Source organism: Meleagris gallopavo, chromosome 11 (genome assembly GCF_905368555.1).
Source record: "Meleagris gallopavo chromosome 11, MGAL_WU_HG_1.1, whole genome shotgun sequence".
Taxonomy (NCBI): domain Eukaryota; kingdom Metazoa; phylum Chordata; class Aves; order Galliformes; family Phasianidae; genus Meleagris; species Meleagris gallopavo.
Window position 1 is genome coordinate 16,107,190 of NC_139414.1, and position 144,179 is coordinate 16,251,368.

Genomic DNA, 144,179 nt, shown 5'->3' on the forward strand with positions numbered 1-144,179 from the left:
GCCAGTGATATGGAACAGGAATAAAGCCAGTATCTTTTGCTTAGCATGAAACCATCTTTATCCTCCCTGGATTGGAAAGCTTTCAGTTCTGAGGAAAATCTGGCTTGTCATCATTCAGATTGTGATGCAAGAAAGTCCCAAAGTTTACTAAATAGCATTGGAATTACATGCTTAAACATTTTGCTGAATCAGGGCTTCTGTGATAATATTTTAAAACAATTTTTAATCAAAGAACCTAATAATAATAATAATAATAATAATAAAAAAATAGAAGAAAAATCTTTTCTTCACTTAAAAATTACTGGTTTTCAGTAGATAACTGCTTGTTTCCAATAATAATTTAAAAGAAAAAAGGCTGAGATACAATCAGCGTAAAAGCAATTAGCCAAATTACTTAATGGATTAATATAAATTACACTGTTTAATTACAAGATCAAATGAAATAATACTGGTCTCATTTAGAGCAATTCAAGCCAGTGGAGAACTAAGGAAACCTACTGATTTTTTGAAAGCAGCTTCAAACTCCCTCCAAAAAATCTTACATAACTACATGCAGACATAAAAATCTATAGTAACATGTATAATCACTACTTGGATGTTCTTGGATATAACTTTTCACTTACTCAACAATTTGGATTTTACTGTGAAAACATGTAATAGTCACAAAGGGAGAGAGAGGGTGAAAGATGTAATCCCACGTCAGGAACCAGACAATATCTGGTTCTACACAAAGACAGACCCCTTCATATTTATACCAGTTAGTTTTAAAATTCTAAATTTCTGCTGGAATTGTAAGCAGCCCACCCGAGGGATCTGCAATTCTTTCCCCTCACTTTGTCCTTCTCTTAATCCCTTTACACAGCATAAGGGTGCTTATTTTCAAGTGTTGTCCACCAAGTATGACATCGCCATTTCTAATTCTTTGCCTTAGCCATCCTAGCGTTCACTCTTCTCCAGTTTCTACATCAGCCTGCCCTCCCCATCCTGACCTGCTCCTATCTGCATTAATCTCTCTGAAAGTATTATTTACCTCTGTTACGCTCTGCAAAAAAATTTCTGGAGCAGGTCCTTCTCTCAAGATTATTTTCCGTGAGGTGAAGTGCCAAATTTCCTGCAGCCTAAAGGAGCCCAGAGAGCAGCTACATGCCTCTGAGCTGGGCTGTCCCCCGGAACAGCCCCACCAGCCTGCTGCAGCCCCTCAGTGCCCTGGCACACACTCTGCATACAGCCACCACCAGCCACATGCAGTCCATCTTCCCCTCTGCCCCCCTCCCAGCCACCCCAGGAGGAAGGAGCAAGGCAGACAGCCTAGGCGTGGGGCACTCCCCCTGCTCCTACCAAAGACCCTCTGCCCTCTCAGCAAAGGTACTGTTGGAGCCATCCCAACCTGAGCTGCAGAAACCTGATGAGGAGTGTGACTCTGCCTGCATGCAGAACAAGGAATGCTGCATTCAGGCTGTGCAGAAAGAAGCACCTGACTGTGTGATTAATATTTTGTGTGCCGCTTTGAAGCATGCCGCAGAGCCCAAGCCCTTGGCCCAGCACAGCTTGCTTTCTACCCTTTTAGCATCATTGCCCTGGCTGTTCCATCACAAGCTGTCCTCCCACCATTAGCTAGGGATGCAGAAGAAATCCCAGTGCAAGATAAGCTAAAAACGCATCCATCCTAAGAACAAGTTTTAATCATTACCTATTCAGTGCTTCTGTAGGAAGAAATGGTAACAGTATCTGAGAAATAAATACCACACATTTATAACAGGCAGTGTGACATTCTTCCTCATGGTTCTTCTGGATGAAATTAAGGATGTTATCTCAGAAGTCTCAGGACATTTTCTGCCCTAACAAAATTTCAAAGCAAGGGACAAATCAAAATACGGGTAAGAAAAGAGGGGAGCAGAGGGCAGCTCTGGCCAGACTGACAGAGGCACCAACACTGCCAAGCATACAGCAGAGTGAGTTGGATTTTCCTGTACAAGCAACAACACGGGCAAGAAATAACAGAACTAAGTTTCTACAGAAGATTTTAATTCATCTAGATGTACCAAAATGACAAACAGCACACTCTCCTTCAGCTTTCCAAAACACCTCAAAAATGACCTTCCTTTAAACCACCACCTGGCAGAGCACAGACTGCAGTGTCCTTGTGGCAAGGGCTGGGGCTGCAGCTCAGCTGGGCACTGGGTTCATTCTTCATTTTAAAAATTAATGTTTTTTAAATGGGTCCTGGATACTAAAAAGCATGATTTGTTAGAACTTTTGTTTTGTACAGGAATGTTCTGGGCTGGACATGACATTAATGCTGAAGGTATTTAAAATTCAGATGTATTATTTTACTCCAGGAGTCAGTAGAGATATTCCAGTGAGTTTGCGGTAGCAAAACGTCATCATATTAAGCTCATAAAGCATATCTAAAATACGATGTTTAAAACAAATATTCTTTATATCTAAATATTAATTTGCTCTTTATCCAGTGCTTCAGCTTGCTGCAGCTCTAATTAAAAATAAAGTAAGGATAACTCATTTCACTGCTTATTGTTAATGGTTAAGTCAGTGGAAGAAGTCCTACCAGAGCTCCTACTGGCTGAACAAACTCCTGTCCCAGGTCTAGCATGAACCACATTTCATTGAGACCAGGAGCATTGGTCACAGGTTAACAAGGACCAACTGGGACCGATAGCCAGAAATATTATTTGTAATGCAGTAAATCAGAGGTCTGCACTGGGGGAGGGCAGAGGGAAATAAGCACATACATCAAGTGTAATTACAGTAATTTTTGCTTGTATGGGAGGATATATTCACCTACTGATTCCAGCCCAAAGGACTGTTTCCACTGCAGTAAAAATGAAAACAACAGCAATGAGGTTATATAGATTTTTGTACTCTGCTCTACTTAAAAAAAGGAAAGTAAAAAAAAAAAAAAAAAAAAGGCAGAAAAAAGTCACAGAACTTACTGTAGACCTTTATCTCTGCTGTTAAACTGGGAGAAAATAATATTTGATACAGGTCTATGATTTAAATATTTTACCAGTGCATCTCTGTGGATATTGCTTTGGCAGACATTCCTTATTTCAGCTTACCATCAAAAGCTGAAAAAGTTATACCATTTTCAAAGGTATAAAAGCATAGATTTTTGTTATACCTACAGAACTACCTCAGCCAATGGTGAGTGAGTGGCCTCATGTATCAGAAACAACATCCTTCTTTAGCACAGACCTCCATACACACTAACCTACCCTTACATCCATCCTCCCCAGTAACTCAGGTATAGCACTGTGGAAAGGCAGCTCATAGCTGAGCCAGCTCTTTTACTCTTAGCTTGGTCATCTCTCTGCTGCACTACACCATGACACAGGGACCTTTGTCATCACTCACAACCTCATGACGTCCAAAATGCATACAACTATACCAGCTAGAATTTGGGGTGCTCACTTTAAAATCTTTTTTTTTTTTGCCATCAGCACAACTGTAAATAGCTAGTGTAAATAAAGTTTTCTTTGTGTATCTGACTACTTTGGGTATCCATTCCTCTAGTGAATTGGGTGTCAATCTGTATCTTTATTTTAAAAAATCCCAAGAACAATAACCTTGTAGCTTCCCACCTCATAATTCAATGTTCTGATCTGTAATTAAAGAATGCATTAGTCCATTTATATTTTATAGTCAATTTCTCTTAAAGGTTTCAAAGATATTTTGGAAACACTGTCTCTTTATAGATGGTATTGGTTGAGAGAGGGAAAACATTTCTAACATGATCAAGAGTTACTGAGTGGGCTAACTACAGCAGAACCTATTGTATTAACAAGGCAAGATTTGTTTTAAGTTCAATGGAGAAAAGATACCTTTGAATTTGAGAAGTTAAAGGGTGTTGCATTACCTAGGCACAATGGGATAGGTTAATGATGAAGTTTCAGTTTTAACTTGGAAACTGCTGGGTTTTGTAGGCTTCAGCCTGTCACTAATAGGTATATTTTAACGAGATACATGGGGATTTAGGGGAACAATTCCCATTAATGTTAATGGGATTCACACAGCTAAATCCCTGTGCTGGAAGTGTTTCTTTTAATGTGTCTTTAATACAGCTTGTGCGTGTATGTGCATGCACATGTACACGTGTGCACACGCATCTGGTTAATGGTTAAATATATAAAGAGGAACGTTACAATTCCAAGCGTCACTGCTTCATTCTATGATTTCAAACTGAAATGGAGGTAAAATATAAGTATCTGGAAGAATGATTTATTTATTTAACCCATCACTGTTTAAAAAAAAAAAAAAAATCTGCTCCAAAGGTTTACTGGGAGTAGGGATGTTAGATCAGTCACACATCATGGGCTCACAGAAGCGTGATCTGCACACTTCATGTCCTTTGTTGCACCTTAATTAAGGCAGGGTGACTTTTGTACAGTCTCTGTTCCACTTCCAATGGGATCCCTAGAAAAGAAGGGTTGTTGAAAATCTAGTCAGCGATATCTGGGAGCAACACACATTGGACTGGTGAGAAAATCTGCTAAATGGGTACATGCCCTGCTGATCTGCCCTGAGCAGCCGTGGGCTTCTTTGGTAGCAATCAAGATAGAATTTGAAAGGCTACTGGGGAAAAAAGTTGTCTATTTCACTCATCTGGTCTGCATACACATGGCCACTATAGCAGCAGTAAATAAATTGCAATGCTCTGTAAAGAGTTTTCTGCAAAAAAACTAAAAGAAAACACAGAGAGTTTGATTTTAGAAACTTTAAATACTTTTGTATTATTACCCACCAGGTGGTAGGCAGGAAGCCGTGGAGAGAGACACTACAAGAACAGCAGTTGTCTGAGGGGCCAAGCAGTGCCTTGAAACAGAGTGAACAGACTGCATCAAAAGGAGTGACCACCAGGATGCGAGGACACAGCAAAATGAAGACTTGAATACGTACAGAGCACTGAACACAGAGGGATACAAAAGAAAAACAACGTTAAAAGTATTTTTTCTTACAATTTCTTAAATGAAAAATAAGTGGCAAGTAAAACTCAATTGTCAAAAATAACATCTAAAATACTGGAACGCCACAAAGATGAGAACCATTACAAAAACAGAATGAAAGTATGCAGAGGGGACAGGGCTTGCCCGCATTAAAAAGAAAAAAGCACAAATTTTACACTCAGAGCTGAAAGAAGTGGTATGCACATGTAATCTTGGAAACCTATATAAACTCCTAGACAGTGAGGGATTTAAGATCAGAATATGTATTTTGAGCTTCCAAAAAAGATTCAAGGGGGAAAAGAAGCCTAGAGAAACATGCTTCCAGAGTACAAGGACAGCTGAACAGTCCTTCAAAATGTGAAGCAATATCAATTACTAGAGCAGGAGTACCAAGACACTAGCAGGGATGAAGGCTGAGAAATACAAAATCCCTAGCCTAGGACTTTGAGTACGAAAAGCAAATGAAAGAATGGCAGACAATGATGAACTTGGAAAACAGAACTCTGTCCCAGTGGTGCAGGAATCCCAGCAAGGAAAAGTAATTCTTCATGCACTGACCATGACTGCAGAGACTTCCAACCAAAATTAAGATATCTATTGAGGTCTACAGCACTTTAAAAGAAATACTAGGATGCAGACTCTCAAATGAAGGTTGTTGCCTTATTTGTGATTATTACGTGATTAGTTACAAACTTGCTTTCCTCTGTTTGAAGCCATTGGTAATTTAATTCCTTAAGTACTGATAAGCATTCTTCTTGAGAATAAACTATGGGGTCAACAGGAGAATATTTACAGCTGCATACAGAGAATTCAAAGAAAAGTATCTCTGTCATAGGGGAACTTCTGGAACACTTGTGCCTGGAAACACAGGATTATCAGAAATTCCCAAAAAGGAGTTTGATGGTTTATAGAGAGGGATACCATCTTTCAGGCCCTCTGCACACTGCCTTTAAGCTGGTATCTTCCTTCTTGTTATATCCAAAAATTTAAAATGTAATTGGAATCTAGGCTGAGAGAAGAATTTTATCACTACTTGTGCAGCAACTGACAGAGTGACATCAGTCCTGAGACTTCTCTGATGGTTGGCGTGATGCAAATGAGTCAATAACAGAAACACATTTTAAAACAGATCATGCACCTACTACCCAAAAAGTTTGCTGCAATCCATCCAATCTGCTCAACTTTTAACACTGAATACAAAAAGAGAATAAGGTCGTTCTCTGTGACTCTAAGCCCAGTAGCACAGGGACTGAAGCCTCGGCCCAAACCATTCTATGATTCATGATTCTATGTCCTGCTGTAAGACCCAGGTAAGCAATCCAACTACTGGCACAACATTTCCCCCATGCTGCTGCACTATTCTGCATCATCTATTAACCACAGAGTGAGTACAGAAATTACTTCACAGCCTGATGGTTAAGGCAGTGACCCAGAAAGACACACGTTAAGTCCTAATTTGAACCACACACATGCAACCTGCATGCTGCTTGGGTGTGCTGCCCACCAGCATGCACTGTGTGAGCACTAATTCCTAAAGCCGTTAGCATTCCCTACCAACAATTTTAGCAGCGTTACCGGAGTAGCAAGTATTCACCAGAAGCATAAATTTGTCTTGATAATAGGTGCTCTTAGTGCAAACATTTACAAAATGGATTCAGAACTGTCTAAACTACTCACCAAAGTAAAGGCATTTTGATCACTCCATATAAAAAAAAGATTCCCCTTTGTTTTATTCTGCTGGTTCTTACTGCAAACTTCAATTTTGAGTTGAGTGCCATATTCATTTTGATAACAGATCACTCTCCTACTTTCATATCTCACTGCCAAATGGGACTCACCTGTTATCTCTGATAGCAGGCAATTCGAACTTAAAGCAAGCCTGTCTATCAACTACTGTTTTAACAGCTGATTAATTAGGGCTGCAGGGATCCTGTGGAGGGCTTTATCTGAAGAGCAGCTCAACCATTAGTAGAAGAAACTTCCTTGTACACTCCTAGCTCAGATAACAAAGTAAGATAATAGTTCACAATCCTGCTCCAGCTAATACAAATAGAGGCACTCCCTCTTATTCTAACACATGACTCAAACAAATCCCCATGATATAGTACTATAGTACAGAAATCTCCAGTGTTTTTGAAAATAATATCAGGAAACGGACACCTAAATGACACATTATTAAACCACAAGTGTTACTAGCAAGGATGAATTGCCTACCTCTACTCTTTTTTCTTTTTCTTTTATCTAAAAAAAGTTGCTAAGAAATACAAGGATGTACAGTGGTCCTGGACCATCCTGTGCTACCACAGCCAATTACTGAATTCTATCTTTGTCTTGCAAATACTTTAACTCACTGTTTAATATTCTTTCATACCACAATAGGTAATGTTGGCCAAAATAAATTTGCTATTCTTTCAGTGTTTATTTCCCTCATTCAAGTCAATTCCATCTTTCTGTGTGCATCTGGTCCCCATTTTTTCTTACAGTTCTGGAACACACAAAGGCCTCTCTTAAATAAGCCCATATGTACAATGCATTGTGGAAGTCAGAGCTATAGCATGCTCTAGAAGCTAAAACACAGATTGGTTCCAACAATGATTAAAAAAATTAATGTCGGGAAAAAATGCTTATCAAATATTAACAAACCTGTTGGATCAGAGGCAACCTGCTTCTCAGGTTTTTATCAGTTTTAAATCACTGTCTTCACTAAGAATCCATTACTAGCCAGTCTTCCTCAGGAAAGCAGCATCAGGGAAGATAAGCTTTTAGTCTGGCTCCAAAGGCAGGTCCCATATTGAGGACCTCATCCGAAAGTTCTTTTCTGCTGATTCTAAAAGACTCAAAATAGACTCCTGCAGAGAACACCACTCTCTCACTGCATTCTGTTGAGGCTTCACTTCTTGTTTTCAAAGATAAACAAAAAACTCTCCAAATCCAAAAATCAAGAAACCAAAAAGGCCGTAAACCTGCAATTTTATTTCTTTTAATAATAGAGTTTGCATCAAGAACTCAGCATTTGCCCATTTCTGAAATTGCAGACCATCAGTAATAAAAGCAGTGTTTCTAGCAAGTTCAGCGTAAAATTTCATTGGTCGTGGCCACAAAATTGTCCCTCATTATCTCATCATTAGTTAAGATTTCAATGCAGCTTTGGTATTTTTCCAAGCCCCATCTGGATTGGCTGGGTTTCAGGTGGCTGAAACCACAGGATGTTTCCTCAGGATGCATCCCCACTTAGCCGAACCTACCCAGTGCATTTACAAAGTTATTACTTTTGTAGATAGGTAGGTAGGTAGGTATCTGGGGGCATTAGCAGGTTGGAGAAGGCACTGAAAGACTTCAAAGGTACTTCTGCCTTCACCCAAAACCTTGAATAGAGATTAGCATACCACTGTATCTTCTACCAACAGTAATATGTTGCTATACCATAAGGAAGATAAGTTAGTTAAGGGATATTTATCCTGCAAAATTAACTTTCGTAACAGAGAACCAAAACAGAACAGAGGAAGAACAAATGCATCCTTAAGGAGGAATCTGCTTTTTTGAAAGTCCTATGTACTGAACATCAAGACTCTTCACTCATTTCATGCATACTTTACCAATTAAATAAATGCCATATCAATTTTTTAAAACAGCCTTGCAATGACAGAGCTGTTCAAATGACTTCTCAAGAAGATCAGATTTAAATGCTTGAGTCATGGCTGTACAGTGCGTCACTGAAGACATTATTACCCTGGCAAGTTGAAGCAAGCACAGAATGCCAGCAAGGCACAGAAAGGCAGCTAGGTCAGACCTCAGTTCCAGACACTCAACATAATTCCACACTGATTTACATATTACTTTCACAAGCACAATTTGTTTCCACATACAGCAATGATAAAAAAAAAAAAGCACCAGCCAAGCAGCTGATCCAGAGAGCCTAATTTCTGGCTGAGATCTTGTCCAGGTGTGTCCCATGGTCCTGTACCCTCAGCCCAGAAGCAGGGAACCAGCAGGATACCAGCAGCACTGACATTACTCTTTCCATAGATTCACATACAGCCAAATCCTATCCTCAAAGGTCAGCACAAACTTAACCTGTATCGTTCTCCAAAAAGCAAATTGTGACTGAAATTATATGTTAAATGATTTGTACCCATTAAATGCTTTAGTATAAGATTCAGGTTCAGCTGGACCAAAATGCATTTCCTTCGTTTCTTCCAGTGGAAAAAGGTCTCACAGACATATTTAAGCCCTTCTGTGAACTCCTTTCCCCAGAATCTGTGCCAAAGACTAATGACATATGGTATCTCTCCTAGATTTGCAAGTTGAAAAGAGCAGGAGAAGACCCCTTTCATTACCGCATAATAGCATGCTTGCAATAGTTCAATAGCTATAATGAAACATGACAACTTGGATCTGCTTCCAGTGATGTCTCAAGCCAGTGTCTGAATTGCACACTTCTGAACATGTGTCAAGTAATAAATAAATGCAAAATTCCTAGACATCTGGAGGGAAAAAAAATCCTAATTTTCATGTTTATTGGTGATCAGCAATTTTCAAATCACAAGTTTCTACAAAATGTTGTAAATTGTTACTTGTTCTTAAAGAAATTTCTTTTTTCCTTATTATCTTGGGATGCTTAAAACCATTTCCCTGAGTCCTGCCCTGTAATCTGTGGCAGCGATCATTATATTTTAACAGAAAAAAACATACAGCCACAGATGGAGGAGAAAAAGGGAGAAAAAAAAAAACAGATAAGAAAGAGCAGAGCACTTTTGTCTCCTATACTACTGTAGGAAGCCTAACTGCAGGTCTGGCTGCTCAAGCCTGTCCTCAAGTGTATTTTTTAGACTTGGAAAATGTAAATAGATGTGGAAAACTGCAGTTTAATAGCATACATGTGCATCAGATACCAAAATGCAAATTTGGATCCTGTTTGCAGTATCCTAAATTTAGATCCTATGCACTCAACTGCTATGGTTACACGGATCTGCAACGCTTATAGCAGCCTAGGCTTCTGACACTCAGTTACTTGTTTCTTTTATAAAGAAACATTTGCCTTGATATTTAAATATCATGACCTAAGTCAATCTAAAGACACACAATTTTCTTACAGCTCACAAGAAATCCTGTGGCATCTTCAAAACCAGTTCCTTAAGGATTATGTCCACTCAGAAACCACTAGGAGTAAAAAATTTGCTACTTTAATTAAATAAAAACTCATAATGTCGCGTTAACAGCAGTCATGGCATCTGGAGTCATGAAGAGAAACACTAAGAATCTCCTTAAGCTCAGAGAGGAAAAACCCACAGCTGATAATGCTGGGTGTGCAATCCTTACACAGACAAAAATCCTGCTCATACAGACAGAAGAGAAATCCCGTGGAAAAAGAGTGGAGTGAAGGCAAAGAAAATTCCTTCGACTTGGCTCCTAAAGCCCTGGGCGGAAGCCCAAACTTTGATGCTTTCTGGTTAAGAAATGGAAATACTAAAACAAACAAACAAACAACCCGCCTATAGATTAGCAGGATTGCTGTAAGTTAACCCATTTCAAGTTGCTTGTAAGCAATGGAATTCTACCCTGTTCCAAGCAGACTATAAACACGCAGCAGACAAAGCCCAAATTCAACATTTTGCCAGCCCTCATCTTCACTGCTAAATTTAATTAATGAACAAAGGCCTCATCTAGTATTTCTCAAAAGTTGTTCTTTCTTTTTTTTTCTTTCCTTTTTTCTTTGTCCTTCTATGCCCTCATTTTTCCATTTCTCCAATAAAACACTCAGACCTTCTTAGTACTCCTCTGCTGGCACTAATAGGATTCCATTATCTGACATACAGTGAGTCATCACAAAGAAACAGAAAACCTTGCTTTCCTATACAGCAGTCAAGTATCTGCTCCTTTATAAGGTCTCAGCTGTAATTTCTCTGCTCGACTTAATTCCTCTCTTTACTGCCATATTATAAAAATAGGGGTGCTTTAAAGTAAGTAAATAAATCAACCCTGCACAAAAAGTCAACAAAATCACTTAAACAGATAATATATAGCTCATTGTGTTCAGCACTGCAAAGTAACACCAGTTGGTCAAAGGTCCAAGGACAGCAGCAATTTTTTCAATCATATTGGCACCAACTTGCCCAGATTTGTGATTTGAATATAAAGTGAAGAAAGCCATGGACAATTTGGCTTTGCACTTGTTTTAAGATTTCCTTGAAGCTGAAAACTGAAAGTGACATTAGAGAAGAACTATCCACTTAGTAATAACTTGCACGAAACCACAGAAATGTAAACTCTGGAAAATGCAAATAAGCTGCATAAAGATTTAACTGTTGCTGTACTAATAGGGTCAAACTGTAATTTCAATAACACAGGTCCATCTGCTTTGATCTCTCCAAGGGTTGCGTGTTCCTACCTAATGGCCTCAATAATTACATATTTCCTGTGAGCAAAATGAGCCCCAGTAAAAACAAACACCTGTGCTGTTGATGGGTCACACATTCAAACGTATTTTATATCTTTTAGTTCTAATTTTAACCTTCGTGCAAATTTGGAGTGATACTACTGAAGACAATGAGGATTTCTATTGTTGTAATGAAGGACAGAGTCTGTCCATAGAGATTTTTTTTAAATAAAATCTTCAAACAGACATTTTAAGTGAATTTCACAATGTCTTTACTCAAAAAATGAGCCTTTCGCTAACTGAAAGTAACAACCAAAAAGGAAAGTGAAGGGATTGGGGGGAAAAAAAAAAAAAGGGTTAAAACTGTAGGGACTGGGATATTTAATCATTGATAACACTGACTGAATTGTAAAGAGGCTCAAAAGAAGGTGTATGTGAATGGAGATGTCAGATTAGCTTTCCTACTGGTTGGGATTTCAATAACCGACAGTAGATAAGATACAATTAGTATTCATATATTGAGGCCAGAGATTTGGAACCATTTTTCAAAGTATTGTCTAGCCTTGAAAAAGTTTGAGCTGCTTTATTGCATTTTTACAAAATATGTATTTTAATAAAATGCACTTCACAGGAGAAGAAAAACGTTGGACAATTGTCTTAATGTTTCAACCACCAGAAAACCAACTGAGAAGCAAATGAAGTTGGAGAGTCCTGGAAGCTGCATGACTGATCTATCAAGACTTCCACTGTACTTGAAAGGTCCATGGGTCACAACTGCAGGAAGTCACATTTTGAGACCCAGCTATGAAGCTATTCGAATGGCCCGAAGATATATCCCACATCAAATGGCTGACCTCCTGCACTCCAATACTGCAGGTCAGCTCATGCTTTCTAGCCAGAGGCCCTTGCTGATTCTTTTTCGTCATATCTTGGAACAAAGAAACAGTCAACTTTCTGGGAAGTCTCCCTGGGTTACCTAGAACTCAGTTTGGCAAAACTGACCGCAGCAGCTCTCTTACAAACTAGTTAATCTCTCTCAAACAGCGGCAATAAAACTGAACTACTGACTGCCTTTAACATCTCCTTGTCCCAAACCTCACATCGTGGAAACATTTCAGCTTATTTGGCTTTGCAGTGGCATAAAGATGACTTACAGAAGTAAACATTTCCTAAAATCTGTCAGGTCATCATTTAGAGCTGTGCTGTTAAAATGGACTTACTAGCAGTAATGCAGCCAGCTTTTTACAGGTAAACAATTCAGTAGGCAAAAATTCTAATAAAAGAGAAAAATGTGCCACTGTATCATGTACCCCACATTGTTAATTAATGAGATGCAATTATCATTACTCAAACGTTAGCCCTTCATTTAATTTTCTGATTTCTTTGATCTCTCCAAAACAGGTCAGTGCAGGGAAAAATGGTACAGAAAATCTATGCAATGAAACTTTGATGAGAAACTGAAGAATTTCTATTGAATTTTAAGAAACTATTAATGCTATCACTCACCTGTGGAATACAGCACTGCTGCATAGTTTAGCTAACCAGCGACCTCACCAAGCAGTTACCTTGCCAGGTAGTACTGCATCTTACATGTCAACATAATACTGAGTATTTGCAGAGCACTAAACTCTATAGACACAAAAATATCACACGTAGTTCAAAATATTAATTGGTGTTGTTATGCAGTAATATTACTCAGTGTTCTGCTGGATTATTTTCAGTCTACTTTTTCAACAAGGTGGTCACTGGGATGAATTTCTTGCCTCTAAAAATAAGACAACACGATTCTGTTAACTGCTTACCACAGAACATAAAGCAAAACAGAAAATAAATCAAGTAGTAAAGGTGTAAATACATAAATATCATGTTTCCAAAGCTATTAAATGCCCTTGGTAGAGTGGACACTAAGGTTGCTTTGTTTTTGAGATGGCTTTATTTATTGCTAATATATTCATCATTCAGAATTCACACTGTACGGCCACCAGGCAGACCTCAGGATCTTCAGAGCGGTGTACTGCCCATCCTGAGCTTGCATGTGCCCTGGAGAGGGCTCAGTGAGGGTGCTCCACTGTAGCTACAATACAGCATAATTACAATTTCTGCATTATTATATGTGCAGAGTTAGGGTCTCATCGTCTGCCACCACTGAACTCACCTCCTCTCCATATCACTGGGATTTAGTGCTAAGGATGTAGCTGTTACTTAGCCAAAGCAGATATACACTTATCAAAGTATTCAAATGACTATGCTTAAACCCACTGGCAGGCTTTTATTGTTCTACTGATTACAAACTAAAAAGCAAGAGGAAGAGACACTGCAGCTACCCATGCATGAAGGAGAACTTTCTGAGTGATACACTGATGGGACATTCTTGCATTGCTTTTCCCCACAGATCATGCCAGACAGCTGTATTACACAATTCTGCAGTAGCTGTGGTTTCCAAAGAAAACATTCCAGGAGACTGCATCACTCTGGTTAGTAAAGAAAAGAAGAGCACATTTTTTTCTATTCCTGAAATGTAATGAACAAAAACAAGGTAATGATGATGACTGATATATTCCAAAGTCCCATCATGTAATCCAAAGTCTACAAAGCACGGGAAGGTAGAACTGAGGTTCTTTTCAAAAGAGGATATGGATAGAGAAAATTGCCTTCAAGTGCACTTGCTGTTCTCCATGCCAGGGCACCCAGAGCAGATGCCTGTGGCAGCAGCTGCACCAGTGAGGTAGGCTAAACATTGGGGAGTGTACCCCAGCAGCAAAACACTGCCCTAGATCATCTGAGCACTGTAGATTCTCCACTGCAATAGGTCTTTAAGAGCAATATGGACAAATAACTGCTAGGAACAACATAAATACAGTCACCTCCTCCAGGGCCAATGGAGGGACCAAATGCCTTCAAACCACAAAGCCATCACACCTCAGATTCATCTCCATGCTGACTTTTTATTTCCTTCCTTCCTTCTTTTGCTCACCCCAAGAACATCAACAAACATGAACAACATCCAGGAATCTCCAGACTCACCAAGAAACCCTGCTAACTTGAAGCTTAACCTACTGCAATCACCACGGTCTGGGGAAAGCAGGAGAAAACATTTAAATTGTTTTGATTGTTTTGACATTAGAAAGCTGCTTTTAAAAATAATTCATTTAAGGGAAAGACATTTTCCAGTACGCTGTGACTACGACTGATATACAATAATCAATCCCTTGGATTATTTTGCCTCTTAGAGAACAATTGCAGCTCAATCATTTACGCAACAATAGATGATGTAATGATGTAATTTCTCTTAAATCAACACAGTGGTGAGATTCAGAGTTGGTTTCGACCTGACTGAAAATATTTTAGTGCCACAAAATTGACAGAGCAAATATTGCGAATACAGGGAGTTGAGGTGGAGACCAAGTAATTTAAAAAAAAAAAAAATCCTCTACAAGAAGCTGCTGCTCCTGACAATACAACCACTATATTTCTTCAATTCACTAATATTGCTCTCAAAACAAATTATAGCATATTTTTATACTAGGCAAATACCTAACTGCTTTACCATTCTGCCTCTACAGTAGGGTTCTAAGATGAATCCCACATCTTTATTCTTCAAGCAGCATCACTAACTTTCATTTTAATCTTTTGCAGCAAAACAAAAACTGCATCTTATTGTAAGTAATATAATTTATTTATACTTGATATAATTTGAAAAAGTGATGACACACCAACAGCTCAAGCATGAAGCATTTTTTACTCTTCAGATGATGAGTGACAGATGATTATCAAATAACATTTACTTACTATTTAAACGTTATTAAAAAAATCACTCCTTTTAAAATGCATATAAAGACAGCAGAAGAAAATTCTATTTTCTCTAGTCTTCCTGGATTTGGAGGATATTGAGGGTGACAGGCCACACAGTCACAGAAACTTGAGCAATCGGTCCACCCCATTGTGTGAAATGTTTTCTGCAACTTACTGCTCATTTCTTGCCAAAAATCTTACCAGTCACTGTTTTCATCACTTGCCTTCTGCTTATCCAGTTCCTAATTCATTACTCTCACTGACAGGCCCTTTCTTGCCCAATAATTTGCTTCCCCTCTCCAGCTGGTACTACCATCTATAAAGGATAACAATTTTCTAAACATCCAATAAATTGGCATTTAATTATTCAATTTGCTTTTTAAATATTTGCAGCTTGCTCAGTTGTGCCAACATAAAACAACAACATTCAAACATCTAGCATAGCAATTTGAAAATTAGGCATCACAAAGCGTACAGGACCATAAAGAAGACAAACTGGATAACACGGTGTGTGGAAATGACACAGTAGGAAATAGGATACAAGTCTAGAATAGCATCCAAAGTAGAAGAGTCTGGAAACTGCATAAGTACTGTAACCCTCAAGCTCAAAGATAATCTACATGGCCAAAAAAACTCATATCCTCACTTACAGTGATGTCTGGTGGTTTGGTTTTTTTGCATGTGTTTTTTTTTTATTTGTTTTTAATATCCTACAATCTGACATATGTAAAATAAAGTATTTTCATTGGGAAAACTCTACTCTTGTGAAGATAAAATTCAATGGGTTCTTCTGAAGTCCTTAGGACTCTGTTTGGACTTCTGGTGTATTCCCCAGTTCTGTCTGATCTGCTTATTAAAACATGTTTTCTCAGAACAAATACTGGAAGAAAGTTTAGAGAAATACTCAAAATTCTATTACTTCTGCTACACTTCATCAGTCCCAGAGAACATTTTAAAGATGAAGTTCCTTTGACAGAAGTGCTCGCTACAACACTTACTATATCAGACAAGAGAAATTCCTACCTATGATGATTCTTTATCTTTTATAAAAAATTTAGTAGTGGACCTCAATACTGTGCTACTATTAAAATCATAATGATGGCACCTGAAAAGGTCACGCTTGTTTTTTAAGCTTTCTGTATACAAAACATACATTTCTACTGTATCTGCACTACAACTTTCAGGCTGCATTCACTACCATTTTCTGAGCTGTGTAGACATAATCTTCCTTTTTGTTTACTTGTCAACAATATTAATGCTTTCTATTTTCAACACTTTACTTTCTTCCTACTTTGAAGATATGTCAACAGGCAAAAAAAAAGTACACTTAGTACTTGAATATGTAATGCAGCTTCATCTTCAGGCGTATTTGTCATTATACAGAGGTTAAGAATTTGTACTTATTTCATAAATATTTCATCAGTATTTTCTGCATGCTAACTAAATTATACACGGTACATTTCTCATTTTAAAGAAGAAAATTTATTATCAATGAGCACATGGGAATGACAAATACTTTCCAGCTGTTTCTTTTCCATGCCTCAAAGGACCCTAGAATTTGGTACTGTTAAACTGGGTAACCCCAAAGATGTCAAAGGATCACTTTTGTAAAGAGCAGTTATTGTAGTGAAGTCCATTACTGTGATAGCTTTGTTGTATCACTCCCTCTATAAGCTTGAAAATATTTCACACAAGCTAAGCTAAAAGTTTCCATTAATCACTGTCAGCAGCATTAGTCAATTCCCATAACACATCATTAATTTATGCAATGCACCCCACTTTGTTCAGGGATATTAGACAAAAATAAATAAATAAATGACTAATTCAAGCTTTGAGGATTTTGCTCTACTCCTTTACTATCTCTCTGCTAGCAATATAATCCATTACCCAGAAACACCAGCAGTCTCTTCCTTGCCAAGGCCCCCATCTCTACTAGATCTTTATCAAGTAGTATTACAAGAAGTTGAACTTCTGGCAACGTCTTTTGGATCTCTTGGGAATTTTAGCACTTCCCAATGAAAGCATCCAGATAACTGACACACCACAACGCTTCAGGGCAATTTCTTGAACTGTGATACCTCACAGAACACGAGAGTGGCATTTGGTCACAATGTCTTTTTTTTATATTTAAGATTGACACTTGCTGCAATTACCCTTTCCACAAGATTCTGCTTCAGAGATGCGCAGCCTCTCAAATTACTGACAGCCCTGCCACAAACCTGACTTTGTTCTCTTAACCAACTACTCCCCATGGCATTTCATTAAAGGAATATTTTGACCGAAAGCAGTTCTGCTAAATACCTTTCTGCTCATAGCTTGGTTTGTTGTTCCATTTCTGGCTGTCTTTGCTGAATGACATGCAGATTTGGAGGTAAGGCAATTAACAAGTAGAACAATTAATATTACAAACTATCTTCATGCTAACTTTTCTGAGAGAAAGGGTTAGACTTTCCCCAGTAACATGACATCTAAACAGTATATTAACAGTTCTTACACTCATGCAGCCTCCACCACCACATATCTTCTAGCACCTCAAATCTGTGAGTAGAAGCCAGCCACTGCTTCCCTTTGACTCTCTCTGAGAATTTAACAGCATTTTTGCATCTAAACTTGGTTCAAGACCTATTTGTAGGGAACAGAGATACTACCCTCACCTGCCTTAGGGTGTAGCATAAGCTTAACACATCACAGTTAAAAGGAAAGGACCACCGTAAGTCAGAGCTGAAATTTTTAGCTGTTTGGGTGGTCAGTTCTGAAATACCAGTTTAGACAAACTTCTGTCAGTTCTTGAAATACTACTACTTCATCCCTTGAGAAGAGCTGAGGATAATATGCTGAAGTTACGTGAGCTTATTATCAGGCCAGCGTTTAATACTAGAATTGGTCTATATTCTGAGAATGGTCCAAAGTACAAAGCAAATTTCCTCCCACAGACTTTTCTGGATGCAACCATCAAGTAAAATATTAGTTGTGATAATTTTACAAAAGAAAGACTTCTGATTGTCGAAATGTCATTTCAGGGCAATTTTGTGCTTGCCTTGCATCCCACGATAACTATCAGGGAAAAAATATATATATATCAGCTCCTTAAAGAAGAGAAACTGTGTCATATCTACCTTTTAAAATTGAGTCTTCCAGGATCAAAGCAAAAACCAATAGAAGCTCTGTAAAAACAGTGCAGTTTTACATCGGGGCTGAATTTAGCTCCAAATCTTTGGCTAAGACTTTAAAAGGTAGCAAAAGAAACTGAAGGGGGAAAAAAAAAAAAAAAGAAAGACAAAAAGAGGACAACGCAAGGTCACTACAATGGAAGAGAAATAACTGATAAAAGGTGCTCCATTTTTTTCTTTTCCCATATGTTCAAAAGTTGTTGTTTATTTAGTCAAAATACTAATTTCAACTTTATGACAAGAAAAAGAGAGTGCTATAAGGCAGTAGGCTCAGCAGATCTGTGTTTGAGCAGAGTCAGAAGTACTAGCTCTCAAGAAAATACGCAAAGACAAACAAAAAGGAACAATTAAACCAGCTGGCTGCCCTAGCTGTGGCTTCTCTCACTTCTACCCTTAGTTTAAAATCATTCCTAAATGGGTTATTTTCTTAATTTATCCCAGCCAATGTACACTGTACTCAGGTGGTGAAATTTCCTGGTAATAACAGGAAGCATGCTTGTAAGGGTATCCCTCATTCCCACCGCATAGCCCAACCTCTTACACTATCAGCACTACACCAAACAAATACCTGCATCCCAAAATATGGACGTAAGTTTCACCACTTGATGCCAGTTGACACACTTGTTAAAGTGCTCGGTAGGTATCCAATTATCTATTGTCCATCCTGAAAGGCATTCCTGCTGACAATGAGTCTGTATTTCATCCCATTGGCAAAAGGGATGGGCAAAGTGTGGTTTATTTACTGTAGAGATGTTCTCCCACTTTCACATGTTCTTAGAACAAATACTATATCCATACATTTTACCATTAAATATTTGGACTTGACTATTTCCTTTTATTCCACCTGAATTTCCATTCAGGCCTTGAAATGCAAAGACTCTGTTTATTTTCTCAGCTTTAGGCATCTCTAAACAGGTTCAGAAATGAAAATGAAATTTCAAAAATGTAGGGAAAAAAAAGTTTTCTGAGATTCACAATTCAACAGTTTCATACTGAAGAAAATTGAAAAAACATCCCTGAGCATAAGCTCCAAGCCAGCTGAGAAAAAAAAATCACAATTCTCTAATGAACACCTAATAAAAAAGTCCTCTTATTCAAAGTCTTGCTTCTTGAGCCCACAAGAAGCCTTGGGCTGGCTGTGGAAAATTCACCGCCCTTTCCTTGACATTTCCTAAACCTTGAACTTTCATATAAGCCTTCAAGCACTTGTAAGAGGGATGTGGGGGAAAAAAAAAAAAAGAAAAAAAAAAAGATGAGGAACAACAAGAGATTACTTGGATGCATGCAATACTCATTCTGGGACTGTTCCCTCTGTTACATATAGCCAAGATCATGATTTGTGTCCAGCCTACTTTCGCAAACCCCAGTTAATGCAACTCCCCTCACTTTGAGATATGGCTGCAGTCAGTTACTCTCACTCTAAAACATCCAGATCTTCAATCTTTTTCTAGCTATCACCTTCCTTCTATTAGAAAATAAGATCTAAAAGGCATGTAGAATTCTTCCTTACTCACAGATTATACAAACTGTGAAGTATTTGAAAGTTGTTTCCAAAACTTGTACAGTCTTCATCACACATTTACTGTCATCATTGTGAAGCATCATGAGACTTCTACAATACAGCAAGCCCGTCTCCAGAGCCAGTTATGGGCATCTATCTACCTTTGGCCACATCACAACTTTTCCTTGTATTTCCTTGTTTAATCTTTGTATGATCTGTGCGTTCCAGATGTAACTGCATATGGCTGCTTGCCCACTAGATTTGCATCCTGGCAATGCTTTTCAGTATGCATCCTTTGTAAAATAAAGTCCAAACCAAAACTAGAAACTGTGATGTTCTGAAAAGACAGCAAAGAAGTCAGACAAATGCACCTTGAGATACAGAACACAGCACTGATGTAATAGAAAAATGAACTTCACTTCACTGGCAGACAAATCCTGCTGCCTTGCTCAGTTAGTCCCCCAGGCTGGAACAGTACTGTGACAGAGCATAAGTCAGATCTCAATCATTTCATCACATTTTTTTGGAGGTGTGCAGCTAGTAGGATCAGAGCACACCAACTGGGACACACCATTTGATCTCGTCTATTTCCTAAAGCTTGAGGCTTAAAGGGAGCCTTAGACCACTAGAATCACAGAATAGCCTGAATTAGAAAGGACCCACAAGGATGACCGAGACCAACTCCAGGCCCCACACAAAACCACCCAAAATTCAAACCCTGTGTCAGAGAACACTGTCCATTTCTTGAGCTCTGGCAGGCTTGGTGCTATGATCATTTCCTAAGGAGCCTGTTCCAGTACCCAATCGCTCTCTGGTGAAGAACTGTTTCCTAAAATCCACTTTTTCAGCTTCTCCAAAGGAACAGCTCTACCTTTTTTCCACTGATCTGCTGTTTTCCCTTGTGCACCACCATGAAAGGTCTGGCTTTGTCTTCAAGTACCTGTTGGGTATCCTTTTCAGCTACCCCAGGGATGACAAAAAACATGCCATATGTACACCGCTAATTATCTGTCTAAAACAGGACGAGCATATCCACGCTACTTACTGGGAATAGTCTACAGCCTATGCCACTTTCAGACCTGTGACGGGGACCAGTTGGATTAATAGTTTGTTAAGAGCCACGCACACATTATTTTAATACAGCACAGAACATCATACACCAGTATTTGAATAATAGCATGGGAGCAGTGTCCAAGAATAGCTTTCCAGTCTGCACAGGTCATTACATTTTGTACAGTTACCACAAAATCAGACATAGCAACCAGAGATGAAACAGACTTAATAAATATATGTACTATACAATACATACATATTAAATATTCTTCAATCTAATCGATTCTTACTTTACATTACAGATTGAAGTCTTAAGGGCTATCACGGCCTGACATTTTATTTAGTCCTGAAAACTGTGGATTCTTTATCTAGTTGTCAGTATCTTCAGGGGATGCTAAACCCCAAACTGTATGTACCAGAAAATCCGTTTCAGTTCATTATATATGTTTTTATAAGTACACATTCTTCCTTCCACTGCACTGAATTGGAACATATATTTAATTGCTCATATGTTGACCACAATGTAGGATTCACTAATAGGAGAGAATTGCAGAGAAGCCTGAATGATGAAGAAACAGTAGAAGTGATACCTAATAATTTTTGCTTGGTATTCAGAAAGAAACAGAACAATACAACCTATTAGTTTGTATTAACAATTCTATTATTTGGCCCAAGATGGATAACTGAATCAGCTTGTTTCTACCACTGTAATTCTGTTTGCTCCTTTTGAATGCTGATAGTGTTTACACTCTTCCTGACTTCTAAAACCCCACCAGTACACCACATCTGGGGGGCCTTTTTCAATTGACTGCAGAACACAAATTCAAAGCTTTTGTGTGTATAATCACAACGGACTTTTTTTTTCTCACCTCTATCCAGTAACAGAGGTATTCCACTGTATTGGTCTTCATTAAAAAGAAAAAAGAGACTTTTTTTAAACTTTCATGCTGTCTTTTCACATGGATTTATCTCAGAAGTTTTAGTGGCTGTTATCAACTTTCCACACTTCATAACTTCTGGACTATATCAAATGCTGTTAGTGTCCCTTTTTCTATCTGTTATAAATTGCTTTTTTATTTCTAATCTCTGCTTTCACTTCAACACTAAGCCAGAAAAGGCTTTTAGTTTTTTTCTTGCCTGTAGAGTCATGGATTTTGGACTATCTAACTTACCTTTGCTTTTTAAGAACCTCCAATTTTCAGCCAGACTACTCAGGCCCTTATGTTTTTGTGGAGATTATACCACATTCATCCCCTTCTTGTTGCATATAAAGTTTGCCCCAGGTTCTAGTGGTTTTTCTTGCTGGATCCTTTCTCAAGCATAAACAGCTTCAGGCTCAGAGATTTTGCTCTGTAGGTTTTTATTTCCTTTTTCATCCTCAGAAAAACCTTACTAGTACCACTAGTTACTGCTACCTCGACCCAGCCCTTTTAGTGCCATCAGCTGAGTGTCTGCATGGCCCGTCTGCCATCTCAGCTATCTTATTTACTACCAAGCTGTCACCTTCAATATTTATGCGCATCAGTACCTCTAAATGAAAGGCAGAAGTAAGTCCAAAGGAGAACTGAGTTCTCTGAAGCCCTGGGTTATCATTTCCAAACAGCTCCCCTCTCTGCAAAGAGAGGGATTCTGGCTTTGAGCACCCAAGCACCTCTGAGCAGCAGTGTTGGTGGTGGGCATCCTGAAATCCAGATCAGAATTTCAAATTGTAAGACCTTCAGTTTTTCAAGTCACTTAGAGGAAAGTGGACAATTATCAATTTTAGGAGGCCCTTGGGAAAAGTTCAGAAATAGTGAGGTTATATTTGAAAATTGTTTGCAAACAGAAAAGGTGCCTTAAATTGCCTCTTCAGTTCACAGAAATAATAGGTTTCAGCAGAGTTAAGATGCTAGGAGTTTTAGAAGTGTCACTGGGAAAAAAATAATGGAAAGTGCTCAAAATGTTGGTACATCCTTGTAGCTCAGAGTGCAGTATATGCCTATTGTTACCTCTAGGCACTAATTACAGTGAAGGGAAAAGGGCAACAATAAATAAAAAACAGATGGGGAAATGTCATCCAGTTAATCCAACTCTGTCTCCTTCTAATTCATAGGAAACATTTTATTTCTGGGTCACAATGGGTAGTGCTACAGCACGTTTTATATACTGGGAGTTTTTACAGAAGAGGGAGTTCTTACATTACATCTTTGCCTGACATTTTCTGATACTAATTTTTTTTTCTTTACCTCATAGCAGAGCACATGTAGCACATCTACACGCACAAGCATATAAAATCAGGCTATATTATCTACTTTACAACTTTAAAAGTTCACAGGTACTTGTTCATGATTCATGTAGCTCTTGCTACATCCATAATAAGTACACAGTAAGTGAGAGGAACAACAAAATTAGCACAAACAAATCACTAAAGTCTGCTCAAGACTCACAACGGGACAGATTCAAAGGTGCTCAGTAGCCAACTCCAGCATAGCCCTTATCTCCTATCTGTAGGACCTAGTAATCTAGCTTTCATTTTATATGATATCAGCTCACAGATTTTTGAAATAAAACACCTTTAAAAAATACCACACATCCCATACGTAATGTATAACATACCCAAACCTGTCCTCATAGCTGATTACAACAACTGATTACCAGGATGCAAAGCTGTTGCGATACCTGATGGGATGCAAGAGCACAACCATCTCTCATCTCAGGTAACAATGCATCAGTCTCCTTTCACCTGCTCCTCCAGTTACAGATTTGCTCTGTTTCATCTGTTTGAATGACTGCCTACCAAAAAGGCACAGAAGAGATAAAGAGTCTAACTCATGTCTCATTCTCCACACTGCTACTACTGTTGGTCTCCCTGATGAGCCAACAGACCCCTGAAAAAATGTACAGATACATTGAGAAAGTTGTCCATAGCACACATTTTAGACATATTACAATGCAGATACTAACTGGAATTTCATGCATTGTTCAATTCAGTCCAAAAGATGCATCTATCTGCCAACAGATAATTAACAGTGGCATTTTCAGTTCAGCAAAAATAGCTGGAGTGGTAAGTATTTAGAGTGCCAGAGATACTGGTTTCTATTTATACACAAGGAAAAAGTATAAAAATCTGCCTGAATCAACACCACTTTTACCATAATATTGACAACAGCCATTTCAGAGCACTATTCTAGAATGTGAGAATTCACAATCATTTACAAACATTAAGGAGCAGAGGGCAATAAAACACCTGCTGCAGTTAAGCAGAAGAGGCTAAGAGACTTGCCCAGGGCAGATAACAGCTCTGTGGAAGCAGATCACTTTTCCCTTGTGTTCACCAGCACGTCTCACCTTCCTCTCAAAAGCGCACTGATGGATGTTCTGAGAAGAAAGGACACACATCATGCTAGACTATATACAGCAAATATTAAAATTTCTTCATTTGCTTCTGGAAAAACAGAACACAGAGCATACTTCAGGAGTTTTGTAGGGTGTTTTTATCTTCATATCTCCCTTAGAAGTAATTAAGATTTACATGATAAAGGATTGAGGTGCCATGTTTAACGTAGTCCAGCCCAGAACACTGAACAACAGAAACATATGGAAATTATTTTGAGCATAGTAGCTTCCCTAGCTTCAGTTCTCCAAAATATTCCAGTCCTTCAGTCCTCAGGCTCACAGATTTTGTTCTTGGATCAAGCATGGCAAATCTGCAGATATACTAGCTTATGATCCAATAAAAACCAGCCCCCAAGACCCCTCCAAAATTAGTTGCTCAGTTTTCAAATTCCCTTTTCAATGGCAAGAGTAGATTATATTTAGCTCATGTTCCATTAAAAAATGCCTGTCTTTAAACAAGGTGCTGTTTTTTATTCTTTCTGTCTTCAGTTATATAAGACTTCACTGCTGTCTCCACTATGATAACACTCCAACAGTCTAAAAAATACATTTCAGGTGTTCAACATGAAGGAGGTTGTGTGAGTTTAACCTTCCTTGGGATCCTTGTGAGCTTTTTGTATTTAATACTTGTTTTATCTGAAGCCTGTGGAGGTTCTAAAATATTAGAAGACACACTTTCTGAGAACTACCTTTCTAGTAGCCTGAAGATATAGCCTTGATGTTGGGCAACAAAGTTATTCTCTGTAATCCCCTTGATGTTGTAAATGAAAAAGAGGATGGAGCTAACATCATCTGAACTTTGGGCAAACCATTTGCTCAAAAGCACCATCAAAGAACCAAGCCTGGCCAAAAAAAAAAAAAAAAAAAAAAGAAAAGAAAAAGAAAAAGAGAAAAAGAAAAAAACCTTAGGAAAAAAAAACACCCAAAGCATACACAAAATGAAATTGGTGCAAATTAACTTCATTGTATTTGGAGACCCATACAAAACAAAACCCACCACAGTCTATAAAGCGAAGTCAGAGAAGACAAGGATTGAAGTTGTAGCTTCACAGTAGCCATCTTTTAACAGCTTTCCTTTTTCAACACTTTAACCTAGAGGAAAAAAAAAAAAACTTCCCATTGTTATGCCCCTATTCAACCTTCATTCGAAGTCATTCACTATGCATTAATTACCACTTTCTTCAATGCACCGGGAAGCTCCCAAACATGCTCCTGTTTTCAAAGAGGCACACTTCCATGCCTAAGCTTTTTATATGCAGAGCCTGCTGAATTTTTTTTTTCCTTCGCATACTTTGAGATTCCCCTAAATTTTGCATACTGTAACTGTTCAGAAAGGGGGGGGGTGTGTGCAGGGGGCGAAAAGACAAAAGGCTGATTTCATGCTTCCAGAACAGTTGTTTGCATCTCTTTCATTTTTCCTTCCAGCTGTGAGAGGCAGCAGAAGGTTCTTTAGCAGGTGTCCTGCCTGCCCTATGGTAATTTTTAACTTTCCTTCACTTTCTTTTATGTCTGTTGCATTCGTAGAGACATTTTCTCTCCCCTCAGTGCCTTATTGCTGTTTTTCTCTTTTTTTTTCTTCTTTAAACAAAATACCTGATTATTCCCAGATTATGTCATTCTGTTCAGCTGTGGACTCAGATTACAAAATTGAGCAAAGAAGAAATGTTCAGAAGTCCCAATTTATATATTAAATATCAGCTTTTATGTATTCACACCACAGACTTTCATCACTAAAACTACACAAATACCACACAGACACAGCTGACAACCTGACAGACAAAACCATCTTCAGTATCAAAACTGACTATCCGTACCCTAAACTTTAAATCAGATAACATCTCTCCTGCGTCCCAGTGTCCCCATCTCTACGTGTCAGCAGTTGTAAGGACTCCCATGGGCTGAACGTGTGAATGAAATTAAATATTCACATAAGTCTTTGCAAGGTTACACAGAAAGAAGTTATGAGTTCAATGGTCAAAAGTATATTTTTCTTTAAAGACAAAAAAGTATTTTCCAGAGCAAAACTGCCTCTCCTGATCTTGATTTTATTTGCAAAGCCTCTAGATGAGGGAAAAGATCACGTAAAGAAAAGATAAAGGAAATGGGAAAAATTGAAGCTCAGAACTATGAATCCTTTGAAGAAATTCAGGCAGCTCCATCAGAGGGAGTTGTTTTCAGATTTTAAAGAAGAAACACCACAATGCAAAGGCCTATGTATTCCCAGCATAGTTTGTTCTGCTCTAATATTGCAAACATACAGATAGATAATGCTAACCGATGCTCCCAAAACACATCTTGATTAAAAAAAACACATTTATTTTTTGCAGACTCCTTCTGTATATTTTACTTCAATATGTATAAACTGAACAACAGATGACTTGAAGCTAAGATGGTCCGTTATTGATTTTGTCAAGGTTAAAAGGTCACTGCCATCTCCATAGCTTTATGGTCACAGTAGTTTGAATAATCACATCACAGTGTAAATGCCCCAGTCCTCACCCCTCACAAAAGGCCTCATTCACTGAAAATCATGCAGGTGATTTTTAATAGGTACTGATGTGCTTTAATCGTTTTCAGCATTGTGCAATGGGCAGTGAGTACTGTAAGATCAATATAATATCTATTGAAATCACTGCAAGAGGAATAATAGTGAAGATTTTCTTATTTGACTACCATTTCCATGGACAAATATAATTAGAGTCCAATACAGTTTAGCTTCCTCACAGCAAAACTATGAATATATATATATATACTTTTTTTTTTTTTCCAAGAGTTCAATTCATAACTCTCTCCCACTGAAAATGTGGGGGTTTGGGGTTTGTTGTTGTTTGTTTTGTTTTTAAATGGTCATCCTTTCAACATTTTAGCTTTCAGATTATTAATTTAAAAAAATCAATTTAAATTTCCATTTTTATTATGTGACATTATACAATGACAACCTGCTGTTTGAAAAAAAAACATATTTCCTACCTTTTTCCTGCAGGGAAAGTTGCATCCATGAGAGGATAAAACGGGAAGCAGGTGAGAAAAGGTCAGGCAAGAGAGAAGTTGATTTTCTGCTGAGGGGAGGAAAAAAAGTTCCATTCAGCCAACACAATTCGAGTGCAAGGAAGTGTCGTATGAAAAAATATTTCTAAAATGGAAATATTTATAGCTATTTTTAATTATTGCTTTTTAAAGATATCTTAATAGGAAAAAAAGCTCACTGTTTCACTGTTTTGTACTAAGAGTCTGACAGCTATTTTCCTAAAATTGATTTTTTTTCCATTTTCATAAATCATCTAAGTGCATTTTGAAATGTAAACACCAGTCCTTCTGCAACAAAATGCTGAAGATCCCCTCTTTCCTTAACTGCTTTTTCGAGTACACTGTAAGTTTTCATGTCATTTTGCTACACGTGCTACAAATGCATACCCACATCAAGCTAATGCTTTCATATTTAGGACTAGTCAAGCAGAGGACGTATTGCCAGTGGCTTTCCTGCAGGATCAGCCCCATGGGGTGAGCACACCCCTCCTGCACACAACACCAGGGCCATCACCTTTCCCAAGAACAGCCAGCCATGAGCAAACAGGAAAGCTGCAGGGCTAATCCCTGGAAGACCTGTTAAATTTACAGGTCAAGGCTTGCAAAATCATGATCTAGCTCTGTATCTGCTGCTATAAGGCTAAGCAAATTTTATTTTATGATGAGCTCAAAAGACATAACAGTGAGAACAGCTGCTTTGATTCTTGATTACACAGCACTCCGCACGCTGCAGTTCACAGCCAGGATTTCTAGGTGTTACAGTAACATAAGCAATTTGTACTATTTCATAATTCTAAGATATCCTCCATGTCTGAGGAAATCCCTGTGCTGCTGGCTGACACCCGGTGGAACACCATACTGGGGAAGGAGCCTCTGTGTGGTCCTTCTTATATCTGGTCTCAGTATTATGAAGTGACAAATGAGACAGACTGGAGCTTGCTAGAGCGTGGCCATCTGCATGCACCCAAGGGCTGATTTTGCTTTTCACATATTGTATTCTACAATATCTTATAGTCTGAAGAATGCCACTGCCATTTGCAAATGAAAATTACTCAGCATGGGAGGGAAGAGACCCTCACAGTTACGCTGCAAAACGTTTCATCTCATTTGTTGTATTATCCCCTAATAGCTCAATGCCAAATAAAAATTCTTTAAGGCAGGAAAACCACACACCCTTTGTGTGTGAGCAGCTCTGATCTGAGCTGCTGAGTTTGGGTAAGCTGTTACATTTTATCGCAGTGTCTGAATGGCTGATGTTCTACAGCCATAACCAGTAAAAACAACAGCTTCAGACTGTGTAAGAGGGCTGACTATCAAGTTTTCCATGGAAAGCTTCAAAGTCCAGTTGATCCCACAGATTATAAGCAGAGTAGAAAGAAAAGCCCTAAACTTAAAGTATATGCTATTTTATGAAAGTAGAGGGGTGCCAAGTCCCACTGAAGGATACCTGAGCACTCAGCCTTGGCAGTCCTGGCAGTGCACTAGGTCCTTTCTAACTCAAGCAAGTATATGTGACCAGCAAATTTATACTATTTAATTTCTTAAATCAAACAACACAGGAATGCATTCCCATTATAAACACAAAATGCATTCAGAAAATAAGTGTGGGGAAAAGTCTTCTTATGTGAAACAAAGCGATGCATGCAGCCAATAGGTCTTCTGGCAGCCTCTCACTATTATTTCCCACTAATGTGTACTTTCAGAAATTACAGACCACCACAGAACACACTTCAGGCTGCACAGAGCCAGTGCCTTTCAGGAGGAGCAACCAAAGGGCCTATTAAAACTGAACATTTAACTAATTTGAAAAATAGATCTATATTTGGTTTATGTTTTGGTACAGAAGTTTAAACAGCTTCTGCTGTTTTCATTACACTGTTGACTTTAAAGAGAGGGGTAATTAGGGAATGTTGTGAATCTGCTTGTGCATTTGGCTACAAATAACTTCTGTAAATAAAACAAACAAATAAATGGAGTAATCCAATACTTTACGCAGAGACAGAACAACCACCCTGCACCACAGATGTTCTGAACAATTCTGCCCACCAATCCCCAACCAACAGCAACACTGTGGTATTCATAACCAAAACATCCAACTAGGAGACTGGCAGCAATGACAACAGGATTACTTGTGCTGATGTTCTTCAGTGTGCACAAAGAAAAAACAATCTAAGGAACTAATCTACTAGCTTAATCTTGACCATCTGAAGAGCTGTTTTTCCCCTCCAGGTACACCCTGACCACTCCCTTTCCCTGCACAGACATACCAAACCTTTTAAACCAGATGTTTCTAGAAAACACAAGCTCTAACTTTCAGCTTTAAGCCTCTTTTTCTGATAAAAAAAACTTTCAACTTCCACCAGAACCTTGATGGCCATTGCTCACCTGGTGAGCACTACACACAGGAGTGGCTCTGGAACCCTTGGGTCTCTTGTGCAGCACAGACCAACAGCATCACACTTGGCAACCCTTACACTTAGCGTTTGGTCGTTACTTCCCCTCTGATTTGCTGCTGTTTGCTGTTGTGCATGCAGAAGATGACACGGGCATCTACACACACACACATGCACAGAGTGACGAGATTCAGTATACGTCCATTACTTGCTAAAGGACATGCCATGTGCTAAAAGCACTGATCCACACCAATTGTGTGTTTATATTTACAGATGTAAAATGATAGAACAGATTCTAAGAAAAGTATAGCACAAGGATGACAGAAGCACAAGCAAATTTGTTCACTGCAGAGCGGTAGCTAGCTCACAAAACTGAAACCTAAGAGACTTGAGGTAGAGCTCTGCTGCTGACCTTTTATTCGTGTTTCATTTAAACCCGCTAGTACAGACCTGAACTGAAAGTACCAAAGCTGTGGAGAAGGTAATTTTCAAGGCTGGAGAGTTATAAATCCTCAGCTTGTTCCATCAAATCAGCCTCTTTGACCTCTCCAACTTAAACTGAAAAGCCTTTGGGGGCAGAGATTCTCCAGCTGTATTTTTACAGTGTCCAGAACAAAGTAGTCTGTTACTACTTGGACACTTCTTGGTGCCATTATAACACAATTAAGCACACTGTTTTCAGTGTTTGCATGGAAAAAGTTTGGCAGGAGTACCTCAACTGTGAGTGCATTATCTCTTCTTTCCAGCGTAAGCACTGCTGTGGCTGTGTCCACATTACATTATACATTAGCATTTAAGGTCAAGAGTGAACTTTTGAAACAAAACTCCTGATATCCTCATTTGTTGTACTCATCCCAGTAATCTCAAAGCACAGAAACTGAATTTCCTTCACATGAAACTGAACTGGAAGCAAGTGCTCACAAGCACATCTAAATCCATTGCTAACATCTAATTCATCATATTGCTTGTGGACTTTTGGCCCACAAGGCTAAGCTAGAGGCAGTTCTGAATTAATAGTACCCAAAATACAGCATGGATGTGAGACTCCCCTTAGCAGCAAATCACCTTCACATTATGGTAGATGTAACCTACACCTACTCACTTTCACAGTCTTAAAAGGGCTTCCCAGACACTAGTGAGTCCTCCAAGGAAATACTATCATCCTTTCACCAGTAGAGAGGAAAGAAACCACAAACAGAGGTTTGTTCATGTTTATGAAGCAAACTGTGAACTTCTAAATTCCTTTTAATCTTCCTCGCAAATTCTCTTTATAGTCATATCTATAAAACATAAGGGTTTTTTAATAAATTATATCAAATAGGAACACTGTAAATAAACCACAACATTTAAACTTAGGAGTCTGAATGCCATCCCTATCTTTGAGCCATCTTTTTATCGTATACTACGTTATCTTCAGAACTACTGTGGCCCCATCACCACGGGGTCTCAACTTTCTGATGTATTTAGTATACATCTCTTTTTCATGTGAAACAGGATAGTACATTATTCCTCCCCTCCATTTTTTTTCCCTTTAAATACAGAAAGGGAAGAGACAAAGACTAATTCACCCAACCAAAGTTCGTTTGACATTTGGTGACAAAGCAGGAATTCAGTCCAAATATCTGCAATTAGCAACCATTCTGTTCTATGTAATTTGTAGTTTTCAGGCTTCCTTTCTGCCAAACAGCCCTTAGATATTTAACTCAACACGTTCATACACCAAATGCACTGTTTTTTTTAAATTCTGTTTTCTTTCTCTATTGAAGTCACTGTGTTTTATTTCAGGCTTTCTTATCTGAAGTATCTGCACAGCACACAAAACATTTTACAAGCTGCAGTGTAAACAGCAAAAAAACCTTCAGCACATACATAGATGTAAATTTATTATTGTGGTCAATTACACAAGTATTAAGAGAATTGAGAGTAAACACTCATCTTGTGTTAATTGCAGCTGATTAAGGAGTAGTAAGCACCAACAAACCCCATGAGTCTGACTGTGTTAATTGTGCGCTTATTTTCACCTGTAACCCGTTACTACTTTTCCCATCATTAAAGGAGGAAAATTCCCTGAATAAATGAGAATAATTTCTATTCCCTGAATTAGAAGAGACAATAATGTGAGCATGGTATGCCACAAACATAACATAATACTTCAAGTGCTTTTGAAGAGCATTACAGAAAAACGCATCACGAAGAAGCGATCATAGAGAATGGCAGCACACACTGATCCACCGCCCCCTGTCAAATATTAAGACCCCTTAATCTGGGACTAGTAATAATAGCATTTCTCCTCTAGCTCAAAAAGGCAAGTAAAGTTTATTGCTCTTGAAGCAAAAGGGTGTAAAAACTGCTCTAAAAAACAAACAAAACAAAAAAAAAAACTGTATTAAAGATATATATTACATGATGTGGTGATTCTTCTGTTATAGATGGGAGTATCAATCTCAATAGCATGTGATTTGAAAGACAAAACAATGCCTAAAATTAAACAGTAAAACTAGTTGGTAAAACTAACCTGGTTGAGAGAAGTAGCAGCTCTTCTTACACCTGGCTTTATAACTGGGTTTAGGACAACTGATGGCAATATATTGTGCTGCTTAATTTTCAAGTCTACCTTCAAAAAGAATCAAAATCTCTTAATGCCGAAAAATACTGTCTGCTGGCATAAAATCTGTATAATACAGACTGCAGAATTTTATCCTTTTAATCCTATACTGAGGTGAAAAAACATTTCTGTGGATTACACATCTTCCAACACAGAAGATGCAAATGCCAGACTTTCTCAAAGGAGCTTATGCCAAAAATCCACGCTACTGGAAGCGGAAACCTCATTTCTAATACAGATGTTCACCTCTCTACTACTTTTCTCTGTTGTTCTGTACAACAACTACTATCGCTAGACTGTACAAACCCCAGCATTCCAATCACTACTTAGAGCACAAACATGGCCCTACTTCTCTTTGCTATTTTTAGATGATTGTTATGTTGCTAAGTCTCAAACTGTTGCACTCCAATTAGGGTTTGGCAGATGAATTCTTGCACCAATACCCATGTTCTTCCTCCAAAAACATGACCACACACTCAATCACACCTTGTCTTCCTAGTAATCCAGACACTATCCTAAGGAATGGATATCTTGGTAGGTTTTTTTTTCCTGTCTTCCCTCTCAAATTTTCAGGCACTCACACTAGAGCCAGTGGTTGCATCGCAGCATCTCTCCAAACACTGCGTGTTCTATGTTATTTCTCTCAGCAAGACCAGTAGTTCATCTGCCGTATTGTGGCTTCCTGAGCCTGTCTGTACAAAACAATCCTATCAATTTAGCCATAAGTGATGAGGGGGAAATGCTTGCTTCCTTTTAGTTCCATTATTATGGAAGCTTTTTGAGCTTTACATGTTTTGTTACTTCCTATTGAAAATACTGTTACTTGGCATTCCAACATCTGCAATGGTTCTTTTCATTTGTGAATGCAGAGCTACCTTCTGTATCCCCCTACTATAATACTCAGTTTCTCAGAAGATTTTTGTCCAAATAATACTGAAATCTATGAATGTGCATTCAAAACAACATTCAAATAACTTTGTAATTTTTTCTCTATACTTTTTCGTTGACTTTCACTTAAATAAAAAGAAATTTCAAGTATTTTCTAGTTGCCCTTGGAAGACTTTCTTTTCCCTGCTGGTTAGTTGACATTAAGGTTTCTTCACATTCCACGCTGCTTTGTATTGCTTTCAAGACTTGATGACTGGGATTGTCTGTTCAGAAAACCAATTGGTTTACTGAAACAAAAGACTGTAATTTCCACATTTTCCAGTACGGCAGTTTAACTCCTCCTTTGTCTGTTAAGCTCTATGAGGCCAATCAAGTTAAATTAAACAACTAGTCAAACCTGCTGTGGTAAAATATAGAAAAGTCATTTTTGTCACCAGCGCTCAAGCCTTAGAAACGATACCATGCTGACCAGTACTTTAGCCATAAAATACCTTTTGTTAAGCCTTAAACTTAAAATTAGGTCATCTCTCATCCAATGATGCGACTCTTTCGACAAGAATTTTGTGTCTGAGGATAATACACTCAGCACTGCTTTCCTGTTAGGACTTCAGTACCGAAATTATTCATCTATTTCCAGATCCTGATTCAGAACTGAGGATGTGCTATATTTTAGTGGTTTCTACAACAACTGCAGACAATGGTCAGGTGAATAAATTGTGGTATCCTCAGGTCTGACAAGCATGGTACTCCACTCACTACTGATCTGCCAAGGCAGAAAAAAAAAAAACAACTTCAATTTTCTCCCCAACTCTACTGCAAATACACATCTACCATTTTTCAGTCAAGACAGATATCAGGTCTGTAACATAACTCACTATCACTGCTTTTTGCATCCTTGCAGCAGCCAACAAAGAGCCTAAGAACTACAGGAATCTACAGCTACCTAAAATTCCTTCATTGTAAGTAATTCTAGGTACCTGCTCACAGGCTAGCCCAGCAGAACTGCCTGTAGTAGTTTGAGGAAAGAAGCTGGAGTCAGGCTGGCCATTTTCCATCATAAACTGAACTTTGGTATTGAATGGAATGTTTTAAATAAACAACCTATTGCTAAACATGTAAAGCAGTTCATTGTACAATTTGCATAAAGGCCTAATATGCAACGTTTCTTAGTATTCTTGATTTCCTGTGAGATGGTATATCTCAAGTTCTAGTTCTACACAAAGAAGAAGAAAAGGATAGAAACCATATTTCCTCATGTTGAGCCTTGCCTGCCTGCTTCAGTCTTTCCCCAAGCCATTCCACTCTGCATCTCGGGGAATTCCAGAAGAGCCCGTAAGGCACGGACCTGGCAGGGCCAGGGATGCCAAACGCAGGCGGCTGCCCACTTTGCTATTGCTTATTCTTTATCCAGCAGTTACTGAGGCTTTTCTAAAAGGTCATCCCTCTTGGGAAATACCATCAAAGAATTATACCTACAAAAGGCTGGTGTAGCGGTATAAATGTTACAATGGGGAAAGAAGTACTCAAAACATGAATTGGATTCAGAGGCTTAAAGACTATTTCCCCACGGCAATGAAAATGTTTATTTAAATCTCCTTAGAGCTGGAGGCTGAAAGTCCCTAGCTATAAGTAAATACATGTGTGTATGTGCACACATACACAATTATTTTCACATGAGTCCCGAGTATGAAAGAAGTAATCTCAACTTTGCGTAATTCTAGCTGTTGGGAGACTATAGTAAACTCATTTTATCACAGATCTTTCATTCAATACGATAATTAATATTCCCTCACAGGAAGGTGTTCCATTTTTTCAACAAATGTAGTTGTTCTGGAGTGATACTGCATATAGACACAGATCTAAAGAGATACAAATGGACTCGAAAGTCTAAACTGACACAGGACTGAAGTTTTGCCATGAAATGGAGCCAAACGTTCAAATACATTATTTGGTGCTACGACAAAAAAGCATTAAAAAGTAGTGTTGTTTTCTAGTTAACTGCGGATGGCTCAGTGCTCCACGAAGGTTGCTATACTAAATCCCTCTTAACAACTCTCAAATCCACAAGCTCTTCTCCTGCCAACTGGTGCAGTCCCACACTGCACGAGAAGGATGCTGAGCTGGGTCAGCAGCAGGGCTTTATGGCCAAGGAAAATTTCAACTTTTAATCCTCTCCTAGTACGGATTCCTGTCCCCATCGTTTCAGTCACTTAACTCCTCTTGGTTTGAGACTCTGCTATGAATAATAATAGCTACTTAAGTTGCTTTGTTCATTATTTAGCATTTCACGTTTTTATTTAGCTGAAAGGGAAAGAGGAGGAAAGAGTGGGTGGAAGAGAGAGTAAAATTAACTTCCCCCTCCCCCAGCCCTAATACTCATCTCCAGCCCCAGCAATGGCTGAGAGGCACAAATACACCAGGGCTCACACAAACACACAATGGCTGGGAACCTCGAACAATGTTCCTTTCTGAACAGTGACATCTCTGCACAAGCAGTCAAGCTCCACTTCTCCCGTTGGAAAAAGCTGATATTCCCCTCACACAGTACTCACACGAAACAAGTCAATTATTTGTGTGAGCCCCACGGAATCATCTCCATAACCCTCTCCAGGACCCTCAGGCCAACCCTTGACACAGGAGTGTAATCGTACAGCACCGGAATCAATTACAGTTTTGGAGAGAGGGGTGGAAAAAATTACTTTGTAGAACCACCGCAAATTGCTAAGGCTGTCCTCTGGCTCTCTTGCTGCTCGAATCCAGGAAGTGCCTCTCAGTTTAATTTTCAATTATGTTCTCATCACAATTTACAACAGACAGTGTGTAATTTACGGCAATTACCTCTTCTGACGTCCCCCCTTTAAAAATTTCAGATAAAGAGACAGACAAAACCTGAAAGTGAGCCAAGCTCACCTGGCCTGCCTGCTGCATGAAGTTGACATTATGGGGAGAAAAGGTATGCCTGACAAGGCTGTGAAGGAGATACTTTACAGAGTCGTGAATGCATGCTGACAACTAAATCAAGCAGAAGAGGAACATAATTGTTGTGGATGCATTCCTTTATTTGTTAATGCATATATACAATATCATAACAGCTGAATATTGTGTAAAGGGGTAATGGGTAACAGACTGTCATTCTGGGTAAAAGACTAGTGAAAAAAATGACTTCACTACAAAGTCATCCAAGCCACTTTTTTTCTTTTTAAATAAACACAAGTATGTCATAATAAAATAATAAAAAGTAAAATAGAGAATTTCAGAAGGACAGTTGAATATTTTAAAGAAATTCTTGCAATCATTTTTCTTTCTGGAACCAACCTAAAATATCTGAATATTTTGCAGGTATGTAATTTAACAGAAAATAAGCATTTGACTCGTTTGTTGCTAGTGAGCGGTATTTTTCTCCTACACTGATACAGCATCTTTAAGTCACGTTATTTTTGTTCTCTTTACTATTTGCAGCTGAAATATTTTCATCTGAAATGTTTAATTCCGTAATAAATATCTGAGTGCCTCAAGGGGTATGTACTTTGGTAATTGGGTGAGGATAGACACAAAGACCATAACAAAGCACCAAATGATGCCATCTTTATATTAACAATGACATGTATTGTGGTATTCATTTTCCAAGATCTGAAATTAAAACAGAAAAAAAAAAAAAAAATCTGTGTGGAGCATAACTAATATAGTTTCCGGAACAAAATCTAGAGCTGCTAACAAATATTTTGACAGTCCAGCATTTTCAGTACAAAGAATGACTCAAAATTGGGTCAATTTCCTTGCAATTTCATTGTTGCTACAGATTTTTTCACTTTTCTTCAGCATGAAGGTTTCTCACTTTTATATTTTCAAAACAGCATTTTTTTTTAACCTTAAGTTTGTTTTGTTTACTCAAAACACTACAAAAACATTGGAATTGGAAAACATTTTTACCAGAATGTTTCTTCATCAAGAGTTCTGAACCTCGGAGTTCAGCTTCTGGTATAAAAGTGTATAAAAATATATATAGATTAAAGATAATTTAAAGAATTCAGGACGGTACCTATTTAGACTGAAAATATACTGTAATACACATCTGAATTTGTAGGCAAAATGTTGAACTACGTTAGTGCTGTAGAATTTCTCCCCATTTTCCCTGGAAGATAAAAAAAATAAACCTCAGGTGTACTGTGAGCTATAAGGTCCAGTAAGACTATCTTTCCGAATGCAAGCTCTCTTGCAGTGTTTTCAGAGCTTGTACTGTGTTAACATCATCTTCAGTAATCTAACTCATTGCTGCCTGCTTGCTTTAACCACTAGTTATTTTAGAACACAGTGTTTATTAAATGGCAAAGCATGAATCACAGATACCTGCAGTAAACCATGAATGGGTCAGGTGAGCAAGTGCTTAGAAAAAACGTATTGTGGACCTGATATTTAATAAGAGCCCCTCCTCTAAAGTACGTAAAGTCACAGAAGAGGTGGGAATAAAAACAAGGAGGCACTAAGGCAGCTGTTCAGCATACAGTGTCAGGTGAGCTGATCAGCTGAGAACAGAATCCTGATCTCCCAACCAAGTATCCATTTTCTTGGTGGATAATGAAGACAAGGGGTTGAAGACTGCATCATCTTAATTATGACAACACAGGCTCTTGCTAGCAGAAAAGAAGGAGAGGGAAGGGATTTTCCAAACTGGGGAAACTCCAGCAAACATCAGAAGAGGAACTTACCAACTTTAGCTTTGGGATCACACATTTTATAGAGGAATCAGCAGAAAAGCATAAAGTTCTACCTGTCCCCCTCTAATAATAGGCTCAAGAGAACATCTATGCAGCTTACGAAAATACCACAAAACGGGGGTGTTTTTGTTGTGGTTGGTTTTGTTTTTAAAGCCCTTGAGCAAGATGAGGTTAAATGCTGCATGGTGGAACAATGGATTCTGGTATTGAGGTGAACTTCATTACTCTAGAGAAGTAACACCTCCCCACAGCTCCTTTCTAGTAGACATCACCTTCAGACAGTCAATTAGCCTAAGTTTCCCACTGGCATAGCAATTTGTTCCCATTTGTATCCCCTAGTAGCCAGCAGTGTGAGACTGTCACAGAACCTACAGTGAGGAAGCACCACAAACAGAGAAAACTTGAGGAAATCTGCATGCAATTTTTTCAGCTTCCTTCCTACATAAGGATTTTGCATCAGTTAACAGTGAGTAATGAATATATTCTCTTCTGCATGCAAGAACTTGCAAGTGAACTCCTTGCCTTGTTTAAGTCTGAGTAAGCTCCCTTTGAGTTCTGTGTGGCTGAAGGGGACAACAGTGATGGTCCTCAGTCCATAAATAAAACCAAAGGATTCAAAATCTCTGAGGGCAAGAAATCAGAATCTCCAGGTCTGAGATGCCAACTGTAGTATAGAAGAGTTTAGGTCTGGAGCCAAGCTTTACTCTGTCCGTCTCTTCTCTTGCTACTGGCTCATTTGCCTTTCACTTAGAACAGCTAAAGGAAGCAGACAAAAAAAGGAAACTTGAAACCTGTCATTCTATGAAATCATTACAAATGTGCTAAATATACGCAGTTCAATTACCAGTAAGAACACAAAAAGTTACAATTTAAAATTTTAATTGTCTCAAGGAAGGAAAAAAGAGAGAAGCCAAAGTCACCAGGCCTTTACCCCAGAAGCTCACAGCCCAAGCTGTAGCTAACTCAATAATTACATTGTACTGCCAGCAACAATTCAGGTTGTTTTGTTTTTTTTTCTCGCCTAAGGGTTCCAACACATTTGCACCATAGGGAAGCCTTTTCTCTTTACATCTCAAAACTCTACCGCAAACTCTTCCTTTATTCATAACAGCCAGATCCCCAGCTGAGATAGGCACTTTCGTATTGCTGTAGATGACAGTTTTCTGCGTTCTTTCCAAGCTCAGGGGGTTTAATAAACATATCTGGCAATCTTTCGATAGCTGGAGGGCCTGGGATGACACTGTGTGCAAACAATATGCTCTCACTGCTAGGGAAACAAGTTTATTCAATTCAATTAATAGATTACAGTCAAGATACTTGTTATCCTGCAATGAAAAATAGGAAAAGAACTCTGAGAATTAGGGTAGGTCGCAGGATTAGCACCTGGCAACGCAGCAAGCCAGACAAAATAAGACAAAAAACACTTGCTGATAGAGTGCTACCAGTGAACAGTGAGATAGCCCAGTGATCTCAGCAGAGAACTGACTTTAACTCAGTTAAAACTGAACTTAGCCCTCTGAGTCTACAAAGTCTTGGATGCAGCATTTTTAAAATGAGTCTTTGAATCCTCCTGCAAAATAGAGATATTCCTCTTAATTTACTCAACTCCATGGGGTGTTTTCCATTAGAGAGAAGCAATAACTCTTCCTTGGTGAAACTCCACCGATTTCAAGCCAAGTGCAGCTGCCAGGATTTGGTTCAATGTTTCAAGAAAAACTCTGCTTTGATTTTAAAGTCTTTTTAAACCAAAGCATTTCCTTAGCATTAAACATTTCATGGAATACAGAACTTGCTTCTAAAATGAATACCTCCAGCACAATCAAATGGAAAAAAATAAGGAAAACACTTCAACTTTATTGATGAAAAACAGTCCAAGAGAGCTGGTGGTCCTGTGCTCCATGAGCATTAAATACTGATCTGCAAGGACTTCTACCTCCAAAAAAATGCTCAGAACAAGTTTGAACTTGCAAAAGTTACTGCAGAAAAAAGTCTCATTTAACAACCAGAATGACAGGTAAACTTGCCTGAAGGATGATTTGTGGTTAAGGCACATACAGGAACACAAGAGATACAAACTATTTCATACCACAGGCTTGCTTCAGTAACCGAATCCCCGAGAGCCTCAATTCCTGTATGTAAAATGGAGATAAAACCAATTCCTCTGTCTGGTTTGCCTATTCTTTCTGGCAACAGGGATTTTATCTGTGTATCTCCTGTGTGCAATAGCAGCCCAGGTAGTCATGAGGTCCTTGGCTACCAAAACTCAGCTCAGGTTAAGGGCACTATTTAAGAAATATTCATATTTCAGTAATCAGAGGATTTACTTGCTTCTCACGCCCTACCTATACGGGTGGGGAGGGGAGGAAAGACTGAAAAAAGTCTGAAACAAATACAAAACCAGCATGGACGCTGGCAACCCCACAGCCTACAAATTATGGCAGAGGGACCAAGACAGAAAAATAATGAAAGAGTTGCCTTTGGAGATGTCCCAGAAGAATGACCAGCTCTCTTAGAGCTGTTCTGGAGCATGCAGCATTTAAGAGGGAAGTCACATTTAGGACCTGGCTAAGGCTACTCATTAACCTCTCCATATGAGTCCCACAGAGGACTTATCTGAAGCCAGATGTCCTTTATTGCTGCTATGCAAGCCAGAGAAGGAGAGGAGAACACATATGCACAGAGAACGCTCCCATTCAAGCAGCTCTTGGTGTCCATGAGGTCACATAGCCGTGGCTACACACTGGATGCTATTCCAGTCCATCATTACTCTCAGCAATTTTGTCTCTTGTATGATCTTGGAACAAAAAGTCCCAGTGACCCATGGCAAAAGAAAAGCAAGCCCAGTCATCTGCTTACTGCCATCATTCCCAGCCTGGACTACACAGCAGTTGCTGTCATAACCACACCTGCACAGCTCTTGAAACATCAATGAACAGCCTATATTTCTATCAGTCCAATCCACATGCTTCCTATTCCCTACATACTCAAGATCTCATTTCAATAAATGCCCGACTTCCATAAAGCATTTCAATCAGATTTCTAAGAACTGGGTCACAGTAATTCGTACTGCTAAGTGAATAATCAAAAATTAATTATTTACTTAACTTAGCTGTTCTTTTGTTCTCAGATTAACCAGAAGCTCATGATCAATTTCCCTGAGCTTTTCAGCAAATGTCTTTTAATGTGTATATTCTGTGGCCTGCTCAGGAATTTTCAAAATTTCAGCTGAGTTAGAGTTCCCAGCAGGATCTCATGATATCACTGCTCATCTGTAACTGAGAAAATCCTGGAGTGCAAAATTCATGCACATTTTAAATTCAGTTTCTAAAAATAACTCATGTGAAAAGTATTTTATCCCATACAATTGCTTAAGGCATTCCAAAAATCAGAAACATGCAATACCAAGAAATTGCTAATTTTTTAATAAAGTGCTTTTATATTACTGATCTATCTGTTATAATTGCTGCATTGAACACACTTGGAACTGGCCTGTATCCAGAGCAGTAACTTTCATCCTCAGTTTTAGGTTCTTTTCACTATTCAAGAAAAGCTCTATGGAAATAATACAAATAGGATAATAGTCAGGATGAAACTTTTACTTCAAACTGCAGCAGAGTTTACTGTGAATATCCACAGAATCTAATACGTGGTTGCACCTTTCCCACTGATTTTTTTTCTCATTCTCACAGGGAAAAAAATAGTCATTTTTTTAAGAAGTAAACACTGTAACTAAACTCTTTCATGAAATCACCCTCAATATCACTGTTTTTCTTCCACTTATCTGTTTTTGAAGAAAAATACAAGATCAAAATGCTATCAACCACTGCTCTTCCCTGATGCTTTAAGTACATGCTTATGTTTTATATATCCTGCTGACTTTGCGGGGAAAGTCAGGACATTTTTGCAAGATTAGAATTTGTTTCCCGCAAGGCTAAGGAAATGATACTTAATCATTGAAATATAGAAAATAAATGAATCCTTTCTACTAAATTCCTGCATAAAACTCAAATCCTGCTTCCACTTTAGTAAATAATAAACTCTAATTAACTTCTAGCAGGCAAGATCAGCACTTAAATATTATAGGAGGTGTTACAGCAGAGAAAAGCTGAAAAATGTTCTATACTACAGAGTAGGAAAACTAGGCAAAGCAACAGAACAAAGGCAATTCATATTCTGATCTCCCATCTCTTTCAAACGGACATTTGTTTGCTTTATAAGAATTTGCTGTCTATAACAAAAGACCTTCCTATTGAAAACTTTAATATTTTGATATGTTAAGGAAAAAAGGCCTTGTTTCATAAAAAATCCAGGTATGTCAATCAGTCTTACTGTTCTTAAGAAAACAAACGTCACTTAAAAATTAGACCTTTTAAAGATCGCTAAGCAGTACGTTGTTTGAATGAATTAGCCAAATCTACACTACTTACCTACTTTGTGGGGGGCTGTTCTTGGAACAAACATTCCCCAAGCTCAGCGCACACAGTGCTTGAGGAACCACTCAGGAACTTGGAACTATGTTTGAAAACAGTTTGTATCTGTAACTGCTATTAAATGAAAAGCAGAACATCGCTGGTTGGGCAGCTGCTAAGATTTTATAATCACACAATAGAGAGGATTATATATACGTAAAGGGTGCATTAGACTACTTTCTGTGCTCAGTTGCAATTGTACAACCTTAGGAAATCAATGGGGTTCCACATTTGCAAATGATGAGGGGTTGGTCCATTCCTTTTTAAAAAAAAAGTTCAATTTGAGAGAAAATGATTGTGCTTCTCCCTCTACTGTTCCACGTCTCATAGCTAACATCTGGTGAAAATTAAGAAGCAGTTTTCCCCCCTTCTCCCTCACCCCCAATCAAACAACAAAAAAAATCCACAATACAAAACCTCGCATATATATCTGATGTATTTTATACATATTCATCCTCATAACTTGACAGATGGGAGGAATCTTGCAGTCATTTCTGAAAGCAGACAAAAGGCCGTTGGTTCTGCTCCACATGATGATTTGTGAAGACAGAATATCACCCGCTTCCGTTGATGATTATATAGTTCTATCCATCTGTCTGCCACTGGAGGTTGTGAGAGTGAGATACAGCTCACACCGTCTTCATAAACAAAAGTAGACTGTGCTGTCAGTAGTCAGACACGCCAACTAATTGGAGCTGTCGACAGACACAATATTCTGTGTCAACAGCTCTGGTAACAGTTTGAAACAGCAATGATATGTTGGGTGATGGTGAGGATGACACATATGTCTCTAATAGCATGCTAGAAATCTGACATAACTAGAAAAGAATTACTAAAATGTAATTCCCAGCATCTAGTTCTGCTGTTAAGACTTACCAGTCAGCACAGGGAGGAAAAAGATGTGCGTTCATGTGAGTGTGCTTGTATACATCTTCCTCTCTATCACTTTGTATGCTGACAGCTTAATTTGACACTCATCGTGCCTAACTTTAAAACTAAGCCTCCCACTAAATGTTCAGGTCACCAAAATTCCTGCAGAATGTTGAGTTTAATAAAGGAACTTTTTCCACCACTTATGAATTGAAAGCAAAATAAATAAAGTTAAACAGCAGCCACATTAAAGGGACAGTTCTTACTGTAGCTGTGCAAGAAAGAGCAGTACTGTCTTACAGAAAAGTGATTTGGTAGACTCGAATCTAAAAGACAAATTGTCCTCTCATCTTCCAACAATCAATGAACATTCTTAATTTTAGAGTTAAGCATAAACGTCTGCAGGATTAGGGTTTCAGTTTCTGCTTGGTGGCAGATAAAATCTTTCTCCATCATCACTTCCTCTGGATTTGAAAGCAGATAAGTGAATAAAAAATCGTAAATAAAGCACCAGGAGAAGAGGAAAAACAGCCATTTGCTTTGCTCTGCTCACACATTTATCTAAGCTGCACCTCTGTTACATATAATGCAATGCTGGGAAGACTAGGCCAAATAGCAGTACATAATTTAAGTATTTTTTCCCAGAATTTCAATAAATGCTATACCAACATCCCATCACAGCAACCATGACAGTAAAACGCAGCCACCTCTGCAGCATTAAAGCCACATGTGAGTACTCACACAGGACCTGCACCAATAGCTTTGGCATCTCAGGCCCGGAGCAAAGACAGCCGCAGTGCACCCTTCTCATCAGCTCTGTGGTGGAAGAACCAAGCAGGCACACTCCTGGATTTGAACATCATCCTTGAAATCTCATTACGTCGAACAAGTGCAACTATGAATTAACCCCTCTTTTCTTAGGACAGAGCTCTGGACTAGTATCCATTCAGGCAACCTAGCTGCAGAGCAGCTGTCAAACCTGTCCTGCCAGGGATGACAGCACTGGGCTTTGAGGCAAGAGCAAACTTCTAGTTTTGTGTTCCTATCTCACACCCAACCCGGGACCTGACAGTCGTCATAACACAAGGAGTAAAACAGTGACACAGACCTTTTGCTGATGTCCACACCCAGAGTGTAGCCAGGATGTGAACAACCAGACCTGAAAGACTTTTTGTCCCAGAGAAGGAAGGAAAGGAAGCAAGCTGGAAAAGCCACAGAAGGACTTTGATAAGGTTCTTCTGCAAAGCACCTGGGAACAGGATTGTGGGAGTAGGTAGCAAGTCCACATCTAAGTAAACAGCTTGGGAGGGTCAAGCTGGATCCCAGAACGTCCTTTCTGAGACACCTGCACTGTCAGAGGTCTGCTCTGAAGGGAGGATACCAACATCCACATGGAGACACAATCCATCTACCAACAGTCTAATGCTAAAAAGGACAAGACCTCCCTATTCACAGCTTGCTGCCAAACTTAGATGCAAAAGACAAAGGAAACAGGTTGGAAAAGACTTGCCTGGAGGGCAGGAAGTCTGGAGCATTACTAAGGAACATGCAGTGACAACAGCTGAGGTTACAGAGGAAGAGCCTACTTTGTTTGCTGCATAAATCCCTATATTATCTCTTGCTACTTGACCTGCTAGAGCAGCCGGCGGCACAGGGAACCGGGGTGCCGACCTGAGCTGCTGCTTCCAGCCAGGAGAGGGCTCAGCTCCGGCTCTGCCCATCCTCACACTGCTGCTTTCTGCTGATGCCCCTCGTTTGCCATCCGGGCCGATGGTGTTCAAAATCACATGGAAAAAAACCTAACTAAAGAGTGAGCCAATAGATTGTTGCCAAAACCATGAAGTTAGAAAAATCTGTCACAATATTTTAAAAGAAAGATTAAAAAAAGTGAAAAAAATAGTCAATATTATTTTCTCTGCAGAGCCAAGGTGCAAGTTGTTACCCAAGATGAAGTGTGTATAAATAGTGTGTCAGCTTTGTACTGTGAGTGTGACTCCAGCAGCTGGGCTGTTTGCATGAAATGCAAATTTGAAGCCATTCAGGGAAAGAAGAATGAAAGCTTTGGCACTCACTGGGCAAACACTAACGGGTACGGGAAGAGGGCCAGCAAAAGAAAAACCACATAAAGTAGTGGGTGGCCAGGCTTAGGGCAAGAACAGTTGGACCAAATACCTCAAATGATCTGGTTCAAGGCAAACATTGTACATTTTAGAAGTTTCACTTTTCACTTACAATTCCAAAACATACACAGAGACCTTATTGCAACTGCTACTACTGAAGACACAGCAGTGGTGACAACCACAGACACTTACTGACATTCATCATGCATTATGCTTACCCATGCCCACTGTGTCTGGCTCTGAGTCATCATGAGCCACAGGACAACTTTATTAGTTGCCATGCTCAAAAATTAGTGAGAAAATACCTATAAAGCTTCTAGCCCCCCGAGATCAACTGAAGTAGTTTGGAAAGGTTAAAGCTTACAGCTTTAGTCTCAACAAATAGGAGGGCTCTGAAATGATGCATAGCACAGACCCTGTGGCTTAGCGGTGCAAGGGTATTTCAGGCCACTTACTACTCCTGTGACACACCAAGATTTTTATGGAGCCTGATTTCTTCCTACAGATACGTAGAGCAGAATTACGATAGATTTGTAGTTCTTTTTCTTAAAGAAGTTTATGTAGGCACAGCATCAGCAGCTTTCATGTGTTAAATCACATTTATTTCACCAAAACAAGCCAGGGCCTAATGTATTTGAAGATGGGTTCATCACTCAACCCCCTAATGTCTTTTCATGCTGCTTAGGACTTTCTGCTTTGTACCACATTGGTATTTAATAATTATTCTATTTGTCTCCAAAGCCCTTTCACCACACCTTGTGGCACATTACAGATGGCCTAGATTTTTCAGGTACAAATTGCTAAACAATTACTCATGAGAGAAAGGTCATAATAATAGGTTACAGAAGCCTTTGCAGTCTGCCTTTACTTCATGGCCATTTATAAAGAACCATTTCATCCCATTGTTATAATGATGAGAAGGAAGTAGTTTAAGGTAGTTATAGACAAGCAAACAAAAGGCAGGAGAGCAGTGCTGTATAACTTCTACTTTCACTTCCTGCCTACTCCATTACTTCTGGCATTATGGGAGAAATAACATGATTGGAATGACCTAAAGGTTATAATGGGTGGGCAAGGTTTACCTTGTCGAAAGCAGTGTGAGCACTGTTGGCTAAACCTTTTAGAAAGCTGAAAGTGGTGCCGTTTAACAAAAATACTAAGCTGTCATTGCTAAAAGTACATTACTTAGAAACAGTATTTCTTCATGGCTTTTTTATCTCTATTTTTACCCATGAAATGTTTTGGATTTTTTTTTCTTAGGAAAAAAGCAGGAAAGGAAAAAAAGACACAAAGATGAAATCTCTTAAAAGTTGAAAGATTTTGCACTACCAGAAACTCCATTAACTTCATATGAATACCACTGGATTTAAGACGATGAAATTGAAGTCCAAATGGTCCAATCTACAGAACTACAAATGAAGCAAACTTCTTTGGACTTCTAAAAAACAAAAACAACAATAAAAAAAACTCAATACAATCACTGTTTCCCCCACTTGGGGGAGGGGGGGGAATCTCTCCATTATCTGGCTTTCTCAGAAGTTGAGGTACAAGACACGATCGCAAAGAATGGAGGAATCTTGGGTCCAATCACAACTCACTGAAACACACAAGCTCTTGAGTAAAAGTCTAGCTTTGGGAACAGAGAAAACATGCTATTTGAATGACCAAGAAAAAGTGACTGAGCACAACAGCAATGAAAGCAAGAAAGTAGTGCTTTGGCACTTTCAGCCAATGGGTGAGACTCTTCAACCTTGGCTTTAAAAATTATACAAACTATTCAAATTACAAACAAACAAAATATTGATGGCATTGAATCAATAATACTTCCCAACACTTCCACCTGTGTTCAAATTATAAGGCACCTTAGCTCAAAAGCAGCCCAGTAAGCAGGAGGCAAGGCCACCCGGAAGATTGTGATCACCAGGCAAGATCTAGATCTGCAGCAGGGGATCTCATGAGATTTCTTCTTTCAGAGAAGCTTCATATTCTAACCTAAGGAAACTGTCTGGGGAAGACCCCACAAAATACCATCTTCCACTTATTTCCCAATGACTTTTGTGATGTTAGGCCTTACTTTCAATAAGCCTTAGTTTCCTTTCTTGGAAAAAAAAAAAAAAAAAAGGAGATTAGGACACAAGTTAATCAATTAAAAGATCACTTATCTTTGCACCACACCCATGCCTTTCCCATACTCACACATCAAGCTCTACAACAGGTGCAAAGCAGAGAAGGCAGCTGGGCCGAGCAGATACCCATATTACTTATCCCCAAATATCTTGAGACTGTATCACAGTCCTCACAAACCAAACAAGTCAGGCCAGGCTTTTCTATTGAAGGGAAAGCCTCACTTATTGCAAGGGCCACAGTGCAGCCTGTACTGCGCCAAGTGTGCATGGCCAAATGTCACTTTGCTATCAGCTCCAGACCACAGACACAGCCAGAGCCACACCACCACAAAAAGCCCATGAGAGGAAATGCTATTATTTCCACATTTCTTGTTTCAGAGCAGGGAGAATTCCCTGCTCCATCAGACTGAGTATAAGACAGAAAAATTTAACCACAAATCATTTTTATATTGGCAAATATAGACCACAAGCAAGCCTCATCTTTCAGCAGATTCCTATTCACTGCTGTCCAAAACTTAACCAGTTAAATTGATAGTGTTAAATCTCATTTCATTTTCAGTCAGAGGTTATTTTAAAAATAAAAACAAACAAGTCCATAAAACAATTTAAATGCATGAAAGTTTATATTCCACATTATGTAGTAAATTCTACTTTCCTTCAGGAATCCAGCCAGCCAAATGTGTTCCCTTGGCCAGTTGCTGGAATAATAGCCTCTCCTTTGTTTCATCATGACTTGATTACTATAATTATTTGCTCACTAGACTTTCAGCTACTGCTCTGATTGTGGGGGATACAGAATACAACTGGTAGACTACATGCTGCATCTAAGTCTTTCCATCACATTACCCCTATATTCCCATATTAAGAGAGCTCCATTGCTTCCCAATGCAGCGGCGGCCTGATTTTTTAGATCTTCCTACTAATTTACAAGGCTTTACATTGGAAGCCTCAGATAAATCTTTTGCTGTTCCATGTCTGAAGAGTCTTAGGGCTGTACTTGTATTGCTTTTGTCTCCCTCATAGTGTTTTAGACCCTGAACTTGTTTAGCCTTACTCACATGAGCAGGTTTACAGACTTCAATGGGACTGCTTACATGAGTAAGAAGTACTCATATGAGTAGATATTTGCAGGCTCAGACCCTAAGTGACTTGGAGAGCTTTTCTATTATTCACTTCTTGAAAAGCACTTGCAAAGAAACAAGAGAGGACTTACCGTATTTATTCAGAGTTATTATATATTCACCATGTCTTCTTCTTAAGCCCTCTTTGTTCTTGAGTACATGTACTCTATCTACAGTAGCGATCCACAATATTTCTCTCAGGGGATTTTCACATGCGAAAATAGCAAGAGTTTGACATGTTGGACTGTTGGGTTTTAGTGCTGTTTTGTTTCTCCCTGTGAGAATTTGTACATACCAACTTGAGACAAAGAGGATTTTGTTATTTCTTCTATTGCAGCAGCACTAACAAGCTTGTGCCAGGGAGCAGAGCTCCACTGTGTAAAAGCACTGCTCACACACCTCAAGCAGCCATCACCTGCTGCTAAACAGTTAAAAACTGTAATGTTTCTATTGATTAAATTGAGCACTGTCATTTTCACCTTAGAACTTTTTTCTTCAGGCATTTTCAAGTTAAGAGGGTATTAGGACAATCAATTTAGTCATCAGACTTACAGCACCTAGTTCCAGCGTGGCTCATTTTTAGCAAGATTTGTATTTCCCACCTATATAATACACAAAACCAGGCACATACATTTTATATAATGAGAGATGCTCTCTTCTCTGCAAGACTTGTATTTCTTAGCAGAAACAGGGGTAAAGGAAAAAAGCTGCATTGTTCTGCAGCCTGCCATGCTAAGAAGTTGCCCTTGCTGGGAATGTTGGATATGTCATGAGAAATGTGCAAACTGGGCTCACTGAACACACCAGATCTTTTAAAATAAATTAAATGCCTTTTCCAGCAGAACACAATGGAAAGGTATGGATGGATCATTAAAAGCTAGAGCCTTTCGGAGATTCTCAGTAGTGATTTTTTCTTTCTGAAAACACCAGAAGAGATGACAGATCCTTTGCAGTGCAGAATGCTCCTGAAGCACCCTCCATTTCTGCAAATGTGATGGAGAAAGTGGGGGCATTCAGCACTGTGAAGACTGCTCATCACCTTGCAACACTGTAAGCTGTTAAACCCTTGCATTGCACGGCCAAATCTGTCCCTCAGTTCAGAGTGCCTCCAGCCTCCTGGATAGAAACCCATGAGTTGGTTTCCACCAGAGATTTCAGCACTTAACAATGCTAATCTAGCAAACCCTCAGTGTGGGTCTGCACAGAAGCATGCCGAGGGAAGTGCAGCCCACGTTGCTTTCCATCTAGGATGGAAACACCTTAACTGATGTTTAGTCACAACACGTCTACTTTGATGGCCTGCCCCGACATCTATGCAACAGGATATGCAAGAAATAGCCTGAATAGACAATGCACAGAAAGAAGGAAAGTGTGGGGAACAACCGTTTCTCCTTTTCTTCTATGTGTCCTTATTTCCCATAAACCAGAAAGTTAGAAACTTCCTTTTTCTCCCCAGAGAAGACTTGCGTGGAGTAAGAAAGCCTGATACAAAGGGCAAGTCACTGACACAGAGCTGGGGTGGTGAGAAGCAGGGACTGATGCCCTTCTGGTCCTATGCTGGTTTGCATACTCTCACCTTACTTAATGGTTTTTAAGCTACCAAAGAACGGTATAGATTATACAAGCACAGCATTTTTATTTTATTTTATTTTTTTTTTCCACACAAGATTTGAGCCTGAACAGGCCACAACAGGGCAGTGAGTGCCGGAGGTCCACCCATCTTTTGTTACTGTCTGTGCTCACAGATCTTTTCTCACTTTAAGTGAGATCACAAACCTAGGAAACTTTATTTCTCCCTCTCAGCTGAAAAGCTTTCTCCCATGGCTTTTTTCTAAGTTCTAAAAGCTCTAGTAATAAACTGATTTTCCTTTAAGAAATGCTAACATAGCACTGTCTTGTGTCAATTTTCATGGGTCACCATGAAAACAAGATGGGTGGCATGAAATTAAAAGAGTTTCTGTTAAGCTTGCAGCCTTTGAAATCCTTTAGGTCTGAGAGATGGTAACCTTCTTCATTTCCCCAACTTTCACTTCTGAGCCACAACACATTGTCGCACTGATAACCCTCCCTTCACCCTGCCATCTCCAGGAAAAGAAAGAGACTTCTCACCAACTCACAGCTAGATACTGAAAGTGCAACATAGCAAGAAACAAAGTTAATCCTGAATAACAAGCATGAATTAGCTTTAATTATACTTACTGTTCAAGACTGTTGTAGTTAAATTCAAATGCTGTGTTCTACCTCTGTTAAATTTAAACAAAAAAAAAAAAAGTAAACAGGAGACAGTAGTAGCAAATAGGTAGGAAATTCTTTTCAAAGTTCTTATTCTGCTAATTATTTTATTAAATATTATTTCATATCAAATTTCACAATTTATATTCCCCACTGGTATCTAATATTTCAATAACAAAGCTCATTATCAACATGAAAATACTAATGCTATGATTAGCACTCTGAGGTAACAAAGCATAACCTACTGTGATAATACCTAATAGCCTCTCAGATAAGATAAATCAGTCTGACAAAAATAATATCCAACAGCAGTGTATGAATTCAAAGTTATTTCCTCATAGTCTCTCCAAGGTCTGAGGTTTTTCTCACACATCCAGTTCAGAAGCAATGAAGAACCTCTGTGTAGCGCAGCCTAACTTCTAAAATCAGTACAAGTGGTTCTTAGAAAGTGCATTTTTAATCACATAACAATTATTTTATCATTTGAAAGTTCTTTCACGCACTCAGCGCGCACTGCGCTGTGGATGCAGCATGTCATAAAGAGTAGGATCTGGAATGGCACTGACTGACCATACAGCAATGAGGCTCACAAAACAAGAGATCTGGGAATGCTCTTGAGAGCCAAGCCATGTATTTTGGATAACTGGTCATGGATAATCAGGCTTTCCAGCAGAAACAGGCACATTTAATGAAATAACTCTGGGCATCTTCATGTACTTTTCGATTGCTCAAAATCTGAAAATTCAGCCAGAAATACCTCAGAGAAAAAGACTGAATCTTATTAAAAGTGACCATAATGGCTACATAAAGCAGCGTGAACTACATTGTGTTCACTGGTGGATAATCAAAACAAAGCTGAGAAACTGTCTCCCATGATCATTTTCTAATCAGAAGTGCTGTGCTTGCACAATTGAAAAATTCTGTAGGAAACATTTAAATTTAACAGGAAAATAAAAATGATTTCCCTAGACAGAAAGTTTCTGTTAATCTCTCCTTAAATTGACAGAAGCCTTCCAGAGAAGAGGAAGCAAGAGAAGCAACAAGAAGAATAGTGTGCCAGAAACAAGCTCCCCAGGTTTCTAACGCCCTTATCTTCCCCTTTCCTTGTCTCTCCCCTTTCTAGCTTTGTAATATTCAAGATGGGACCAGGGCTTCCAGAAAGCCATCTAAGATGCCAAAACTCTTTTGTTGGCTCTCTTAACAATTAGATTCTCCAATGAAGCACCAGCCACCCACTCACGATTACACATGTAAACAAGGCTTCCTCCCTCCCCTAACATTTAACCTTGATTCATCACATAAGCCATTTTAAAACCTATACTGCTTTCTATAGGAAAAAGATGTGTAATTCCCAGTCAGTTTAAGGTAGAGAGCTGCCAGCTCCCCTGAAGCTGAACACCAGATTTAATAAATCCAAACTGGTATGAAATTCACCTCAATGCTGGCAACATTTCAGAGGACTGCTCAGCATCTCCTGCTGTTTTACAGACAGTAGGATACCCACAGCACCAGTGCTCCCTGAATCCTCTTTGCTACTCAGCAGCTGGCATCCGACAGAGCATCGCAGAGTAAAGGAAGATGGGAGCAAGGAGCTGGCCAAGGAAGAGCTGGCAGCATCCAGCAGCCATAAAATGACACAACCAAGTTTCACTGTTGAAGTTAGCTTGTTCTTCATTGCATCCCAATGGGTCTAGATGCACATCCAGCCATTGTATCCCATCTGCATCTTTCATGTCACTACGTTACAGGAGCTCCGCATCCTGCACACAGCACCGTCTGGAATTTGCTGTCAACAGAATTACCTATTCTGTTCAGGAGGAGGCCAGTCACTGGTGGTGTCCCACAGGAGGCCAGTTGCAGGAGCAGTTCTCTTCAACATCTTTATCAGCAACCCAGACAGTGGGATTGAGAACACCCACAGCAGGTTTACTGATAACACTAAGCTGAGTAATGCAATTGATGCAATACAAGGAAAGGATGCCCAGAGGAACCTGGACAGGCTTCTAAAGTGGGCCCATAAGAACCTGATGAGATTCAACAAAGGCCAAATACAAGGCATTGGGCTTGGGTTGGGGCAATCCCAGATATGTATATAGACTGAGAGAACTACTAAGAACACCCCCAGGGAGAAAAAATTGGGGACCCTGGTGGAAGAAAAGCTGGACATGACCCAGTAGTGTGCTCTTATGCTCCAGAAGGCCAGTAGTATCCCGGGCTGCATCAAAAGAGGGGTGGCCAGCAGGGTGAGGGAAATGATCTTCCCCCTCTGTATTGCCTTCAAGGAGCCCCCTACACAAGAAGAACATGGAGCTGTTGGAGCAGGTCCAGAAGAGGTCCACAAAGATTATGAGAGAACTGGAACGGGTTTCCCAGAGAAGTTCAGGATGCCCCTCTCTCTCCCCAGAGACATTCAAAGCTAGGTTGGATAGGGCCCTAGGCAGCCTGATCTAGTGGGTGACAGCCCTGCACTCCCTTGGCAAGGAGATTGGAAAAAGACGATATTTAAGGGCCCTTCCTAAGCCATTCTATGATTCTGTGAATTACAGTTCAATATTCCATTGGTTAATAACAAATAAAAGATAGGTATGATGCGGCACATTCTTCTTTGTAATCACTTGGAAATCAACATGCAGAGCTAGGACTAAGCTCTCCTCTAAATACAACCAAGTGTTTGGATTAGCAGGTAAAATGAGAATCAGACTTTCAGAAACTATGGAGCATGTGTGAACAAGTGGATACATTCCCATGGCTTTGAGTGATAGAGGGTTTACCACTTCCTTTTGCTCTGTAATTTCATATTTTAAACATGAGAAAAATAAACCTTAAATACAAAGCATTTGCTTTTAAGCAAATCCTGCCTTTTTTCAATGGCTTGCAGTCCGCATTATCACATAACATGGTAGCATTTACGGTAGGAGGCCAAGAACCTCTCCTGCAACTTTAGTAAGTACCCAGGCTATCAGTGATTGTGTTCTTTAGCATTATCTACATGAGTGACCAACTGTTCCAAAGACAGAATAATTCAGTTAAAAAAAAAAGATGGTTTGCTGCCGTTCAGCTATTTTTAAGTCGCCATGGGATTACATGCAATGAAAGAGAATGTAAACATAGAATGTCATTATGTATCACAATTCTGTTATCTTACACACATTGCATTACACTACTGAGGGGCAGGAACACACTACTTCTTATAAGACCCAAAGGACAAATTTTTTGCTTGGTTATTCCAATTACAGACCCATGTACCTCCACTGAAAGCAACTGAATTACAGCAACGTACCAATGAAGTTTAAAAGAGAAAACACATTGAGAATGGGAATTTGAGTGCTTGAGGCAAACTGCTAATCAACTCCTGCATGGTATATAGTGACCTAACTCCTCTGTGATTCGTGTAGACAATTTAAACCAGCTGCCAATCTGCTCCTTGAAAATTAAGTACAGAAATATAAACATATTCTGGAAATCTTGGCATTGTCAGGCTAAATATGTACACATGCCTGATTCTTTTCTCTCAACCAATTGAGGATGCAGCTTGTTAAGACTTTTTCCAGCAAAATATATATGTTTAATTTATGTGATTAATTTCTGTGTTAATGAAGGTTGAAGGCCTGAGAAGGCTGAATGCATCTATTTATCCAGGGGCCAGATAAAAATTGCTGCTCAACTTGCCAGTCCGACCCTAATATGGAAAGGCCCAGCCTCATTGAGGATGAGAGGACAATTAAATTTTTATGCTCATTTAATCCTCTGCCCTTTCAGAGCAAAGGCTGACAATTGTGCCCAATTTTTCCAAATGTTTGCTGTTACATAACCTTGACAAACCTACCAAATTCAATTTGTGCAGGGCCTGCTGACAAAAATCTGATCACAACAATATTCTGATGCTCTCTAGGGTTAAATCCTGGATTTAGAGGTTAGAAGAAAAGCCCAGCACTAGAAACCAGCACTTTATTAGTTCCTATCTGCAGCTACTAAATTCATATACTCTATAGATCTAGTCTACGATTTGCTTCAATATGAAAGGAAATGCTTTAAAAAGCTTTTCTGATTCTGAAGAGCTATCTATGAGCTTGGAAATGTTTTGCTCTAATACTCAGAAAAATTGATTCTTTCAACAAGTAATTTCAATATTATTTTTTTTCCCCTTTTCATGCTCCAGTATCCAGTCCATCACCTGGTCACTTCCTCTAACTGAGATTTATTTAGGGTAGCTGTATTGTATTATCTGTGCTTCTGTGGTTTAGTGCAGAGCCAGTTTATCTTATTGCTATTATGTTCTTCAACAGATATTCATTTAAGTGTGACCTAGTCTATTATTCTAGGCGCCTCTTGCATCTCTATTGGGCATTTAAGAGTTGTAGAACTCTCTAATTTATTTAAGCAGGGCACTTTAAAGCAACATCTCAATAATTTTCATTGAGTGTAAGGAGCCCTTCGAAGTTTTCAAAACGCTTGAAGTTTCTCCGCTCTTCTAAGTACTGCAAATATTTGAACAACAAATAAAAACGTTTAAGAAAAGAAAGTTAAAGACAGACACAGAGGCAGTGGGAGGCACAGAGAGACAAGAGAAATGAGTGCAAGCAGGGTTTTCTTTTGTTTGTTTTGCATGGAAAACTCTAGCACGAAAGTCATCCCAATAATTTGTCAAAGTTAAAATCCGGTCATTCCCCCAGAAGAGCATTTTGTAATGTGTTTCCCTCAAATCTAGAAGCATCTCTTAAATCTAGAATTTTCAAATTATCCTCACTTATTCTTTGTGATTAGTCAGAACAAATTAATGAGCACAAGGAAATATTTGCAAGTAATTTCACAGACACTGCAATCTTGTCTATATAATGCCACTAACAGTGACAGATATTACCAGCTTGAAAGAGGACTCATTATAAACAGAAGTCATAGTTCTGTGCTGGAAATAATGGGAAAATACGATAAATGAGTCTGATCTCATGTACACCAATGTCATGTACAGGGAGAGATTTACACCAACGTCACCAGGCATAGTGCAAATACTGTAATGTTGCAGTCTTTTCTTGTGCAAACTCTCCCTCCACAGTTTTCCACATAGGAAAACATGGGCCCGTAAAAACCAAACTTAAAAATACGTTTAATCAAGATTTAAAAAAAGAAATGAGCAAATATAGAGCAGATTCTTAAAGTAAACAAATAGATAAATGAATAACATTCAGAGAAAGCCCAATGAGGACCAAGCGGCACAGTCTGAAGGAGTGAGCCAGGAAAGGCAGATAAGCCCCAGTGCTTTATCTCAGGCCAGTAAGGCAAAGTACAGCTGCATCACACAAGGCAACACATGGAGTTTTGTCCAGGTCATGCTAGTCTTCTCCTTAGCACCAGTTAGCCTGGTTAGAATGCCAGGCAAATTGTCAATGCCTATGCTTCACATAGTTCTCTTTTGGCACTGCTACCTGCCTTACAGCTTGTCCTTCAGCTCATGCAGCGCTCCTGAATGTTTGCTGTGCTCCCTACGCTGAGGGCAGTAGGAAACTGCCTTTGCGAGCTAACAAGACCCTAAGTAACTGGGGGTAAAAACCTTCATGAGGATTCCTCTACTTTCTTTCCTTTCCCAGATGCCAGGAATGTACTTTGCCAGTGGGCAAATGTCAATTGTCTACTGACTTTTTTTTCAGGATTTGGCTTGGCCTTTTTCTCAGCTTCTTATAATTTATTATCCGTGATGAAAGAGAAACAAGTACATACTTTGATTTTACTTTTGGAAGGGGAATCCTAAGAGTGACAGCTCCCAGGACACCAAACACACCAGCTGTTCTTTTATTTTCCAGTTCGTCACAGTAATGATAGTCTCAGCGCTTGTTGCCAAGCCTCTTTGGAAAATATTTTAAAAATAAATATAGCACACATGAAAACATGCCAGAACAGCCTCCTTCTCATCAAAGATTCTCCAAGAACAGAAGATTTGAGGGGTAGTGGGTTGTTGGGCTGCATTATGGCAAAACAGAAAGCTTACTGATAATGATAATTACAGTGTTTGGCAAGCCAAGAAAAAATTACATCCCCTTACCAAACTAGAAGAACGCAAAAAACCCTAATAGCTCCTGATTAGTTCCCTGAAAGTCAAAACCAAACAAGCCTAATAATCTAATTTAAACTAAAAATATCTTGTCTGACTAGAGAAGACCATTAACTGTGGTCAGTGCAAGCAACCACAAGAGTTGTTCAGGAAGATTAAACATTAAAATGCATCTGCATAGGAAGTAGTAGACTCATCTCTGATTTTATAGGTTAAAACACTGTGCACAATATGTTGATTAAATGAAGTTTGCAAGTATTCATAATTTATACTACATTGGGCAAACTCTTAATCTCTTCTTCGAAAGACACATCTCTGTACGTCTATGAAGGATTTCAGAACACAAATTTTAGTGTTCTCCTTTTCAGCCAGTCTCTGGGAATCCATCCATAACAGCCAGTCTGTTACACTGCCTAACTCCCTTAAATTTTAAATTTTCAAATGCATTTAAATCCTTTCTGGCCAGACTTCACATACTCATGGTTATGAGTTCTTTCCTCATAAACAAACTCCTTCAAACTCAGGCCGTTTTCTTATGCGTTGCTCCAAGTCTGCTTAGATATTTTTGGTGTCCTCCTGGACATTCTTTTTTCTCAAGACATGAATGAAATCAGGCAAGCTCTCTGCAGCTCTCCTCAAGGCTGTAGTATTTCTACCATCAGACATTTCTAAAAGAAAGGAAACAAGTTTAAAACTGTCTCCCTTACTCACCGAGTGTTATTTCTCTGCAAATATCCAACATCATATATGACTATCTAGCAAATGCTTATCCCTGTATTTTGTATTTTCAAAGATTTTCTTCCACTTTACTGCTTTGCTGACAGCAGAAAGAATCACTACCACGTAGAAAAACTGAAAGAATGTCCTGTTCCATTTGTTTGTGATACCATGAACTGATAGGAGAACGCAGAGCCTTGAAATGCTCTCAACAGGTGAATGAAGGAGGAAATTTTCAATTGCACTGGACAGAGCACAGTTTGACCCAGACATAACAGCAGTTGGTCTCAGGTGACATGAATGGGTTAAGTTTATAAAGCACTTCATTTTCCACCCACAGCTATGGTACCCTGGGTAATTACTGCAGCTTAAGCTAGACCACACCTTAGATAAACCTGTAATGCTGGCGTTTTCTGCAAACATTTTCTTTACTGCAAGCCGTGGCTTGCCTCTCACATATATTTGCTCTCTGTTTCTAACTTGGTTTTACCGTACCTAGTTTGTACTGAGTTGAACCAACAAATCAGAATTTGTTGATTTAGTCCCATACCTCTTCAGTGTTTGCGTGACACAGCCGTACCAGTTATGTGGTAACTGTGGCTCGGGAGACCCGACAACTTGTTTTTTGCACTACCTGAAAAAGACTGGGGATGAAGGAAGATGAAGAAACAGCTTCACAGAGGATGGAACATTCACTTTTTCTTAAAGGTGAAGGAGGCTAATTTGATTCACTAGCGCTAAGACAGCACATTAAGTTCTGGTGATAAATGAACATAATCCTGGCTCTCCAGAAAATATTTTCAGCATAATTCAGAACTGCTGGTGTTAACTTTTCATCAAGCTCCATTGAAAGAAAACACTTTTGTGTGTAGGCTGCAAAGGGCTCTGCAAACAGCAGTGACTACAGAGAACCTTAGTGAGCAGTTTGCCTCCAGCTGTTTGCTAGGTCTGCCAGCCCTGCAGAACCAGCAGTGCACGCAGGAACTTCCACGCAGGGCAGTCTTCAAATGAGCAGAGGTCTGCTGGCCTGTCCTCACCAACCCAGCTCAGCCTGGAGCAAGTGTGTTCAGGTTGATACACAGAATCACCCTGTAGTTTCTGTCAGAGGGAAGACCACTTGTGGATGAAAAGCTCTTTCCCTTGCAGGGCTAGACCTGGGAATGGGTTTGCCACAGCATCAAACTTTCTACAGGCTGAAGATAGATGCGCTACACAATATTAATTGCAGAAACGATCACTGATCTGATAAGTAAGTTTCTGAGTACATTCCAGAAAAGGAAAACAAGGTAATCCTTACACTAGCTGACATTTGCCCTTCGAAATGACGCTTTATGAGAGCCAGAAGAGTATATTAACAGCTAAAGAAAGAAAAAGATTAAAGGATAAGATTTTTAAAAGCATCTAATATTGGTTAAATATTTCACTCTGACAGCAATTACTTCAATCAGAGCAAAATTTGGCTAATGGTGACCAAATTTGGGCATTCCTGCTTAGGCATGGATAACTAAAAGACCAAGTAATTTTTCTAGGATAATAGCCCTATCATTTATTTTTAATAAAGCTCACATCAAAAGGAGTAACTCATCATAGAATCATAAAATTGCTCGGGTTGGAAAAGTCCTTAAAGATCATCCAAGTCCAACCACAACCAAACCATACTAACTTCAGTCACGAGGACCTAAAAGCCAACCAAAGTCCATTTTCCAATATTTTGATTTTTCATGAAAATTTAACATAGAAGCAATCAGTCAAATCTCAGTGTGCTCAAAGGCAGAACGCGGATCATGTGTTTGGGGAAAGAGTCTGAGTTCCTGACGACTTTATGTATGTATTGCACAAAATACAGACACATTGCTGTGCCATTGGTATTCAATGACTTGCACTGGATTTCAAGATGTGCAGTGTTTGACATACCACAGTAAGTGCAAAAAGCATAACAAGAATAAACAACAGCCCTAACAGCAGGAATCAACTAGATAACTAGTACAGAATCAGTACATTAAATACTGTGGTGCAAACAGGACGATGTGTCAGTGTTAAGCTGCAGGTATACGTGACACAGAGAAATCACTGAGATATAGGTCTTAACGTCTTCTCTCCCCTCTGCTCACTCGTGCCCCTACAACAAGTACGAGCACATCAAGTTGCTAAGCAAAAAAAAAAAAACCTCACAACCAACCAAACTTCAGAAACAGTGGAGGCGGAAGAGACAGGTTCCTTGTGAACAGCATGTTTTCTACAAGCATTAAACTTTCTATTTCTGACAATCCTTATTTCACTGTTTTAGTAACATGTATTGATTTAGTGGAATATCACTAAGGGACAAGAAAATGGGAACATACTCTGTTGAGAATGGACGATTCCTCTTTCAGCGAGACCACACAGGTTTTGCTTTCAGACCTGGCAGACTGTGGAACACTAAGATTTAAAACTATGATATTTTCATCACTAGAGTAGCTATTCTAAGCTGCTTATGAACAGTTTAAACTGGGACTTCCTCACTTGGGCTGCAGCAAGCAATGTTCATCACTCTGCAGGTGAAAGAATTTGAAAAGCACATTTTTTTTTTAAAGCTTCTAAGCATTCTAAAAACGTTATTTTTCCACATGTATTGAGCAATAAAGGCTGTTAACATTACAAAAGGTTTTTCAACCCAGACTGAAAATTAAGATCAAAAAGCCTGTTAGTGACTTCTAACTAATAGAGTCATACTGTTATTTATTTTTAGGTGTACAGGTCTGCACATTCTCTGCTGCAGATTCAACAATGTAAAAAAAACACTGACTTGAATTCTTTCCAGTTTAACTGGACTTTCCATAGCGTATTAAAGTAAGCCTGCTTACTTTACTTATGAGCTACCTATTAAATAAGCCTTCAACTGGATAAATACTCTTCTGAAATAGTGGTAATTCTGAATCCCAGCAATTTCATGTAGTATACCATACACACACTATGTTCTTCATGGAAAGGATTCACATTTACACAGGCTATAATGGTGAGAAAACAGAAGCAGATAGCAGCTTTGTGCTGACTATATATCTTAGTAAGATCACTAGAATGTGTTGAAGAGTGTCCTATTAGTGAATTGAAATGACTATGACTGTTCTACAATTAAGTTACGAGTATCTTGAACTCATCAAGAAGCTTGAAATTTACTTTTTGAGATGACAAAACTGAGATTTCTAGAGTATTCTGAAAGCCTTATATTTCCTTCTCTGTCTTGCATTCAGTAATGATTAGACTGGACAACCTGAACAAAGGTTGTCAATTCTTGATGATATTTGAATGTACTATTCTTCCCCCCACCCACCCTCCACCAGTTAGCAAATCAGAGCAAAATCTGAAGCCCAAACAAGTGACTGGCCAGTTCAAAGATAAGTAAGCAACTTCCAGGGATTCAAAGGTCCTCACAACTCGGATCCAGGGTGGGTTCCCAAAGCTTCTTGCTGAAGAATTGAGATGAGTAATTGAAGTCCTCAAAATAATTTCTACTTAATCTACACAACTCTTTATGGAAAATAAATGTTGTATTGAAAGATAGCTGCCCAACACATCCCAGTACTTTGCAGGGAATGGAAACAAGGAAAACCAGCATATTTAAGATCGCTCATCCTTCGGCTTTTAGCTGAAGGCATCTCTCAGCAGCCTCTGAAACACACACCACATACACAGAGCCCTAAGTGCCCCAGTAAGGAACTTATTGTGGGCATACTGCGATGTCTAAAACTGCTTGGCCTCCCCAGTCCTTTAATCGTCAGACAGCGATTCTCCGAGTAAAACTGAACAGCCAAGGTACAGAACATCAGCATTTTTTCAATAGCATACAACATAGCAGGCTCTAGTCACATTCACAATGTGGTCTGAGGGTATTAACTTCATCAGTCTGCTCCTGCTGATGCCTTTGCATTCTCTAAGGCTGGAGATGCAGTCATTGTTGATGAATCAAGGAGCTTGCTTTGAATTTTCACATGCTAAAAGGAAGAAAATCAATCTCAAATTCAATGCTCTCTCCCTCATCTCCTTCCAAATGGAAAAAACTGCTCCCGAAGGTCACGACGGCACTACCCTCCGAATCTTACAAGAAAGACATTAGAGCAGAACATGATCCTGCACTCCGTCATTACTGGGGGATATTGGAAAGAGGACAAAGGAACGTGCACACATAAGTGGAGAGTGGGCTCTTTTCTTGTATTGGCCACATTCAACTTGTTTGTTCAAGAAAAAAAAAAAAGAGTGGAACAAGACATGCATGCCTGATGCTGTTAGTGCTTAATACACTGGAAAAATTGTTTAGGAACAGTTCATCCTTAAAATTATGCTGCAAAACCAATCATTGAGATCTTAGCTTAGTTGATGCATACATGTTGCTTGTAGTCCATTAAATTTGAACATGCTTATTTTTCTTGTGGTTTTAGCTTAACTTTTGTGCTTTTGATCTGGAAGAGTCACTTAAGTTTTCATCCCTTTAATTGTGCTGCTGGACCACTACTCTTGCAGTTTGGGCTAGTGACACTGCATATCTATTATTACTATTATCCTGAGATGATTAAATGTTTAGGTGCCCTTCCCACAAGGAATAGAGCTACTCCACTGAGAAAGTCTTCTCATGGCCCAAACCTGCTGCTTCTGCACTTAACATCTCAATTCTCAAACTGCATTGGACTGAAAAGAAAGCAGAAACATTAGAAAGCAGTTTGCCCAGTGACAGCACACCAGCCTCTGCTAGACCTGACACAGATACTATATGAATATATTTTATCCTTTTTTAGCTGGGAGAGCAGAGGAAATCTGTAGTCCAAATAGTATTCTGTCTTTCAGTTGAATGGACTGGGGAATGTCACAGTTTCCCTATTCTCCACACGTATGTATATATGGAAAAAGCACACATTTATGAAGCATGTATGAGAATTTTAATATACTTCACACAAGCTATTTAAATAAAGGAGACCATCACCAGCACTCACATTTTTTTAAAAATCCCATTTTAAACATAGTTCGAAATATTCTACTTGAAAGTTCCTACTTTATTTACTCTGATGACTCTAAAATAGAAGCAGTACACGAAAATCCAAAAATACTTGATGTTGACATTTTGCATACCAAAGAACACTAGCCTAGAGTGAAACTGGGCCATGAGCTCCAGTTTAGTACCAACAGCTGTATTCCAATGCCATCCCAGCATTATCGTCGTATATTTCTCACTCTGAGGATAACAAAACTTCCTATTTCCAGACTAAATTTATTCATGGCCAGTGCTCCAAAAAGAAATGAAATAAACTATTGTGCTGTGACTTATGCCTTTTGTATTACTTAGATTATAGAAACAATGAAATATGTCATAAATGTCATCTGGATTTATTTTGGTGTGCTGCTGAACTACATTCAATGGTTGATTCGTCTAATTTAAGTTTGAAGCGCCTGTTAATTCATGTCTAGATTGCAGCTGAGCAGGAGCCAAAGTTCATTCTGCAGTTTTTCTGCAAAATTTCAATCAAGCAAAACACTTAGCATATTTCTATTATTTTCATTCTGCAAGCAACTAAGTACCAGTGCTGAGAAATCTATGTCAGCACATGTGGGCTCACGTGTAAAAAGCTAGGAAACTCAGAAAAGTTCTAGGCTGACAACTGGCAACCCTCATCTGTGCATAAGACAGATTCAGTTCAAGATGCTTCATACTAATTCACAAACCTGAGTCACAGCTGGTGCAGGTTTTGTAGGTGCTCTGAACCAATCTGCAGTCACATCAGCACTATGTACTATCTTATGAGCTCCCTCCAGCAGCCTGGTGTTTCTTGGTGGCTAAGAGCAAGGCAAGTTGGACAGATTTGTGTCAAATGACAGCAGCACTTCCAAAGCCATCAGCTATAACAGCGCTCAACACAACACCTGGATTGAGTGACTGGCACACACACATACCAGCTTAAGTACGTAAAAACCCCAGAAAAATGTGTATTATCTCAGTCATGTCTCAGTACCTTGCAATACACTAGATCTGCAAATAAAAAGACAATTCTTTTCGAGATAGTCTGCATAAGCAGACATGCCTAAGTATATACAGCAACTTAGAGGAAAAAAAACAGTAAAAGCTCAGGAAAGGCTACAAATAGAAAAACATATTGGGTTTCCTTGATTGGGAGAAGGAAAAAAGGCAGAAAACCAGGACTTTCAAAGACGAGTAAGGTAAAATACTTGAAGTTGCATGGCTTTCATTCTTTATGCTCTTTTACCACGATGCTTATGAAAGGAAGATTTTCAGCAGGGCTCAATCATCCATCTGTTCCCACCAATGCCAAAGTTAAAACCTCCCAGACCAGCTATGCAATCAGTCAGCAAATTCAGAAGTCATTCAGATGATATAGAGCATAGAGAGTTCAGTTTGGTCAGGCACAGTAGTGATACTATACTGTGAACAACAAATTCCCAGCTGCATGGGCTCTGGTCATCAACTCAAGTGAATTTAAGGAGCCTAAAAATTAGTGTATTTTCTAAGAAACAATTCCTCTGCATTACCACATGCAAAACTTGTACCAGGTCACCTACATAACTCCTTCAAAGATAACCCTCATCTCCAGAGAAGTCTATTCTTTGTTATACATACATTAAACATCAGAATTTACTGTCGTGACTCCTTTCAATCCATCTTTATGGAACAGACATATGTGAGGACTGTGTGAATGCTATGCTTCCCCCAAATTGCATCTGCCCTGTTTAATTGAGGAATATAGAGTTGAATTTGGACAAAAGAAAAAAAAACTCTGAAAACACAGAAAGGAAGATAGCAGCTGGTCAGGTACCCTACCTCTCCTTGCCCCTCATACTCCTCAGGCAAGGTGAGAGCCATCACTGTAGGAGAAAAGTATTTTTTCCCCACTAGGACTCTTACCTTTACTTGGGAGCTGATTATTTTGTTTTACTCTGCCTTTGTATGTAGGCTCAGAATTGTGCCGCAAGCCAACACAGGGAAGCTGCAAATAGAATTTTTTTTCTACTCTTACAGGTACAGAGCTCTTGTCATTTGTTACCCTCTAAATTATCTACAATTATTTTGTTTAGCAGGCTAATATGGAAACTCTGTTTAATATGACAGAAAGAGCAATTTAACTGAGTTGTGCTTTGTATCGCGCGTTAGCAATCAGCACATTAATAAGTCTAGAAGATTGATATCAGTTTGAAAGGCAAAACCTACACAAAACAATTAATTAAGAAAGTTAAAACAAATGAACTGCTCGGGATAGAACTGGATCCATGAGACGAGATGGTAAAAGCCCAGAAGGAAATACTGTAATTGAAAACTGACAGTAGAAGGCACACAGTACAGTTAAACATTATCTTATCAGAAAATTAGCAAAATGTAATTTTTTTTATTGGATTTTTACAGATGTTATTTTTAACCACATCAAAAAACCCCACCTCATGGCTATTGGCACAAATTGTCGTAATTGCTATAATTTGAAGTCTGAGCAGTGGAGTGACTGCTCAGATAACTATCTCGTCCTCCTTGTGCTGTATTAGGAAAACAGCCAGGAGACATATCATCTCATGGCTTTTTGTACTAGGTTTGGACTTCATTTGTGTCTTATTATCCAATCTTATTCTTGAGAATACTAAAGAATAAATTCTTTTCCCTTACCTGAAACACTGGAGTAAATCAGGAGGTTAACATTAAGCGACATAAAGTCAACTTTAATTAACATACCAATTACCTCCCATTTGCGAGCAAATTGTTTTATTTCCTTCCATATCTTCCCTGGGGAAGTCGTTTTGTTGTGCTTTTTTTTTTTTTTTAAATACACAGTCATCAACACAGGGAAGAAGAATCAAAATCTATACTCCCAAACTGAGAGAAAGCCAAAAGAGAAATAGTTAGCATTGTAGCCTGCATCTCCCAATCCCCATGGATTGGGATTGGCAACACTTTCCAGCGTTGCAGACTGGAGTGAATGTGTTTCACAAATCGCAAATTGCAAGTAGTGTGAAATTAGATACCTATTTTGATTGATCTTTCCAATGTTCCCAAATCTCTAAAACAAAACACATTGAAGACTGTTTTCTTCCGTAATAACCTGTAGCTAAGGAGGGGGACACCACACAAATAGAAAAATTGTTTTTACACAACATAAACTGCACAGCATTTTGATAATTTGCAGCCAAAACACACTTTGGGCTGTCGTCCCACCAGCTACCAAGAAAACTAAACAAGGGTAGAAGTTATCAGAACTTGGATGAAGGACTTTCCAAGGAAAATCTTAAGATACTTAAGAAACGCTGCCAGTAAATCAGTATCAGTAAGTGACCTTCATCTTGTAAGTCAGGAGCAGCACTGCCTCTCCTCCGCGGAATCAGGATGGTGACAGAGCTGCTGTTTTTAATGGACAAATAACAAAACACAGGCACACAGATCCTACCAAGTGGCAGTCTCTAGGAGAACTAACTACCCATTTTTTCTAGACTAGAGCTCTCGCCCTGAGGACAAGAAATAGGCATCACTGTGAGCAACACCTTGTTATTTTTACAAGGTAACTTGTAGGAAGAGGAGCTGTTAATTGGGGGTGATGAAGAAAAAGACTGCAATGAAAACAGTTCCAGGTCAATGTTGTCATCCCCTGCATCTCCTGTCAGTTTCACCCAAAGTGACTGTCTTGACCTGTAATTTCAGCTGTATACAGCATTCTGGTTTTCCCTTCTGTCCTACAATTTTGATCAGCAAATCCCTCACCATTCTTTGCTTTTGAGTGGCTTGCTTTTATGCTTATCAGCAACACCACTGTTTTCCAAAAGTGTGGTAGAGCAAGAAAAAGTTCTCTTGTGTAACTTTATTACTTAACTCCCTTGTCAGAGAAGCAGAGACAACCCCTCGCAGTAAATTATAATGCAAATCAGTAGCTGTACATTAGTTTATGGTTAACTATTCAGACACAAGTAAAATAGATTGAAACGAGTATGAAAGATATTTTTCTTCCTGGATGATTGATTATCTTGGACATTTGATCTGCATGGATACACATGTTCTAGAAGAACATGTGTTTCATAAACAAGCACAAAGGTACTTTCAGCAGTTATGAAAGTCCTCTGCACTTCTTGGCCATGCCTTTCAGTAGCTGTGATTAAACAGATACAAAGTGTTAAATCACAAGAAGTACACCAGTTGTGATTCATATTGCACTGCCCTAACGTAACAAAGATACAGAAGATGAACCAGAAACACAATTCATTGCCCATCGATGCTACCCATAGGCAATTCTGTAACTTTACCATACTGTACGAGCTGTAGGGGTCATATGTTCAGCAGATCTGATATCCAAGAGGTCCTGTCAACATCCCACAGGTGTGCACAGGAGTGCAGCATGTGAAAGGAAAGCAATTATGTGGGTGGGTACACATACAAAACTGTTTTCTAAATCCTGGATCAATTCATTCCACACACCTGCACTCATTTCACTTTGAGGAATTAGATAAAGGGGAAGTGGAAAAAATCTCTTTCAAAAATACTCGAGCATTAACGCCGCTCTTTGGCTGGCACTATTCTCAAAGCACTTCATCTCTCCCAAGGACCTGCTCTGCAGAACTCTCTTCAGCCAGCACTGGTGAGTCCAACCCAGGCCTCCCAGGGTCAATATGAGAGTTTCTGTTGATTCCAAAAGCGTTGAAGGGTACTGTGCTGATGGGCAGGAGAGAGGAAGCTGTGAGCAGAAGCAAATAGAGAGCATTCTCCATCTGCCCCACATCCCTTCCCATTTAATTGACAGGAGGGATTTTCTTGGGGATTTTAACTTGAAAAACAAGCAATAGGCTACAATCCCGCCATTGTTCTGGTCACTTTACTCACATGTTACAAGCCTTTATTTTATTCTGTCTCTTTTTGTCCTCTCAGTTTACGCTGAAATAGGGACCTGTGTATGCATCTCCTGCTTTTGGAGTGTTTCCACAATGCAAAGGAAAGGGTATACTAGAAGGAAGCTAAGTGTGACAAAGTGACATTATACCAGACCAGCAGATGGGAATAAAAGTTTAAGTGGGGTCTCTAGGGTCTCAGAGGGTACAAACTATAGTCAATTTGTGTGTAGAAGGAGGGGAGGGACAGAAGCCCTACCACTGTTTATATTGTATCACACTACATCTGTGAAATACACGCTTAGAGATAAATATCAAGCAAACACAGGTGATTGTGGCATTAAACCAGCTCACACCTGATGGATCAGGAATGCAAAATACAATCTCCTCCTAAGTGCAGAGAAATTGCTGCAAAGAAATTGGATTAACCTACTTTGCTGAGGAATACTTAAATTTTCTCTGTACTTCTCCAATTTCTCATTAGTATTTTAAGGCCTGCTTTGCTTAGTGCAAGAGCCCTTTCTTGGTTTGCAAATAAAGGACTATATCCTGCAGTCCTCACCCTGAATGATAGCATTTGGACCTTAAGCTGCAATATATCATTTCTAGGCTAAATTTGTCCCTGCTATCAGAAAGTGTAACTTCAGTGATTTTAATGAAACATTATAGTTACTGGCTATTAACATTAAAGGTCAGTAAATAAATTTTATGAATGTTAAATACTGTTATATTAGTGTCCAGATATTAGGGTTTTTTTTTTTTTTAACCTCAGCACTTGGAATCCAGGAATACAGAGAGTTTAATATGCAAATAAGAAATAGGAATTTGTATCTCACAAGCTTTCAGGAGAGCTCAGAAGATAAAGTCTGTGTGAAACTTAAAAACTCATAAAGCAAAGCAGATCAAAGGCATCCATGGGATCATGAGACACTCTCTGTGCATGCATTTTTCTACTGCCCTCTCCCCCATGCTTTCCATCCATATACCCAGCTGCCCTCTAGTATTTCCCAGTGCTTTAGGTGACCAAGGCGGACAGCAGATGTGTTCCCATTCACTCCCAGTACAGTCATATCCATTGTAGAATCCAGCAGAGCTCTTAACTATCATGTACTATAAGGCCCAAAGCTCAACCACACTGTCAGCTACCTGGTTTCCACAGATGCTGAGATGACAAAGCAAAGTTTTATTATTTACCTTACCCAGAAAATTCTTGAAGTGGGCATGATTTTTCACTAACTTGGAAAGAAGTTTTCTAAAGGCTTTATTATAAAGATACTTATATAAATACACATGTATGTATCTACAAAAATATCCCTGCCATGTTCCAAAACATCATCCTCATGGAGTGAACAAAAACAAGAGCAACCTACTTTACAAACCCTAACCAACTCAAGCCACCTGGGGGAACAGAGCCACAGCACTTAACTTTTTCCCTTTTGCACCTCCTTCAGGCTCTTTCTGGTTGCATCTGCTCCAGCTCAGAGTGCTCTACTATCCCCAGGATTAGCAGAAATCTCCGTGGATCACTCACACCTGCAATTCTGACTAACCCCATTCCACTTTGTGCAATCAGCCATACTCTAGTCAGCCCATCAGCTCCCAGACTGACAGGCAAACAGAGCCCCACCTGACAGGTCAGCCCAGACACCTGCACAGAGGCTGGAGCAGGCAGGAGCATGGAGAAGGAGGAAGGGAAGAGGGGGAATTATACAATGAAAAACCTGGGTTGACGTTCAAAAGAGAAGTTTTACATGCTACCCACGAGCATGCTACAAACACCTGACCACGAAACACGCACTGCTACAGAACTCCCAGCGAAGCTGTTGCCTGCTGTTACAAGTGGAAAGATTAACGCAGCGGAAGGGCAACACAGGAGTGTGACAGCAAAGGGACCAGCACGAATGGAATGGTGTTACAAAGGAAAAGTGCTCACCCACCTCCAAAGATCTAGGCTCACAGGAAAAGCTCCACAAGGGTGGGATCTCCTTCCCCAGTGCCAGTCAGTCTTTAAATGGGATCTAAGAAAGGTGCAGCCAGGCTCCACCCCTTCTGGTCACACAGCTGAATTGCCTTCACCTGTGCTCCCAGGGCTGACCGGGTCCTTTCCCCAGGTGCTCAATCAGTGGTTCAGGCCATGACTCAACAGTAACCATGCACCTGTTCAAGCGAGGCCCATTGGGAAGATAAAATTTAGAAAAAAAATATAGTTTGAGAACAAGAGGTCAAAGCTTTTAGTTGCTGCTTGGAGAATCTAAATTTAATTCACTATCAAATATCCATTTACCAAAACACGGGGAAAGATTGGTGACTGAATATAAGGAAAAAAGTGGGGGTTTTGTGTTGGTTTTTTTTTTTTTGTTTTTGTTGTGGGTTTTTGTTTGTTTGTTTTGTTTTAGTTTTTTAAACAATGAGCATAGTGATGTACTGGAACAGGTTGCCCAGAAGGGTGGTGGATGCCTATCCCTGGAAACATTCAAGGCTAATTGGAGCTCTGAGCACCTGATCTAGCCAGCTGTAGCCTGCTCATTGCAGGGGACTTGGGCTAGATGACTTCCAAAGATCCCTTCCAACTCAAATGACTCTGATTCCTTTTTGTTTCAAATATGTTTATGAAATTAAAACAAACACTGTCATTCCCTATGGTTTATATCTCTGCTAGATAGCTGCCTATAACTGAGCATGGAGAGCACCCTAGAATCTCTAACTAAATGTGATCAGTAAGGTATATTTATGCTTCAGTGAATACTGTTAACAAAAGAGCACACAAAGCCACATATTGTGCATGATCTGGCCTCTGTAGCTATATATGTGCCTAACCAGAGTGCACCTGTGAGGGCATTCACAACTCTTACACAAGTGTCACCGTGCAGAGTCCATCATTAATGCATCACTGAAGAAATAACAGAACTGTATAAAATATGTGGGCAAGAGGATGTCTTTGCCAGAAGCAATACTGACCCCTACTAATTTCCTGTACTGAAGTTTCAGGTTTATTTGCTGTACTGGGGAAAGATCATGAGCATGCTCTCTTACAGGGGGTTCTGTACCTCACAGCTAAGCAGCCTTACATTGCACCAGCCAAAGCATTTATCCTTGTAGCAATATCAAGGTGGTCAGATCATCCAACACCTTTGCTAGAAGCACATACACATCATCAATAATTCAAGTTAATAACTCAAATGATAAAAATAATCAGCATCATGGTTCCCATGTATGCAGTGCATCACATAACCTAAAGAAACACATGAAAGACTCTCTTCCCACCTCAAAGGAGCACCAGTATCAGAGATGGCTCGTTGTGTTGGCTCCTGTCCCAGCACAGATCTGTTGCCACTGCTTAGTGATTTTTGTTCCTCTGCTTAGTGAATTTTGTTCCTAAACCTACTCACGAGTAGGAATCACACACTTTGAATGCAACTAATTCACAGTTACATTTTAAGTCTCTGAATACCTAATAGCATATTGACAATTGCTGCTGAATCTTGCATATTACTTCACAAATTAAAAGTTCAAATTAAAGTAAGAAACAATTAGCATCATGCCACTTTGTAACAGAGTATTTTATCAGTCAAGTAAAACGCAGAGCATAATTATATGGCTATATCCACAGATTACACACTGCATCGAAAGTCAAATCATGTCACATTAACCATCAAGTTATCCTGAAATTGTTCAGTGGTAAGTAAGAAAGAATTTGGTCTCTGTGTGGTCTCTCTGCTGGGTGCACATTTCCCAGCTGTTACCCTCCTGACTTGCTTACCTGCCAAGGACTCCTTCAAGCTTATCAATCAAACTAGAGAACAGAAAGCCTAGCCTGACATCTGACTTCAGCTAACAGGAAGCAAGCGGTAGCCCTCTGCTGTCTAGTCCCTTTCTACTTATCCCTGTGATGTAGGAAATGAACCAGCACCTTGCAGAAAAATAACGAGTGGAGTTAATACACTAAGGTCAAACAGGCCTGACAGATCCTTTATGGGAATAAAAAAAAACAAAAAATGAATGAATAAAAATACACCAACAAGAACCCCTTATTTACTCTTACAGCAAGTCACCCCTATGGAATCAACATCCTCTTTCCAAGAATTAGCATAGAATAGAAGTTATCAGTTATCCTGGGTTTTCAGACTAGAGAAATGAGTTTCAAACTTCATAAAGGCTTTCATTAGAGGTGCAGAGAAGATTAAATCAGATGTTTGTGCTTTTGAAAGATCTCTACTGGGCTCAGTGCCTCCATTGGTAAATATTGACTTGTAATTGGAGAGCATAATGTTTTAATAGGAAAAAAAAAGACCAAAGGCAGCAGGTTTCTATGCTCTTCTGCCTTGCATCTACTAAGTCTATTCACACATTTGGAAAGCTGATGTAAAAATACTGACATGAAAAATATTGTTAGGTGAATATTAAGACTGAAAGGACAGGCCCAAGGCAATTGCAATAACCACAGGTAAGATGTTTCATTCAAAACTTCTGTAGCTTTTTGCGCTCTCTGGAGACTCAGGAATTTTGCTCAGATTTTCACCCTGGATTTGTTCAACTGAATTTTTCTTCTGAATAACCAAATAGCAAATAGTAAAGCAGTGCCAGATTGCATTTTAGGTCATTTAGTGCTTTAGTTGAATTGTGAAAGTGTTATTGTCTGATTTTTTGGTTCCTCTTGGTTTTCCAAATCAGTAGAATACAAAACATGATCAGCAAGTCTTCTTTCATGATTCCCCATCTTTGAAGTAATCAAGAGGTAATATGAGCAGGGTGAATGTCACCTCAAGTCAAGGAAAGCCTGAGCTGTAACATAACTGAAATCAGAGAAGCTAACTTTCTTTTAAGCTCATATGAAGGAAATGATAAGAGCTCCAATTTCATCTTATCTTCACATCTAGTGTAGCTGTTTGCCATCATCTCTCTGAATCTGAGGCAAATACATTTAATAGGAATCCTTTGACCAAAATTAATATCAATTTACAGTAACAACCAGATACTTACCAAAAAAAAAAAAAAAGATGCTTCATTACATCACATCTATGAAACAGGAGGTACTCAAGTAGTGACAGCAGAGAGATCTCTTTTCTCAGAAAGGATCAGATATAAGGAAGTACTGAAGCATTAGCAGAGCCCACCTGTGTGCCAGTTTTAGACCACAGTAATAAGCTGGCTTTATTATTCATGTCTTAGCACAAAAGAGGGAAGAAGGAATGGTGAGAATGTAAAGAATAACTCCAACCACGTCTGGTAACTTCCTATTATAAAAATCTATTTGCATTTCACAAATAAAAAACCTTTCAAACCAAACTGAAGGCATTGCTTGAGCCAGACCTTCTGAGATTCCTGGTTCCCTCGCTCCTCATCCAACACTTCAAAGGAATGCCTCTCTACCATTTAAGGGCTATGTTTGTAAAAAATAAAATAAAATAAATAACCACACCTTAGGAATTCCCCCCTTTGAATACATTATTTAGACTTGTGATTCAGACATCTTAGTTTTAGAGAAAATGTTTCCAAACTAATCACGTGAGATTGAGCAGAGAAGGAAGAAGTAGTTGTGTTTTTGAAATAATGCTTTTCCCTACTCCATAAACCACAAATTCACGAAAACCAGCTTCACTCCAGTCCAGAGAGAAACCTCATAAATACTCAGCAACTTGTTCCTCAGTACCTGGGAGAAAAAACAACACAAGTAAGCAGACCAGAACTGGCATCAGAACAAAGCTGAGCAATGCAAGGAAAGCAAGGAGAACAGTTGGGCTTTGACAGGTTCTCAGAACACAGAATTTTGGGGACAGTCTTCCAGTAAGAAACAACAGAAGACAAAATCCACAGTGACTGACGTGTGAAATGAGACACACTTACAAGTGGGATTTGTGTCAAAATATTGCTAGAGACAGCAACAAACTGGGTAATCTGGTGCAGTGCTACAGTGATACATGAGCCTCACACTAAGGTGCAAAGCAAACAAATGCCGCTTTTTGTCTATGTAAATGGAACTCACATAAGGGTCTGTAGGAAATAAATCCCACATCACCCCTCAACTGATAAATGACACAGTTTAGATCAAAATTAGGAGAGCAGAAGGCATATTAGTTTTCTGACTTAATTTTTCCTTATTTTGCTTCCATATAGGTTAGTTCTCCTGAAACATTTAAGGAAAGGCAAGAGAACCAATACATCACTACTACTTCCTTTTGTCTGTTTAAGCAGAAGGACTGTAAGGCTTTTTTAACTCGTTTTCTAATGAGTTTTAAGATTTAGTTATATATTAAAAAAAAAAAAGCAGGGAAGAATAGCATTGGCTTTTACTTCTCTTATTTTGGTTTTACAGAACAAATAGATGGAAGAAAGAAAGGAAGATGAAGGTATCACAAGTAGATTCTTTATTCCTACTGCTCTGTACTAGTGTCTTACACTCCAGAGTTACAGTATCAGTGTTCTGCAGTCATTTCAACTTCTGCAAGTACTGAAGCACAGAGCAAGCCATATCCCAGATGCCACAATAATCAACAATGCACCTGACAGAATTAGAAAGCTACCAAAGCAGCTTTGATATTCAGAGATTCTGAAGGAATGGACTTTAGTGTAGCTTTCTACTCAGTGTAGGACACAAAATTAGTACAACTCCTTCTATAAATTCTTGTCCTTAACTGTACAGCACTAAGGGAGGGGGGGGGAGACGGGTTACAAATACAGAATATTTCCAGCCAGGGTCAGAGGCAGCAGCATAGCAACTCTTAGCCAAGGCCATCCCCCCAAACAGTGTTCAGAAAGTCACTGCCAGTTCAGTGACATCCTCAGCCACTGTAATAAAATTTTGCTGTTATCTAGCAAGTTCCACTCAAGTTGTTTTCCTACTGATTGTAATATTTTGGATTTTTTTTTTTTAATTGGTGGTTGTGGTTGTTTCTCTTTTCTTTTCCACAAAAATAAGGAACTTTTGAAATAAAGTGTTGCCTGTGTTTTAACCAGGGACAGTGGTGGGCAGGAAGACCAATCACAGACGCATCAGAAGCCAGAAATAGAGACTTGCAATTTACTCCTCCTGACAGCCACCACCATCAAATCTATTGGACCACACTTTTTCTTGTTAAAAGACAAATAATGCATATACAAGCTTAGACATCAAAGTGACTGTAAGTGGGTCAGCAGTGGTCGGAACATACTGAGGAGCTTAAATGTTAATGAATGAATAGGTTCAACACATAATATATAGGCATTATTCAGCATGTGCTCGTATGGACCAAACAGTGAGGATATTTGATGCCATATGTGTCTCACTCCTAACTCCTACTCTGTTGCTATAATAAGAAATGCCATACAATGAAATCTAAATTAACTTCTCACTGGCCTTTCCTCTCAGGCATTTTAGGAAGCAATTGGGTGTTATGATACCTGATGGCCTTGGGGTTGCTGATAAAAGTAACTCAATAAAATAAGCAGAATTTTCAGTGCATTAGGTATGAAATTTTGCAAGCAGGTAATCAATCTCTGCAGGGAGACAAAGAGAAATCTGCTGCCTTCCAAGAGCTGCATTTTCAGCAGAGACATACAGAGAAAAAGGAGCCCCATCCAGCTCAACTCTACAGCTATTCAGATTTTTCTTTTTCTTGAAATCCTTGGATTCATAAAAGGGAGAAAGTGAAATAGTTTCCTGATCCAGTCTGTTCCTGGCTAGAGGTACAAGAGAGGCAGTTTTCTTCTCAACACAATCACAGTCTCTCATGATTATGGTTAAGATTGGATTACAGCTCTCTGCAGTCCAAACTAAGGACAACCTCTGCCATATACCACAACTTTGCCACACTCATCTCTTATGATATCTGAACAGTTTTACTTAATGAAATGCTTTTTGACAGTCCACAGTGCATTCACTGCCATGACTGCAGAACCACAGCACTCATCCAGTCCTTGCACCTAGTGCCTTCACTTGTCACTGTCCTGTCATTTGTCCCATTCATTTATCATCTTGTGCTTCTTTGGCACAAAAAAATTCCAAGAAGGACCAAGAGGAACCACTTGCACCACAGCAAAGGCTTTGAGATTAGACTAACTCCACCGCCCAGATTCGGAGTATAGAGGTATGCGCAGCACCTCCTTATGCCATCTCTCACCAGATAAAAGGAAAAGGCTTCCATCTACAGTTCATTAAACATATTTTCACCTTTCTATCTTCTATGCTAGAAACAAGTAGCAGCTTGAATTAGCTTTATTTTTAAAAGATAACATTTTTGTGATCAAGAACAGATAAAGCCTCTAAATGAAGATTGCATTGGACAATGATTTTTAAATGTTTGCCTCTGAATCACAGTGTAAAACAGATACCACCCCACACATCTAGACCAGAAAGGGGGAGAGGGGAAAGAAAAAAGACACTTTTTATCCCAGTGCAAACTACATAGTGCTAAGAGTATTTCAGTAAAAAACACATTGATTGTGTTGCTGCTATTGAGCTCAGTTTCGCAACTTTCAATCACATCACCTTCACTCTTCCAAAATATACTCAAAGGCCTAACAGAGAGATGCATTTATTTAGTTATTTATTAAAAGGGCATTTTTCCCAGACTTTAACTAAATCTCAACCGCTCTTGTCACTCTAGGCAGACAATTGAAAGCAATATTAGAGGAGGTAATTGCACAGATCAGTCAACAGTTTTTGTCCCTTTGCCACTGAGTCTTACAGTAAAATGGACACAAGAAAACATTGTACTGGATTATATTGTACTGTATTAAAAGCAGATCTTTTTCTCCCTTTGGCTGCTACTTACCAGCTGCTGTGTTTAACAGCAGGGACAGAAGTTCTAAAAGGTATCTGCAGGGGAAATCTATCCTGAAACAGTCTTCCCCCACCAAAACCCCCTACCTCTCTAGACTTGAAACAGATTATTCTTTGTTTTTAAAGTGAAACTTTATCAAAAAGTATCCTATCTTGTCATCTGCCATTAAGTCATTAATCATGTGTGCAGGGCACTTTACTAGCTATGATTTTTTAGGATACTGAGTTTACAAGAACATCACCACTGTAACTTCTCAGATCGACAAACATTTTTCTCAATCCTTTGATCTTATTTGGAACAACTCATGAAAAGGCTCAGAGTAGCTGCTTAAATAAACACGGTACAAGGAACAGACAAGTTTTATTAACTTCAGATTGTAAACTGCCAGCAGCAACCCACATGCTGATAAAAACAGGTACTGCGCTGTCAAAGAAAAACTGTACCTGTTATGAGTGTGTCAGAACAGTTATAAGAAAGCTCCAAGTTACCTTGTAAAGTGACAGAATTTCAGATGCAGAAGTGACACTGAACACAAGTCAAAGGGCACTGAACAGAAACACAATAGAATTAGAGACAAAAATAGAAGTTGTTTGGTGTCAGAAAACACACGGTCAATGCCATCATCAGGAGGGGAGTCATCACTCAGGTTTTCACAGCACAGGCTGCACATGGATTCTTTTTCCACAATAGTATGCTTTATCTCTATGTTCTGACCTCATTTGAAAGCACTGAAAAGCACAGCATCAAAACTGGTGCTGGAATTTTTAAGCCAAGTCCTATCAATTTAATCATGCAGTCGTTTAATAGGACCATTACAGACAGCAGAATAAGATCTCTCCACTCTTGCTTTCACATCACATTAATGCTTTTCACGAGAAAAGATTCATAAAATAAAGATTACGTCTTTATTTTTAGATATCTTTTCTATTGAAATTTGCATAGGAGATCACCTCTCTGGAGATTTCAAGTATGTAAAACTCTAATTGATGAACACAGTACAAGTTCCTGCTCACCTCAGAAACTAAGGTTTTAATTTCCCATATAGAAAAATGCTCATTCTGAAACAACTTATCTGCCATTGTTAGTTTACTCTGTTGATCTACTATTCAAGAGATATTTCTTGAGATTTCAGCTGAAAATTAGAGAACAGGCTAGTGAAATATTTCATTTAAATAAAAAAACTTGCAGCTCTTACTTTCATTCTTTTCACAAAATTCATCCTATTGCCTTTTTCAGAGAAAATGAAAATAATACAGTATTGCCTTGGAAACGTATTATTTAAAAGTTCCTGGTTTTGAGGTGCATTTCTAAAAAGCAAACAAAAAGTTGCATAAATGTTAATTAAATGTCTACGAAAATTTTTACATGACCTTTTAGTAAATAAACCCCCACCTGCACTGCATTAAGGCAGACCTTAAATCAAATACACGAAGTGCTCATTACCTTTGTAAAAATTTGCATCCAACTTCCTGATCCACACATAACAATCAGGTATTCAACTCATGGGTTGAACCAAAAACTCAGTCCCAAATAACTATAAAATTCTGAGATGAATTACAACAGAATTTGTGCCATGAACTGCCATGAAGACACTCCTGCTGATGTGGGAAGAAGCGCACATCCCACCAGAGAGGGCAGACAGCCCCCAACAAGCAGCTGAGGGAAACCAGGAAAAATCCCTTCCTTCTATTTCCCTGCCCACACTCATTTGTTCCTCTGTACCACAGTTTGCTGTTTCGTTTGCAGCATAGTGGGTAGAAATTTAAGCTGGCTTCCCCATCAAAACACGCATCATTTGCCTGGAGCTGAGTGTTTCCCTAGCTCTTCCCAAAGCAATGGCCCACTGGGGCCTCTTTGGGAAAGGGCTGGAATTCCTGAGCGTTCACCTTTGTTTCAAGTGGAAACACAAGATAACTGTCTCTTACTCCTAATGTAAGTTAAGGGCAATGGTTACACTTGCCATTTTCAGGAAGGTTTAACGTACCTGAGAACACCACCTTTTAAAGAAGGAGACACACCAATTTTAAAGAAGCAGTTACCTTTGCCTAACAGCCCTCTTTGCAAGGTTAACAAAGTTGAGATCTGTGAAGATGCAACACTAGATTCACAAAACAACTTGCAAAGAACCTGCTCACCTGGCTCCAGGTTAGGGGGCTCCCTGCAAAATTCAAGTATGGAGCACAGGCTTTATATAAAAAAGCACCACAGCGTTCATGGTTTGCAGGTAGATATTCTGGCTAGTAATTGTTGCCATGTCAGGACACCCAGCAGATGCTTACATGACTCACAAGCAGTCTTGCAATGAACTTGCAGTTAAGATTTGATATCTCAAGGGAAGACATTGAACGCTGAGTCTTAAGTTTGTTCTCCTATAACACCTGACCAGAGTTAGTACCACACAGAGAAGGACAGTGTTCAGTTGCTAGACAAGTATGTCTTTCTTCAGATAGCACGTTACTGCCTCCAAATTGGGTAAACTAGTTCTGCTACGCCAATCTGAGAAGCAAAGCCAAGAATAGTATTCCCAGGAGTCTGGGGATGCAAAAAGTTAGGTTACAGTTGCAGGGTCAATTTGCATACCAAGTTACCACAACTGCACATGATGAAGGCAAACAGTCTGTCAGCTGTGGATTTGCATATGTAATTAGTGGGGTTAAATAGAAATCACATGCAAGTTTCACCCCATCAGTGCTTGTGCATGTGTACGTACACAGAGTGCAGAAAATCAGATCTTGAAAGCGCCCTGGTACAATAACATGTAAACTAAGAGCTCCATGACACTGTGAGAACCTGGGCAAAGGGCCAGAAACTCCTGAGTTGTAATCTCATGTGTGCAACTAAATCACTGTGGTTTTAGGTGAGTAATTAAGCTTTCCACTGTCTCTGCTTTCGTCCTATATGAATATTTTCTCCTTTATGTAAAGGGGAAGCAAAACATTTCTAGGAACTAATAGTTTACTATCTGACCTTTGCATTTTAAAGCATTTTTGAACATAACTCAATTCCAGATTTAATTTTTTTGTCATCCCACAAATACATATTGACAATTGGAGAGGATAAGACAGATTTCTGAAACCATTAGCGTAAGTAATATATGTAACCACCAGAAATCACTGATTTCAGTGCCTTTAGGGTCATGCTTCATATTTTTAAAAAGTCAGTGCCTCAAGGTACAGTTCTCCCATTACCTTATTTTGATGTCAGAGGTTCGTTAAGATGGTTTGACATGTAGGAGAAACCAAGAAAACAGTTGTAATCTACTAGATATTCAGTGAGATTAATTATTTTATCATTTTACATCTTCTCCTACATTTTCTCCTAAAACATGAACAGGAGTCAATAAAAGTATTTATAACTATTTTTTTTACTTCTTCCCTACCTTCCCAAATGACCTTACAAAATAAGTTATAATGCAACCACAAACAAAAGTCCAGATTCAGAAGATGGAAGTCTCCTTTGAGATACCATGTGCTTTCTTTGGTCCTTACAAAACTAAGTCCCATAAACTTAACCTCTCAACACCTGCCAGTTAAGAACAATTAGTAGGGGAAGAAAAAAAAGAAAAACAAGCCTTCGACAGCCAGTGAACAGCTCAACATGTATCCTGTTCTATAGTGACTCATACAGAACCATTAGTAAGTAATTTACAGCTCTTAATAAGATTCTGACCAGTTTTGTGGGTTTCTTGGTGTTTGGTTTTAGTGGGTTGTTGTTGTTGTTGTTGTTTTGACTTGTGATTTATTATGTTTCACAAGTTGCACAGAAGTGACCAAGTCCAACTTCTTCATGGTAATCCCACCTGCAGGACTGGATGAGATGGCCACACCTAAAAAGCCTCAGAGGAAGTAAAAAGTCATGCAAGCTGGTCTTTTCACATTAGTGAATTTTAAACCTCAGTGCCTCATTGCTATCAACAAAGTGAGAAAATCCAGTGTGAATTACCACCATAAACCAAAAGAATGTTTTCATTTTAAGATGACTGCATCCATTACTACCATACAGCATAAGCGTTTCCAGCAAATACCTGTAAGTCAGCCCTTTTGTATTGCTTATCTCCAATTATATAAACAGGCACATGATGACAGTCCTCACTAATAGAGGTATTATGGGGAAAATAAAGGTTGCTTCACTTTAAGCGTAGGTCTTAGTGGAAAACAGATTAAAGTTTATGTGGATATACAAAATAATAGATAGGCTAATTCTATTGTCTGCCTCTCCTAAATTATTTTATTAGATGGAACATATTAATTATAATGAAAGAGAACCCCTGACTGTTGGCTTCTAATGAAAATTCCTCTGTAAGATCACGGCAGGATTTCCCACCATTTTCTCTTTCTGATGAAATTAACTCCCTATGGTTGGCCACCCGGCTAAGCTCATTTCAGCCAATCAGCTTGGGAGCTGCCATTTGCCTCACAGAGGGAGAAAAAGGTATCTGCTGTCATAGCAACGAGTGGCTTTGCTCTGATCATGTTTGGATCCGTTAGCATAATGAAAGACACCGGCTTGCTTTTTAGATGATTAATCTTTTCCCCTGTGAACCTACTTGAATACATTAGCAAAACAAGTATGAAAAATTTGTTTATCCCAAGACAATCATTAGAAAATTACCTGCAAGAATAATTCTCATTAGGGCAGAGTTGGTGAATAGCAGACCATATGGTGAATGAAAGCAGCAAGAAGCAATAAAATCTCCAAGCTGCAACAGGTTGCAAAGTTTATCAGGTTTCAATCTCAAAGTTTAAATCAGTTAAGCATCAAAAGTTGTGAAAAATTCTTTTCTTACTAGAATTCCAGACAGGTTTCTTCCGGCCAGGAAAACTCAACAGGCTGCACAACCAGGGTTACAAACCTCCACCTACTGAAATCCTTTTGCACATGGCCAACTAAGGCCAGAGGGCCTGATTCCAGCCACACCTGGAGTATCTCAGGACTTCAGCAGCATGAAGTTGAAGTGACAGGACTAGATTCTTACGTTAAATGAGTTTAGATGGTATTACTTTGATATTTAAATATCTCCTTTAACAAAGATGACAAATAACGTTATATACAGCCTTGGGGAACCAACTCCAAAAGAAAATGTAAGAAATTCAGATTTCATAACATGCATTGACTTTTGGTATTCAGGAACTTATTTTAGCTATGTAAATGATGAGTAGTTAATATTTTACTGGGGCAAGGTGAATGAAAAAATGAGATCATTTGCAGTATTGAAATAGATTAATTATCTTATACCCATGAGAAGTCCCAATGGAACAGTTCTGTTAAGTTATACTATGTAAAGCTAAAATGATTCCTCCAGTTTCAACAAATCATTAGAAAAAAAATAGGAATAAAAAGGAAGACAGAAAAAATTCTACAAAGTGTCTGGTGTGAACAGTCCTTCTCCTGTGCACTATGGCAGGTTCCACAGAATTACATCAGCTTTTGCTCTCAAAACTGAAGGGCACTGCTCTAAAAACACATTGATTTCTCATCTTAGCAAGGATTTTTGTTCCCAGATGGATTTTGTACCCCCCCCTTTTTTCCTTTTTTTTTTTTTTTTTTTTTTTTAATAAAAGAGAATTCCGTGTACCAATCTAAGTAACATCCCTGTTTTCACAATCTAAAACCTAAATATTTTGGTTTCTAACACTTTTTAAAGTGCTTTTTGTGTTATAACATTCTGGGATAGAAAAGCACTGAGTCTAACTGCAGATGAACCAGTCCAATCATCATTTAACCTCACTACCATCATGCGTTGTCCAGTCGAGGTCCAAAGTCACATTCTAACAACAGATACTAACCAGGTAAAATAACTCAGATCATTAACGGTTCTACAAAGGTTCATTCATTTGAAAGATGATAGTGGTTCTAACTTAATTCCTAACTCTAAAACCTGAACCTGCACTATTGAGTGCAAGGCAGATCTGTTCAGATGGAAAACATTTCCTCTCTGCAACAGTACAGGAATTTCTGCAATTATTTCCATCCTTTTACCTGAACAGAAGCACTTCCCTATGGCTACAAATACATCAGCAGGTTCCTCTTGCAGAAAATTAAATGGATCTGACTTTAAAAGGCTGTGATGACAAAACGCATTTTCTAAACATTAACTACCACCCATAATTGCATATTTACCCTTGGGTGAATGCAAGCCAAGTGCATCACTTGTTCAAATGCCTACTCTTCTCAATAGAAAACTGTCCCTCATAAATGCAACTTGTTGGATTGCCAGATTCTGGTTGTCCTCCACTTATTTATTTGTAGCCTAAGAAAGTGGTTGAGGGTCACAGGGAGAGACACAGACAATGTTTTGCACTGTGAGTAAACAAAGGAAAATAACATAAAAAAAACACCACCTATTTATAGCATTCCTCATTGCAGACTTAGATGTTGCTTTTAAGAAATTCTTACATGCTCATGCATTTTCATCTTCCTTCAGGCTGTTCTATGGAAGTAACCATAAATTGATCAGAAAAAATAAGAGCATCCAGATGTTGTGGAAAAAAAAACTGCAGAAGAAACCTTTTCTATTTCTGTAATTCTTAGGAAGGGAAACCCTGTAGGTACTCAATTCTGCTGAAATCTGAACATTACTTTGTAGCTACATTTATCTACAGATCTACTTTAAATCTTTGCTTAATTTTACATGAAGTTCCAGTGGAAAATCTCCAGGCGATATTCTCCAAACTGCATCTCCTTGATCAAAGATCTACATGAGGAGTAGGCCTAAACCATCTCGTAGAGCAAGATCAAATTAAGTGTGATGTGTGATTAGAATATCCCAAAATCCATTTTGTTAAGCCTACCCGACTACAAGAGAATGTACATTTTTTCCAGGGTTCCTGATGGAATATTACCATCAGCAACAACCACTCAAAGGAAAGCAATAGACAGAAGAAACAGCATCTCCAAAGTGACTTCAGCTTTTCATCCATACAAAATCGTTAATCCTCATTTGTTTATTTTGTTTCCAAAAATATCTACGGTTACCAGGTAAGACAATTGGAAGCTTTAGTCTCCTAATATTAGCAGCAGCACAGGAATGCACAGATTAAAAAGCAGACATCCTTAAAAATGTTTATTCATGGTCATTTCTTACATACTGTTAATTTAGCACTGACAAGAAAATTCAGTGAGTTTAACAAAGAGATTTCTCTGTACTCAGGATCTATCTCACACCAATCAGGAGAGGTGAAAAAATGTTCTTTAACAATTAAAACTCCTTGGATCCATGTTGTGCATTAAATGGTAACTATGTAATTAAAAGGAACAAATTTTAAATCTGACAACAACTGGTGCATCTCCAGCATTTAAAATGATTCAATTATTAATAATTCATGCTCAAAACCCCATATGTGGGCAATGAAGCAGAAGGAGAGATGAAAACGAAGTCTGATCCATGACTAACCTTACATCTGTACAGAGTCTGACTAAACAGAGCTACAGCATTATGTTTTCTACAACATTTACCCAAATACAGTAGGAAATTGTCACACCATAATATGAATTTGCAGTGATGCTCAACAGTTAGTTAATAGCATGGGGGTGAGGGAAAGCCGTGCTAATATGCAAGAGTCGAGATAGGCATGCAGTTCCCTACCGAGCCAAATGAATCAGAGTACCTGAGTGGGTTAGATGCTTGAGAGATTTTAATTACTCATGAATCAAAACTGACTTTGCTTTAAGATTTTTGGACAATCTACTCCAACCTCTATGATTTTGGTTCTAGTTTAAAACAAAAACCAGGAAGTTTTCCATTTCTAGCCCTGTATGTCTAGATTCAGTGAGAAACTATCTGAGATTCTAGTTAAAAATTTAATTAAGAACTGAAAGGCAATCCATGTTTTCTCTCAGCTCAACTCATCACACCTAGCAACATATTCTAAACATTGCTAGGTTATCTGCTTCTACAAATTTACTCTGAACTAGAAACTTTCAAGAGCACTTCACCACACCATAGATCAGAATTGATTCAAACCTAGATGAAAGCTCACCTATATCGACCTAAAAAAATAAAAGGACCTAATTTTAGAATTAGGTTTTCACTTTTGCACCTCTTTTCCCTCCTTCTTTTTAAAGTCTTGCTTTTTACAGCTTCCTTTGCATATTTGATGCCATGATAAACTGCATATGAAAACAATAGCAGTGACACGTCTGACTTCGATGCTTTTCAAGCTCAAGTCAGTAAAGCTATGGAACTCATGCCAAAGTCATCCTGGGTCAAGAAGTTGGAAGAGAAAATTGAGAGGCACAGAAAGGGTAGAACTGCTCACTCATAAGAACTGTTTGCCCTTGAACAATATTTTGCAACATTACCATATTGCTGGATGCAACTGTCAGAAGAGGGTGTGGTCCAGGAGACCTCCCAGAATAAAAGTATGCACGCGATATCCTTAGAAACATAACACCCTAAGAGGCATGTATAATTCCATACCTTTCATTAAGTCACAGCTATTTAGAGAAATAGCCCCAAAATATATTTAGGAAGGGTGAAGCTGGAATACATCCATATTTCTTACTATTAAAACATATACTAGACTTACGTGCATTAAAGGAGATTATGAAGTTAGCATTATAAACATGCTCATAAATTTCAAAAAAAGAAAAATGTCATAAATAGTTTTGTTTACTCCTGTGATCTTTTTGATGTGCTGGTTCTAATCATTGTTCCATATGTGCGGTGTGAGAGAAGAGACATGTTTATTCTGTGGCTGATTTATTACAAAATCAAGACCATTCAGATTCAAATTCCTCCCCCTCCTTAAATACATTATTGGTGTTCTCTTTTTCACACAATTTACCACCATATGTGAAGGTCAAGTCCACCGGTAAAGTAATTCATATAGTTATCCAAATCGTATCCAAGCTATAAATTAATGTGACATAAATTGCCTACAGCATTTCTTCTATTTCTAATGTTATATGCAGACAAACCTACCCCAGTATACTGATAATTAAAATAAAAAATCTATATGCACCTCCCCTGAGAACACACACACTGAACAGGAAATAAATTAGTTCCAGGATGGGACCTGCTGAGGGAGACACAGAAATGATTTGTAGCAAATGCTAACTTCAAGCTTGGAGTGGAAAAGATAAGTGTACTTTACTTCACAATTGCCACCTGAATCACCAACACAGAGAAAAGTGCCAAAGGAGGTAAGAGCTGCAAAATTTCATCAGAATCCTGATGTTCCCAATCTTACACAAAGCAACCCTAAGAGCTGCAGGCTGATCTCCTAATGCTTTGAAAATTAAGACTTCCAGAAATCACATGTGAATATATTGTTTTCTAGAACTTGCTGTTTCCTTAAAAAAATCTCAAGTTCATGGTGAAATACAATGCATAGTATCCAAACAGGCTTTTACATTTTGTAGCTCAAATAAGCTTATTTATTTTGAAGCCACAGACTGATCATCAGTGTTGCCCTCAAGAAGAGTCAAAGAAGATTAAACTTTTTCCTCCCTCCTCCCCCCCGCTTCGTGTTAGAGCTAACAGTTTGATTCATGAGCTTAATACCATAAACAAACTTGAACAACTCACCCTGCAGACTTCGCTGGAAATGAGCTAATATGCACCTGCTGAAGATTCAACCCACAAGGAGGTAGTCTCCTTGGAAACTGCTCCTGATGATCTGAAATACAATGGAAATGGTCACTAAGAAAGCTTACATTAATAGAGGTGCTGTGAGAGGTAGCTGAATACCTGGATTTTCCAACAAGAAAAAAAAAAAAGAAAAATAAACCATTCAAAGAAGGAACAATCAAGTGCACACACAGTGTAAGTAGTTCAGGGTGTCCAAGCTAGGTAGAAGATTCTCTATTAAAGAAACCAAGACTTCACAGTCTAAGGCGTTCCTATCCATTCCTAAACGAGAATTTCCTTCTCTGAGATTACATGGCTAAACTAGCATCTTTACTACTGTTTAACCTATGTCAAAATAGTTTTACCCATTGTGGTTCAAACTCTGCTTCTAAGCCTGGACATTTGCAACACCTGCTAACATTTGCCTGTTCTCACATGCTTTCAGAACATCCTTCATTTTTGATTAGCATTACAGCTACTTTCTGCTGTCCTCTCTTCTCCTCCCAAGTCTTTCATAAAACCTGTTGACTGATTTATTCAAGCACCTATCTTTTAACTTGCTGTTACTAGACAGGTGCACACTTGCAACAACTCTTGTAGCTGAGCCCGTTTAACAGCTCTGTTAGAGGCCCATCCTTGCAAGCCATTGAGCCGCAAAGAAGTTACACAGTAAAGCAATGATTTAAGGCACGCTCTCTCTCACAGGTAGAGCTCAGAGCCTTAGGCATAGGTTTCTTCCTTATTAAGGAGATCGTAAAAGGACCATCCCACCTAACTATTTAATCTTATTTTAATAGGCTACACTCTGCAGACTTGATACAGTAGAGGTTATATGCACTGGAGGCTCTATTTGCTCAAGGGACTTCAATCAGAGAAGAAAGGTAGAAGTAAATTCCTACAATATAGACATGTAAGAGTTTAGACAGTGTCAGTGTTCAGGCATGGGTGATCTTGTTTGCTTATTCCAAACCCATCTGAATACACCTGCACTCAGATATCTGTATAGACATTTTACATACCAGTCTGGAGATGACAAGGGATTAAAAAAATGAAGAGAAAATTCAGAGTAGCGTGGGGTTTGGTCTGGGTTGTTTTTTTGTTGTTGTCTTGTTTATTTGGTTTTGGGGAGGGGTCTTATTTTTTTTGTTTTGTTTTCTCTCCCATTTTGGGTGAGTGGATTTTTAATTAATTTATTTTAAGCCATCAAAACATTAAAGAAAATTCTAGTGGGAATTCACATAGAGGAAATGGGTTGCAGAATCCCCCTCTGGCTCCTCTTCTCCATTACTCTGTAAATTAGACTGACCTTTCATAAGAAAGATGAATTTTGACACTCTCCTTTCTTACAGAAATATCTAAGATACCATATGTAGGATAATAGCCATAGATTACACAGCCACAAACTGCATAACTTAGGAGTCAACACAGACACATATTCTCCACATAGATATGCCTACATACACTCCGTCTTCTGTTATAATACAACTGTTGAATGGATATATGCAAGAGTTGAATGGATGTCCCACAGCTATATCCCAATAACTTGGCTGAAACATTGAGGCTCAATTCAAAAATCACTATGTGGTGAAGCACTTACTATACTTTTTAAGTGAAGTTAGAAGATCACACACAAACAGTTGCATATAGCCATAAACAACATCACAGGTAAATCTAACTATCAGCTCCTGTAATTTAAATTCCTTTGGATTCAGACAAAACAAGTGTCTGCATGAAACCTGAAGTCCTAAAATCTTAAGAAACCTCATTAAAATTTCTATTTTAAACCCTAAAACATTAAATTCAGTTACATGAAAACAAAACAAGCCAGGGATTCAAATAACTGGAATGGAAAGCAATTCAAACTAGCAATAACATCAAGTATATTTTCTCTCACTGATGTTGGATCACAACTATCTTTTCACCTTTATATTCCTCAGCATAAATATCAACAAAAAGGTCCTTGTCAAACATTGGCTTATCTAAATGGACTCCTGCTAAATATCTAATGCTGTTTTGTGTGTTTAAATGCCTTGTTTTCAAGAATCTTTTAATTCTCAAAGTAGAATCAAATATTTCACTGTTAGGCGTTATTCAATGAGATATGTATGCAACCATGTCTCTGGCTTGGCATGAACCATGAAACAACAGAACAATTCTGAGCTTCCTGGGCAGGACTGTGGTGTAATATTCAGGTTTTCTGCTTGTTTGTTTGTTGTTCCTGTTTTAAAGCCATGATTATACCAGTTTCAGGTTGCTAGCAGCCTAGAGAAGGGACAGCTCTGTGCCTAGCATTTCAGGACCTCTGCTTCAGAAGAGGCCACCAAAGCTTTGGTCAGAACCAGGCTGTCCTTGCAAACTTGCCACCAAGTTTTTGGGAAACAGCTTCTTACCCAGAAGAGAGTAATTTTTAGGCACCCTAAGGAGCAGGGCTCCTCAATAGAGGGTAGCACTGTATTTTATTTTTGTTGTTGTTGCTTGCTTCAGGGTTGAAAGGAGGTTCCCAAACCTGTCATTTATTTTACAGATAATAACATAAAGCATTTAGGACCAGATGTTTTTAAATATCTATACTGAAAAGATGAAGGCTATTAGTTTGATGAGAACCAAACCTCCATAAATCCTGTAAGGACAAGTAGAATGAAAACAAACCTCTTCCATGTGAGCAGACTTCTCAGCACCACACAGCAGGTGAGCTCTATCAGAAGCAAAAAACATGCAGAAAAAACAGCTAGCAAGACTGTCTGGAAAGAAATCTACAGCAGACTGAAGCTTAGGGATTTCATTTCACCATCCTGAAGATGAAATAGGGATTGAGGCCTAGAGGTAGATCTGGCACCACAGGAGGGGGGGCTCCTCACAGGAGGTCCATCTCAGAGCAGGCCTCTCTCGACCCCTCCTCACCCTCACAGAAAGATTTCTGCCCTGCTGCCAAGGAATCCTTGTCACAAGAACTTCCTTACTACACAACTGCTAGGACTGACCCAAAACATGCAAGTTTCCTGTCAGAGGGGCTGCTTTGGGTAAGGGCTGCTGCTCTGCTGAGACTCACACTCGGCAGCAGCAACATGGCTGCCCCTCACCACCAAGCCCAGCCCACAGGCATCTTCCAGTCCACACCTTCCTCCTCAACATTGTGACCTAACTGGATTTATTTAATTTTGCTGTTTAAGCAAGAAAGCTTTAGGAAGAGGGGCTCTTATTCAGCTATTTCCTCAGAGCAAGGTTTCCCCATCCCTAGCCTTGAGTGACATTGGATCTGTTTCAGACCTAAAAGAACAAGTGAAACGTATGAGCCTCAAGCCTCAGGGGCAGATTTATAGGCAGAAAGAGAATTCTGTGATCTTTTTCCATGTATTTGTTGTTAAGGGAGAAGTAGGCCTCTTATTCTCAATCTGGAGACACTTTTTTTTTTTTTTTTTTTTAATACTGTTAACCTTTTATCCTATGTCCTGAGGCACATACAGCTATGGCAGTGGGAAGCCAGCCCTGCAGCTCAGTGCTAAGTACAACATGTGTGATAGCTGCATGCTCCCTGATTGCTATCTGCTAAGCAAGGCACTTTTTCATATGCAATACATATTCACTAGTCAAATGGCTATCACACTCACAATTTACTAACACTGAACAGCTGAAAAACAACAGCATAAGTCCTTTTTACTTCACACTGGAAAGGATTAGGAGTGCTCAAATGCATAGCTCAGGTGTACTAACTGCTATGGCAGGTGGTTGTTTCACGGCTGAAGATTTACTATGTAGAAATTCTCCCTTTGAAGGTACTTGTGTAATTAATTTTCTTTTTATCCAACTGCTAAACAAATTAAAGTTATTATGACTTGTTAAATAACACCATTCATTCCATTGCAAACCTTCCTCAAATAAATAGCATAAGGAAGATGTGGGAGTGAGTTTCCTTGACTACTTCGTGTTCTTTTAACCTTATCTTGATCATGTCAGATAAAAAAAAAATTACTTTCACAACAAGAGTGTTTGTGTTTGCAAGACAGACACAAACCTCTGCAAAGAACTGTGGGAGATTTTGAAAGTGGAGTTCTACTGCAAGGAAAAAGAAAAAAAAAAATCTTTAAAAAGGGGGGGGTTGTACTTTTGTTAAAAGAAAAAAAAAAAGGAGAAAGTGTCATGAAAAACAGTCAAAGCTAATCTCTCCACAGATCTTCCCCACTATCAAGAGTTTTCTGTTCTTAGCAAAGCTTCTATAGGTGGACAAGTACTGTCTCCACCAAAACAAATGTCAGAATTCCAATTACCATCAGCTGAAATGGGACTTGATCCTGAGAAAATTTTTAGTTTCAGCTGCATGAGAAGCACTGTCTAAATCCTGCTAAGCCAACAGCACTTTTGCCTTTCACTCCTGCGCACCTCAGAAGAGGTTCTCTCTTTAAACTCTTCACTGATATTTTCCCTGCTGTGGTCTTGGGAGAATTTGAGACCTCACAGACCACAAATAGATTGAAATACTTTTACAAAGAACAGAACAATTTAATTTTTAAAAAATAAAAGTAAAAAGAAAAAATTCCTTCCTCTTACTGAAGAACATAATCTTGCTTTACCTGTCAACAGAGTCAGCTGAGCTGCCTTTACTAATTCGTGCAAAATGCTTGGAGATCCTCCAATGGCTTTTTACAAAATACCAAGTGTTATTACTGTATTATTTTGCTCTGCTTCGCTAAGCAGACTTTGTGACAAAATTCTCAGGGAGCTCCTGCAAAGTGTAAAAAGGTAACTTTAACTGAGCTGTCTGGGAGCCTGACATTAACCTTTCCAAACAGGCTTTGCTTTATGCTCAGGGCAGAGGCTTATTAATTGGTTGAATGAACCAGCCTGCACACTGAGGTATTACAGATACAATCACTTATCTCCTTACATTCGGTCTGGACATCTAAGTGCCTGAACTCCTATGCTTTTACCTCCAACAGCTTAAAAGGAGACTAGAGTCTGCATTGCTCGTCTTGTTTTTCCTCCCAAACCCTGCAAGCTGCATCTTGCCAGAACATGGAACTCTTCTTAGATATTAAAGCTTTCAGACAGCCAAGTTCCTAAAGCAAACACCACTAAAGAATATGACAGCCCACACACCTTTAGGGCACTTACATTATAGACATCAGTACATGTCAGAAAGGTTTAAGAAAAGATAAAATAAACAGGCATAGAGTGATTGTCCTTAAAATTACCCTATGGACTTCCCCCTTTTCCATTTCCCATTTTGCCTCCCCCCCCTTTCTTTTTTGTCCCTCCTTTAAACAGAACATGAAGAATCAGTAAATCTTGAGTCATTGGAGAGTCAGCAAAGTTGGACAAAATCATTACAGCAAACCTCACATCAGAGCCAACCAGGGCTTGCATACAGACCACCCACTACAAATATCAATAGACCTCATTGGTACAAAGTAGACTGGTCCTTAGTAAGTCCACGAAACTAAATAGTTTCAGAGCCCAACTTAGGCAGGCTGCCTTTTAGAGACATTATTGACATCTCCCTATGTTAGTCATTTACGAAGGCATGGTCCAGCCATCCCTGAATGGTATGAATGACAGCAACAGCAAGAGCAGTCTAGCTCTCCACAGCAGGCAACCTGAATATTACCCTGTGATGTTTCTGAGACTGTCATCCAGGTCTCCCAGCACAGACAAGAAGTGATCAAGGGCACTGCTGCTCCTAAACAATAGGAAGGTTTGATTTGAGAAAATTTCACCATTTTACACAGCAACTAAAGAACTATCTTTTGGAAGTCTCATGAAGACATCTCTGGGAGTTATACGTAAATGATATCAACTCTTTTTTTTTTTTCCTCCTTAATCCTATTCTTTTAATTCATTTCAAGGCCTCATACAGTATATAGGATAAGTAGAATAACAACCATTAAAAATGTCGTATATAGCCATTACTGAATAAACCTCATAAAGTCATCATCTCCTATCAGCACCATTACAAATGCTTGTTGCAGGGTGAACTGAACAGCTGCACTTGAAACGTTTATAGACCCATTCAAAAAAAAACCAAAAAACCTGAAAGTAAAGTTTGGATCAGTCATTCTGAGCAGGGCATTTAATTAGTGTACAGCTTTCTTTCTCTTGATTAATATGTCAGGTACATGCAAAACAAATATCCCACAGGACTCGGATTTTTGTATTGGATACAATAAAAAAGGACAAGTGTGACTTATTCAAATGTTCAATTCAAATTCATGAAAATTTTAATGACTGAGAATGATTTCACATTCAAAGCCTATAGCTAGCTGTGTCTCTCAAGTGTTGGTACTGGGGGCCAGGGTATATTAGAAGAGTATGGCCAAGAGGTCAAGGCAGGTGATCCTTCCCCTCTGCTCCAGTGAGGCTATGTCTGGAGCACTGTGTCCAATTTTGGGCTCCTCAGTTCAAGAAAGACAGAATTTCTAAAGAGTCTAGTGGAGATGCAGGGCTTAGAGCATCTATGATATGAAGAAAGGCTGAGAGATCTGGAGCTGCTCAGCCTGGAGAAAAGCATTGATGAGATCCCTCCTCAGCCTTCTCATCAACTGCTGAAGTACGGGACATGAGGCCAGGTTCTTTTCAGTGGTGCCAGCAACGGGACAAAGTACAACAGGCATAAAATAGAACACAAGAAGTTCCATATGAACACAAGAAAAAGCTTCTTTACTGTGAGGCTTACAGAGTATTCGAACAAACTGCTCAGAGGGGTGGTGTAGCACATTCAGAAGCAATACATATAGAACGGAATATTAGGAAAAGATTATAGTATAGCATTTTTATCATAAAATATAACCCTGCTGAATTTCACATCCATATTTTTCTTGTATATGCTTTGACACATTCATCACATGCTCAACCTATGCGGTATGCACAGGCACTTGCCATGATATACCAATTCTTCCATTTTGCAGATCAGATATTTTTCCCCTCTAACAACAGAGCATGTCATTTAGATATGAGATAAATTAGAAGAAACTGTTCAGAACTGTTTCTTTTTCCCTCCAAAGAACATTGTCAAGAAGTATTAATGGAAAGATTTGTTCAATAGTGGTCTTGTACCTACTGAAAATTTAATAGAAAGCTTCTACATTTACAAATTTATCTCAGAGAATTGTTCCAAGAGAATATCCATGATATCAAGCACTCACAATACACATTTTGCAGTTTCAGAATGGCAACTCCGGTCATTTTCTATATCTGCAACTGTACCAGATCATGAAACCCAGAAGAGTCCTGCTGTACACTTCAGCGTTGTCAATGCTCCCATCACAGACATTCACTCTCAGGTTTTAGTGGAACTGAAATTATTGAAGTCTATCACTTTTTTATCACAACATCTGCTGACAAAGGAACAATTCTTCTTAGGAGGAAAAGGTTCTAACTTGTAAATAGACACAGCTTTGTATCTACAGCTGTTGTCCAGAACAAAATATCACGTTAATAGCCTGACACCTTGAAATCTGAGGCAGAGCACGTGAAATGCATTTTTGTGACTCATCTGTGATAGTGGCACCGAGAGGAAAGAATATAGACTTATTTACATTGTTTTTAATAACAAATGATCAGTGTAGCAAATAGTATGAATAATTCTGGGCAAGGAGGGGGATGAAGGCATATTTGAAAAGTAGCAGACGAGACACACTACTACAAGCAGGAGAAGATTCCACTTACATTGGAAAAGAGAGCAGAGATAATGAACAAGAAATGCTGCCCAGGGAAAAAAAAAAAAAAAAAAAAAAGCAAAAAAAAAAAGCTTCTTCCCCATTTCATCACCATTGAAATTTGTGGCTGCTGATCAGTTGTCTGCACTGGGAAACAAAGCAGCATTTTAAGAAATATTGACACCTGGTTCTAGAATTATTCATGCAGAGGTTTCTTTGAAATTTAAGTGGCATTTCCTAAAATATATACAGGTGTGTGGAGGCCAATCACTTCAGGATTAACTGTTCCTCAGAAACTTTAGCAATGATATGAAATTTGAAGCTCTTCTTGAACTTTTCTACTAATTCAGTAATTACTGCTGTGCCTGAAGCTGGCCCCTTTCCTGCAATTACTCAGCATGTACTTTCAGTCAAAGAGGTTAACGCCTGAATTTAGATTCCAATTAACAGCTAAGGTGGACTTATTGTTTAAAGCTTAATAAACCAGGGACTTTCCCAGCATACTATTTCATTAGCCCCCATAGGCAAACACAGTACATGTTCCGGATATCTGAAGATCTGCAGCAGAGCATGCTCAAACCATGAGCAACTTGTCAGCTTTATGGGATATTAGGACTACACATACCAGCTGGGATCAAGCAGCTTACATGTGAGCACATGGGCACACCTCTTGCCTTCTTCAATGGCTAAGAATGAAGGCTTTTCACTGATGAAATCTAACACGCAAAGAAAACACATATCCAAGTTTCAGCACTGAGAATGTGCTGAAAGTACTATATAAAATTCTATGTGTGCAGCAAAAATTTTACACCTTTGCACAACAAGAAACCACATTTATTTGAAGGCTAACTTTGACAGATATGAAGGGTAAAATCCTCCTTTAGAAAGGAAAAGCACATGGGTTAAGCCACCTGTTTAAAAGCAGTGCCCTGATAGAGATGGATATGGGCAAGGCCAAAGGGCAGGTGAAGTGAACATGGTTGTGTTAGACATGTGATATTAAAAAAATTGAACAAAAGATTACGTCTTAGGATAAAAGAGTATAATAATATACAGAGGATTGCTCACTTCCAACTGTCATTCTAAATGAAAACCTATGACCCTAGATCTTCCCCTAAAGCATCTCTGTGATGACTTCTAGACAGCTAATCCTGAAACCTTTAAGGAAGCAAAGCTAGCAGGCATTTTCCTTTAGGAAGGACCAAATTAACAACTAAAAACAGTCAAATTGCCCCTGCATTTACTGCTGAATTACATTGTTGCAAGAGCCTAATTGTGAAGACATGTCATTGCGCTGTACAAGGGTTTTCAAAGCAGCAATAAATTTTCATTTTGCTTGTGAGGTCACCATCTTGGGCTCAGGAAAACTTTGAGTTCAAGACTGCTAGAAAGCTGGAAGGTCTTCTGGAGCAACATCATCATTCACTTGCATTGTTTAACAAAGCTCCCCAGGCCTTCTGCTGGCCACTGCAGAATAGAGGACATACATCTTGATAGACCTTTGCTCTAACCTGCTACGGCTGGTTTCTGTGCTCTCTAATGTCCTCTATTATTTTGGTTTTTAATTATTTTCCTTGAAAAATGTTAATTTTAATAGAAACAGTTCTGCCACTCACATGCATGAGTTTAGTAACATCCTCAGGAAACGCATACAGTCAGTTCACAAAAGGCCAGATATCTTTAAGCAAACACACCATTAGGGCAACTAAAATAAGCTCACAGGATTTCTGAAATGCAATATGATAGGTAACCACTGCATTTGACTAACTGCCCCTAATTTCAGGCTTTACTTTCAGAATGTTCCCCTTTTGAAAATTTGGCCCTGGTTGTGAATACTGAACTTTTGAAAACAGAATGCATGATGCTCTGACACATATAACTTGTTATCTATGACAACGCTTCTCATCACAAGCTCTTAGTCGTGACTCCATGAGTCTCTGTACCAACTATTTCAGAACTCCTTGTATTAATGTAACTCTCTTATAACCCAATGCAGGAAGAATTACTATACAACATGGAGCTAAAGGAAGCAGAAAAAAATTTAAAACATTAATATAATTACTCCTTTGACCACAGAACAAACCACAAAACATTATATTCATAGTTTACCAGCCCACATTTAGAAAAGGAAACAAAAAGCCTTCCTATAGTATAAAAGTATTTCCCCTTTTAACCCAATAGTCAAAGTAATACTTTTCAGATAAACCGGCAACTTGGAGTCAGCCTATGAATGCATTTTGCTTGCATAAAAAGAGACAAACCCAGACAGCCGCTACAAGAGCATCTCTGCATGCCTAATCATGGGTGCACACACAACACAGGAAAGGGATGAAGAGATGAGGTCACAGCCCAGGCAGTGAGAAGGAAGGACGAGGCCATGGCAGGCTCTGGTCGGAGTACACAGGAGCTGCTCTGCCCCTGCACAGAACTGCACCATAACTCAGTGACGTCTAAAAAGCAGAAGGTGAAGGGTGGCTTCAAAGACTTATGGCACTACTAAGCTGATACCCCCATCTCCATATGCAGGGCCCAGTGCTCATTTACCCTCTTTCTTTTGCAAGTCCTCTACAGCTCTGCAAAGAGGATGCGTTGCCAAATCCACACACGAAAGGAAGCTGGTAGATAGCTCGCTGGCTGCTGGGGCCTTAAAGGAGGTCAGGCTTTTTAGCAGCATTTTGAAAAGGTGCAGAGAGCATTAGTGTGGGAGACCAAGGTAGGCAAACCATTCAAAACAGCTGATGCAGTGGCAGTAGCAGATCCAACTTAAATTCGCTTTAGTATTAATTGTCAGGAAAGGATGAGATCAGTTTATGAGCCAGGAGCGCTGTGCAGTCAAAAGTTACAAGCCCTAGTTGTTGCCACAAAGTAGCTGAAAGGCTTTTCTTTTGAAAAGATTAAACTTCAAAGAATCGCAGAATAAGATACACAAGAAGTGGCATGTGCTTTTGCTTGATAATGTTTGATTTTCAGCCACTTCCTCCCCAGCTCTATCACACTGTAAATTCTTAACACCGAAGTTGCAACTAAGTAGCTGTTTTATAAGATAAATGACTTGGCATATGAAAGACTTTGGCCAAAAAAAATAAGGCTGCATAAAATGGATTGGAAGAAATGTGAATAGGAGAATACATTTACCAGTGTAGGAGACCAAGATTTTGCATACTTCTTGACCAAAGGAAGTGAATACAAAGTAAGAGATCAGTATGTGTCCGACAGGTTAACCCAGTGAGATGACATTTGCCTTGCAGAAAATACACAACTCAACATTTGAGTTACAGTGCTATGTAGGACCATTCTCCCTGTAGTAGCAAGAGTTTCAATTCTCACTGAAACGCAAAGGAAAGGAGGTCAAAGACATTATGGTAACTAAGGGCCTAAATGAGTAAAACCTTGTGCATGTTGATCCTTAATGAAAAGAAAGGGAAAGTGAGGCTGAGCCATTGGTGACTGAACTGCAAGAGAAGGCAGTGAGAATATTCCCACTCGATGCACAAGAAGCCTTGGGCTTGCTTTTGTTTAAACACATTTCCTTGACAGTAACAGCAATTCCCTGCCCAACTCAGTGAGCTGCATGGCCAAAGAAAACCAAAAGAAAGAAAACTACACAAGGACCTCAGTCTGTTTGGAAACTGGGACAGGCCTTTCCCAAGACATGGCCAATAGAAGGTTCATTTCCCCTTTTGTTTTTCTATATCTAATGAACGAGGATCTCTGTGGCTTAACTCCATAAAGAGAGGGAGCTTCAAGGAAGATGGAAACATGACAGCAAGCTAAAAAAGAAATCATACCTCCTTTTAGGATAACTGCCACTAATAATATCACCATAATCAAGCCATACACTTAGATAATAGAAGCTAGAGCATATTTACTATACCAGCTAGCCTTGAAAATTTTGAAATTTTTTTTCATTCCTCCCAATCGCTCCCCCCCAGGGTTCCCACTTGGGGCAGATTTTATTATTATTATTATTACAGCTTCATCCACGAGGAGAAATAGTATTTTCAAATACAGCTAATAAACAAAATATTTAACTAGTGCAGAGCAAAGCAATACCAATGGAGATGGGTGCAGATTAAAAAGCAACATCCTTGTGCTTATGACTAAGTTCAGCTACAGCATCCATACAGGAGAAAGTGCCATAAGTCTCAAGTTCTCCACCGACTTAGACTGAGCTATTTGAGCAATCCTTTCTCCCTTGAGAAAAAATAAAATTCCCACAACAGGTATTTTGGCAGCCATAGCATGAAACATCTCTCCTGAAGAAGTCAGTCTTGAGTCTATTGCAGAATTCTTCTGAACACTTTACTGTTCCCTAAGCAAGAAGTACAGTAATTTTAAAATTAATACCAACAATTTGCTCAATAACTTCAGGATGAGGAGGGAAAGAGAAACCTACACAGCTTCTCATTTTATTTCTCGTGAACGATTCATCTGCCACAATTCATGAGTGTGTGGCATAAAGCCCTGAGTAAGCAAATGACTTCAAATTATCTAGTGGCAATTATGAATGAGAGAATGCATGCTGCAGGTAGGATGAAAGAAAATTAAGAGAGATTAACGTGAAATACAAGGTTATAATTAGACATAGGTATCTGTTTTCCACCTTCTTTTGCCCATGGGGAATTTGGAAAATAAATACTCATTTAATAAAATTCTCAACGCCAACAGAAAAGGAGGGCAACTTTTAAAAAGCTATGACAGTATTTGTGAGGTGGGCTGTGTTGCAATGGGTTTGCATTTCAACATGGACCGGATTGTAAGACAGCACAGCCTACTATAGCATGTTGTGGCAATATTGGGAAAAAGAAATATTTTAAAAAATGCATAGCAAGGGGAAGCCAAATAACACAATGCTCCTCTACTAGGAGGGTTTGAAGCAGCTCCCATGCATAGAAGAATGGATCCAGGCAGTTTCACAAAAGGAAAAAAACAGTAACAAAGCTAAACAGATTCTTCTTCTAAAATGTCCCATACTGAACACACCCAATATGTGTTTTATAGCAGTTAGTTCAGCAGCTGCTCTGCTCTGTCAGAAGAGAAACAGATGCAGATAGATGAACTGGCTCCCTCCTCATCTTAACAGCTACCTGGAAGATGGGAATGAGACAAGACCAGTAGGCCTGAAGGCAGGTGCAAAAGTAGGAACATGAAATCTTATTCAAGCACATACAATTCAGTATTGATTTTCCAAGCAGTCGTGTTATTCTCTCGCTTGTTTTGGGGTATTACAAATATCATCAGCTAAGGAAACCTCTAGACACCCACTGACAGATTCAGTACAATTCTAATTCTCTGTAACAGATTGTTCTGTTTTTAAATATATACCCCTTTCCACCAACTTCTTGAGTAGGACCTTGCAAGTAAGAATTGATTTTTTAATATACAGGTACATATATAAGTTTCTCCTCAGTCTCAATTCCCATAGTATCACCCAACTAAGTAGTTTTCAGATTCAATAGATCTCAAAATACCCTATAGCAAGACCCCCTTGTTAGTCTTCTAGAAATCCAGTGTAAGACTCCACTGAACAAAATCCCCAAGAGTAAAACATAACTGCACCAAACACAAAATGGGTTTTAGCACCTGTGTCTGTAATTGAAGGATAAGACCAATTTCTTCTTCATAGAAGAGATCACACAATCCTATTCGGTACAGACATTTGTTAGACTTTGTGTTTCAGCTCCATTCCATCCAGACCTTCAAGTTTCATTTCAGGAGATTGTGGCACTTGATACTGCTATCAAGATATCTTGGGCACAGATTGCCTACTATCTCTTTGAGGGAACAAAAGCTTTTTGCTCATCTGCAGAAGGCTTCTCTATACAAAGTAATAAAGCCCAGGCATCCTTCCTCCCAAAGACATGAAAACTCATCATTCATCTAACAATACAACAGTGAAGTCACAGACACATCAATTCTGTTTAAAATAAGTTGTACTTATATCACAGATTAAACAGGACCCATGGAAAAGTAGCTTTGTTGTTTACATTAATGGAGAGATATGGCTCGTGCTACTTCCCTGCACTGGTGCCCTCTCTTTGAAAATGTTTGGTTTTGTGTTTTGTTTTTTTTGTTTTTTTTTTTTTTAAATATGATTGAATCAAAGCTCCCCTTGGAAATTTCTGGTCTTATATATCCTTCACTGTTCTCCAACTAAATGAGATACACATTTCCACACACATTTGCCTATTTCCTTCTCTTCTTCTGCTTGCTCCTTTCTCCCCAAGCTCCTGGCCCAGCAGTTGGAAACCAGATCATGTGCTACAAGTGCAGGATCATTCTCTGCTGCCCTTTTCCATCAGCTTCACCAAAAGAAAAGCTTGCAGGACCTTTGTACCTGCCCCTACAGCATAGCCCCAAGCCATCAGGATGTGCTGGCTTTTAGGCAGGGATGGTAGGTAGGTAGGTGAAAGTGGTGGGATCGGAGTTCTTAAAGTGAGCATCTTTGCCAAAGATGTGATGCAAAACTGCACTAATTGCCTACCAGCAGGCCTTTCACTGAGATGAGAAACCAGTGAGAATGGCAGGATCCGGTCAGCTGTCATGGTTCTAGCCAGAAAGAGGTTTTCTTTAATGGCATTAATTCTGAGATATAAACAATTGTCTGTCACTCATTACAGCATGTAGGTCCTCACATCTCTCTAAAATGCTAAAAACAGCATCTTACAAACAAGGAAAATGAGTTATTAAGCAATTGGAAAATGATTATACAATTATGTTCTGTTTGGGTACCATTAGTCACAAGGAAAATGGAATATATCCAAGCTTTAAAAGTGAATTACTCATATGAAATTATGCCTGCTGAGAGCCACTTCTCCTTTGGGGTTCAATATCCCTGGTGCAAGACTTTCAAAGGAGACAGAAAAGATTGTTATGAGGCTGCATAAGTATAGGACTCAGATTTGGGTGCTGTTCCAGTTGGCAACATTGAGCAAGATACAACCAGCATTAAGTCTGAACCAGCATAAACAGCCACAAATCAACTGATGTTAACAGAGCTAAGCAGGTGTGTAGCAACACGGACAACAGCTTCTGCCTCCTGTAGAGAGAATTCACAAGAATGAAAGTCTATCAACTTCACAGATTGCACGTTCCAATTCCAACAGTCACACTTTGGTAATAATCTGTCCCACTCGTAGAGCACGTTCACTTCAAACTAAAGCTGAGCCCTCTTCCTTCATCTGCCAAGACTACTCCTGACAGACCATTTTCATGCCAGGCTCTGTAACCTCCTTGCACTCCTTGCCTTTAGTAAGATGAGGGTGGCCTTGACTGTGCTTTTAGATCTCTGTGGGCTGCTTTTGGTCTCTCCATCATGTATCAGATTTTTATTTTTTTTTAATGCAGTTTAAATTTCAGTTTAAAGTTCTCTGGTTATCTTTGCTGCTTGTACATTTCAAACACTTCAAGTTCTCTCGTGTCAGCATTAAACATTTCACACAGGCGTGGCCTCAGCAGAGCTGATAATAATTATGCACTTTCCCTGACCTTTTCCCCAACCTTCCTGTAAACAGGCACAGTATTACCCTCCTCCCCACCCCCCACACCCCAAAAAAGAGTAGTTTTGTAATATAATACTCAGTCTTAAACTCTGTTGGGGCTGCCATGCTGCTCCATTGTGTCTCTTAGAATGCTTTTTACTACTCCTTTAATGTAGTAAATGAAAGGGTGTAATACAGGGCAGATAATAAGCGAGATTACAGATTATGTCTTCTTGTCATTAACTGAAACTAAGTGCTACAACAACAAACATCTACTCTGCCAAAAAAAAAATCTTTGACTGTAGGTGACATACAAACAGACAGGGTTAATAAAAATCAAGCCTCTACTGCTGATCCAGTTCAAGTTTAATCACTGCACCCATCCAGAGCCTACTCTAATTTCACTCCTTCACTTCCTCATCAAGCAAGCATCAACTTATAGCAGGTACTTCCCCCCCCAGCCACAATCTTCTTCATTTCATTAAACACTTCAGGACACAAATACCATCTTCAGGAGTACCTTGTGCTAGTATTATTATATAAATGCATCCTTTCTAGTTACAGAGGAACCTAGTCAGCTCCTCTGGCTAATGAAGGATGAGATCTGGATCTGCCATGGTGTTTCACAATCCTCCCTGAGAGCACAGAGAAGGGCTCCAGCACGGACAGTGAGTCACAGACTGTACCACGGCTGGAAATCCTCTCCTTGCCTGGACAAACTATTGTTTGAACAGACCCAGCCAAAGCCCCAGGCACATCCCTTGAGTTTGCTAAGCCAGTCACTCCCTATCTCTGCTGCCAGGGCAGTCATATGGATGGGTGCAGCCAGCGTGCCTCCTCCACCGCTCCCACTCCAGATCCAAGTGAGGGGTAGCAAGCCAAGCTTGCTGCAACTTGCTCTGGAAAAGAGTAGCAGTGAAACCTGTAGCTGTTACCTTAACAATGGCAGCAGAATTAAATATCTTCTTGCTCCTTGCTTATTTTGTTGATACATTCTCACAGAAACACACCAGCATGTAGGTATCATCAGTAAATAATATGCACTGGATAAAAAAATTTCAGTACAGAGTTTGCTTTTATGAACTGTATGCTCTGGGCCAATACAAATCCTGAGCTCCACCAAACCTTAAGGTCAATCAACTGTCAGCTGCCCAGACTATCAATCCCAACCCAGTATCAATCCCCAGAGAAGTACCATGAACTTCCACAGCATTCTGCCAAACCCCATCAGCTGAGGTTTGAGAAAACCATCCTGATGAGCACCTTGTTCTCAGCAGTGATTCACCCTCATCAACACTGCCATTAATATTTTCTGAAGCTGCTTAAATATTGTTAAGGAGCTTTTTAATAAGCATGCATTGACATAAGTCATCTTGGGGCAGTGAGATAAATGGAGAAGGCCTGCTGCAAAGTTAGAACTGAACTGTTGCAAAACAATTCTGTAAAATGTTTTATATTTTATATAATCTCTCCCCACAGAACCTCAGTGGTTCACATTAAACACCATAAATCAGACCACCTGGGGCTCCCCTATGATTATTGCAGCTGCATGCTGCAAGCTCCTGTAGAAGAAATGTTCCCTTTTCTTGTAAGAAAGTAATAGGGTACAGCCCAAGTCTGCCAGAAAAAAAAAAAAGCACAAATCAAAAGCAGGCCTTGTACAAAATCAGCTTCTGATGCATTCGTTTGCTCTAGAGGTATATGGCAAGCTGACAGTCAGAATCACTTTGTCCTCATTGATCACCAATGCTTTTGCCAGCAAGGTGAGTAGTTTGTGGAGCAGTCCTTTCTAAAGAAACATCAGTTCAATGGGAAATTAAACCAATACATTTATTTCTGTATTTTCCTCTCAGTGAATTTCAGCAGTTGGAAGCTCTGAAGCTCTCTCCTAGAGCATCCAGTCCTGCTCCTGGACAGAACCCCATGGGTCAGCAGCAAGTCAGCCCCAGAACCAGGCAGCTGGGGACTTCTGTCACTTTCTAAAGCCATAGTATCATTGCCCAGAGAACCTTAGTACCTATCTACCCAAAAAAGTGATATCAAAGAAGAAAAATGTATCTTTTTCCTTAGTAATATTATCATAATCTTTCTTCACTTCTGTCATAATCCTTAACCATATTGCCATCAATGGTGAAATGTGGATAAGCTGTGATCAGACCTATATTCCCAGTTTCTTCTTCAAAAAGCTGACATTGGCCATGGACTATCTGTCCAAGGACATGCTGGACACAAGGAACAAAGAGGAATGAATCATAAAATCCTTAGATTTGGAAGGGACCTTTAAAGGTCATCTAGTCCAACTCCCCTGCAATGGAAACAGGGACATGCACAGCTAAGTCTGATCCAGCCTTGCCCTGGAAGTCTCCAGGGAGAGGGCATCAACCACATCTCTGGGCAACCTGCTCCAGTGCCTCATCATCCTCACTATAGAAGATTTTCTTCCTTATATCCAACTAAAGTCTACCTTCATTAAGCTTGAAATGGGGAATGAAGGCTTCCAGTGAATTGTATGAAAATCACCTAGACAGATTGGATTGCAGAACAAACAAGCTCTGTTTTTCCAACATCACTTTACCTTGTTGTGCATGTTTATGTTTGCATAGGCTGAGTCAGAGCATTCAACAATTATTTAAGGAAGAGGTCCTCAGTCTTAGATACTCCTGAACTCCCAACCTTTTTTTTCTTTTTAATAAATAACAAGCTCAAGTTAATTATATTTCAGCACCTTTGCTCCACTACAAGACCTTCACATGGTCATCTGTCTGATATGATGCGTATTATAACCATCAGTCACTTGAAGGAAGATTGTAAAGAAACACATGGTACAACCTCTGTCCACCTTGAAGAGTTTTGATACTATTAACACATTTCTGTGGAATATCTTGCCTTGATATCAGTGTGCTCAGAACATACAGCTGCTAAGAAAGCTCTGCAGGAAGTGCTGTCTTCTCCCTCCCTGGGCATAATGTCCCAACTATACAATAAAATAAGGAGTGGGTCTTCTGGTTGGGATTAATTTAGTATTTTGTTTGTGGACTTGATCTGTTCACACAAATGGACAAAACACATGCACGTATTCAAGGACAGGAGGTTACTGAGGGAAAGAAAGCAAAGAAGTGTTTGCTGGAAAAGAGACCAGAGAAGAATTAAGTGCTGTTCCTATTCAGGAGTGCAACAGAAAAAACAAGTTCAACTGCTGCCTGAAAGGAAGTGATTCCCCCACCTTCTGATGTAATTGGTTTTATTTTTTAATAAATATATTCAATATAATATATATTGTTATATATAGAATGTTGCTTTGCAACTATAAAATTTATTATTTCACTTTAAGATTATTATTTCTAAACTTCAGCTCTCTCCTAAGAAGCTCTGACAGCTCAGTGGAACACGTCACATTCGATGGCCAAGAAAAACAAACCCATGGGCAGGAGTCTCCCTCTATTGTGGCTCATTTATAGCAGTCAAGTAACAGCAAAGCAGAAGCAAATCAGCAGAAAACATCTTACATCAATAGACTTGTTTTTCAGTCAGTTGGCAAAGTAGTCTTCTGCTCCATCTGACAGGGAGGAAGTATATCTAGAAGCCTACCAAGGGAGAGGAGGTTATGGTTTGAGCATGCTGCACTCTGTTATTCTAATGGCAAGAATGGATGCGTAGGACTGTCACAGCTGGGAATTGACGCTGTCCTAGAATGGAAGAAGCAGGCCTCAAGAATCACCTTGGTTTTCAAGCCATCAGTGAGAAAAAAATCATTTTCTCCCCAAGCAAATTAGTTACCAGAAAAAACATCCTGCCTACCAGCCCATCACCCTGTTTGACAGTACCTGTCAAAGATAAAATCTTTCAATGAATTAAAGAAGGGGAAAGGCCAATCCCTCCTAGTTATGGTGCTGTGATTTACATCAGTATAATTATATCTTCATTGCTCTGGGAGATTGACTATACCTCCAGGGAAATGCTACCAGTACGTAAGAACTTCTCTTTTTTAATTGCTATAGATCTGCTTCCGTATGTCTAAACCTATTAAAACACATTAGAACAAACCAAGATTAATAGAAATACAGTGCTAGGCTATAGTTCAGATTAGTTAAATGTTAAACTAATTGCATTGCCTACTTCCCAGTGTTTAAATAATAGTACGCTGCAACTGGGTCATGGCATTATATTACAGGAGTAATATATAGATCTTACTTTTTTAGTAGCAGAACTCTCCTCCAGATCGATCTCACCTTATATTTAGACCCTCAACTCATACCTAAAGCTTAATCATTATGAAACTTGCCTACAATTCAGATCCTAATATCAGCATAACCTGGAACTTAATGCAATCCTTTCCCTCTGAAAAGTGCCCTCATTTAATCAGTGAAAACCACCATTCTGAGGGCTTCATCTTCAAACAGTGAAATCAATCCCCCCCTCATCACTAGCAGGCTCTTCAGCTAGAAAAACACCCAGCACTTGAGGAAACTGGTGTAAAGATGCAGAATGCATGCTGCGCACTTCTCTGGATGCACACTTAAGTCAGCTGAAGTCTGACAGCAAGTAGTGTAACATTCTTGCTTCACAAACATGATAACAGCCAGCATCCGGAAGAGCCTTGTGCTAACTGTGGCCTAAGCAATTTGTCTCAGAGCCATTATGTCCCACTTTTACTCCCCAAAAGAGGACCTGAATCATCAAATTAAATTGCTCTATAGCACTTTACTGCAATACATATGTGTCTATAGTTGGGAGTGTTCTTAGCCCTTAGAAAGAATAAGGTGGGCAAATTGCGTGCACATATACACAATCCCATGTTTGGGATGGTTTAACTTTCCTAGGGTTGCCTACAACATGCTTTCATGATCCTCCAGTCAGGTGGCTGTGCAGAAACAGTTCTCAAGAACAAGTCCCCACCTTCAGTGCTTTATGTAGCACTATACCACCACAAATCAACATAAATGTGACAACAAAGCAAGGTAAGTGGAAAAGTCTATTCTGGTTAAATAAAAGCTCCATGATAACATACACCTTATTCTCACAGCACATCCCAGAATTTTAAGATAAATACTAAATTTTCCCCTTATCTTTTCAGTCTCTCGTTGCCTATAGAGCTTTGTCAACATGATCTTTAAGGCATATTTGCATTTGCTTCAATTGGGTTAGAAATTTACATACATCTTTGTAGCATTAGATCCTTAAAAGGGATATTTGTTGGAAAACATTATTTAATATATATGTGAGCATGTAGCAAGCCTTAATTAACTTCCTGCCAATTAACTCTCAGAAACACCTTACATTCTCACAGTGTCATATTCTCCTGTCTCCATTCTAACAAGAAGAAAACAAAATTAAACAAAATATAACACAAAAGACAAAAAAAAAAAAATCAAGTCTCTCCTAGATTAGAACTTTTACACTTTCAGCTTGATTGAAGATGGTACAGACAATACAACACGGGTCTTGCACTTCACCTATACAGAAGGAACCCATTCATTTCTTTTGGGCACAAACCATCCCCATCAATTCCTTGGACAGCATTTTGCCCAGCAGGCAGAAAAGATGGCTCCTGATGTATGTAAATGTATCTACGTCTTTGGGGCTCCTCTTGCACCCACCCATTCACAAGTAAATTACCAAGCAGCAGGATATAACTCTGAATAGCTTTGCTTTTGCTGATATAACTTCGACCCTTGATGATAGTTAATGTCAGGGTTGTTTTTTTTTTTTTTTTTGCATTCAATTAATTTAACGGTCCAGATTTTTAATTTGCATTTCATTTAACATTTCAGATTTTTAATTTGCCAGATATTGTTTATCAAGTATTCATTTCAGCGCCTTTCACTGTATATACAGTGCATACTCCTCAGTAATTAGTGTGCAGTAAATTAATTCTCTCCTTGTTCCTTCATCAGATATTGGATTAAGAAACTTCCAGTGTACCAACATAGTGAGTTAGATTAGGAATTTCCCATCCATAATACCTTTGTTTAATATTTGTCTTATGTATGTTATGCTGCCTTAATACTTTACAAGATAAGAAATGTTATAGTTAGAAGCAGAAACCTCCAATTAATTTGAGCCATATTTGTTTGAAATTAGACTCAAATCTGCTCACAGCTTCTGCATTTTCTGCTCCTTTAGACATTCCTACATTTTCCTTAAGAAAAAATAGCCGATTTATTTATAACAAAGGGCATTTAAATCACCTGATGCTTTTTCAACAACTGCCATGAGCATTAAATCAGATCCAAAGTACACAACCAGTTACACATCTGCCCTCTGTGTTATGTCAATAGGGGCCAATGACCAGCAAAGGTGTCCTCTTACAAATGCAAGGAAAGTAATACAAGCTCAATAGAAGGGCAGCACCACCACAGTCCACTGAAATTATGCATGTTTCGCAAACATTTTCACAGTTCAATTCACCTTTTCCACATCAACCAAGACACACTGCATGCAGACCGTTGTTCCTAGATCAGTCCAAACTGAGGTGTACACCCTTGCTCAGTGATTAAGACTCTTCTTCACAAACTATAGTCAACTATCTCAGATAATCCAGTAAAACTCACCCAATGCCATGGTTCTGATATTCCTGTCCAACTGCTCAAAATGCTAGAAAATAAAAGTGACATTTTTTTTGTCTATTCAGATAGAATTGAAAATTTAATACGTTGAACACATTTATTCTTTTTGTTTCAAGCAAAAAATCTCTGCCACCTTCCTTAACAGTGCGTAGTACTTGCAAAGAGCAAAAACGAGTCTGAAGACTAAGTCATTCATTCCCAAAGGTTATTCTAACTGAGGCTTATAGGAATTAAGCAAACTGAGCTTGGACACCAAATCATTCTAACCACCCTAATTTTTTGTCCCTGCTATTTCTTGATGTCTGTCTTACTAACTTACTTCATTGATTAATAGAAAATCTCTTCTCATTTCCTGGCTAAGTTTGCTCAGAGCACTGCAAGCTCAGTTGTTTTTAATCATCCTTTAAAAAAAATAAAATACTATTGAATGTAAGTAGTACATTCACACAAAACTGAGCATGTTTCTACTGCACACAGTGCCATCCCTTAAGGGACAAGACTTTTTTCCTTTTTTATTTTTAAATAGGATTAATGTAAATAAAATACTTAAACCATGGCAAGCTATAGGGCTGATTGCAAAGACAGATAAAGATTTGGCTCACTTCCACAACAAAGAAGTCACCTTCACATCAAAATATTTGACATATGAAAGTGCATTACTCCAAGTAGCAACATGAAATAGGTTTCCTTTTTCATACCTGATGGCAACTACTTTAAGCCCAATGCTACATGCAACAACAACAAAATAGTAATAATAACAAAAGCCACACAAGCTGTTAATAAATTTGTGCTAGATGCAGTATGTGTAGCATCAGTCGGTCAGAAGTACTGTGAGCCTAATCATTGATCAGAGCATGGCTCTGCCCAATTCAGCCGATTATCCCCTCTTTTACATGGGGATAATCAACTGAAATTAGACTTCAGAGTAACTTCCTTCATACCTCTGGACCAACCAGACAGTGGAAGCTGTTTCTACTGTCCAAGTACCAAGTTGATAACAGATTGTATTTCAAATTAGCTAAAAAGTTGTCTACTGGCATAGACTTCCCCAAAAGGTAAAGACCTCTTTGCTCTGCATACCTTCCAAAGGTTGCTAAGTCTGTCTACATTCTGGTGCTCTGGAAGAACTGGGAGAAGGACAACATCCATTAACTTCAGTGAAATATCATTCTACCAGGCTCTGGGCCACCAGAAGATGCTATATGCTTCCTATGAAGGCATGAGATGCAGAACAGCACTGCACTGGGTGATACGAATCTTTCAGGAGCAGAAACATAAGAACTTCTTGGGAGCAGCATTCATACCTGTTAAGTTTTAACACCACGTACAGAACAACAACAAGAAATCACCCAGTGGCATCTGAAATATTCAGATGCTCTTCTCCATCCTTCACCTGTCACTACTCACCAGCTTCAGACACTGGAGAAGGTTCAGCGTTCAGCTGGGGCTCATAACAGCTGTACCAGCACAATGAATTCTGCAGAAGTCCCTTCAACTCCCATAGCATGAAACAGGGTCAGCATCACAAATACTGACCTTCTGGGGTTTTAAAAGAGGGGAGGCAGCTGAAACACAAGTAGATTCTAAAGAGCAAGTGTCATGATTGTCCCAGGTTAACTTACATAGGGATGTTGAGGGGGGGGTATTGCTATGTGTTTGCGAGGAAGAGAACACACCTGGTCCCAGCCCCACCAGCACTGCCTGGGATTTTGCCCATACCCCTGACTGGATGGCAGGGCAGGGGCTTTGCCTCCGTCCCTGACAGCTATCCGCCAATGGTCCCAAAGAAGGCATGATTTACCCCAAAGCTCTGTATTAAATTCAACAAAAGAAAACTAAACATCAGTATAGCAAAGGACTTCCTAAGCTGAAGCCACTGAACAAAAGCAGGCCTCTAAGTCTGGGACAAGCTGATAGGAATATTTGGGCCCGTCAGTTCAAGTAACGCCTACAAGAAAATCAATTATCTTACTGAAGTGCAAAGAGTGCTGTGAAAACCTTAATATTGTATTTCTCTTTTGGCTGCAAGTCTTATTATGAAATATTTTTATATACTGTTGCATTTTACTTAGAAAATTTAGTGTTCTTTTAGTCTAAAACCTTCAGCTTATTCGGTAAATAGCGTATCAGGATAAAGAGTCAGTGAGTATGCCAAGGGAAAGTATATCTTTTGAATTAAAGGATCGAAAACTCAGTCAGGCAGAATACTGGTTGCTCTCAAGAACATTATGGGAACTAATGAAAGAACCTGATTTCCTGCCTTATACAATTAAGTAATCAGCTGCCTTTGGTTACCCCTAACAACTTGCACAGACAAGGGGATTACTAAGCAAACAGACTGCAGCATTTCAGAATACACAGTCAACAGGAATGCTGAAATGACATGCATTCCCAGGGGAGTCACTACCTTTTCAATTTTAAGAGAAGGAAGCAGGATTATTGAAAATCTGAGAGTTGGCAGACCTTTACAGAAGTGCTCTGGCTGATGTAATGTGTGCTATCAAAGCTAAGTACAAAAATAACCCTTGCCATCTGAAGAACGCTCTCCTTACTACCTACTCTCTAAGATACAGTGAATTCCTAATCTGGTTCAAATGAAGGGATGCTTAGATACAGTATAAAACTATCTTGTTATGACCAGAAAAGGTTCGTACTTTCAATAAGCAGCATAATGTTGTGGCATACCACAGTGAAAAAATAATAAGTTAAATGAATGCCCTAGCTTCAACTATGGATAGCCTTTTTATTTCTGAAAAATAAGGAAAATATTTCTTAGACTCTTCAGAGTGACTGAGCAGTTTGCACAAGTAGAAGATTAACAGAGGACATCCCCCCACCCCAGGCACCTGTTGAGGATGTGCTTTTCAGAAGCACTCTGTATCACTGGAAATTTATTAGAGATTTGTGACTCCAGCAGAATCAGTGCTTAGGACATTTGGGAATCCAGCCCTAAATCAACACTCTGAGGAGCAGTGGAAAAAATACAGCTTAGCTTTCTCACAGCAGGGGAGCAGTATTTGGGGCTTCTTTATGTTAATAGACTTTTCTGCCTACTCCTCAGCTAATTGGTACTGCTGGTAGCAGGACTGCCAGTACCATAACACTCCGCAGTACTCTCCTAATCACCCCGCAACCCTCTTGGGAGGGCAAGGGAAACTTCTGCTACTTTTCCAGGAGGTCACTCAAACCTGTCCAAATAAAACTTTGGAAGTGTGCCAGGGAAAGGAGGTAACAAAGACATTTATAGTTTGAGGAGAACAAAAAGGTAATGGGAGAAAGAACATGAGCCATATTCTTGTTCTAGAGTGACTGAACGCACAGTGTAAAGAAAAATTCAAATGATACACTTGTCACTTGAAACTGCCGAATGGAGCACCAGAAGTGCTGAACGAATAGTGCTTCAGAAATAAGGTAAATATTCACTCTGACTTGCTATTATCAGCTGAGGCACCAGAGACATTAAATAAACATCTGTGCAGTACTGGAAATACTTCCAAAAGCGTAAGATAAAAACATCAGCACTGCCAAAAGATAGAGTGGAAAAAAAATATTGTCACTGAGAGACATGGAAAGTGAAATCCACTGTAAAGTACGTTGCCTCTCCTGGATAATAACAATGTAATTCTCCCATACCATCTGTCTCCACCATGCCCAACCACAGGGTGATCTGGTTATAGGGAAACGTTTGCTAACAACAGCAGCTGGCTGCTTTTTGGTGGTTTACTTCCTGCTCCTACAACAGCAGCTTCACAGGAGTCAGGTGTATCTGCAGAGTCAGGTACAGTAATAATCTTACTTGGCTAGTGGTGTTAAATTCAATTCATTAACTGGGCTACAATTATTCAGTTAACATACTTGAAGCTATCCTGAAACACCATCAATTTCTTTATAACTATCAGTCATCCTGGCACTTCATTCTGGATGGAACTACATCTGGTTCTAAAATTTCTGATTATTTAACTTGTTTCCTTCCCCCAATGCCCTCAGGTGTTAAGATCTGGGCAGTGTGGAACCGTGAGCTGCTCGGCAGGTGGGATTTATAAAGAGGATTAGAAATCTGACATCAGAGATAGGATTAACCATCAAAATACAGCCTAAGATCTTTCTGTTGTGCTGTTGGAACAGATTTAGTTGCAAAAGGATCCTGTTCCAATTCCAGACAGAAGTAGTGAACAGGCCACTTAAATTTTCTTGTAATCTGATGTGTAAGGTCAGCCACACTTGCTCTATTGAAGAAAACCAGGAGAGCAACCTTCATAAGATACTATAGTGCTTCCACCCAGCTCAGAACCAAATCCCAAACCAGCCTCAAACTCTAATCTGGCCAGAGCATCACATAGAAACCAAACTAGCCATAGTGTTGCCTGACTTGGAGTACAAGCAACTTTGTTGGTACAATAAACCTGCTCCTCAACTTTTATCAAGCACAGCTGGGGATACAGCATCACCCAGCCTTCACATCACTTTTAGTACACACTGCTGGCTGATTTCCCAGCACATTAGAAATCTGACACTTCACCATGCATAGCTCCTTCTCTCCCTAGACATATTTTTGTCCCACCTATCAATCTCCCTCATTCCACGCTGCCCCTTCAACCTCCTAAAAGCATGAGCTATGGAGCCAGCAGCCAGGACTGATCTGACCAGGTCTGGGTTTTTGAACACTGTTTTTAGAAAGAGATCATTTTCTGCTGTTTAAAACAAAAATAAAATCAGACTACATCTAAATCCATGCCTTAAATTCTCTCCCTTCCCAGTTTACTGCTGCTTTCAGTCACTGTTGTCCATACCACCGTCTTTCCCATCACTTATGACCATTCTGTCATCATAAGTATGGGGATCTCACCAATATCAGAGGGTCATCTTGGATTCAGAGCTTCCTTTGGAGTTGTACAACCACATTACTAACAATTTCTGCAGTTCTGCATAACATCAGTATCTTAAACCAACCTTTATCTCAGATATCATTTCCTGCCACTATTCTCTGGCTACAATAGCACACAATGTTCTGTTGCTATCCCATTATTGGGCAGAAAGCATTTCTTAGCTTCTCTTTTACTGTGTGACCCATTTCTCCATTGGTTTGCCTTGTCTATTACAAAGACAAACATATCTTTCTTGCCAAGGTCTTTCACTGCTTATCCTTGACCCCCTCTTCTGCACAGTTATCCCAGTATACCAGCCTGCAACATCTGTTTACATTTACACTAAAATACCTTCACGATTTCAACTGTGCTACCTTTGTGTTCAGCAAGTTTCTTGCAAGGAGCTGTGAACCTATTTGCTCATTGCTGTTCTTTCCCAACAACCTCACCAAAAACCACAAGTTTTGACAACTCACATTTTGTGGCCACTGCTTTTCGTGCTGGTCAGTAATAGCCCTGTGCTCTTACACCTTTTTCTATCCATTTCTGGTACTTCTCTAAAGTAGTAAGTTCTTTGAAGCAGCAATTGGTGCTTTATCCCATGTTTGTCTAACATAGCAATCCAGCCTTCTGCTGAGGTACTACAAATAATGAGCACCTGCAGTTTTCATCATCACAAAATACTATTGATGAAGAACTTCCATAGTTCCAGGAAGAAGACGACGTCACTTCTGGATGTATAAACAGTGTGGATTTTTTAATTATTATAGTGTGTCATTTTTTTTTTTATTCTTGGGAGACCCATGTGCTCCTAACATGTATTATTTTATGTTCCCTCTTGAAGAGTTTATTACTGACATCACAGCATCAAGTAAATCTATCTTCCTATGCGTATTGATAAAGAAAAGAAATAAAATTCTTGTGAAAGAGGGAGGCCTCATATTGTTTGTCTATTGTTTTCATCTGCTACATCACCAATTAGAAACTTTACCACAGAACATATAGCAATAGGGAATCTAGATTTTTAGAAGAGGTGGTTGGGCAGCAAACCAAGGAAGACAAGCAATCTAAGCAAGCTCCAGCATGGGAGAAATAAAGCAAAGGAGGAAAGGATTTTAGACTTCACAAGGAGTCCAATTCTGAGACAAATTTCAGATACTGAAGTTAAAAGAATTTTCCACAAGATGCTAAAACAACGATAATCTGTTTATCCTTGAGATACCTGAGACTGCTTTTAGAGTATTAAATAAGTCTATAGAAATCGAGCATGGGAGAGGATGAAAAGGGAGGAATGAATGACTTCAAATGCACACTGCGCAGTGGTAACAGCAGATTAGAAACTCTTCAGCCCCTGTAGTAAAAACACGGCAGCAAGATCTGCAGGTGTCTAGAAGGATAACTGTGATATTTGGTTATTTATAATACTAGCCCTTTTTATTAGGATAAAGTATTTTTTATTGTAGAATTGAAATCTAAGTGTCATATGCAAAATGAAGCCTCCCTTCCCTAACCAGCATTACTCCCATACATCTAGTACTGATCTGCTGTGAGATTTACAGAACTGCTGGGTTATTGCTCAGCTCAACACATCTCTCGTATAGACAAACAAAGCTGAAGATGATGGATTGGTTGTACGCAATTCATTTGACAAGCATCAGAAAGTGGAGAGCAGGGAGGAGGAAAAAAAACCTTTACTGAAGCCACCTAACCTGAGTTAATGAAATTATATTTAACTAAGGGTGTGTATTTAGACTCGATCTTACCTTGGTGACTTAGCCATTAGTAGGAATTCATTGTTTACCTCCATGATTCTTATCGGTACTTAGGCAGTGTTTGCACGTGATTTTCAACTGATTGCTCAACATGCTCTGTGTTAAACTGTTTTGAAATAAATGAAAACACAGCAAGATCACAGAGAGCTAATCTCAATTATCTAATCTGCTTAAAACTGCATGGTTTCTTTTCTTATTGAGGCAACACTACGGCTTCCTCTATGGGCAGAACTGTACTTACTGATGCCAAACCAGACATCTGTTTCTTCTTTTGCAGGAATAAAACTTTGCTACCAGTGATATGGAAACAGTTGTTATACCAAATTACATTTCTTAGGTCATTTGAGGATCACTCCTCAAGAGGTAGTAATCCCCTAGAATGATTATGGACTCCTGTTGACATCCATGATAACTGTGGGCATTTGATTTACATAGATTCCCATCCCCAAAAAAAACAAAACACTGTGACAACCTGATCGTAGGATAAATGAGCTTCATACATCTCAGGAAGCTGGATAGCTCCTAGACGTCTTTACAGATTAAAGGAAAAAACCTCAGTATTCCAACTCAGAGACTACTTCCTGCTGATTCCAGTGCACAGACCCTGTCCAACAACTCATAAAAAGAGCAGAAGAACAAATGAGTTCCTATAAAATTACAAGGCCAATGGGCAGCCTATAAAAACACTGGATTAAAGAAAAGTTACAAGCAGGGTTTTTTTGTGTATTTTCATGCATTTAAATTGACCAGAGAAAGAGCAGTCAGAGCACTCTCACTCAGAATGAATGTGCTTTAGTCTTGTGCAACCATTCCTAAGATCTCAGCTGGAGTACTGCTGAGCTTCACAGCCTAACTCCCCAAGCAGCTTCAATTTTTAAGTCAAATTCTTTCAGAAACATTGTTAACAGCACTCAAGGAAAAATTAGCAGCTGAGGAGTGAATGCAGACTTCAGCAAGTTTGTACATTAGTCTACCAAGATCCAGTGTCTGTTGTTGTCTTAGACAAGTTTACTGTTGGGATACATCTTTCAAGCAGCTCTTCCCCCTCCCCTTACAGTTTGATCTTCCCCAGCATACTATTTACCATCCAGCATCCAATTGCCTCTACAATTAGACTCAGCCATGTTTTCTTTCAGGATCTGTGACTATCCATTGCTTCTCCAAGACTCAACACAAGTATCACACACAAAGGCAGAGCCACTGAGGGAATAATCAGCATTCAGCATAGAGACCCTGGAGAAGTCCATTAGAGCAGCAGGAGCTGGAGCAGCACTGGCATTTTCATTACAACACATGCTGGTGAGGAAGGGCCCGTCTCAAGATGGAGCAATTGAATGGCAAAAAGACTCCATAGGTTTGCTTAAGACTTCCTGAAGTCTCAGCACTCTCTGATGACCTTCCTTTTGAGACAGATCTTTATTATAGCTTTTTAGCCAGGAGTTCAAAAGGAGTTGCACTGACAAAATAAGAGAGATGATTCTACCCCCAGAGCACAGCTTGCCAGAGTGGTTCAGAATTATCTGGCAACCTTTTCTTCTTCCATACAACAACATGAATACTCAATCAAGAAGCAGAAACGAACATAAAGGTTCAGGGACAATCCCTGGCTAAGCACTGACATTTGCATGCTGTCAGAATTATTTGAACTTCTTGAATCTGCGAAGTGAGGTTGCCTTTTTTCCTAAGAACCACTACTGATTACGTTCCTTATGATATACTCAGATAAAGAAAATCCAAAATGCTGATTTCCCCTCCATCCCCCCATATGATACAATTCAGTAATAAGATAACTATATTCAAATAATAAGAGGGGGAAGAGGAAAGCAATACTGAAATGCATATGCATTTTCTCACATCCAACAGTAGCATGATTACAACTGACCTCCAGTTTTAACAGATTTAATTTTCAAAACTTCACCTCTCCTGAAAAACAAGAAAACATTGCAAGTCTGAACACTACATCAGGAGAGGTTTCTGCCATAAACACTTCTTAAAGCCATAGCTTCCATGGTTTATTTTGCAAGAACTGTCCAATGAGTACTACTAACTTGACCATATATAGTTAGAGTAAGACTAACCTTTTAACTGCTCAATTCTTCATGGAACCAACAGCACTTTAGCTTTATTGGCAAGTATCTGGCATCTTTGCATATAACTGATTAGAGCCATGGCTAAAACACAGGGAGTGGCCCATACTGCAATGTCTTAATTGGTACAGGTCAATAGCAACACATCAAATCCAGGCTGGCAACATAAGCATACAAAATATTAAGTGAAAGCCTCCTTGAGATTCCGAAACTAAGGAAAATTGAAGTATGCCTTCCCAATAGTCATAAGGTGAAAATATCTTAAAAGAAAAGGCTGTACCCCCCCACACTACATGCACACAGCAAAACAACTGTCTGATCTACAGCAGAAAAAAAAACAGTTTTGCTTAAAAAATGAAAAATAAGATTTGATCGGTTTGAAGACAATTTTGTTTTTGTTTTAACAGACATTAAACAACATCACCAGAGCCAAAACTGGGCATTCAGTTGTAATACATATGGAAAACAGCAAGATTTCCATAAGCACCCCAGTTCCTAGAATCTTGTAGTTATTTAAGAATCAAGTCTAAAAGTGGATGTATCTAACCAATATGGGCAAAGTAGTATTTTCAGCTCAGTTTCATTATTTTGAAACATCTGGCTCATGGCAGATAAACAGTTCAGGTTGGCCATAAGCACAGAGCTATTTTTCTGTCTGAGCACAGGCTCAGAGCATACTTCTCTGCCAGAAATACTTCCTGACTGATTTCTGGAGATACTCAACCATTATTTTCACACCGCACCACAACAGATCTTCGCACGAGGGTAGCAAAGGAGTGTGACAGTAACAGGAATCTTCCCTTACCAGCAGCAGAAGAGGAAGGCCATTTCCATAGCTTTTGTGGAACCTCTGAAGGAGCGTGCAGCCTCTGCTCTGCCTTTGATGAGTAAGCCAATATGCAACTTACTTCGGCAAAACCCAGATTTAGTTTTGACGTGCTGCTCATTCATTTCCCTTTCAGAACCGAGTGTGCATCTGCTCACACCCATTGACGGGCAGTCCTGTGTTTCACTCTGACAACCAGCAAAGCGATTCTGGGACTATTACCTCAACCAGATGAAGACTGACTTCTCTTCACCCAAATACACTGCAGCACAATTCTTCAGTTATTTCCTTGCAAATGAGCCTGACAAGCACTGCTTAATGTCCAAACTAACTTATACAAACAAGAGCACAAACAGAAATAAAACTAGAAATAACAAACTTAGCAGTTGTGAGGCTGCACAGACAATGCAATAGAAAAGATGAATTTATCATTAAAGAAAACCCTAAACAGCACATGTAACATGTATTCCACATGAACCAAAGACAACAGTTCCTTGGGCAGAAGGGCTGTACTGACACCAGCATGAATATACTCTTTCTTTCCTCCCCTCAATTCCAGAAAACATGTATTGTAAGGACCAGTCTCAGCTGGTGATGGGAAGATTCCCAGGTTCTATAGCTGAGTAATTATGCGACCTTGAGCAAAAAAATTCACTTAGTGCACAGTGTCTCCATTTACCTATTGTAGGATAGGTACATAATCACAACGCTTACCAACAACGCAGAAGGGTTGCAAGGCTTAATTAATTTTTAAACGCTTCAAGGTCCTCAGCTGCATAATGGCAATCTTTATTAATTAAGTTCTATTTATTGGCTATCACATCCCTTACTTATGTAAATACCAATCATTATCTTTATAGCAGCTCTACACGTTTTTTAATCCTTGAATTTTTTGCCACGTTGTAATCCAAAGACTAACATTTCTGATCTTCCAGAACTGGCTGATGGGGGAAGAGGGACAATGGCACATCGGAACTCGGCATAAAGGGGTCACATTTGCTCACCCACTGTAGTCCTTTTGCTCTGGCAGAGGTACACAGGAAGGCCACCATTTAAGAAGTGTGGTAAACTAATTCATCTGGAATCTGCGCAGAGCGAACAAGTTGGTATGGCTGTGTTTAGGAATTACATATTTTTTCTCCCCTCTTCCAATCCATAATGTGCTACACGGGCTCATTTTGCCATTTGCTCCTCACAAACAATAAATAGGATATCACCAGTCTGTTTAAACTCTGCAGTTCTTCCCAAAACAATAAGCCTCATTAACATACCGATTAGCGCTGCTTAATGCCCTTTAAAATCAGGTTTAAAACACGGTCTTTCTAATGCAAAGCTCAAAAATAGCCGTTATGCATGATCTGGCCATCGCACTGGTGGAGGCAATGTAGGAAAACACACAGGCTCCTACCCAGCTCCTTCCACAAGTCCCCCATTTAAGCTACGGTCACAGCCCCATAGGAACACACTCAGGGTTTTACCCACTAAGTTTAAAATGAAGCAGTCTTCTGGGATTCAGGGTCTTAGTCAGAAGTGCAAGTACACGAAGCTTGGTTCCACCTTAATATAAGTAAAAATGAAATGACACATTCTGTATTAGCAGCCAGGGAGGGAAGAAGGCAGAAGGAAGGAAATTAGTCAATGAAACATCATGGAAAAAAATAGATGGTGTTCTATTTTTGGATATACATTCAGTTCTTTGGGAAGCAGGAGAAAAAATGCACAAATGGCTTTCATTCTGACAGTTGTAGGTGATCGCAGAAGTAATATTCTTTATGCAATAAAATGAAGCAGATGTTGTCTATCAAAAAAGGAGTGAGCATTGTCTTGTGCAGTAACACCTGATCTATTATTAATCCCTATTTCAGAATAGACTTTAAATGTATTGACAACTTCAAACAGAAAATGACAACGTAAAGGCTCTTTTAAACTCCAGGGGAAATCCAGAACTATGGGTAAAGTTACCATCAAGGAGGAAAAAATGAAAAAACCCACTAAACCATGTTTCTTTACCACTGCCCTAAATTACTTCTCATTAGTTAGCTATTATATGTGTCAGTATAAACAAATTGTTGGGTCCTTAATGAGCTCAACTCTGCCAAACATCTGAGAAGCCTGTTTGGAAAGGGATACCCCAACTTGGGAGCATTTGGAAGTAACTCTCAAATCAGCTAAGTCAAAAAGATAACTCACTTGAAAATGATATAATTACTTTCAGTTTGTTTAAAGCCAAGGAAAAGTTGACACAGTGATAAAAAGGGGGTGGGGGGAGGGCAAGAGAAGGAGGGAGGAAAAAAAGGAGTTACTCTATACTGCTTGAAATTGGGCTGTTCTGAGGCCGAGGACCTGAGCTTATTTGAAGAAAGATTATCTTGACAAATTGGATAAACATTTTGTGCATGACAGGACGCTGATGGAGAGTCTGTTCTGCAAGCACACCTGGGGGATAGTTTGCTCAGTGTGTGACCAAGGTGTTCGGCTAACCCCAGTCCTCCCAGGGCGCTTTGTTTACTGTGTGACAGGTACAGGCAGATCCCGAGTCAGGCCCTGGTTCCCGCAGACCTTCCAAGATGCATTTTGCTCCCTCCCCCTTGGGACAGATACCTCTTGGCTAGACCGGGCCACAAAAGGCTCCTCCAGACTTCAGCAAATAGTTTGTGTTTAAGGAAACCCACAGGCTGGCGTGCCCCAGGCCAACAAGTGAAAAATGCACATGAAGCATCTCATCTCCAACCCTCATCTGTCAGCATTCACTGGAAGGAACCACTCTAATACCCTGAGAGAGCTCAGTGCTGAAAGAGAAAACCAGCTATAACCAAACTACTAGTTAGTAGGGTAACAAACCTTGTCTGTGTAGGATCTTCACCTTCGTGCGTTAGAAAATGGGGTTACAAAACAATGTAAGGTTTTGCTCTGCCTTCACTTTCATGTCAGAAATGAAGACCAAACAGGCTGATGGCCACCACACACATTTTTGATTCTTCAAATAGAATTGGTTCGATCAGGAACTAGACCTACAGCTTTTAATTGCTTTCAATTTCTCTGGTGTTGTTGAAGTCATCCAGCTTCAAACCCCCTGGTGTTCTGGAAAGCACCTCAAAACCTTCCCTGCACCTGCTGGGGAGATGGGTTTCCCATCAGAAGAGCTTTCAGTCATTTCCTACCTCCAAAGCATTGAGCAGAGCTGGGAGGTCAGAAATCGAAGAGATGAATATTCTTTGGGCAAAGGAATGATCAGTGTGGGATTCAATTCACCTCAGGGTGGTATGAGTAGGCAGTAGGCAGCTGGTCACCACTGAGATGGGACACCTAATATTTGGGTAATATACATCCCCCTTCAATTTAACCATCTGCAGTGACCTGAATGAAGCACACCAACACCCTGCCTCCTGGAAACAAGATCAGCACTGAATTTAGAGAATTGGTGGAAAAAAAATGAAGAATTAAAAAAGAACACCATACAAGAAGAAAACTGGATCAAGATGTACTGCATGTTCAACATGGACAGCAAGGGATGCAAATGTGCAGCTAGGATGTAAAACAGTTACATCATTCCAAATCCTGACCTTGCCAAATCTGTTCCATGTCTGGGGACAGTTTACTTCCTCTACCAATCTTATTCATAGAAAACTACAAGGTATCCAAAATGAACAACTTGGATTTGCACCTCAGCCATCAGCCACAGGGGACAACTGATTTAAATGGGACTAGCCTTCTAGTAGTGCTTCTACCACAGAGGCAGCGAGGCACTGGTGACTTGCCATGTAGTACAGGGAAGTCAACACTGCCCACTGGCCCAAGGCAGGACCAGAGAGCTGTTCCTGGTATTTATCATTGCCAGTTTCTAACGCAAGTATCAGCCACTGCTACCGCTCTGCAGCTAGTTATTCTTCCTTTCTGACTAGTAGCGATGAACAAATAAAATAAAGGCAGAGCAGCTCCACAGTAAGGCTGCGTCACCTAACACAGATTTGATTTAGAAGCCACAGAAGCTGCAAGAAAACACTGCCAAATAGAAGTGTTTGAGAGTATTTTTAACTGGAGTAAGGAGGAACCTTCACTGATTTTCTCTCTCAAACTTGTCAAACCTAACCTTGCAAAACAGCTGCATTCAAAAAGAGCAAAGTAGTAAAAGGTGCAGCAAAATTACAGCATTTTTGTCTGGGCAATTTACATTCCTACATCTACAGTACACTCCAAAACCAGCATGCATTTCTCTTGCAATTTAAGACAATAACCCATAGAAGTATCAGATAGTGCTCCTTGTGCGAGATAAAAATGAGTGGATAGAGATAAATAATCTCCATCCAGAAAGAGAAACTTTTGTAAGTAGGTTTGGACTCAGCAAGCAAAAACTGTCATTGTAAAGTGATTAGAAAATAGAGTTGAATGATAGGAAACAAATATTTTCCAGGATGTAACAGCCTAAAGAACACTACCACAAAGTTGATGAGCTCCTGAAAGTATCTATGTATCTCCAGCTTGCCCCAAGGTATATTTAGCTGATGAGAAATGTTCCTGTGATGCAATCCTAGCAGCTTCTATTTCATTACTTGAGCATGTTGTCAATATCCTGACAGAAGGGATTTTTCTTTTCAGGTTGACTGAAACAGTTAGGACACTATTTCATTTCAATTCATACAGTTATTAATAAAACGCAATTTTCCTTATTTGCCCACGATACTATACTGCACACACAAAAAGAACAATGGTTGTCAAAACCAGAGTTGGCCAAGCAGGAACATTCCAACATTTAAACACACGTGATGATGTGAACCATTGTGCTCAACCATAAGCACTCTGCAGCCAGAGCATCTCTGTTTACAGGAAGAAATCCAAGCTGCAGAGGAAACGACGACTTTGCAGTCTTACAGAAACTGTCAGGCATAGCTGAGAAAAATGTAAGAAAACTAACAGGGAAAAACCATGCAAAATCATTCTGAAGATAAAAGTGACTCGAGTCTTCACACAGAATTCCCCTCCCACTCCCCTTCTGCAGTATCCTGACAAACCTTCCAACAGTAATTAAAGAAAACCAAAAACATCTTAATCTCTGGAATAGTTTTCCCCTTCTCTTCCAAGCGATCCCCATCTTTCTGATAAACACACATTTGTGCTCAACAGGAGCTCAAGTTGGACCTCAGTAACTTGTGGCCCTGGACACCAATTAGATAGGCTTGAGCATAACGGGATCTTCCATCAGCACAACCTACCAGACTCCAAGGAAACATAATTATATTTTCAAAACTAGGTCTTACTTTTCAGAAATAGATCTTACCTGATTCCTAAAATAGGGCAAAGAACGATGCCAGCAGGATGTCTGCAAACAAGCTCTCTCCATATATTCCAAGTGCAAAGATCAATGAAGTCACAGCATCCCCGTTTATTTTCAAAGTTTTAAAACTATATTTTTAAAGCCTATGTGGGACTGCTGACTCCATTTAGTTAGTCAATCGATTAAAAAAAAAAAAAAAAGGAAAAACTACACACAACCCTCCAATTCTTTTGCTGCCTGCTCCAGCTCAAGTTAACTTGACAGCGTGTACTTACACCCGCACATCACCCCTATGTAATTTAGAACAACCTGTACCAACCCCATCACAAGAAGGTTCATTTCTGTTCCATATTTTTTCCAAATACTTTGTGACTGTAATCTTAAACATTCACGGCTTCAATTGCTTATGGGTGTATCATCCCAGAATAGCTATCCAAGGCCAAAGACAACCCATCCTTTACAGCAAAAGCAGCCCAAGCCCCATTAGCCGAGTAGGCAGATACTTTTTGCACAGAATATAGGGAAACCATTGTTTCATTTCTGAACAGGCCAGAGCCTGCATTGCACAGAGGAAAGTTCTGATGTGATGCAGATTTAGAGGAAGAGCCCAAAAGAGAGCAAGGGCAACACAGCTTCTGCCAGCAGGATAAGCCCTTCCTCCCCTGACCAGGAGATGCCTTCTGCAGAAGCAAAACTCTCTCATGGTGATCACCAAAGACAACATTGCACTGGCTGGTGGGACAGAAAATGGGGGGACACCTGGGAAAGCATCAGCTCTGAGTACATAAAGAGACTCCTGCTCTTATGACCAAGGACATGAATATACTGATATTTATTTTCACTCAGTGCTATTTCATTTTCTGATATTTTGCAACTAAAACTACATAAACAGTCTGTAAACCACTCTGTAATCTTGGTAACAAAAGCCTACTGTGAGTCAATGCTTAAACAGAGTCCAAGTAGAAATATTATAATTTCCTGGTGCCTTTAAAAGCCAAATGCCCTGATCTGATAAAAAGCCACACGCATCCTCAGGCAAGTAGCTCATTTTAGTTTATTCCCATGTATGGGACAAGATGCTTTGTACATTGTCTCTGCAAACACCTGTTTATGTCAGGTCATGCTCTCATTGGAGTGCTGGATTAGTGCACGAGTAGGATGGACAACTTTGGGCCCTAAGCAACATCTCTCCCATCATTTTGAAATTAACAGAACTATTAGGCATACTATAAAGATAATTTTGTAATGATACAAATGGATTCATTCTGCATAATTTGCAGACAGCATGGATATTAAGCTATAAGTAGACAATACTTTTATAATAGGAAGCAGAAACACTGAAACTCCAATTTAAGCCAGAAAACCTTGAACCAAGAACAAGAATTTTTTAATTTTTTTTTTTTTTTTTTTCAAACCAATGTTTGCCATAGGGAAGCTTCTTTAACACCTCCAAACACATCTCTCCAATAAGCACTCCAATAAGCATCCTTTGAGACACTTCACTAATGGTTATTAAAGCCAATGAGAATCTTTCATTTTCAGAGGGGCCATTTATTCCAGTTATGGAGCCAAGTTCATTTCTTGCAGGGATGAACTCCTCAGTATCAACCTACTGTCCCTCCAGACCCTGTTCTGGCACTACTGCTCAGCCCCCAGCAGAAGCTCTAATAAGTTCTAATAAGAGGCTCAATGAAAAACAAAACTATCTTGCTAGAACACTATCTGAAATATTGACCATGAAGCATGCTTCATCAATACACATCAGTCCTCCCCGCACAGAAGACAGCAGGGGGCCTGGAGGTGCTGAGGAGAGGCATTGAAGCCAGCTTCCAAACTTCACATTGATAAATCCTGACAATATCACACAGCCACCTGCACACACGGAAGTCACATCTGTATGCCCTACGGAGGACTTGCAAGAAGCAGGAAGGCTTTAAATGGAGGTGAACAAGCCCTCTCCTCATCCATCCACACTGGAATTTCAGATCCTTCTCACTCTTCTATGCTAACCAGGAAGAGCCTCAACGTGATCATGAGGTCCATCTCAAAGTCCTTCTTTGGTCTTGAAAAATGACAAGGAACTATACTGCTTACCTTATTTCATCACTTCCATCTATGCATTTATATACACACGCACACACTCTGCTGACTGTCAACTCACCTAAACCCAGTTGCTAAAACTTAGCCTGTATCAAGAGTGGCAACTATGATAGGGGAGCAAGGATAGAACAAGGTATTAAAAAAAGGATAGGTATTTCACATTCACTAGCACATTTGACACTGCCTGCTTAAAGCTGTAAACCAAGCTTTACCCAAAGAAGCCCAGGGGCCAATACAGACACAGCTCTCAGCTTGCTTTGCTTATATCCCGATACCACAGATCTTTCTTTCTGCAAGCACTCAACTCTCACCTCCACAGGATAACATAAAGAAATGTTAGAATAGTCATGTGCTGTTCTCATTAACAACAAAGACAACAGTCAATATAGTAAGTTCGCTTATAGTATTTAGTGCACGCATACCCAAATGTCAACAAAGCACTTCAACACACATTGAACTCCTTTCCTTTTCACCAAAATTTAATTTCAATATTTAACTTCAAGCAATGTTAAAAAGTTCTGCTAAAGAAGAATAAGTAATTTAAGCCACATGTAGGGGGGCACTGGTGAATTAACACCATAAGGCTGAAATCTCCGAAACTAACAGAAACTGGGCTTTGTTGTTTTTTCCTCAAACCCCTAGATTAAGTTCCCTTCAGATAAAAAAAACCTAAATTAAGTATAACATTTGCCAACAGAACCCGCTTTCAGATTATTTTGTTTTTCTTTTGCATAAGCCTGCGACTTCCACATAATCCGCAAGCAAATAGCTCTATTCTGTAGATTAGAAATTATAAAGGACCATGTAATCAGCTGACAAAAGAACTGAAAACAACCCCAGAGGAAACGCAGAGCTGCAGGCTCACAATGTGCCGCTCTGTCAGCCGCCCACTCCTGCACCAGATCCTCCTAACATTTCTTGTGTCACGACTGGACTTTATGAATGGGACCGTAGGATGTTTGCTGGTGAATAATCAGCAAGGGAAGGGGCATGGCATCACGGACAAGGGGTCTGCTTCTGTCTGCTGACCAGATCCAAGCAATTCGTTCACTGCTTTCTCCTGCCACCAACTATGAATCACAGCTCAGCATTGTATTAGAGGCTGAATTGCTGCTCATTTCTGAACAATGATGCTTAAGAAATTAAGCTATTGTAACCTAAGACAAACTGCTCGTGCTTTGGTGGTTTTATTTAGTTCACATGCATCTAAATGTTTAGGTTCTTACACAGCGTCATCAACACTCCTACCACCAGCTCTGACTCACAGTTCAACACCTGTCTGTTTATTGTTCAGTACTCAGAACACAAGCATTTCTCCCCCATCTATATTTTTAATATCTATATAATCAGAAAATGTTTTTACTTTGCCCATTCGCCTCACGTGCACCCAACTACTGATATTTCTATTGCAAGTGAAGCTGAAATCCGAACCAATCCCATTGTAAGCAAAACTTCCCCTAATCTGATGGCAAATAACGAGCATTTCTCCAGCCATTCCTCCTCTGACTTATCAGTCAAGCTGATGGATGTTTAGCACTTACCTTAATGCAGATTTTTGCTTTAGCTAACATTTGTAGAAGCAGAATCGATTACAAACTGGAGATTACAGGGCTGATGAGCTTTCACGCTGTTGCAGTTGACCATGCAATTGGGTTTCTAAGTGACAGACACCACAGGACCACCTCAATTGGGCAAAATCCTTCTCACATTTCCACGTATCTAACTTCATCTTCATTCAGCACTCATTTCCTACCTTTTGATTTGTTTAATGAGCTGTTTGAGTGCATACATGTACATATGTATGTGCTTTCTCTTCCTTAATGAAGGGATTCCTGTGTTGGGGTGCTTTCAGCACCACATCTGCTGGCACAGCTTCCAAGACAACTGCAACATTGCCCATGGCCTGAGAACACATGGTCCAGCTGTGGATGCATTGCCCAAAGGAAGCCTTCAGATACGAGAGGTGGTAGAGGGCTGTTGGTCTCCATGAAACAATGCCTAGCAGCTCTCAAGAACGTGCAAGAGATCTTCCCAAATAAAGCTTTTAATCAGTAAGATCCTAAGCTGAAAAGCACTGTTACAGGTAATTATTTTTAAATATGCAAATGGAACCAACTTTTCTTCCTTCAATGGACTGTCATTGCCCCCCACCCCATCCAGCAATATATATTTACTAGCAATTACCAGAGCCATGTCTTTACTTGGATTCCCTTCCTGGGAATTACTTAGACAATTAGCAGTCCTTGTTATCTGTATTAGAATCACCAGTACTTGAAAACAAATGAAAAAAATCAAGCCTATACCTGATGTTCACCAGCAGCGGTGGGAAAGGCCCAGCACTTGACAGAATCAAGCCCAGCAATAAAGGTAATAAGAATTTAACTCATCCCAAAAGGTCTCAACCATAGAGCAAATGAGTATCTCCAGGGGGAGAAATCCTATTAAAATTTAAGCAGGTAGATGGCATATGAAAGTAGGAGTTTTCCAATTAGCTAACTGCCTCTAGCCCAGAGCTAGTCTCAAATATTTTTTAAACAGTGATATTCCAATTCACATCTGTCAGCTGGAATATTTACAGCTTTCTAATTATTAAAACTGCCTGATCTCCAGAGCTGCAACTGGGTTGGGGCACTCTGAGTTCCTTCCATTCCATCAGGGACTGGCTAGCTTCAGAAAGCTGAAGAGCAACAGATGCCATGTTTCTCACAGTTTATATCTTATGCTCATCTTCTCTCCAACCATAATTATGACTGGGTTGCACCATCTCTTTTCCCCAGTGATTACTTTGCCATAAAAGTGAGCTCACATTATAAATCTTTCCTCCTCTTCACTGAGAGACTTCCAGAACCTCTATGCCCTACAGTCTGCTGCCATAAGCCTTGTGGAAGCTTGAAGCTTCTTATCACTAGGGGAGCTTTAGTTGAAGTTGAACAAAAGCATCAGGAGTTGCTGAAGGAAGAGAAAAAGAGATGCAGATCCAGTATCTTCACCTGGGCCTTAGCCACAGAGAGCTGTGCTGGAAACCCAACCTTTGTGGCAATGCTGCGGAGAACCATAAACTCATTAAGGCTGCAAGAGACCACTAAAATCACTGGGTCCAATTGCCCACCAAACTACCATGGCAATAACCAAACTACCATAACTGGCAATAAAGTCTCCCCCCCCAAAAAAAAAACAAAAAACATGCAATAGATTTCCAGCAGTTCTTTTCATAGCATATTTTTCTCATTGCATCACCAGTTCCAAGGTGTGCACCTACTGGGGTTCTGGGCTGGCAATGCATCACAGTGGTGAGGATGTCCACATGGAGATGGGAGATGCTGAATCTCCTGTGAGTTATATTTGCAGTGAAAAATGTTTACCCTTTGTGTGTTCCTCCCCAGGAACAACACAAATGCAGGCTCGGATTTTTTTAAGACACACTTGGATAAGTGCAAACACATCTCTTTTGTAATCAGCCCGGGCTGACCCTGTTTAGCCTGAGGTCAACGACCAGTGGCATCTGACCTGCCGAAGTTAATGCGGCAGAACAATGGGAGAGGCTTGGCAAGGCCTTATCCTATTACCTTTTTGATACCAAATTAATTGTTTTTCTCCTTCTCAATGATTCTCTGACCTTTCAGCTATATGTGTTGCTGGCACAGAGTGATGGATTAAATTTAAGCAAGTACATTTCTCAACATTGTCTCACAAATTTGGAAGTTATTTATGTCTTCCTTTCAGTACTAAGAGGTTTAAGAACGTGCTTATAATTGCAACCCCATTTGATAGTTAAAGAAGATCCAAAATATTAATTAGTTTGGAAGTATTAGAAGAAAAAAAGGATAGATCACACATAACCAAAAAACTCACACTAATAGTGAAGAGACAGATATTCTCTATAAACCACAGGTAGACAATTCAAGATGTCTGATACAGCATTAACTGGTGATGCTTGTTTAACTGGCAATGCCTCGTTAATTGGCAAACCCAAATGCATTACTCATAGAATAAATTTAATTAGTCAGACTATTATTTTCCAGAAGGAGAAAATCCCCACAATATCACCATTGGGTGAGAAGAGCTTGCATGGAATAACTTCTGATCCTGGACACATCTTTCATATGACTAAGTTTTTTTTATTTCCTAGGAGTTGGACCACTTCACTGGATGGAATAAACTGAGGTGACGCAGTGTGACTAGCACCACATTATAAAACAAAGGTGAAGGAAATTTGTTCAGGTTCCCCTATCCCACCCCCATTCCACGTGTCAGTTGCAGTGATCAACTCTAGAAAAATGAATCTAAAATTCAAGATGTGACATCTGCCTGTAGGTGACGTAAAACATCAAGGCACCGAGGCCAAACACACATTTCTCACTTGGCTCAGTTTGGTGTAGGCACACTGGTCTCCCCTACCTTACACAGCTCACAGCACAGGACCCACATGAGTTCAAATAGTTCACCTTCAGACTCCATCAACTAAAGGAAATTGAATAAAAGCTTTTGTGTTGTCTTGAGACAACTACAAAATTCTATTACACCAGCAGGACCTCAGAATTACAACTTTGGTTCCTCATGCCCCTGAAATACACATTATTAAACCAATAAAACAAATACACATTATTCTGATTTAAGCAATATTAGAACATAAGAACAGGATCAATAGAAAGGGTCACACTGGTGGTACCACTGGGTGATTTCATTTATCCAACATACTTAAATATTCTCTCAATTCATGCTTCAAATACAGATGATTAAGCATACATATTAGCAAGATGAAGAGCAAAGGATTTCCTATGACAGCTCTGCTCAAAAGTGACAAAAACGACTTAAGGAGAAATTGGGAGAGAGGTAGTAAGAAGCTAATCTTGTTATAACGATTTAGGATTCCAGAAAGTGTGTGTGTGTGAGTGGGGGGGTGGGGTGGAAATCAGTCTAAATGTTCTTCAGCTTTTCCAAAAACACACATACCTACACTTAACCTCCAGTAAGAACAGGCACAGTAGCTTCTGTTTCCAGAACAATATACCAGCCTTATGCCAGAGCAGAACTTCACAGCAATATATTCAGAGTGCCAGAACCAAACTAGTGACATTCATAACTGATAAATAAGAGGAGTTTCATGAAGAGGCAAACCATTACCTATATATAAATGATCCATTTTGGGTCATATTGCACAAGCAGTCAACACAACTGCCAGCCCATGCAAGTCTTCGATATACTTAAGAGTCAGTATGTAATGCTGGTGCAAGGACTGACTTGACCCTCCATAAATAATGAGGTGAACACCATCACAATGGACTTCGGAAGAAGCTTCCAATTGATATGACTTTCTCATAGTAAGAGCCACTGGGAAAGATTGTTGTAACTTAAGTCATTATAAAATATTTCTGAAATTAAAAAGCTGGACTAGACTTACCAGCAAATACATGATGTACAAACTAAAGTAACTATCATATGACTTGACAAATATCCCATATTTTTTAATTTTATTTTTAAGAACAAGGAGAAACAAGGAGCTTTTTGGTAAAATTACAGTCAAAAGGATTGGCATCAACATTACCACTGTCCCAAGCACATGCTTTCCTGAACCATCACACAACCCAATACATAATGACTGACAGCTGTGAATGACAACAGCCCAAAGAGAGCCACAAGGGGAGTTGCTCCTTCAGGTCTCACACCACATGCAGATTTCCATGCGGTTTCTGTTGCAGACCCCAGAAGAGTGGGAATTGCCACCAGCACTGCAGGCAACTCATCATCCCCAGGAAGCACACAGAATCATAAGTTCACACAGAATACATCCTAACATTCATCCTTCTTCCTTTGACAAGAAGTCTCCCCTTTCAGAAACCAGGTTCACCTTCAGACTCCATCACACAGATCACACTACTTTCCTTATTCACAGAATGAGAAGAAGGGGGGGAAATGAAGTTACAAAGAAAAGAAAGCTTGTGCTAATTACGGCTCTCCCCAGTGACAGCACTGGGACAAAGAGTTCACCCAGCATCACCCATTGGAAATACCCAGGAGCTGAGCAGGCTGCACCAGGCTGGGATTGCTCTGTGAGCACTTCCCATGGCAGAAGGGGTAGCCTTTAGAAAGAGGTCAATATTCTGGTATAAAACAACTAGCAAAGCTAAAGAAAACTGTGCTTGTGTCACCAGATGATCTCTTGATCAGAGAGGAAAATCAACTCTGTTGCTCAGTTTGAACATAAGTTCAGTGACACCACTGCTTTCTTTGGGTCCATTTTAAAATACTTATATCTGGTCAACTCTGCTTATGATCACTTCTCCAGTGCAATAAAAACACCACAAAATCTTCTGGTGGAGTTTTGGCTAAATACACAGTTCAGTCATTACCTTCACATACCACCACCAACCCAGGAGCACCACAGCCTGGGGAGGGACCACCTCCCTGACCTCCTCCATCCACATTGGGCCCCCTCCCAATGCCACTCTGCTCAGATCACAGCTCACCTGGCATTCAGCATCAAAATAAACCTGCACCACATAACCACCCTGCTTCCCCTGCCCATCAGCTTTCAATTACTGACTTTAAAGGTACGTTTTGAACAACATAGATTCAGATTGACCTTCTTACACCTTCCCTTACCTCCCCTTGCAGGCTCTTGTACTGCAGCTCAGAGTATAAAACCTCAACACACGACTTTGCTCTGAGCCCCCGCAGCAAGGGACAAGCCTCAAGCTGTTTAAGTCTATAAAGGTACATCCAGAGCCAGTGCAGGAGCTGCAGAGAGGGATAAGGGAGCCTGGCTCCAGCAGCTTCCAACCAAGTATTTAAACCTACCTGCCTGTTAAATGTTTTTAATGTTCTTTTCCTGAACGCCGAGCAGCAATAACCACTCTTTGTTATAGCACCGCATTAGTCATTATTAAAGTCATTACAGAAGTTAATAAGGATAAATTATGCACAGATGAAAAGCCCGACACAGCTCACATACAGCACTTAATACAACTCTTTTTCTTTAGTTTCTTCCCTGCTGCTGGGAAAGACAGGCACCCTTATTTGATATGGCCCTGACTCGCACATTCACATGGCCGCCTAGTGCCCAGCACAGAGCTGCGTTGAGCAGCATTGCAGTGAGAGTTAGGGCAAGATGCTGACTTCATCCCCACAGCCCTCCTCTGGGGTAGGGAAGGGGACTGCTCTTGGCAGTCTTCTGCAGCACAGCCCATTCCCACTGAGGGCAATGACACAGCCTGGAGATAGATGTTAGTTTAGATGTTACCAAAGCAGCAAACATTGCCTTACTCAGAGTTAGTAACAACACAGCACTGCCCTCCAAGATGAAGAACACTTGCTTTCCCAGCACAGAATTCACTTAGTAGCCATTTACAGGTTAATACATTACTTGTTCCCAGCTTCAGCACAAACTTGCTACATTAAACCCAACTGTTTCAAGAGAAAAACCTGCAGATTTAAGCACAGTCACACAGCGCACTCACAGCAATGCTAAACAAACCAACCAACCTCCCACAGAACAGCCCTCATTACACACCCCTCTCCTCAAGCAGATATATATTTCCTGTTCCTCAAAAAAAACAAACAAACTGCATTTCTGAAACTACTTTGAAAATAAAAACAGCAGCAAAAGTAAAAAACCTTACCTAGAAGAAGCAGCAACTGCTAACCACCAAGCAGATCCAAAAAGAAAGGCAACCGGCACACAGGTGGCACAACTTATAAACTAATTACAGCCACAGCTGGGCCCTACTGAGTCAATTAAGCAGCTTTTGCACTGCAGAAAAGGTTACCTATGTGTGGCCTTGAGTGATACACCGAGCAGTAAGGTCTCAGTGTCTGAAACCAGAACGCATGCTACACCTTGCGCACAAAGTGCTCGCACTCAGAAGTAACAGGACTACACTGCATATCACCCAATGAAATAGTTAATTAGTAGTAATCTTACATTCACCTTGATTGCGGGCAACTTCAGTGCTACAGCAGGCAGCCAGGGTGGATCAGGTTGTGAGCACATCAGAGGCTGCATCCCAGCTGGCTGTTGTTATGGAGTCATAAAGGTTGGGAGGGATCTCTGAAGATCATTGTTGCATCTTCCTTGAAACCTGCCACCATCTGAGGCAATGGGCAGCCCTAAACACTGCCCCCCAAAAAACACTATTTGCAAAAAGTTGATTTACTTGAAAAAAAAAATAGTCCATTGTGGTCAAAGCATGGGCTTACACGTTGGCCCGTGCAGCCATTGGTGTTATACAGGTTCTGAGAAGCTAAGGCCGCCCTTCAACATCAGTCTCCATGTAAAGTTAAACAGTAAGGGCCAGTCTACAACATGCAATAAAACCAGTGGCAGAGACCTCTCCTATGCAGCAAATAGCACTGCCTGGCACTGCTCAGACACTGGGAGAGTTGCACAGAGGTGCTTATATCAACTCCTCTTTAAAAATTCAAGGCCAATTTGGGCCATGTTTGCCCATTCTGTGCAGATTTCAGGCTTTATTTTCAGTTGTACACCAGCACATGAGGAGTTTTAGCAGAGCAGCACCCATAAAGACACGTGGATCTGAGGGCTCTGCCAAGCGTGACATCAAATCTTCCAAAGAGTGAGGTTAGATAAAGCACCAGATAGCAGTGAATTCTTGATTGAAATAAAACACCGAACATTTCTCCTTGGCTGGCAACAGGTGAGTTCACAGGAAATATTTCCTTATCCACAGAAGTTTCTTTTATAGCAAACGCACAGGTTTCCCTGCCTCCCAAGAAAACTCTGTCTAACAAAATGTTTAAAATGTTATCAGCTTAGAAAAAAATAACACTATTTTTAACTGATGGGAAAGGAGCCCATTGGCTCTAAAGTTTCCATCCCTGAGTCGGGCGTTCAGTGTTGTTTGGGGCCTTTGTTTGGGGTAAATCAGCCATCAAAAATCCAGCCCTGCCGCTCCTCGCATGTGCTGGGCAGGATGACGGAGGGATCCTGCAGCCCAGGCACTAATTACCTGTCCAGACACCTCAGGAGCTCCTGCGAGCAGCTGGCAGGGGAGAGACCCGGCTGGGGTTTTCCCCATCCCCTCCGCATCCCCTATGGCTGTTGTGGCCACTAAAAAAATGTATTTACAAGGATGGGAGCCACTTCATTCCCACAGGGACATGGGCAACTTCGGTGTTCCCTCCTTCCTTGACTGCTTCAATGATACATTCACATGCTGGGCGGATAATGTCCCAGTGGAGTTTTATGGATGTTAAAGGTGGGAGAAGCATGGACAAACCCAGACCCATACCAGAGCATCTCTCATAGCACAGAATCACAGAACACCCCAAGCTGGAAGGGACCCCTGCACTGTTTTTGCTGAGGACTCACATTCATCGATGGCTGAACTCCAATGGTCATCAGATGGAACATACTCAGAGGTTGGGGGAGATGAAGGCATCCCCTGAGCACTGAAAGGGGAGCATTTATTCCAGACCAGCACACAATAATGACAGTGCCCCAGAGGGCTTAGTTTCTCTTTTTTACACCCTCTCAGTAACAGTAATATAGAATTTCCTTGAAAAAAGGGCAGTGGGAAAAGCTTCCCGCTGCTCCACGAACATGATCCCCAGCACTGCAGGATGGGTCTGGGGGTCCCCGGGCACCCTGGGACAAGGAGGGGTTCCCCAAAGCAGCACCCTGGGCATTGGGCTCACTGCACTGTGGGGTCAGTGGCTGAGAGGGAGGAAAGAAAAAAAAAAAAAAAAACAGTAATAAAAAAGCAAAGTAGAAAAAATAAAAAATAATAAAAAAAAGAGCTTAAATTTTTGCAAGAGAAAACAATCCTCCTGCCTCCAGCTGTAAATAAAATAACAGCAGTGAGGTGATTTGCAACCATGTAACGGGCTTTTGTCTGCGCCTATTTCTCTCTGCCTTGAGGGTTTCTGTGTTCCCTCGCCGCAGGATCCCAATGTTTCTCCCTCCGGTACAAAGGCGGAGGGCTGCAGCCCCTCCCCCGGCTGCTCGCCCCCAATCTGCCCACGCTGCGGCTCCGGGGGGTGCAGGGCTCCGCAATTTAGGATTCCTGTTGGATTTTCAAGAGCACCGCTCTAGGACGTGCCAGGTTTAAAAACAGATTTACTTATCTTTTTAACTCTTTTTTTCCCCCCAGATTTTTCACGAAGCCCATCGGGTATTTTGCTCCCTGTAGGAAAGTTAGAGGTATTTATGAGTCTAATTAGAGGCATTTATAAGAGTGATTAGTGTGAAGCATCAGCTGCTGGTGGCTGCGTGTGTGTTCACACATGGATGCAACGCCGCAGTTGACAATTTGTTCCTGTGCCTGAAAGCTGCGAAATGCCCCGAATTCCCCCAGGCAGGCGCTGCGCACGGCTGTGCATTGTGTTGTGCTTTGTGCTGGGATGGAGCAGCACGTGGCTGAGCAAAACAAAAATTTTTTTTTAATTACTTTATTTTTGTTTTATTTTTAAGAAGAAAAAGGATATGAGTGCTGAAAGGCAGTGTTTGAGTGCTTAGAACAAAGGCTGACATGGCCTCACTTGTGCCTTGCTATTGCCCATCACACAGGTGCAACATCCTACTTCCCTCCTTTTGCTGCTTACCATCCTCAACTCCAGAGCTGTAGGTCTGCAGCACAGCAATCCCTCATCCACTCTTGTCCCATATTTGGCAGCAGCACATCACAGGTGATGCTTAGGGGACTAAACTCATCTGAAAATGAACTCGAACACAATGCTGTGTAGTGGGGCTGTGTACCCCTGAAGTCCCAGAGTGAGGGATGCTCTGGGGCCAGACATTCCACAGTCACTGAACATCCTCCAGAGCACAGTGAGCCCCAGAGTGCATGGACAAGACACTGAGCCATGCATGAGTGCTCGCAGGAACAAGGCCTCAGCACCATGCACCTTCAGCCCTGGGCACACCTGCTCGTATCCTTTCGGTCCCCAAACCCAGCGAGAGCCCCCAGGTGGCCGAGAGCTTTCTGAGGCCTCTGGACAGCTTGGGTCCCTCCATCCACGTCACCATGTAAACAGAGTGGGAGTTGAGCGCTGCTGCCTCCACACACTTAGAGAAGCTTTTAGCTGGAATGGCTTGGGGAAGGTAGGGAGAAAAGTAGGGAATATTTTAATAATAGACTTATTCTAGGAAATTGAGGTCTGTTCCCTGTCACAAAAGCTGTTTTCCCAGTGGTGTGTATAGCAGCAGGTCATGCAGTTACACTGCACTAGAACCCAGCAGCCCACACCAGCAGCGAGCAGCAGCCCTAGAACGCCCAGGACACAAAGCTCAGCCTCAGCAGATGGAAGGCCATGATCAAAACTCTCTCCTGGGGTGACACCACAGCAGTGCACACAGTGCCTGCCAGGTAGACTGCACCAGCAGGACTGTCTCATCTTTAAGGAGAATTTCTTTAGGGTATTTTTTCCACACAAGAGGGTTTTGGCCTGAAATCAAGCTTAAAAAACCTTTATCCAAATCTGTGTACACATTTTTGCAGCCTATGAAGGAAACTGCCACAATAAATTTAATTCATTCTTCATTTTAATCTTCGCTGGAGACTCTTCTCAAATGCTCTCTTTAAGCACAGTGCTCCTCCTGCCCAGGCTCCTTTCCACGTTAGCATGTCCCACAGATGCAGCTACTGCTGGAATACAGGTACCTCAGGGCTTTGACAGAAAAAGAAATAGCTCAAAGACAAATCATTGATTTCAGAGAGTGCAGCCAGCAACACTGGGGTTAATGAACAAAATGACACATCGGAGAAGTAAGAATATTGATCTCACTTTCCTTAACCAGCCAGGTAATGTGGGGCAGGCACCAAAATCATAACTAGAAACATACAGATGCCATTAAAACACACAAAACCCATCACATACATATTTTAATTTTATCTTATCAGAACTTCTGTTTGTAGAGATACAATAAATATAGATGGCACTGTTACTGTGTAAACATCTTCCTTCAAATCACTGAAATGTCAATGTAGATTTTAAAACACAGTTGTATATACTTTTTTTTTTTTTTAAGTAGAAAAAGAGCAAATAATTACAATAAGTAAAATGCACTTGAGAAAAGTCCTGAAATGAACTGAAAAAGGATGAAACCATATGAGAGAATACATCTGGAAGAATGGCATTTTTGTTTGCTTAACAATAATCAAATTTTCCTAGAAGGAAGGGAACTCCCTGTACCATCCTTCATTAGTTTCAATTAATAGTTTATTTGTCATTAGTTAATGTATGATACTACTGGGTCTTTTTACAACCAGCCAGTGCAAGTTGAGAAGAAAGTATATTAAATACCAGAAGGAAAATGAGATGATATAAAACAGCCCCTGATCCTGCTAACCCCTGCTCCTCGGAGCAATCCCCTTTCTTTCCTACTTACTGCACAGTGCAAGAGCCTCGGGATTAAGTCAGATCTTTGAACCATAATTCCATTTATTTGGAGAGGCAAATGTGCCTTTCGCTCAACTTAAACGTTTCCTTTTAAAAGAGGCTGTCAAATCTGAAAGCACATTAAATTCACGTTTAGAACAAACTTTGTTCTCCTTGCACGGTTTTCCAGGGTGGGTATGGCACAGGACACAGACGTGGTGCTGCCCGAGGCTCGGGTGCCGGATGGACACCTGCAGGAAGTCAGGGCTGGCAGTGCCTCACACTGCCCCTTCGCCACCACAGCTGCTCCTGTAGGTGAAGGAAGCAGAACAGAAGGTGACACTGTTCAAGCATTTATCATACAGCATTGGGCACACTGTCAACAACAAAAGACGTGTAACATGTAGCCTCTCTTTCACACATATTAGTGAACAACCAGTCACAAAACGTATTTTATTTGCAAGCCTGAGTTCTGAGTTTTTGGTCTATTTCTCGTTCTATTTCTAGGACAGTTTTTGTAATAGTTTGGATCCAGCTGATAGATGAGTATCACTAATTCACCCTTTCTAAAAGCAAACTAGGTTGAGTCATTTAATAATTCAACATTGGACATCTTTGAACCCAAAATTATTAGACTGCCTTATAGATCAGTAAGGCATATTTTGCCTCAGTGTAGTATGAAATATTTCATTTCCCCCAGTTTCATCTGGTTAGACACAAAAACGTCAGGACTTCTCAGCTATTTACAGTGTCCCAAATGTAAGAACTAAACTGGGTTACTCACGTTTACCTCTGTCCAACAATGGTTAGACTACATCCCTATGAAAATATAAAAGCAGTAACAGATTCCCAGCAAACTGACAAGAGCATCAGATTCTAATGATTCAAGGTATTTGTGCAGGAAGCCCATTTATTATTTTTAGATTGTCCCACTGTTTGTCCCATGGGGAAATCAAAATGCCAAATGACTTTGTCAAAAATACCAAAATGCTACAAGCAGAGCTTGTAGGGCTGGGCCTCATGCTGGCCTTGTACAACTTGGCAGGTAAGCAGCCAGTTTCAGTTCCTTCACTACCTAAACCTTTGGTAGAACTGGTTTGTGCTCAGGTCTAGCACAGGATTTGGCCAGGTCTGACTGGCCACCCATTACCTCCACCCATTAGGTACCATGGCAAAGGAAGAGCTCAGAGAGGCACCTCCTATTGAAGAGTTAAGACTCAGACAATGTCTGGCATAGGTCTCCAGGTCAGGGAAGAGAAAGCAAGTGGATCTCCTGTACTAAAGTGAAAAACTTTGTGTCTGACACTTTGCCTGTCTACATAAAGAGTACTTACAGTTTGGCCCAAGCCTGGAGTTGCTGTTTAAGTAGCCCTTGTCTATAGAAATGTTAGGAGACAGTCCAAGCACCATCACAGCCTGGCACATCACTGAAAAAGCAGTCAGTGTGACCCTGCAAGGGTATAATGGTCCTTCTGAACAGCATCAATCCAAAATTAATTTCCCTTTCTCGTGACAGTACAAACTCTAGCACAAAGGTTTGGTCTACATGAGCAGTTGTGAAACACATGCAGCAATTTTAATTCCTAGTTTGAAATGTCCTATGGGCAGTCAGGTCTGGGGCTGAGCACCAGCACAGTCACAGTTGTAAATCCACAGTTACAATTAGTAACTACTGAGGTCCAAACAGGTGCAACAAGTTACATTATAATTGACTGACATCTTGATGAACATACTTTCAAGCTGTTTCCAATGAAAGGCAACATAGAAATATGCTTATGTAAATACTCACTGAAACTTGTGGAAAAACAGGAGAAATTAAGCCAAATAATTTTTCAGTTATAATCAATTTGGCATTTGTTTTGTTTGAATTTTTTGAGGGAAGTTTCTGAATATCCCACTAGGCTCTAACAATGTTTGGAATATGCTGTCCCTCCAGCATGCCTCATACACGTATAGGTCAGCCACGCGCCTCGTGCTCAGCCTGCAGCCCATGTGATGCTTTGTTTACCCATTGCACAAGCAGATATGTGCAGCAGCCATTCCATGGCAGAACTTGCCTCGAGTCCACCACTTTGCTGTGCTGGAGTCTGCAAACACTGGGTGGCTGTGTTCCCCTCCTCCTCCCTGTTCAGCAGCGTCCACGTTTGTTGTTTGGAGTGAAACTATTCCAGATTCTGGAGAGCAGAAACACAGAGAGAGACACCGAGGGCACGAGCACATTATCAGAAAGAATTTGAGTGCTCTCAGCAGCCCAGCAGCAAATTAGAAAGTTTTGGCTCCCAAGAATGAGTTGTGTTGTTTGCTCCTGCACACTGCAGCTGCTCTTTCCCTCTCTTCCCCATCCCCCTCCATTGGGTGGTTTATTACACACAAGCCACTAATGAATGGGAGCCGCTGTTTTACAGTACACCACACTTACAGGACTTATCTCTAGGCCCACCACAGATTTGACTGATCAACAGCAGGGCACCACCATCATAATTCTTCCTAGAAACAGGAGGATAAAAAGGGGTTTGTTGGAGGTTGGCTGTGTCTGCAGAGAATCCTGCCTGCGGGGCCTGCTGATGCCATCGCTCGCTGCTATGGTCTCTAGCCTAATAAGGTACAGAAACAAAGATTGTTCACTTGTTCAAGAACACTAAAGCACCCGAGTGACGGAGAGTGGAGGCAGCGGGGCACACATCCAAGTGGGATTAAGGCCACAAGTGCAACTTCGCAGGGCTGGCTGGGTGGCAGGGGGATATCTGCCTCTGAAAAAAAAAACCCAGTTCAAACATAATTTATAATGTGTCACTCAGTCAGAGGTGGCTGTCATTAAGAGTTAAACGTTGCACTGTGTTCAACTCATTCCGATAAGAATTCCCTAAGCTGCTTATATGTTATCATAACTCATGAGGAACTGGAGCAAGAGCAGGGAGGGGGGAAGCTTTGGGGGCAGGATGAGACCCAGCTGGGATGCAGGGACAGGGGAGCAGCACTGGATGGCCACCATTTTGGTGTGAGGTGCCAGATGCTGTGGGGCAATGCTGAACAGCCACCATTTATGTGTGGTATGCCCATACACTGCAGAAGCACTGCCATACACCCACAATTTTGCTGCTGTGTGCCCACAGGTTGAAGGGCAGCACAGGACAGACACCATTTTGGTTTGATGTGGAGTGCCACATGCTGCAGGGCAGTGCTGAATAGCCACCATTTTGGTGTGGAGTGCCCACACACTGCGGGACAGTGCAGGACAGATGCCATTTTGGTGTGGAGCGCCACACACTGCAGGGCAGTGCTGGTGAGGCATCATTTTGTTGTGGAGTGTCCTTACGCTGCAGAGCAGTGCAGGATGGACACCATTTTGATGTGGTACGGTGTGCCACACGCTGTGGGGCAGTACCAGATGGACGCCATTTTGGTGTGATGTGGAGCAGTGTGCCCACACACCACCAAGCCCAGTGTAGCACACAAGGTGCAGGCCCTGCTTCTGGGAATGCTGTGGAACCTCAGCTGTGGAACAAGGGAAATTCACCACAGTTGGGCAGCTTAGCTGCTGATAGCGAAGAAGGAAGATATGTTGTAGCCAAGTAGGAAGCCCTTCAGTTAATATCGCTTACTGGAGATGGGCCCCAATGGCAGAGCAGGCAAGCAGTGCTGGTGGGCAGCACTCAGTGCTGCTGGCTGTCCTGGCAGCACTGAAGTTTTTTTCTCTGGCCTAGGGAAATCCAGCAGTAGGCTTCCACTGACGGCCCAATCCCACTAAACTTCAGAGGCCTGGTAGAGAAACTTTCCCCAACAGTTTTTCTGCTGCCTTGCCTTAGGTGTTGAAGGAAATCCTGTGTGGAAAAAGGACAATAGCCACACGGGATTGTCCATTGTCATAGCTCCTTCCATAGCAGCTCACTGACCTAGCACAACATCCAACCCAATTCCCCGCTGGGAGAGGCTCTCTGGCACAACCTGTGCAGAAAGGCCGTTTGTTTATCTGCTAGCTGCGGCTGCCGGATCGCGTTACACCTGCTGGGGCTGCCGGTAACGTGGGAGGTGGATGTTAGCTTGGCACTGTTGCTTTTATAAAGCCTTTAATGTAACAGGCTCTGGCTGTGTTCAGGTGCTCACCCATCAAGTCAAGGCTTAGGGAAGCTTGTGCTGAGACATCCCAGGCTCCCATTTCCTTGTCACTCAACTCAACAACTGCAGTCTGGCTGCGGTAGGTATAGGAGAAATATTTCCTCCACATCTCATACTGAAACAGCCACCCCCATCTTCACAGCCATGGATTTCAGCCTCCCTTGGCCTTTCCAATTGCTTGTTGTGATGACATCTTACACTGAGGTCCTGCAGCGTAACTGGCTCTCTGTGCTCAGCCAGGCACCAGAAGATGAGCTACGATCGTGAGGGTACAGTAAGTCACGAAGGACACACCACTCTCCGGCAGCCCAAGATGGGAGCATGGTAGTGTCAATGATGAGAGGTCTTCAGCCAAGCTTGGTTCCCCAGCCTGCCCCTCTATGGCTTTCAGGTTTGCTCTTGTTGAGGGAAGAGGAAGCCCTAAACAACTTCCTTGCTTCCCAGAGGCATCTTGCTATGTTATTTCTGCCAGGTCTGGCAGGAGACCAATATCTCCAATTTGTGTGTAACCATTCAGAACCACTCCAAGAGGTATCGAGTTTTCTGGGTACTGCAAGGCAAACATATTACCAGCTCCAGTTGTCCTCTGACAGGCATGAGCCTGGATGGGTTAATCACAGCCAGCTCTTTGCTGGCTACCACACAGTGGTAACTGCTTTGCTGCTGCTGCTTCGTGGATGCCACACTACAGGTGTGGAGTCCAAAGGATCTGCACCTTGCATATGCAAGTATGGCCTCAGGTCAGCTTGCACTTACAGAGAGGTTCCTGCACCTCTGGCTGAGGTGTTACAGGCTATCTGGCAGCTGATATCTCAGAAAGCAGGCAGCGTGCTGCAGCTGTCCCTTTCCATGTTGAGCAAAATGAGATCAAACCACATGCTCCCATTCCTCCCATGCAGCCTAGCACTGTATGGAGCACAAGCACACATGGGAGATGAACTTACTATACATATAATGGCAAAGATTTCTTCTAATAAGTTTCTCCTTCTGAAGTCACTCAGGCTTCATAGAATCTTGCCTGAAAAAGTAAAAGACAAGTTATAAGTCAAAATGGAACTCACTCATTTATCTTCCCCATCTGTATGGAATGCAATCAGACAGAATAAATAAATACTGAAAAATGCATTTGTTTTAAATGTCTGCGAACAAAGGGTTTGACAAGCAGTATGTAATACTGTTTTTAAAACACGATTTTAACCACCTGATACATTCAATTAAATATAGAATGCTACGCAAGTTGTATTTGCTTTCTGGAAGAGCAGCTCTGAAAGAAATTGGAAGTGTGGAAAACATTCTGAAAATAACTGCTTTAAACAGGGAATGAGATCTCCTTGAAGGGCTGCAACAGGACTGACTTTAGAGTATTACTTGTAAAGGCCACAAGTGTCTTATTTTTCCTCGCACGACAGAGCCACTTTGAGAAGGACAGACTGACAGCTTGGTCTGTGCTCCAAGAAACAGCAAAAAAAAACCCTCTTCTTGGTGTCCCTTTCTCCAATATTCAATGAAACTCCTACTGCGGTAAATAGTCTTTAAACAAATAAACAAACAACACAGAAAACAGCGATAACTGATGGAAGAAAACAGAGGCTGTTTTCCAGGCAGTGACACTGCCACTTTAACAGTTTCCCACTGTACTTCAGTTTAGCTGCCAGAGAAGCCTTGTTCAGCCTATTTGGGGGCCCCATGAAATGCTGCAAGCGTTACTGAAATGAGCACTTGTCTTTTGTTGTGCTGCATGCTAGCACCATACAGTGCTGAGCTGATAAATCCACTTTTTCTAGCACAAGCATTTTTCAAACAAAACTGCCATGAGACTGATGAGTAATGCCAGCTTGCCAAAAAAAAAAAAAAAAAGAAACAAAAAAAAAGAAACCACACCAGCACTGCTGACAATGACAGCTGTTAAATTCACATATTCACAAAATGAGATGGGTTACATAACTGGAAACTACACGAGAAACTAAACAGCAAGAGGAACTGCTAAGCAGGGCGCAACTCGGGATCAGGAAGGAGCACATCACACGTCCCTGTATGCTCTGCCCACCAGTGATTGCAGACAGCAAAACTTTCAGGCATACAGAAGTACTTTGTGAAATCATTATTATTTTATGGACATAGTGCTGAGCCATAGAGAAGGTCTGTAACACACACAAGGCAGAGCAGGAAGGCAGAACATCATTCTGTCACCAGATCACCTGCCTTTATTTCAGCTAATCTCAAGCAAAATTGTACAAAACCAAAACAATCCGCGCTTCCATTTTATTTGCTCATGGCCAACTTCATTGCCATTATGTAGTAAGAGATACTTTAATTTAGATTATAAATAAAGCATTTGACCTGGTGGAAATTTAGCACTTACAAGTTTTTGTTATAAGAAGGAAGTGTGTTCGTGTGGCTATTCTTCAACTGAGAACTAAACATGAAATGAGCAACTAAACACTAAGTTCTTCATGCTTTACCACATTACCTGTAATAAATGAGGCTAATGCAAAAGATGTGCAGACAACTCAGGAGAAAGAAATTAAATGCTGGAATATTTTCAGAACGATGTCCCCTAAACCACTGTGTAGGTACAGTCTGCTGTGTGGGAGAGTAGTGAAAGCAGAAGCAAAATATTACATGTGCATTAAGCCACAAGCTGAAATAGCTGCAAACAATGGCTAAGTCTGTTTGCTCTTGGAAGCCTTAATGTAAGGAAACATCCTTATAAAAGATGAGACAATAGTAGGTCTATAAGTGACAATCCCGTAGGCATGAAGGATTAAGAACTTCCTATAGCTCCTAAAGTATCAACCTACATTGTAACCCTTCCAAAAAGGCTGCCCTAAGTGCTTTCTCTGACTTAGTCTGCTCAGAATAGGGAAAAGCATCAGAATTAGTTTGACTTTTCCTCTGCACGCCAGCCATGCACACACTTAAAGCAGAGAGGAGAGCTGAAGAAAAAGAGAAGGAAGTGCAGCACTTATTCGGCATCTCCTGGCAGCACACCTGTCAGCCCAGCTGCCCACTTGCCCTCACTGCTTCCTCTGGTGAGTGCAGAGCTTCTCCAGCCCTGTTCTGTGCTGAGTAGCGCTTCCCACTCAGCAGCACTGGAAATGTAGTTTTCAGACAAAAACAAACACCAGCTAGGCTCACGCTTCAGTGTTAATTTGTAGCTTTTATTTTCTTCATTTTGTTTTGAAGTGCTTTTTTGTTGTGTTGTTTTGTTTTTCTTTTGCTTGCTTGCTTGCCTGAGTGAGAAAGCACGCTCATTTGTTGCACACGTAATTCATCTGAAAATATTTTCTGCTGCCTGATGGACCACAGGCTGAGACACAGTCCTGCAAAACAGACATCCTCAGACCTTTCAGGCCGGCAGATCACTCTCAGCTGTCAGACTTGAGTG

The 144,179-nt window shown here is 39.9% G+C and overlaps 2 long non-coding RNA genes across 32 annotated transcripts in view; both read right to left on the reverse strand.

Annotated features, from left to right (window-relative positions):
• Positions 1-4,165: 4,165 nt before the first annotated feature.
• Positions 4,166-117,075, reverse strand: LOC116217057 (uncharacterized). Of its 3 annotated transcripts, none has more exons than XR_014885385.1 (5): positions 116,947-117,075; positions 85,680-85,770; positions 50,762-50,805; positions 27,199-27,287; positions 4,166-4,431 (listed from the first exon to the last, which is right to left on the reverse strand). It is a non-coding gene; the product is annotated as an uncharacterized LOC116217057 (long non-coding RNA). The 3 variants fall into 3 exon arrangements; XR_014885384.1 differs by lacking the exon at positions 4,166-4,431 and adding an exon at positions 23,011-25,320; XR_014885383.1 differs by lacking the exons at positions 4,166-4,431; positions 50,762-50,805 and adding an exon at positions 23,011-25,320.
• A 19,767-nt stretch (positions 117,076-136,842) lies between these two features.
• Positions 136,843-144,179, reverse strand: part of LOC146543647 (uncharacterized) — a 250,158-nt gene continuing 242,821 nt past the window's right edge. For 26 of the 29 annotated variants that reach the window (XR_014885527.1, XR_014885510.1, XR_014885524.1 and 23 more), the window contains 2 exons: positions 141,736-141,809; positions 136,980-138,849 (listed from right to left, as the gene is read on the reverse strand). This is a non-coding gene — a long non-coding RNA (uncharacterized LOC146543647). Of the gene's footprint in view, positions 139,163-141,735; positions 141,810-144,179 lie in introns of all 29 variants that reach the window. The other 3 variants (XR_014885521.1, XR_014885520.1, XR_014885518.1) reach the window with 3 other exon arrangements.